This window comes from Rattus rattus, chromosome 3 (assembly GCF_011064425.1).
Source record: "Rattus rattus isolate New Zealand chromosome 3, Rrattus_CSIRO_v1, whole genome shotgun sequence".
Classification (NCBI taxonomy): domain Eukaryota; kingdom Metazoa; phylum Chordata; class Mammalia; order Rodentia; family Muridae; genus Rattus; species Rattus rattus.
Genome location: NC_046156.1, coordinates 25,944,935 through 26,089,113, shown reverse-complemented (window position 1 = coordinate 26,089,113; position 144,179 = coordinate 25,944,935). Strand labels below are relative to the sequence as shown.

At 45.2% G+C, this 144,179-nt stretch overlaps 3 protein-coding genes and 1 pseudogene across 6 annotated transcripts in view; 3 read left to right on the top strand and 1 right to left on the bottom strand.

Moving 5' to 3' along the window:
• Positions 1-7,979, top strand: part of Tbck (TBC1 domain containing kinase) — a 153,316-nt gene extending 145,337 nt beyond the window's left edge. Inside the window, exon 26 of the mRNA XM_032897303.1 lies at positions 7,428-7,979. Coding sequence (XP_032753194.1) covers positions 7,428-7,538 — 111 coding nt within the window. The 3' untranslated portion in view covers positions 7,539-7,979. The remainder of the gene's footprint in view (positions 1-7,427) is intronic.
• Positions 7,980-48,004: 40,025 nt separating this feature from the next.
• On the top strand, positions 48,005-49,421 carry LOC116895244. The gene is given in 2 exon segments (XM_032896563.1): positions 48,005-48,484; positions 48,486-49,421. Coding segments are annotated over 2 exon segments (1,416 nt in total).
• A 7,691-nt stretch (positions 49,422-57,112) lies between these two features.
• Npnt (nephronectin) lies at positions 57,113-128,545 on the bottom strand. 4 transcript variants are annotated; one of them, XM_032897302.1, is made up of 14 exons: positions 128,302-128,545; positions 126,426-126,526; positions 110,074-110,124; positions 95,121-95,213; positions 90,470-90,562; positions 86,017-86,136; positions 84,204-84,323; positions 82,847-82,981; positions 82,471-82,593; positions 80,350-80,736; positions 67,033-67,119; positions 66,398-66,496; positions 61,194-61,450; positions 57,113-59,856 (listed from the first exon to the last, which is right to left on the bottom strand). In XM_032897302.1, exons 1-14 carry the CDS (start codon positions 128,370-128,372, stop codon positions 59,773-59,775), a joined length of 1,821 nt encoding a protein of 606 aa, XP_032753193.1. In that variant the 5' UTR covers positions 128,373-128,545; the 3' UTR covers positions 57,113-59,772. The 4 variants fall into 4 exon arrangements, with proteins under 4 accessions (XP_032753193.1, XP_032753190.1, XP_032753191.1 ...); XM_032897299.1 differs by lacking the exon at positions 90,470-90,562; XM_032897300.1 differs by lacking the exons at positions 90,470-90,562; positions 110,074-110,124.
• Positions 128,371-133,026, top strand: LOC116895243 (annotated as a pseudogene).
• The last annotated feature ends 11,153 nt before the right edge of the window (positions 133,027-144,179 follow it).

Genomic DNA, 144,179 nt, shown 5'->3' with positions numbered 1-144,179 from the left:
AAAAGTTGGTCTTACCTGTGGTCCCGAGGCTCAAGTTCGCTCGCGGGGTGCTGCCCACGGGCTCTCTGCGGTGGCAGCAACCGGGAAGATCTGCGCCGCCTCTTCCGGGAGCCTCCGTGCACCAGGGTTCCAGATGGCCTCCGGTGTTTTCCTCTGGAATCAGCAATGTGTGTAGAGAGCAGTCTCTTCTGGTTTCGCAGGCGTGCCTGCCTCTCTGAAGGTTTAGCTCTCCCTCCCACGGGATTTGGGTGCAGAGAACTGTTTATCCGGTCTGTTTCCTTCAGGTTCCGGCGGTGTCTCAGGCAGGGCTCCTGCCTCACCTGGGCCCTCTCCACGGGAGCCCAGGGCCTTATACAGTTTCCTCTTGGGCCAGGGATGTGGGCAGGGGTGGGCAGTGTTGGTGGTCTCTTCTGCTCTGCAGCCTCAGGAGTGCCCACCTGACCAGGCGGTGGTATCTCTCCCACGGGTTCTGGGAGCAGAGAGCTGCTGCAGGCCGGGATCCGCGGTGTGGGACTTCCGTAGACACAGGGGCGGCCTGGTCCTAGAGGATTCTGCCTCTGTTGTCCCGATTCCACCCGGCAAGTCACTTGCAGCAGATAAGTTAGTCTTACCTGTGGTCCCGGGGCTCAAGTTCGCTCGCGGGGTTCTGCCCACGGGCTCTCCGCGGTGGCAGCGACCAGAAAGATCTGCGCCGCCTCTTCCGGGAGCCTCCGTGCACCAGGGTGTCCCTCCCTCACTTTTTCCATGCCATTCTTGTCACTGAACATTTCAGTCTGTGGATCTACATCATATGAGAAGAAAAGTTTTAAATATTGCAGCTTGAACAGTATATGATGTTGAACACTGTATAAAAGTTAACAGTGGCAACTCCTGTATAATTCTGGTTCACTGACTGGTGTGCAGTAGCTTACTGTAATAGGCCTCTGAACTGAAAACTGTCGGTAGGTTCCCCTCTCCTCAAAGCTTTATGGAGCAATCTCTGTGTCGGAGTGTAGTGAAGGAGCCCCTAACCCACTAGTGTAGACTTTGACTGTTTACTTACCGTGTTTACTAGAAGTGTGCTATTTAAGACGTGGTCAGCTCTAGAGTCAGCTCATAGCCATTTTCCATAACAAATGCCAAGTCATCCTCTGGGCACTTACGTGCATGCCCTGCTAAGAAGAGAAGTTATCTTGTCCCAGTATGTGTTATTCTACCTGCCCACCCCTCCCTCCCACCACTTAATTACTCCTAGGCACAGGAATGTGTGCGGCTGAAGGAGAACCAAGCACAGGAGCTCTCGCCTGACCTGCAGAGGTTGGAACTTGGCTGTGATCCATCACGGCCCTAAATGTTTTGAATCTGAGTTTTTATCATATACATTCTATGCATAGTTGACACCATGTGATAGCGCCAGGGCTGGCACAGTGTGGGCTTACTGTTGTCAGTTGCCTAGTATAAACAAAAGATGAAAAATGACTATTGCTGAAATTCACTTCCCAAATATACAGATCAAAGGGAAATGTACCAGAAGACTCCTTGGGCCTCTTGACACAGTGTTATTAGATGGTGGAATTTTATCAGAAACACTGTTCTGTAACGCAAGCCAATGTACATTTCCTTAGAAATAAGAACTATTTCAAATAACTTCGCTATCATATTTACTTTTTAAATTTTTGCTCTACAGAGAAGACTGGTGGGACTTAAATATTTTAATATGTAATATTTAATTTAATGTAATATTTGATATGCAAAAATATTTATACATATAAGCCACTCTGAGCAAAATACAGTTATCCCATGATTGGCAAAAGGGTATATGACCTAGTAACTATTAGACTCGTGGCTGTGGGCCTAGATCATGGGTGCATCCCAATGTTTACCAAGCACTACCTTATATCTCATCTGTCCGTTCCTTAAATCTGAACTTATGTGTTGGAAATATAAAGTCTTTCATTTAGAGAAATAAATAAGGAAAGGGAAGAGGAAGGAAACTATTTGGTTCCAGAATTCCTATAGACCAGAGTAGTGGAAGCATTCTTGTAAAAGAGGCTTGCTCACATTGTGTGGAGATCAGACTGTGAGAGGCAGAGGTAGAAGCAAAAAGAAAGTGAAGAACTAAATGGCTGTAGTCTAAGGCAGACTGGTGGGGAGGCTATCTTTATTTTTGAAGAAAACCTGTCTGCAGCCCAAACAGACAAGCTGGCCTCAGTCTCCAGCTGTACTTTCCAGGGTTGAGCCTCCAAACCGGGCCATTGATAGTTTTTAAGTGCAATACTACTGGCATTAGATACTTTTACGTCTTTTTATTTTTAAATAATTTATGTGTTAAATAGTACAGTGTCCAGAATTTGCACCAAAGAGATAAAAGGGTGACAATATTATACAGGAGCAATAATGAAATAAATCAGTGTAAGTTGTGTTCATTAAGCTGAGCTGGGGTTCATTTTACCATTCTTGTCTGTTCTCACGTGTTTAACGTGTTTCTTAATAAAAAGAAAAAGAGAAACAATGAGAAGAAATGAAGTTAATGTAGCAACAGAAAGTTGAAATACAGAAATATTTAGATTTAATTCACTGTATTATTCATGTAACTGTGACTATGTAATGTAATACAAACTATGTAATACAAACTGTTAAAAACTCTTTGAGATAGATTCCCAGTACTATCAGATTTTCTGATCCCAAAAGTAGGTTGTTCAAAACTAGAAACAATACTTCAAAGTGTGTTGGAGCTGTAATGTATGCCATATTAAGGATTTCAGATCTCATAGACACTGTTAGAAGAGCTGTCTATAAACTTATGTAATAAGTTTTCTTATAAGCTCTCATCTTTTTAAAGGAAGAATTAGAATATTTCATTAACTGTGGTTTCAACATCCTTGCCAAAACTTATGTTGAAATTCACTTGTTACTAGCATGACATGTAGACCGTTTAAGATTATATCCAGCATACTACTGTCATGAGAAAGCACACTAGTGTTGGGTTGGTTATATGACAGAAGGCTCCTGACAGAAGGGAAGTTTGTCTTTCTGCCATGTTAAGATACACAAGAAGTTCTCACCTGATGTAACTTCTCAGTATTGAGCTTCCTCTATTCCAGAACTGTTTAAAATAATCTTTCATCACAAAGTACCTCACCTGTGCTACTCTGTTATAGCAGCAGAAGTGCCACTCCTGGGGTTCCTACCACGTCCTGTGCTTCCCACAACTTCCCGTATGGTGTGATGTGACCACCGCACCACGGCCTGCCCTGCCTGGCTTTGCAACCGCTGCTTTCATCGCTGAGTGAATTTCAAAGGAAGAAAAAGTAGCCACTTCTTAGTTGTCACTGAGATCATTTCTGTGAGAACTCACATCACATTTTATAAAGTACAAGTAAACTCCAGTAGTAAAATGAAACACATGCATACAAAACTAACAGGGGCGGAACACTTACCTCAGTTACGGGAAGAGCACAGTAAGGATGTGACTGAAGGGTGGTGTCAGAGTTACACGGGCCATGTGGTGATGGGAAGCATCAGTGCCATATTTGATATATTTGATACACCGTTCCAGTGTCTTGCGCTGACCCTTATCAGATCTCATATGCTTCTCATTGTGTTCATATGATGTCCAGTTTTACTGACCAAGACCTTCAGAAACTGTTCCAGAAATGTCTTCATGATCCAGGCAAGACAACATGTGCTAGTCAGAATTGGTGTTGCTGTGATAAAGACTGAGGAAAAGGCTGAATTCCTTATCTGGGCTCTTAGATTTAGAAGTGGCCATCATGATAAGGGCACTGACTGAGCAGAGCCACTCAGCATAGAGCCCAGGGAGCAAAGAGAAGGATCCTCCTTTTCTTTTACTCCTGTATCCGCTCAGTCTGAGGATACTACTGGCCACTTTCAGGGCCAGTCCACACTTCTCAGTCATCCACGGCAGCACCGCCATGGACACACCCAGAAGTGTGCTTAACCTAGGCGCGTCTCAGTCCCATCAGACTCATAGGTGAATTCATGATCACAATACATTGCTATAAATTTATCTCTAGCCGATACCACGACTGACACAGAGGAATCATTTTCTTATCTCAGTCTTGTATGACTTAGGATCTTTCCAAATTCTTCCAAATTGGCTAAATAATTCACATGCATTACCAATGTACCATGACTTCATATCGCAATACTGAATGTGTGTCATATTTTCAGCATTCTGGAGTGCCAAGAGGACTCATAAGGCTAACACAGCTTCAGCCTCCACTCAAATAAGCACAGCTCCTCATAACTCTATTCTTTTGAGCTCCCTTGCTCAGTACCATGCCTATCCAGAAGTTGGGAAGTTAGGAAGGGACAGGTAAGTGGATAAGACAAGGCTTCTCAGGTTTTGAGTAGCTGTCCTGTCTGTCCTCACCTATATCTTTCCAGGGCTGGGCTTTTGTTTGCTTCCTCCTTTCATTCGTTGGCCGTTTAGCTTTCTGAGGATCCTATCCAGTGCTTCCCTTGCACCTTATCTGTCCCCAGCTTATCATGCCCTGGTCTGACTTAACCTCAAATACTCTGTGGCTACTCAAAAATTCCATTTCACTCATTTTCCTGCTACATAGAACTCGATTTCCTTTGGACAAACATACCTGTCTCTGAGTCCAAGCTAGGATGCAGGATAAAGAAGAACAAAGTGAAACGGCACGCACGACGCCTGCCGTGTGCACACACTGTGGTTTGAGTGCTTACCCAAGCTCTAGAAATGCACACCAGTACCCGAGAGTACCGACAAGTTAGGATAAAAACACAAGACCTTCATCCATGCAGTCCAAAAGTCTCTAAACCTCCCTGCATGTCCAGATCTGACTTTGCTTATAGACCTTGGCTGTACAGCCACAACATTCTTCCCACCTAAGACTGCACTCTGAGTATTGGAGCTTTTGGGTCCCAGACTGACCTACCTCAATGAATCTCATTGTTCAGTATTGGTTTTCAATGCTGGCTGTCATTGGCATCAGCCAGGGTAGGCTCTAAGCAAACAACTGCTGTTGGAGTTCAGCCTCAGAAACTCATCACTAGGCTGGTGTGGACCTAGATACTTACTTACTGACACCCAAATAGTTCAGCTGTCATCATCCCCACCCACTGGAGCACCCCGAATTTCCATCAGGGGTAGGTGCAGTGTGTCCAGCTGTGTTGTTCTGTGGACCACAGTCTCTGCACCTTCCCTCCAGTGCCCAGTCCCTCCAGCATTTGCTGATGCTACTGAAGGTCTGCCCCAAGAAGAGGGGAGGAGAGAGTCATTTGCCTGCATGGGCTTCTCCCTGTCCCACTGAGAGCCACACCCTATTCAAGGCCATTTCTTTTCTCTCTAACCTCAGGCTATCACCAAAATACTGTAGCAACTTTCACCATCAAATTAGAATTCTTACTCACTTCAGGAGCAGTAATGGAAGAGTAATGGAGTGGGAAGGGGGATAAAACAGCTTCCTCCAAACCCGTTAAATTCAGAGACTCTTAAGTGCCTAACCAACCGCCTTTGTAATCCCATACTGCATTCCCTTAGTTGTTTAGTTACCACTTCCTCCATTCATAAACGCCCCAACCTAGAACAGTGGAGTGCTGACTAGATGCTCAGGGAAATGTTCATAAATGAACGAGTAAATGAGCAGATGGCAAAGGAGAAGACTGGAGGGGAAGCACAGAGAGTCAGAGCAGAACTCCCAAACTTACCTAGAAATCCAGCAGTTGCTTATTTTTCCTCTACTGAAATGCAGCTTGCATCCTGTCCAGGCAGTCTGAACTGCCCTGTCTCCTGGTGCTCCCACTCTGCTTCGATTTTCAGACCACCCACATAGCAACAACCTGATTGCTGGAGATTGCCCCTCTGCCTATTTTGCCATCCCAATTTCCGAAACCCTGTGTTCCGTCCACTCTATCTACAATAGAACTCTTCATGCCAGCTTTACAACGTTAGTTAAGAGATTAGTCAAGAGTGCAATAGTCCTCCTCTACTCATTTTCTTACTTCCGGAGTGTTCTTAAGTGCTGAAAGCTGAGGGCTTACCCACCAGGCCCTTTTGGTAATGCTATGTTATCTAGGATTTCCAACCTCTGTGGTAATTGTACTGCTGTGTGTGGGAAATGCAGCTGTGTCAGTAATCATATGGTATGCACAGTGCTACCTGTGCATTCAGATGGATGAATCTGGTGCCACTCTTCTTGAGGACCAGGCTTCAAAGACTAGTGAGCAAGCAGGGCAGGGAGAAGATGAGCTCATGTGGCCTGCGTGCATGACACCTTTCAACATGCAGTAGCACAGTTTCTCCAGCATTGCTTATGACTAGAGATTCCATCTGGATTTGAACTATAAATGGCCACTTGAGTCTTGGGGGCCTACAGAGAATGGTGGAGAAAGAAGCATGGCCAGCAGTATTGTCATCCATTTATCTGTCCTCTCTTTTTCTGTGAGGAAATGTGCAATCATAGTCCGGCAGTATATACTCTGCCTACACACTGCCACCTTTATCCATTTGTCTAAGACACTCTTGTGTACAGTTGTCCCTGGACTCCCTGCCTTAGTCTCATTTAGGGGGGCTTGAGGGTTTTTATACATCTTTTACACTCATCTGTTTATTTTATGCACCATAGAAGAGGTATCTTTTAAGGTATGTATCTTTGAGCCCCAGGTCAATAGAACACAGTCTCTGGGACTGAGGCCCCTTAAACTTACCCTCAGATGGCTCTTTTATTTCCTAGGGGTAGACCACTGTGCCAAGACCTAACTGTTAAACTTCAGATACCCATAAGAAGCTTTCCTTACAGCAAAGAATTTCATAAGAAGCCATCCTTGCTTAGGAACACAGGAGAAGGCAGTCAGGAGCCCTGGAGAAGCCAAGTCTGGCAGAAATCTGTCTGTGTCTCCATGGCTTTTACAGAGTCCTGTGTGTCGGGCATCTGGAAGATCTCCTGGATGAGTCCTTAGTTATTTCCTGTTGACCTCAAAATGTTAACTTCGTTGCTTCAAAAACATGCTGTAACTAGAATGTCGACACAAAATTGTTGTGATGATTTTTATTTTACCATAAAATCAAAACCTCAGAATAGATTTGGGAGTGCTTTAGCTATCATGGAAGGTTACAGAGTAACACCAGAAAGGAGTAGCAGTAAGGCTCTGGGAGAGGGAGACTAACCAACTAGAAAGAGTGTATTCTCTCCAACCTCTCAACTCCGCTGCAATGGTTTACAGTGGATGCTTTCTAAAGCACATAAGAGAACGAAGAGACACGTTTACCCCATAGCTGTTTTGAAAGAAATAAATACCTGATTTAATTTATACTAAAAGACAAATGAATGAGCTATGCAAAGGTGATGACCGTGAACTAGTGCTATAAAAACACCTTTGTTTCTCCCAGCCTGATACACCCAGGTCGTTAAAGAAATTCTCTGCATGATTCCTGTAACACTGTCCTCTCTCTGCAGTTTGCAGCTCACCTTGTGAAGATGAAATATCCAAGAGTCTGCATTCTAGATGGCGGCATTAACAAGATCAAGCCAACGGGCCTCCTCACGGTCCCCTCTCCTCAGATATGAAGGACTGAGTGCCTGGCTGACAAGACAGAGTGCCATCACCCCTCACAGCCCATCTAACTGGGACACGAGTGGACACCCAGACCACTGCATTGTGACATTTTCTCATTTACTTTTGTAAATCGTGACTCAAATGGTCACCTATCTAGGCAAGAAATGTGATTATACATGTATTGCTGAAAGAATTTTAATAGTGAAATCTGATCATGAAGTATTTCCACACTGCCACATAAAGCCAGAGGAATTCAGCTGACAGGGCAGATTGAGCACTATCAAGAGTCCAAGATGAACTGAGAAAGCTGCCGTCCACTGCCCTGAGCAGACCGTCCTAACAAAGGTGTGCAGAGAATTTGATGTATTCACCACCTCTTGACAGCAAAAATTAGAAAGCTACTCACAGTAGATGTATTTGGTAACTCACAAACAAGGGGTGTGTGTGTGTGTGTCTGTGTCTGTGTCTGTGTGTCTGTCTGTCTGTCTGTCTGTGTGGTGCACGTGTGTTTAGTCCATTGTGAAAAGTGGTAGCAGCATTCTCAGAGAGTGGAATTTCAGAGTCCGGCCATATTTGATAGCATATTTGTCCACATCCTATAGCAGGAAATTGAAAGAATGATTCAGACAGCTTTTCTGATCTAGGACACTCAAGTCTTCATGGACAGAGACTGCTTCCTTACCCACATAATGGTACAGAGCTGATATCTCCTACTGCTTTACCACAGAGGAGTTCTCTTCTTGTGAATAAAAACAGCTCCTTAGACTGGGGCAACATACACAGGTCTAAGCCAGGTGGTCTCCCGGTGCTGAGAGGGGAAATGGACACAAGCCCTGCCCCTCACTGTGAAGCTATCTCCAGTTGATAACCACTCTCAGAGAAACAAATAGTTTCTCCAAAGGAGTCTCACTGAGGATACAAACCACACTTAGAGTCAGGCTCCATGCCCACAGTAGATGACCAGCAAATATGAACTCAATTGTAGTTTTAGATTTTTTTTTTATCTGATATTGCTTTGTTTGGGCATTTTTTCCTTTATTTTTTTATATGGTATTATTTCTGATTTTGTGTTTTTATTGGTTTTGTTTGTGTGTACATGTATATATGTGTATTTCTTTGTGCTATTTTTGTTTGTTTTGTTTTATTCTGATTTGTTTTCTAATTAATGAAAAAGAAGGCATAGAATTGGAAGGGTGGCAAATGGGAGACAATAAGGTAGAGGAAACTGTGATCAGAATGTATTGAAGAAAAATTATTTTCAATTAAAAAAACCGGCTCCTCGGCTCCCATCATTATATCTGCAGTCTAGAAGAACGAAATGAAAGAGGGAAGGAGAGACAGAGAGAAGGCAGAGAAATAGGAAGAAATAAGGAAGAAACGTCAACAGGGAAGGGAAGAGTTATTTCCCTTCCCTTCAAAGGCATGGGCTGATGCTGGCATTCTCCCTCCACAGCCAGAATGGTGGCAGGTCTGGACACACATGATGGCACCCAGGGAATGAGGAGGGAAGCTGAGGTTGCAGGCCCTGGCTGAAAGCCATCTCCCCAGCTCCGAAAGCCGTCTACAGTGTGAGGAAAAGAAGAAAACATGTTCAAGAGCCAGCCAGCAGCCTCGGCCCCGGTATTTGAAAAATTAGGTCCTGAGCTCTACAGAATCTAAAAATTCACAATTATATGAGACCACAAATATGAAATCAGAAAAACTAAGGCATTTTATCATTTTTAAGAGGAACTTTTTTTCCGATTTCTGAAATGGCAACATATATAATAACTGAAATACGTCCTTTGACTATTTGCAGTGTTGTTTCAAAAGTGGTCACTCTGTCAGTATGAGGCTGTCTACTCTGAACAATAACTTCAGGCTTCTAAGCCGTGATTTCATCCTGCTACTGTTGCTGTCTTTATTTTGTTTGCATCCGTTTTTAATTTTGTGAGTACGGTCATGTGGGTGCAGGTACCCGTGCATATAGTGTCATCTACTCATTCTCCAACTTTCTTTGGTATTTTTGTTTTGGGCTGTAGACTAGAATGTTAATTAGCTTACCAATAGGCCAGCAGGACCTGAGGTCCTGCTGTATTCAACCTCCAGCACTAGGACTACACACATCACCACCACGCCCAACTACTTATTGGGTGCTGGGCATCTGAACTCAGGTCTTCATACTTGAAAGGCAAGTGCTCTACCACTGAGCCATCTCCTCAGCTTGCATCTATGTAAAAATATACTTTGCAAACTATAAAATTCACCTTTTTATTATAAGTGAATCAGTCATTTATTAATTCATAACATTGTACTGTAGTTACCTCTAGTATTTGATTTCAGAACATTTTCATGACCCCAAACCAAAATACTGTATTTATTTGCAGCCATTTTCCAATAACCTCTACTTGGTCTTTGATTTCAGTTTCGTGCTTGGAGTAAGACAGGGACTTTTACATGAAGATATCCAGGTCAATTAAATTATACTTGGTTATTCATCAAACATCTTTTGAATTATCTACTATGTAAGATACTAATGTGACCAATAACTATCATTTTGTGATCCTTACATAATTTGTAAAGAAAAACAAGCAGACTTGGAAAAAAATGACTACCATTGTCCAACTCCACTTTGGATCAACATGAACCTTGTCAGTGCTCCTGGTTTTCCTCGGTCTTTGGTGGTTTAACTGTCTCCATAGTAAGAATGCAGCACTGAAAACCACCTCAGAAGAATTGCACCAGATCTTAACTTTCTCTTACTGATAAAGCAGAGAAGGGAGAACAGCGTGGCCAAGGTTTAACTGAGCAGTGTGACATATGGGAGAGGACGAAGACATGAGCATTGTAAGGAAAATGTTCTAAATAGAAATTTTAAGTAATATTTAATATTCTCAACTATAACATTCAGAGTGTCTATGATAGTTAATATTGTCAACTTGACAGGCTCTACTCTCACCTAGGAGACACTCCTCTAGGCATGTCTGTGAAGGAGTTTCCAGATTGGGTTAATTGAAGTGGGATGCCCCACCCTAACTATGAGTGGTCCTATTTCAGTAGCTGCAGTTCAGGATGGAATAAAGTAGAAAAAGAACACTGAGCTCTGTCATTCATCTCCCTGTGTCTAGGATGTAAAGTGACCAGGCTTCTGTTATACAACTTTCCTTCTTTGACATTCTGTATGCTAAAAGTGTGAGCAAAAATACCCCCTATTCTACGCTGTTTCTGTCATGTTTGCCCCAGAAACAAAAAGTAATACAGCATGCTAACCTGTTGCAGATCATATCAATAAAGTTGACCTTAGCAACTGTTCTTAAACCTGTGGTTTATAGGAGTCTTTAATGGTATATTATTGACCCCTACTCTGTCACTATTAAAGCCATTCCTGGCTCTTCTACTCAGAATCCCCTTACCACCATCATCAGCAACACACACACACACACACACACACACACACACACACACACACACACACACATTTATTCTTCCTGATCCAACAACAGTGGCGTCTCTTCTGTCCTCTCTGATTTATCCTTGCTTTAATAGCCTCAAGTCTGACAAGGTATTCTATTCATGTCTCTAGAGACACACATTACATCATTTTGCTATTATCTGTTCGCATTTGAATTCCATATTAAAATAGGAGCTACTTTTAGGACAGTGACCATGAGCTCCAGCACCACAGCTCACTAGAGATGCTCAGTATAGACTTGAGCTGAATCTCTAGGTTCAAAAATGTATGTGGAAGGAGAAAAAAAAATCCCATAGTTTAGTTCTAAACTTACCTAGAACCCAATGGCATGTGTATAAAGAGGCATCTCAGTTTACTAAGTAAAAGTGTGAGCTTCTACTCAACTCTTTGATAATGCTGTAAGTTGGAACAGATGATCTCCAACCTGGTAAGTTATATGAGCTCCATCCATTTTTCAAAACATGGATATCATGTGACATTTTTAACATATAAATATTTAATACTTAAGATTGACAAAGAGATGCTCCTGTCAGAAATGAAAACAAGCTCCCAAGTAGCCCTGTGCAGCCTAGGCTTGGCTTACAGGTCAGATGCAGGCCAGGTCCACCCTGCTCTGTACTACTACTCAGCTTTCCTGTGAAGATGCCCATGGAAGTGCACCATGGAGAGGAAGAGGTGGAGACCTCTGCCTTTCAGGCACAAATTGTTGAGCTCCTGTTCCTCATCATCAATACTTTCTCTTCAAACAATGACATTTTCCTTTGGGAGTTGATCTCTAATGCATCTGATGTTTTACACAGCACTTGCTTTGAGAGTTAGACAGGGTTAAAGCTGAAGACTGACATCATGCCCAAGCCTTAGGAGTGCACGCTGACTTTAGTGGGCACAGGCATTGATTGGCATGACCATGGCTAACCTCATTCATAACTTGGAAACCATTTCGAAGTCTGGCACAAGGCATTCATAGAGTCTCTCCATGCCGGTGTAGGCATCTCCATGATTGGCAGTTTGGTGTTGGATTCTATTCAGTCTATCTAGTGGCAGAGAGAGTGGCACAATGATCACAGAGCACAGAGCACAATGATGATGTGCAGCGTGCCTGGGCGTCTTCTGCTGCTGGTGGATCCTTCACAGTTTGTACAGACCATAGTCAGCATTGGCTGGGAATACCAAAGTGATCCTTCACCTCAAAGAAGACCAGATTACTTAGAAGAAAGGAGGACCAAAGAAGTAGTAAAGAAACACTCACTGTCCATAGGCTGTTCCATCACTATTTGGAGAAAGAACAAGGAAAGGGGATCAGTGATGTTGAGGCAGAGGAAGAGAAAGGTGAGGAAGAAGATAAGGATGATGTGGAGAAGCCTAAGATTGAAGATGTTAGATCTGATGAGGAGGATGGCAGTGGCAAAGATAAGAAAAGGAAAACGAAGATTAAGGAGAACACATTGATCAGACAGAGGTTAATAAGACTACATCTATTTGGTCAAGAAACACTGATGACATCACTCAAGAGAAATGTGGTGAATTCTATGAGAGCCTCATCAATGATTGAGAAGACCACTGGCCAATCAAGCAGTTCTCTGTATGTCAGTTGGAGTTCAGGGCATTGCTCCTCATTCCTTCCTGAGCTCCCTTTGACCTTTTTGAGAACAAAAAACATCAAACTATATATCCATCATATGTTCATTATGGATAGCTGTGATGAGCTGATTCCTGAGTGCCTTAACTTTATGCATATCATGATTGACTTCAAGGACCTGCCCTGAATGTCTCCCAAGATATACTCCAGCAGAGCAAGATCCTAAAAGTTACTAACAAAAACATTGTGAAGTGTTTGGTTGAAAATAAGTCAAGAACTTTTATGAGACATTACTGAAGAATTTAAAGCTTGAAGTGCATGAAGATCCTACCAATTCATCAGCCCCTCTCTGAGCTCCCCTACTATCACACCTCTTAGTCTGGAGATGATATGACTTCCCTGTCAGAATATGTATCTCACATGAAAGAGACACAGAAGCCCATCTGCTATATCACTGGTGAGTACAAAGAGCAGGTGGCCAACTCTGTCTATGTGGAGCATGTGCAGGACTGCAGCTTTGCAGTGGTATATAAAACTGGTCCTACTGACAAATACTGCATGCAGCAGATCAAAGAATTGGATGGGAATCACCTGATTTCAATGACTACATAGGGCCAAGAGCTACCAGAGAATGAGGAAAAGAAGAAAATAGAGGAGAGCAAGGCAACATTTGAGAATCTCTGCAAGCTCATGAAGGGGATCTTGGATAAGATTAAGAAGGCAATAATCTCCAATAGGCTTGTGTCTTCTTCACCCTGATGCATTGTGACAAGAATATGTGGCTGGACAGCAAACGTGAAGCAGATCATGAAGGTTCACATATTCAAGACAACTCTACAATGGGCTATATGATGGACAAAGAGATAAAACCTGACTATCCCATTGTGGGGACCCTGAGAAGGTTGAGGTGGACCAAAATGACAAAGCTGTCAAGGGACTGGTGGTACTGCTGTTTGAAACTGCTCTACTTTCCTCTTGTTTCTCACATAAGGATCCCCAAACCCACTTCAACTGCATCTGTCTCATGACCACACGAGGCCTGGGCATTGATGAATATTGGATGACAGCAGAAAAGCCAAATGCTGCTGCCCTCCCCGCCCCCAAACTTGAGGGTGATAAGGATGCCTCTTGCATAGAAAAAAGTAGACTAGAGACCCCCTTGGGAGCCCGTGCCCTCTGTGTAGTATCCTTATAACTTCCCCAGCAGCCTTGACTAGAGCCTCACTCACTTGGCTCTGCTCAGGTCTAGAGGATTTCTTCTGTCCTGTCCTTGTGTCTTAAGAAAGGAAAATACCCACCCACAAAATAGCAGGGTTGTGTATTGTATATTGTGATGATTTTTTTTACTGTGACATTGAAAATATACAAAATAAAGATGATGCCACTTTATATAAAGAAAAGAAGGAAAGAAAAGAAAGGAAGGAAGAATGGAAGGAAGGGACGGAGGAAGGGAGGAAGGAGGGAGCGAGGGAGGGAAGGAAGGAAGGAAGGAAGGAAGGAAGGAAGGAAGGAAGGAAAGAAGGAAGGAAGGAAGGACGGACTAGAGGAAGGGAAACCTAAGAGGTCCATGACATAGCAGGTGCCAGCGAAGTGTGTAGTAATTGAAGTGTGGCACACATGAACACAAAGCATAACCTTGATGCTCCTGGAAGGGAGTTCACTTAAGACTTTAAAGTGACAACTTCGTAAAATTCTGCTCCATGCACTGAGTAGAAGGAATTAACTGCCAACAAGAGAAGCTGCAGAGAAAATGACGTTGAGATTCTCAGAGTGGAAAAATCAACCCATTGGAGACTGACAGATTTAGAACAGGCAACACCGTTCCAAACCTCTGTATGATCCATCTCTTTTCCTCTTCAAATAATAATAAAGATGATACCTCCTTGAACATTTGTGCTGAGCGTCCTCCCAGAGGATCTTCTCCAGTTGTCTTCTGCACTGGAACTTACTCAGGCAAGAGGACTTCCGCATTGCCTCTGTGCTTCCGCCTGTCATGAGCAGCAATCCCACAGTTATGTATGCTGCCTCTAAACACACCTACCAATACTCATTGCCGTTTTTCTTGATAAATACTAATGTAAAGAGGAGACACAAGATGGTACTTAATACTGTTTGGGGGTTCAATATGAAGGCCAAAATCCCTTTACAAGTACTTGGGCTTTGTGTAGAAGGGTTGCAACCTTCACCTGTCTCACAGTTGACATGCACAGAATATGCCGTTGGTCACCCACCACCTCTCAATTGTGAATAATGCAGACTTACCTCATATATTAGAAGTTGCACACACTGTGTAAAAATTAGAATATTTTTATGTTCCTGGCTATTTTCCTTGCTGAAGCTTTATGATAGGTTAATTGTCACATGGAGACTAAACTTTAACCTTGGCAAATTATGGGTTCTGTCAATAGACCATGGCGTGAATAGCTCCTACTGTGACAATCAGGCCTAACATCTCCCCCTGGATTAATTGCTTAATGTCGCACCCCTTTTAGTTGTTATATTTTTAGCTGGCACTGTCTACAGCATTTCAGTAATTCTGTTCTGCTGCTCACTGTTGTCAACAAACAGCATGGATGGGCACCAGGCACTACACTGCCAACTTTCCAGGATATACACATTAATCCTCTAGGTGGTGGAGCTAAAAGTGCTGCCCTGTCTTGGCTTAAAACTGGTGTTGGACCTGCAACAAAAGGATTTAAAGCATTAGGTCAGATTCTAAGGATTGCTTCTGACAAAAGGGAGTTAGCATTTTTAAATGATTACTATATGGATATAGCTTTCTTCAAAAGGTAGTGTGTGGACTACCAGCCTTTCAAATAGCAAATTAGCACAACCACAACATGAAACCCTAAGAAAATGATGCAAAAGTGACCATTTTACCTTAAATTTGAATACTTTTTTGACTACTATTTTTCTCAATTATAGCAAAGCCAGGAGGAGCACATGTACAGCTATTGCCCCGCCTCCCTGAGTCCTTGCCTAGCTTGTGTTCATCATGCACAGATAGACAAAGAAAACGACACCAGTTCCAACATACATATCTGAGAGAAATTACAAAGGAGACTGACATTGAGAATCCCAGAGTAGAAAAACCAACCCACTGTGGACCGATAGAACACACAATACAGATTCAAACCTCTATGTGACCCATCTCTTTTCCTCCTCCAAATAATAATAAAAATGATGCCCTTTTGAAGATTTGTACTGAGTTGTACTGATTATATATGTATTGTTAACTTAGGGATGGTATCAATTTTATATACTATGGTGGCTAGAAAATTGAAGCACTGAAAGTTGATCTGGCTTCCCATTCTATGACATGGAGATGCCACTTATGTCTCTCCCTGTGTGTACATAATTAAAGTGGATTATTGTAAAACAAAATATATGTGTGAAGTGCAACTGATATCCCAGTCTAAGGGAGATTTTTGGGGTTTTTGCTTCAACTTCAAGAGAGTATTGGCCAGAAAACTGTCAGCAATTAAATCCTTTATGTACAGCACAAAAGTTGGCCCTTAGTCATTCTTTCCTATCTTGCCTATGGACCAGGTTCAAAAGATTGGAAAGTCCCCAGTCAGATATGAAAGGAGAGGGAGACTAGTTGCTGGGTGTGGTGGTTTGCATATGCTCAGCCCACAGAGTAGCACTATTAGGTGTGGCCTTGTCGGAGGAAGTGTGTCACTGTAGGGGTGGGCTTGGAGACCCTCCTCATAGCTACCTGAGGATGCCCAGTCTGTCCCTTGCTTCCTTCAGATGAAGATGCAGAACTCTCAGCTCCTCCTGCACCAGGCCTGCCTGGATGCTGCCATGCTTCTCCCTTGATGATAATGGACTGAACCTCTGAACCTGTAAGCCAGCCCCAATTAGATGTTGAAATTTATAAGACCTGCCTTGGTCAGGTTGTCTTTTCACAGCAGTAAAACCCTAACTAAGACACTGGGTCTATTAATCATAGAAGAAATAGACATAGTTTAGGTAGGTCATTTGATGACTTACAGATGTTTCTGTGCTTAGAGATGAGATTTCTTGATAATTTATTACTTGTCAGTTACTTTACTTTTATTAGTATACTGGTTACTTTTCTGATGTGACAGAACGCCATGACCAAAAGCAACTTATGATTCCAGAGGGAGAGTCCACAATGGTGAGGAAGGCATGACAGTAGATGAACAGAGCAAGAAGTTGAGAGACCCTTGCTTTAACCACAAACACAAGCAGAGAGAATGAGCTGCACCTGCACAAGGCTATAAACCCTCAAATGCATCCCCCAGTGACATTCTCCTTCAGCAATGCTCTACCAGCTACAGGATCCAAAATCTCCCTGCCACCAGGTAAGGACAAAGTATTCAAGTTTGTGAGCCTATGGGGACATTTCTCATTCAAACCACCATGAACAGGTAGTAGAGGTTTGTTTATTTTTAAGATTTTTTTTTGTAATCACGAGTTATTTGTAAGTATGACAACATGACAGGATGAAAAATGTACATTTTCACAGCCAATGAAAATCAGCCTAAATATCCCCCCTCAGAATAAAAGAGAGCAGCTGTGTGGTCCAACTATGACACTCCTGTGTATACACCCAAAGGATTCTATATCATCATACAATGAAAACTAGATATAATACCTGGATACCTGTGTTTATTGTGTAATTATTCATAATAACCACATTATAGAATGAGTCTATATTTGATACTGTACCCATCAACAGATGAGGATAAAGAAAATTTCATCAGCCACAAAAAATGTTATCATTTGCAGGAAAATGGAAATGAAAATCATTATATTATTTATCCAAAATAAGCCAACCTTGAACAAATATAATATTTTTTCCTTACATGAAAAGTTTAGTAGGAAAACCATGAAAGTAAAAAGGGGAAAAAGAGAAAAGGGAAAGGCTACTAGGAGGAGAGGGAGGGTAAATAAGGTGAGAATGGGGTGAGACCTGAGCAGGGTTAGAAGAAACGACGATATCATTATTTTGTGCAAGCACCATTTCGAGTTAGAGAAATCTTACTAAGTACTCTTCCCAGTGTGAGCATTTGATCTCCTTCTTGTGAACCTGTTCGTCTTTTCTAACATACCAGGAAGCTCTCCTCTTGGGGGTGTTCCTCACTAGCCTTCATCAGCCCTGCATGAAGGTCTAGAAGCCTTCCTATGTTTGCCTCAGATAAGGGGCCATCCTGTGCTACCCCTGTCAATACTGAATCCTTGCAGGGATTCATCCACTTGTGTCTTCACAGAAGAAATACCATAAATACTAAATCAGACTGAGGGGGAAACTCTACCAATTTACTTTACCAAATTAGACTGTAGATGCTGCTGACCAATGTTCAAAAGTTTCAGTTCCACTTGGAACTGAATCCCACATGGAGCTGCACATCGGTATAGTCCTCCTAACTGGTAGTCTGTCTGCTTAAAATAAAACCATTTTGTTTTTATACCAAGATGGCGTCATGTCCAGTAGCCATTTGGTTTATACCAATCAGTCGATCACAAATCAGTGTATGAGAAGAGAGCTTCCATAGTGGCCAGGAAAATATCCAAGGCCCCTCCCTCCATGTTTTCCATTAAGTTCATTAGCAAGAACTCCAAGCAGATGAGGCCCCATGGTAGGTATCTGTGATGATGGAGGGACAGAACTAGTTCAGATTGAAATGCCCATAAAGATGTTTGCCATTACCTTTCAAAAGAAAAAAATGGGAAGCTTTGATTGGTCCTTTACAATACCAGTGGGCATTTCTGAACATTTACCTGTAAAGCCTGTGCGTATGTAAATGAAATTAAAGGGAGGTGGTTTGGGTAAGTCAGACCATCCGTCTCATTACAAATCTAGACCTGTTGTTTTCACCTGAATCCTTTATAATAGTAGCAACTCCAGTCTTTCAGTCTTGTGGGACTTTGTAAGCAAATCTCCACACTGAAGCCATCTCATAAGACAGCACCAGATCCAGGCAGAAGCTATTTTCTGTAAATAATGAGGTACATGACTTTCTGAAATGGATTTAAATTTGTTCTTCTGACTTAAGTGAAACAGTATCAAAAATAGACATTCAATTTAATTGCCAGGCAAACTCAGCTAAATCAAAAAGAATAAATGAATAAGGATATTAATTGTTATAATTATTTAGCCCCTTTTAAAATTACATTGATTCATTGTACGGGGGTCAACAGTGAATATGCCACCATGGGCATGTGGAGGTCAGAAGGTGAGTTGGGTCCCAGGGATCCACCTGAAATTGTCAATCTTGGCAGGAGGTGTCTTTGCTCACTGATCCAGTCTTAATAGCTGAATGAAAAGGGAGGCCACTAGTCATTTACTGTGAAATATTATAAGCTTGTAACACTGGGTGTATACTTTATCAACCCCTAAAACAAAATGATTGCTTTAAAGATCTGAATAACAGGCTAAATTAAATATAATTGGTATATATCATTGGGGGAGGACATGAAACTAGAAAAATATAAAAGTGACCGACCCTCCTCCTGACTGCCTTGGCTCCAGGCCGTCACACTGTGATACTCCCCAGGATTATGTGCCAATTCAGCTTCACTGTCCTGAAGCCATGGTCCCTTGGGTGCATGTGCAGCTCTGTTCACCTATATCTGGGGGTGAGGCTGGAATTGGGATGGACCCTAATCTGGGGTTTCTGGTTGGCTGACGTTTGATTAGCTCTCGTGCCTGAGAGAAGGGCTGAACTTTCTCAAGATCTTTCTTTTCCGGGTACTAAGTACCCAGAAGCCCTCTGGAACTGTGGCCGACCATCTCTCCTTAGCTACAACCCTCCATGCAGAGCCAGGCCTCCAGGCTTCCAGTCAGCCCTGAGCTTTCAAACTCCTCAGGGTCCCAAGGTGATTAGATGAAAGTGAAAACTGCCACCCTCACAAAAACAATTCACCACCAAGACAGAGGAAGGGACAGAAAGGGGGACAGGGGAGCTTGCCTGGAGGGAAAGAAAGACCTGCACAGAGTCTAGATTCCCCTGCTGGTCTCTGCTGCTCTCCTCACTGTTCCTGGGCAGTTTTCAGGGCATCCTTATGGCGCAGAAGTGCGTGACGGCATTATCCACCATTGCCTGGTACATGCGGGAACTCTTAGAAAGCATTTCTTAATTGGAAAAATATTTTCTCACATGCTTACAAGTTATACAGATAGGACAGCTGTTCTGACAAGCTGTAAAGCCAAATTGTCTGACCAATAGTATACATTCTAAACAATAAATGTAGACACCCCAGACACCTACTCTGACAGCCCATGTACTTGGTCCTCTGCAGCGCTGACCCAAGGGAAGGCCTCCTGAGTGGGGCTGCCATTCTGCCCCACTTGCTTGCTGCAGGGTGCGTGCTAAACTGATCCTTGACCTAAGTCCTTTCAAACTAACACCACCACCCGGAACCCAAGCTTCCCAACTTAAAACGTGCCCTCTTTACAGGCTCTGAGGCCCTAGTAAAATCAGGCCTTCTTTATTTTTTTCCAAGAAACATGGACACCTCCATGTCAGAGATTAACCCTGTTTCAAATCCACACCTTCCTTCTGGCCTCTTCCCTGGAAGCTCCCTCCTGCACTTCAAAGCCGCTTTGTGGTTCCCCTTGGAGGAATCAATGGGGAGAGATGAAAAGCTGTCTTTCTCTCCACCTGCTGAAGGTCAGCTCTGTGAGCAGAGCAGGCTGGGGGACAGGGGTGGGGGAGGTGAGATAGATCGGGAGAGAGCAAGTTAGAACCTGGGGGTGGGGGGTGAGTTAGAACTGGAGGGAGGGAGTTAGAGGATCAATTACGTACAAAGAATGCATAATCCAGAAATAATGGTATCTATTCTAAAGGAGTAGAACACATCAGGATATAGACATAATAACCAGTAGTTTAATATTCTAATATTTCAGTTAAAATGCTATCAAATGTGATCATATTTAAAAAAAAAAAAAACCAGAATAGAATCTACGTCTGCACTTTTCATACGGGACAGAACTGCATGTTGATAACGCTGCCTAACCGGACCCCTGGGGAGTTTTGAATTTAGTAGGCGTTCGGTTGAACGGCCAATAAAGGAGAGTGAGACATGTGGATGGTGTTTAAATCTACACAGACAAACAGAACTGTGGACTGAGGCTGCTCCTAACGGGACCAGTCCTCAGGCGGACAAGCAAGGGCTCTGTCCAGTCAGCCTCGGTTTTCTTTCCTATTGAGTGGGATTGAGCCAGGCCTGCTTGAAGTCTAAGGGAGAAACTAGGTGGGAGGCACACTGTGGAGCCCACGAGTACTGACAAAGAGAGAGCTGTTTTTATGCTATGTATAACTAAACTCCCAGAGGAGAGCTTTGCACCTAATTATTGGCTCACGCTTAAAGGCCCAGTAAATCTCATAACTTCTCGACGCTCGGGGTCTTTTTCCACCCATTAAAGTAGAAGTTAACCAGCTGAAGCAGAAGGGCTCAGGCTCAGAGCAGGCACGTGACGAGCCAGAAAGAAGGAAGCTGGGCTTTTCCGTTCCAATGCTGGCCCTGAGTCTGGGCCGCCGGGCACAGAAACACTAGTGGGGTGGGCACTGTGTAATCCTGTCTGATCTTGCTGAACAGTTCGGAAATGGCACCTCATCGCCGGGTTATTTGCCAGATATCCTGACAGCTGCCGGACTCTGGCCAGCTGCTGCAGCTCCTCCACGCTCCGTACGAAACATTCCGCCTTACTCCTGCAAAGAGCATTAGGACGCCGCGGGCAAGAGCGAGCGCTGCAGGCTCCCACCACCTTCGCTTTGAGTCCTGCTTTGAGAGATGCCGGCTGAAATCTCTTCCAACGCCCGCCTATGATCAGCGCTCTCTCCTGCCCTGACTCAAAGGGTGTTTCGTCGTGCATCTGTTTCCTATGGCACACTCAACTCTGCCACAGGCAGTGGCGATGCCTTGGCTTCCTGGACCCTCAGCCTCAGCAAAAGTTCCACCTTAGTGCGAAGATTAGAAAATTATTTTCGTGCCACTGAGCACAAATAAGTCTTTCCCTTGCCACTCCAGTCTTGCTGCTGGTAAGGAATTAGGTATCCTATCTGAGAATTCGATGGCAGCAATCCTTCCTTTCCTGGAAGGAACCCTAACTAAGAACCAACATCAAATCCAAAACAGTATCTTAAGATAACAAGTTTTCCACTCGAGCTTTTCATTTTAAAACTACTTTAATCATATATATTATAAATGCATATACTAAATAAAACTGGAATTTAAATCTAGCAGGATAAATGTTTATCTATAATATTGCTTCAGATGTTTTTTTAATGGCATTTGCTCCAAGAGCACTTCTGGCTTATTCCTCTTTCTTCCTTCCTTCCTTCCTTTCTTTCTTTCTTTCTTTTTCTTTCTTTCTTTCCTTCTTTCCTTCTTTCCTTCTTTCCTTTTCTTTTTCCCTCCAGCCTTGGCTAGCTTGGAACTTGGTATGTAGACCAGGCTGGCCTGTAACACCAAAAGCCTGCCTCTGTGCACAGCCACGCCCAGCCTTCTGTGTTGTTAGTTCATGCATTGCAATGGTTTGGAGAGAAGACTGATTATCCATTTCACACAGACAGGTGACTCCAATGCCATGTGCAGCGGAAACGCCAATGCACCAGCCATTAGATGGGGACTTTGGCCTGTCCCTTCCTGGTTTTGTGGCCTGAGGCATGAGTAATTTATTGTCTTGATGATTTTACTTCACAGAAACTGTCACAGAGGGAAGAATTAGGTGACTCTGGTAATCCTCTGCACCCTCATGCCTGGGCTGAGCTGCTTCTGGACTCTCTTGCCATCGAAGTGACGTGTTGCAGGGACAAGTGAGTTGTGTGTTTGGCTTGGAGAGGTCACTTCCTTTATTTGGTGTCTAAATCGTACGATGGGCTAGGAAACTCAAGGAAAGTGGAGAGGGTACCAGTGAAGCCCTTGAAAAGTTAGGGAACAGATGGGAGACTTACTGAGACTTAATTAGGATTACGAGTTTCACTCTGATATGTAAAAGAGGACGCCACAAATAGAAGCAAGAACCGCAGCAGCTGCCGATGAAGCAATGCACTGAGAAGCTGCCCTGGCCATGCAGAATTCCACAACCCTTCTGCTGTGAGCGAGGGAACCTGAGCTTACAGGTGCCTGGAGTTGGGTGGCCGTGGAGAGTGGCAGATAAAGGCTCAGATTGGGCATATTCTCCTGCCCCAAGGCATGGCCAAAGGAAGACTGGGTAAAAGGCACAGACAGACGTAAGCAGGACCTAAACCGCCCTGGAGAATTCTGAGCAGCAGCGCAATTTAAACATTGGCTCCATCAGTCTAATGGCGGAATAGAGAGCTCTCGAAGGAGGGAGGAGTAGGGCTAAGAGGGCAGTAAGTGGCTGTTGTCTTGGGTTGGGCTGTCAGATATGATACGGGGCTACACATGAAAGCAGAGGAGACAAGCTCTTCAGACCGTGGACTCCACCATGCTCAGCAGTATCTTTAAAATACCATGGATGTGGGTGAGGACACCGAATGGAAGAGAGTGGAGTGGGATTGGTCCTTGTCCTAGGCTAAGACAGGAAGGAAGTTTCAGCGACTGTGCTGTGGAGTAGGAAGAGGCAGAGAGATTCTCTTACACTCCAGACTTCTACTAAGAAACCCACGAGGAAGGGCCAGGAGGAGCTTAGATAATGGCCAGAGGCTTGGAGGAACTCGCCTGGGCAGGGGCTTCAATGAGAAGGAGGGCTGACTCAGCCCCCTGAGGCTGTGGATGCTTTGAGACTGTCTGGAGAGGACTGGAGTGAGACAGAAAGCTAATGACAAAGTCACAAACAGCACCAAAGGAGGAGAACGGGAACAAGACCAATGAGTTGGGAGATGACGAACCAAGAAACCAGACAAGAACCTAGAGTTTAGGGCAAGGCGGTTGGAAGGGGCAAGTTCTGCAGACAGTTCAAGCCATGTAAGGGATTAGAGTGGTTATTCTGTCAACTTTAACACCACCCCCCACAGCCCCGCTCCATTTCCAACTGTGTATCCGTCTCCAAGTTAATTTGTTTCAAAAACCATCTCTCCAACTAGACTGTAAATTACAAGGGTGCTGGGGGCTGCCTCTACACCTTAGGCGCTTAGCCTGGTGCCTGGCACTGGCACAGCACCCGATGCCCAGGTTTGATGGGCATGAACTCACAGGAATGAAAGCCAGGCTGCAATGGATTGAGGTGTAAATTGGAAGTGAACAAAGGCAATCTAGAGAGGGAATTGTGAAGGTTGAGAGAGAGGAACTAGAAGCCGCAGAGAGAATTGATGGGTGAGGAAGGTTACAATGGTTTGTTAGCTTGTAGAAATGACAAGATTTGAATGATTTTAGCTGGAAAAATCTAAGTTCCTGGAGCAGGATTGGAGGAAGGGCAGGAACCAGGACCTGGCCAATGGCAGAAAGATGGGGGCGGGTTCTGTGGAAGGTGGCATGGGGGCGGGGCACACACTTGTAAGAAATAAATACCGTTCTCTGGTTCTCTGTAACTTGAGGAGAATTGTTGAGGCTGGCTTGAAGGAAACAATGAAGTTTTAGATTTTCTGGCTTCTGGTAGGGAAGAGGGCTGACTAGAAAGCAGGCTGTGAAAAAGAGAGACTTTCTTTCTGGAATCCTCAGCCCCATCTTAGCACCTGACATGTTGCGAATGTAGAACGGAATGGAATGTTCTGTAGTGTATAATGGTGGACCCTTGAGCAAAAATGGTAGTGGATGGAAGTCATTTAAAACAAATTAAAATAGTAATTATCACTTGTGTGTGTATGTGTGTGTGTCTGTGTGTATCTGTGTGTGTATCTATGTGTGTATGTGTCTGTGTCTGTGTGTGGTGTATCTGTGTCTGTGTGTGTCTCTGTGTGTGTATGTGTGTGTGTGTGTGTCTGTGTGTGTGTATCTATGTGTGTCTGTGTGTGTGTCTGTGTGTGTATCTATGTGTGTATGTGTGTGTCTGTGTGTGTCTCTGTGTGTGTATGTGTGTGTGTGTGTGTCTGTGTGTGTGTATCTATGTGTGTCTGTGTGTGTGTCTGTGTGTGTATCTATGTGTGTATGTGTGTGTCTGTGTGTGTATCTATGTGTGTATGTGTGTGTGTCTGTGTGTGTGTGTCTGTGTGTGTGTATCTGTGTTTGTGTGTGTCTCTGTCTGGGTGTGTGTGTGTGTGTCTGTGTCTGTGTGTCTGTGTATCTGTGTGTCTGTGTGTGTGTCTGTGTGTGTGTAGATAGTTCCTTGGCTTTTCAGAGCAGAAGATAGGACGCTAGCAGGCTCTGGAAAGTGAACCTGAGACAGCCTCCTCTGGACTTGAGAGCTCACCTGAGGCTGTTGGCTGGGACCCTGAGTTCTCCCAACAAGGTCTCTTCATGACGCACCCTCAGGATGAAAGCTGAGGTCTGGGGTGGGGGTGGGGGTGGTTTGTGTTGTTGAAGCCATGAATCTGTCTCCCTCTATTTTTCCGTTCTATGCAGACCTGAGCCTGGCTAGCACAACCAGTGAAGGGGAAGCAATCAGAACCCGTGGGTTTTAGACTAGCCAAGGAAAACAGCGAGCCCGAGGCAGCGCTTCTATTTCTACCAAATGCATCTTCTCCTCCTCTTATCAGCAGTCCGTAAAACGTATCTGATTCTATTCAGAGGAAGTCCTCAGACAGCTCCTATCAACACCGATAAGTGAATGTACATGTTATCTTAACAAGAGTAAAGGTGATAGAATTAAAAGATACCAAAGTCAAAATAAAGCTATGTTTCAGTAAGGACTTGTGTGACCAGTGGGTGACATTACAGAGGATCCCAAGGCTGTACCAGGTAGCTGACACTGGGCGGGGGACTGTAAGAAAATATAGTAACATCATAGGGTGAGAAATCCAGAATATAAGATTGGGTGGAGATTTGTGAACTGGCCGACACCTAACAGATTGTCTGGCATTTCTGTCCTTAAAGGACAATAAAACTGCCCAGTCATCACAACAAAGATTTTCCAAAGTGAAGGAGACAGCCTCTCCCGGCTGAGTCCCTCATCCTGTGAGCTCTCGGCTTCCTCAGCAACTGCTGGAAGCTGTGCCAGCTCTGGTGCAGAGGCCGAGGCACCTGGCATCAAAGGCACTGGTGTCATTTCCTGCTCAGATTTCCAGGTCAGCTGTACCAAGGGCCCTCGCAGTTAGCAATGTCAGATTGGACAGTAAAAGTGCGGTCTCCTGAGTTAAACGCGGATTTCAAGTGAACTATGACTTATGAGACTTACTGTAAAACCAAGTTACAAATAAAACACTTCACACGCTGAAACCGACCAGCCCCGAGGTCAGTTCACTTCAGTGAACTTCTATACAGATGGCCACCTGAAGCTGGATTGATTCAGCTTGAATTTTACGTTTTTTATAGAACATAGAATCTATTTTATGTCCCCTTTTACCACCAAAAATGAAAAGTAAATGACAGAATTCTAGCTAAAAAAAAAAAAAAACAATTAGCTTTAATCCTCCTTGATAGCTTGTGTTCATTGCCTACATCAAAAGATTACATGAGACCTATTTTATACTAAAAAATGATTACCTGCTTACCTGATATTTAGATTTGGCTGAATATTCCAGATGTTATATGGCAATTTTATATCTACTGTCAGCAGAAATATCAGTTCCATCACGAGAGAGAGAGAGAGAGAGAGAGAGAGAGAGAGAGAGAGAGAGAGAATGAGAATGTTCTATCCCTAAACCATAATATTTGTGGTCAGAGAGAAAGCCCACAAATGGTTCAGCATTTGAGGGACACACACACACACACACACACACACACACACACACACACACACACTCAGAATGCTCTTTTGTTAGCAATTCAAACATAGAACTTCGTTAGTCTGCAGTTCTTGAGTTAAAGTCGCCATGGTTTTCATGCCAGAAAGAAGTGTCTGCTTTGAGAGTTAAGCCCTGGGATCAGTGTGCCTTCATGGTCAAAGGTAGCAATCGAGACACCAGCCCACATGTAAGCTGGGCCCTCTGCTGAGAGCTGAATGTAGCTAGTTATGTCTGTCCCATTGGTAGGCAAAAGCACCAAGACAGTGGGACAGATACCTTGGGGCAGCATGGTGCAGGACAGGAACTCCACGTCAGAGAATGTGGTTCCCAGAACGGTATTTCTCTGAGTATAAAATCTTGAGTTCTACTCAGATTTACTAAATAAGGATGTTTGACTCCTGCGTTTGACGTGATGGTATGACATGATGGGCTGATAACCACTGGTCTAGAAATTGACCTGCTACCAGGCCTAGAATGTTATCTGTATGTCACGGAAAGGAGGGCAGCAGGGGCGGGTCATGTTCTCACAGATGGCTCATAGTATTACTGTGGCTTGGGGGTCCAGGTGACAGCGTGGAGGAGATAGTGTGGCTTCATTCCAGTGAGAGTCCAGACAGAGCAGCAGTTCCCAGGCACCCTCTCTGCTGCTGAGCGAGGCCACTGCAAATGCCAGGACTGTGGCCCATCTGGACTGTCACAATGACCACTGTGAGGTAAAGAGTACAACCGCACTCACATGACTTCTAGGCTCCTCCTTCCACAAGAATCCTTTAAAAAAAAAAATCTGTTCTTGAGGCCACAGGAGATCTCACCGAGGAGGTAGCCAACACTGGAGGAGGCTCTGATGAACTGGACTTCATGCCCCTGCTGGCAGCAGTGCACGAGCTGAGAAATGCAGGCGGCAGCCTTTTGTGCAGTCCTGTGAGTCCAAGGAAGCCTGTGTTCAGGAGGAAAGGAAATCCATCTCAGTGTGGGGTTAGCACAGGAAATGTTGATGCCTTCGCTTTCTTGATGACTCTGTGATGGCCACACCACAGAGAAATGTCTTGGCTGGCACTTAAAGGCAAGGGAGCTGCAGCCCCCTACACACACACACACACACACACACACACACACACACACACACACACACACGCGCGCGCGCGCATGCTCTCGCATTTGCGGTCTCCTTGGTGCACTGTAGTGAGCTACACTAAAGGTTTCCTGGCGGACAATGAAAGCCTCCTGCCCAAGCATCAATCAAACCATGGCCTCCCTTCACAATTATGCCATCAGCGTCAGACCCAGGAAAGTAAACAAGCCACTCAAAGGCTTCTAGACCTGGTAGTCCTAGCCAGACCCACCTCATAAACAGTGGTCTGGCAGTTTGGGGTTTCTCTGTGCTATCACAAAAGGAGATCACATTTCTGACCACCCTTCCTGTGGTTGGGCTAGTCCCCCTCTTTGAAGATGGTAATTTCTGAATGCTGGCATCTCCATTTGCTTTCTGCCTTGTTTAGCCACTGGAAACTTATGGGGTCTTAAGTCCAAGTCAGGGAGGCTAATTGCCCTCTTGAGCTTCTGAACAAAGAGTTGGGGCTGGCGCTTGCAAGAGCCTCCAGGACGTAGGTTTGGTGCTGGCTTGGCTGGGTGTGGCTGATGCCCACACTAAATATTTGCTCCTCTGTGGAGCCGTCTCCTCAGGGTGACAGGTCAGCCCTCGTGTGACTACTCTTCAAGCTGCTTGGGAATCTGGGGCATTTTCTTAAAAGGTTTTTCTCTAAAAGTAACTTTTGATGGGTTATATTAAGATTAGCATCATCATCATCCACATTTACTTCGGATAGTCTTGTATTAATTCACTACTGGCACAATTAGTAGGAAAGCACTCGTTGGCACAGGTTCCTCTGGAAAGCATCACATCCCCAGGGCATCAAGAGATCAGCCCCCTGTGAGCCAAGGATGCTACATTTCTTGTCAATGGCTCGGTGCCTACCCTTCCTCATCCAGCGTGGCTTTGTGCCACCGGGTCCTGTAAGATAAACCCTGTCTTGCTGCTATCTTTTGTAGCTGGGTTTCCCGTGCCGTAAAAGAGGAAAGTCAGTGGACAAAAATATTTTTCCAGTGTCAGGATCCGCTCGGAGCACAATCCCTCAGGTCTGCAGCCTGGAAGGTTGAGCTCAGCCCTTACACAGGAGGGAGCCTTCTGTTGTCTGCCTCTCAATCATTGACGAGGGGTTCAAGGCAAGCAGAGCGGGCAGGGAGAATAAAGGTGCTTGGTTGTGATCCAAAGCAAAGAACTGCATGTGCAGAGATGCCTCCCCTCCCCCCTCTTGCTGTCCCCCACCCCCTCAGATGCAGCACCATGCACAGCTGGCTGCCCAGCCCACTGGCAGAATGTGTGAGCATTCAGGTCCTTTCACCTTGGGGACAGACTGCTTTAGTTCTCCAGCCTTTAAACTAGGATCAGGTGTTTCCTGTTTAGGCCAAAACACAGAGCAGGTAACAAAGGCTTCTTTGGTGTTCTGGAAAGGGAAGCTGTTGGCATGGCTTGCCCATCTCTCTACTGAGTGACATTGCTCCATCTCGCTTGTCTCTCCTTCCTTCCTTCCCTCAGACTGTGTGATAAACAGACCAGGCAGTATTTTCCATTTCACCTTGAATGAGCTCTCTTATCCCCCATATCCGTGTCGCTGACATTCGATTCTGAACTAGTCCAATGGTGATTTTTTTTTTTTATGTTACATACTCAGCGGAGCCAGGAGGAAGAGGAAGAGAGAGAATTGTCCTTGGAAGAAAAGATACCAGAAATAAGCAGAAGGGTTGCTGACACATATATAGGTGCCTTCCAGAAAAATGACACAGCACATTGGTTTTCATTACCTACAGGAAAGGAGTGCAGGGCAGAGGGAGAAGGCTGAACCCGTCATCTGGGGACACTGTGTGTGTTGGCTAATATGGTTCTCCTTAATTGAAAGGTTTTCTGGCATGAACTAAAGATGCTAACTGTGAGGTAATTTGCTGGATCCCCTGTTCATGCTTTCCTCATTAATCAGAAACACATTTTGCTCATTTGTGATCTCGGGGAAGCTGGTGCTGAAATATACAGCATCCTCTGTTTGACTTTGTAAATAAAGGAGTGAGCTCCAATTCCAGAAGTTTCTATGGTTGCTATTTTTCAGCAGCTATGGTTCTGCTGTTTGACAGAAGGTACCTGGGCTCTGGAGTTCCACAGGCATGGCTTCCCCTCCTGGTACTGCAGCTCACTGACTGGGTTTGGAAAATCACTGGCCTCTTTGTTAAGTCCCTTTTCAGTTCCTAAACTACAGGCAGCAAAGGTCATCTTGTGAGGATTTCGTCACCTAATTTACATTAAATTCTGAGCACTCACCAGCCTTGCTTTGGCTTTATTCTTGTCTATCCTATGTATCTGCCCTAAACTATTCGATTCTCTACCCTATTATTTAAACTTCAACTTCTGTCAATGAACAAGGAGCAGGCAGAACACTTAGTGATTGGGAATAGTTTCCACACAACCCCTCAGGTTAAGAGAGGAGGAGAATCCTCCTAAATTTGATAGTAATTATGTTTCTTTCCAAATGTGGTGGCTGACTCCTGACTGTATTTCTAAGCCAGACATCTTTTAACACCAATTTGACGTGTCACGTGATCTTAGTGGCTTCTTACCTGAAAGCCTAGATGGCATCTCAAGGTACCAGCTCCAGGAAGAAGGTCCCGATCTTTCCATAAACTCCCCCCTCCCATAGTCTCCTCATCTAAATCATCAGCAATGGGGGTCTCTCCACTGCTCAGGTCTAACCTTAGACCTGTCTGGGTGCATCTCAAGCCTCTATGCAATCGGCCAGCAGATCCCATTGGCTCAGCCCTCCCTCATCAGCATCCACAATCCATGCCCATCTGAGGACACTGTAACACCATCTCCCACTCATCTTCCTGTTCCAGTTTCCCCTCAGAACCACACTCAAAGCAGTCTGGTGATCTAAACGATATCCCAAATAGCTTCCTAGTTTACTCACAGTATAAACCAAGCTTATAGCAAATGGTCCTCATCTGTTCTGGTCTTCAGCACAACTAACTGGGCCCCAGCTGACACTGGAGTACTGGTCCCATGTCTCAAAGTTACCAAGCACGTCCCAAACTCAGGGCTTTCCTGCTCTTTTGGGGACTCTCCTGTCCTGTCCTCTGCTGGTCCACACCCAACACACTGTGTGCTCAATCAGGCCTTCAGGCCTTCCTAATCAGGCATGGTAAGGAAACCAGTGTCCATTGTCTGTCCTACCTCACAGCTCTGCAGAGCAAGCAGTGCCATCAACGCTGCAGTATCACTACCACCCTTTCCCCACAAGTGACAAAGTGGCCATTGGCTTTGCTTAACCCAGTAGGGCAGCAGCACCTCGGCAAGATGGTTTCTGTGTGGACTTCACTTTAGCAAGTTTCTCTCAGAGTGCTGTTCTGGGAACTGTGTAGTGTCTTCTCAAGAGTCAGTGGGTGCAGAGAATCAGGCTCAGTTAGAAAGTGTGTGGAATTATCTTAGATATATGTCAAGGGGCACACTAAGCACGAAGAATGATCCATTGACAGTGACACGAGATGGCCACCCTCTGGTGGCCTTTCCACCACTGGCCAAAGAACAGAAACGGAGTGTGAAGTCGTTCTAGAAACGTGTACAGCAGAAGTCAGGGAGACTTGTGTGCACCCCAGCAACTCCCCTCCTAGGGAACCACAGTGTGAAGGAGACAAAGTTGCTGGGACCCGGAACTACAGACTGAGCTCTCTAGAAGACCACATGAGAGTTCACAAAGAGACTTCACCCTGAAGTTGAACAAACAAGTACTATATTTCAAATAGTCTAAAGTCAGGACCGCCCTGTCATTTAGCGAGCAGACAATTCACAAACAGATTTAACTGCCTCTTGACTTGGGCCTCCAGCGCTCCCCCTTCTCCATTTCTCCCTACTGACTCCCTCTGGTTCACCACTCATGATCCGAGGTTCACCCTGGAAATGGCTTCAGTGCCTGCCCTGCCCAGAGTCCCCGCTGAGGGTAATTCTGTGTGGTTCTACCAGCCCCCTGGCTCATCTGTCTTAGAACTTACAGAGTGTAGCACACATTGTTCTATGCTGTGTAGCAGATCGCAGATTGCGCGTTTGCGAGTGTAAGTCAGTTCTCCCTCAGCAAATCAATGTCAGATTAGGTGAGGCAGAAGGTGGAGAGGTACGAATAGCCAGATGATAGAGAGGATACGTAGATAAAGAATGAGTGAATGGGTGCCTCATTTGAAAGGGAAAGTACAAAATTAAGGCAGGATAGGAACCCTGACCCGGCCGTATGCACTGCCCTTTGGTAACCTATTCCTATCACCTGTGAGAGAGGCCACCATGCTTTGTGCTAGGAGTTCCTTGAGTCTGCACTAGCTCTGTAACACCCATGACCCCAGGCCCCCTTTCACTCAGCAGGTTGAGCACCCTGCCCCATGTCATACACACGAAGTGTGGACCCGGGGACTGGGATTTTGTGGCTGTCTTGCTCCCTGACCTCTTTCCCTCTGCTCTGCAGCCTAACCGTGCACGGGGCTTCCCCTGAGTCAGAAGGTCTGCCTTCACACAAGCGGGAGTGAGCCTCAGTGCGGGTGTAGCCTAGGCTGCTTCTCAACCTTCGCTGGCCTCTGAGCGCCCTGTGCAATCAGGTGGGACAACGGCATCTGACTGGGGTTGTATGGGGACTCGATGATGTCACATGCACAGAGCCGCAGTGCCTGGCACACGCGTATGCTAATTAATCCTGGGTGGATTCCCCAGGATGCTTTTGTTGCCAGCAATGGATGATCCTGATTCAATGTGCTAAGAAATTAGCAAGTCCTCTATGGGACACGGGGGGGGGGGGCGGGGGGGGAGGGCGATGCTCTGGGTGCACAGTGAATTCAGGGTAACGGAGCTGCAGCTGCACACCTTGACACCTCCCACATCCATGATCTCTACCCCCAATCCGAGTTTAGTTTCTTCCTGATAAATGCTCTGAAAGCTTCCAGCTCCCAATCCAAAATCCGATGTTACCAGAAACCCGAAAAGATGTTTTTACATGCCCCAACCGCTGCTGTTCACAGTGTAGTACTCGGATCTGCTCAGCGAGTAACAGACTGCAAGGCCCGCGGAAGGCACCATTCTGCCTATCCAGTTTCCGTCCTCCGGGCACCCAGACCCAACCCCGGGAAATGAGAAAGGTCAGATTCTCTCTGTTGGGCCTAGCCTTCTTGTGCCCGCTCCTAAAAGCCCCAGCCTCTCGGGTCTCACCTTAAACAACCTGTCCTGGCTAGCTCCTGCCTCCCTCCATCGCGCTAACCTAATTTCTGGCTCGATGCCACTCTGAGCTCCCGAGATGGGAGCCAGAGAGTCTGAGCTGCTAAGCCGCAGAGATGTGGGTTGGTGGTGTTTCCCTGGAGCTCGCAGTTTGAAATAGTTCTCGCATGAAAAATTGATAATAGTAGAAATTTGGGGACAGCTCAGCGAGAATAATTAACATTTTAGCAAAAATAAACAGCTGCCTTGGTGTTTTTCCCCCCTCGTTTGCCTGTTTTCCTTAGTTCTTCAAACACAAAATCTCAAACCAAAAAAAAAGCCCCCCCCCCAATCAAATAAAAATAGAAAGGTAAAAAAGCAGCCTCCAACTGAGGAGGGAATTTCTAGGATTCTCAACTATGGAACTGTTTACCCACCTAACCAATGTGACATGGATTTAAGGTTACAGCCCCATTTCCTGGTAGAGCCTAACAGTTCAGAAAGCCCAGGCAGGGAAGCATTTAGTCATGATAAACAGTATCTTGTTGATGGCTACACAGACCGGCTCTCAGATTTGTCCTTCAACCTCATTGGCTGAAGGGGAATGTGTGCTTTCAACCATCTGACTCTGAATAAAGACTGTTTCTTTTAGCATTTGCTTTGTTCATCTTAAAAGGGAATAGGGCATACCCCCAGATATCAATATGGCCATGTGACAAACCGTGAGGTGTCCTAAATGGAACTGGCTTGTGATGGTTGCTTCTTGGAACAGTTACCCAGAATGCAAATTGAGACCGGGATTCCTCTATGACCCTTATGCTCACGGCAGACAAAGATGGATGGAGCCCCACTTCCTCTGGGTGAGCTGGCTGCTGTGGCAAAGGCTCATCTTCACCATTTCTTCTCCTCAAGCTTTCTCGTTTCAGGTCGAAGAGTCTTTCCAGGGGACATAGGCTGCCCACAGCCCGCGCTCATGGCTGGTGTCCCTTTTCCTCAGAAGTTCCCAGGAGCAAGCTCACTGGGCACCCTTGGGTAATTTTTAACCTTACAGTACAAGCCATAAGTCTCTGCCAGGGGCCAGGTGGATTGATGTGGAATGTAAGGGTTTATTTATTTACAAGCTCCCTACCGTGCACGGTTATGCTCCCGGTGGTGATGATGTCCTGCCGCGCAGGATGAACTGTGCAAAATACACATTCTTGTAACCGAGGCTTTTTTTTTTTTTTAGTATCTTTTTTTTTAGTTTATTAACTGAGTATTTCTTATTTACATTTCGAGTGTTATTCCCTTTCCCGGTTTACGGGCCAACATCCCCCTAACCCTTCCCCCTCCCCTTCTTTATGGGTGTGGAACCGAGGCTTAAGTGGGGGCTGTGACACTGTGGTTGCATTGCGTGGTGATTTTCCACAGCAGTAAAAAGCTTTAAAGGAGCCCTACCATTCTGCCGAGGAGGAGGCAGAGTGAAGGGGTTCACCTTACTACCCTCCACACATGCTTTCCAAAAGCCATCTTTTAAAAGTCAGCTCATGTCTTACAACTTGCAAATATCCCTTGTCTGTAGGAAGCAGGTGAAGACCTCAGTATGTATGTATGTATGTATGCACATACATATGTACATATGAATGTGTATATATGTGTGCATGTATGTGTGTATGTATATGTGTATGTATGTGTATATGTATGTGTGTATGTATGTGTGCATGTATGTATGTATGTATATATGTGTATGTGTGTATAACATGAGTACAGCTATGTCAAGGACCCAATGCCTCAGATCCATGGGATTGAAAAGGCCTTCGCCAGGCTATAGATGTTGACATTGTGTGCAAAAATTATCAATCACAGCTTTCTCCTCCCTGGTGACCGTAGTCTGAGATTTTCCCCTACAAAGTCTCCCTACCAATCATCTAATCTGCTTCCTAGTTCTGTTGTATACAATAAACCCACCTGCTCAGACAGCTGTATATAATAAATCTGATCTGTGATCCGATTCCTGGCCTTCTGATAAATCTCCATCGGAGCACACTGCCCAACTGATGGCTGATTTTCCGCACATTTATCTATCTTGCATTTCTCTATTGCCATCACCCCAGTCAGGGCAATCTGAGAACTGTGAAGGTCATGGCATTTGACCCCTCTTACCTTCTCATCTCAATATCTTTGTCAAGTCATTGTAGCATAAATTTTTCCACTTCATTCTGACCTGCTTGGTTGGCTGATAGCTTGTGCACACTTAGCGTCTCTGAACAGGTGAGCTCTCTGAGGTGAGCTCTCTGAGGTGAACATTTCTGCTTCCAGAAACTTTAGCTCAAGTAAATTGCCCAAACCTTTGGAAACATTCAGAACAGGACCGGGCATCTCCTTCTCATGGTCCCTGCTGCAGACAAGTGACTCTGTGGATGGGGTTATGTTGGGTCACCACTGAAGAACACCACTGATGATACACAGCATATAGATTTGCCATTCTTGTCCCCTCCTTGGATATGTAGTGGTGTCCTTCCACAGAGTAGGTGTGAAACACGCACGAAGCAGAGTTGACGAAAGATGGGGCTGGAGAATCCTGGCCTGAGCATCTGTGATTTCACTCAGCACTTGAGGTTGTTTGTGATGGGGTACAGAAAGGAACTGGTGTCACGGTATAGACAGGCAGACATGACGACTCTTCTGGCCGGTGATGCATCTGTGCTGGGAAATCATGCCTGTAGGCACCGCCCTCACGGTTGGATCTGAGTAACTCGAAGGAAGAAAGGGCCGTTCACTGTCTTCCGGTACAGCCTGGGTCCAGCTTCCACAGCGCTCCGCACTGCTCGTCCGCCAGGCAGAAAAGAAAAGGATCTTTACGACAGCATTAACTCTGCCCTCTGCGCATGTTTCTTGACTACAAAGCCACCAGTGCTGATCCCTGGACTCAGTAAATACTGACTGACTGATGGAAACACAGAGGAAGCAGTGCCAGTCCAGAGGACCAAGGCGCTAAAGTCAGAACCATTACTGCCTTCTGTAGTCTTTGGGGGCTTCTCGGTGAAGGCCATAGATTACACCAGTACCAAAAAGTTTCAAGGTTTGACTAGTGTCACAGTCAGAATCTTCACGACATCAAGGGTTAATTAATGATGATGGCAACGATTAGGGAGTCACAGAGACCAGCTGTCCTCTTAGAGATGTTCTGGCCCAGAAACACTGCGTTCTGTTCAAGGAGACACAGATTTTTTTCAAGGCATCGAAATTTTAGCCATGTATACAAAAGGCTGCAAAGCCATCTGCATTCCTCGGCGACAGGTACCACGCACCCTGCGTTGTTCGGTGACATTAGATGTCAAGATTCATCGTAGTAATAGACTCCAAGCATTTAATTCATCTAATTATATGGAAAATCTTAAGAATTTCTCGGGGAGATTTCTTCTAATAAGACAACTCCCCAAAAGGAAAAAGAACCCACAAAGTCAATTTTAAAAGAATCAAAGCCTTCTATGAATGGTCCTTGAAGTGCTTGCTGGCGGGGCCACAACAGTTCCATTTGGGGACAACATGATGCGATTAGCAAACTTCTCCCAAAATCCCGGAGCCTCTACCTGCAGCAACCAATGTGTATCAGAAAGCTGCAGCCTCCCAGCTTCCTGCTGGCGGGCATTTCCATGTGTCCAGGCCTGCAAGCATTCTGTGCACCAAGGGAAATCATATGAGCGATATCAACACGGGCTGGTTTCACAGCTGCACTGGGTTAATTAAATGTTATTTTTTGATTTTTTCCAAAGTGTGTTTGGGTTGCTCATTCAAAACACATCAGCTGGGCTGGAGAGATGGTTCAGCGGTTAAAAGCACTGACTGCTCTTCCAGAGGTCCTGAGTTCAATTCCCAGCAACCACATGGTGGCTCACAACCATCTGTAATGGGATCTGATGCCCTCTTCTGGTGTGTCTGAAGACAGCGACAGTGTACTTATATATAATAAATGAATAAATCTTTAAAAAGGGGGGTGTTGGGGATTTGGCTAGTGGTAGAGCGCTTGCCTAGCAAGTGCAAGGCCCTGGGTTCGGTCCCCAGCTCCGGAAAAAAAAAGAAAAAAAAAACATCAGCTGAGCTTTAGTACGTGCATGGCATGGGGCTCTCAGTTATGCAAGTGGTAAAGAGGAACTCAGCATAGAAGCAGAGGCTCAGTCTTACGGGGAAGGAAAATGGGCTCAGAACTGGAACAGGACTGGATAGCATAAGGCAAAGTGAAGGGAAGTAAGGCTCTGAGAGAGGCTTGGGGCGATGGTTCAGCCACATCACCAAGTTCTGTCTCCTCAGATCCAACATCCCCCTTCAGATGGCACCACCGAGTAAGGGTCACCTTCACCCTACTGTCCAGGAAAGGCAGTCTCTGTGTTTTCTTAGCAGAGGGTGGGTGCCCTTAATTAGTAGACAGTGGCTTGAAGCAGCATGAGTCAATGGCTCCCATCTGTGCTAGGAGTGAGCGCCAGGAGAGCGCTCTGAGGGCCAAGCCAGGGAGAGACAGCTCCACCCAGGAGCACCCATGGGAAAAGGGTTTTGCCAGATCAGCCTTGGACCTCTGTCACCTAGAGTTGGGAAATGGACCAGAAGCAACTGGCAAAGACTCCTGCAGCAAGTGCAGAAAGGAGAACTTGATCACAAGCAACGTTTTCCCTGGACAGTAGGCAACAGTGCAGACACTGACTTTTGACAGAGCCTTAGCATCCAATCGAAGCAAGCACTCACTCCACAGGGAGGCCAGGCCACTGTGCTACTTGGGTGTCCACAGGGAGGCCGCTCTGCTACTTGGGTGGTATTTCTCTTTTACCCAGTGCCTTTCAACCCTCCTAATGCCATGACCCTTTAATACAGTTCCTCACATTGTACTGACTCCCAACCATAATATTATTTCATGGCTGCTTCATAAAGCTAATTTTGCTACGGTTATGAACTGTAAAATAAATACCTGATACGCAGGATATCTGATATGTGACCTCCAAAGAGGTCGCAACCCACAGGTTAGGAACCGCTGGCTCTAAACAAACTGATAAATTCCAGGAACCAAAAAGAAGGCTGGATCTGAGGAATAGAGGAAAATCAAATTTGGAGGCTATTGCCTGGCCCAGAAGCCTTCAGTTTCAGTCATGTAGCACTGATTGAGTCCAGAACCTTCTGCAGATGACAGTGGCACACCTGTAGTATCTACTCTGAGGTTTATTGAGAGGTGAGACAAGGGCTCTAAAGGAAAGGATTGTAGTAACTGTAGCAGGCCTTGAGATGGGAGTCGCCCTCACATTCTCTATAGGCAATGTTAACATCTGGGTGCTTCACGCCTTACTAACTCAGTGAGCTTAGGTGACCAGCCTTAACCTCTACAGCCTCTGTTTTTCTTCTCTATAAACTAATCATGCAATTCTTATTGCTAATATACAGGGAAGACCCAGAGGCCAGTCCACTTACCCATGGCTAACTCCTCTTACACATGACTTTGTGGTTCTGCTGTTCCCTGGAGGTTAGCTGGCCATGATCCAGGGCTGGCAATGGAAAGCTGATGGTATCTAGCTAAAGGTTTCCTGCTTCCTGAATAGCCCCTATTTCTAAAGTGTCAAAGTCAGAAGCCTTTGTGCAGAGCAAAAGCAGTTGGGAAACTTACAAAAAATGACCAGGAGAAATCTCCCTGGTTTCAGGCCTGCTTCTCTCCCAGCTATGAATGTACCTGCTACCCACACATAGCCCTTCCATGTACCAGGGCTGTGGAACCTCTGACTTGATTTTGACCTCTGTTTGTAATACAACCCCTCGCCCCCCAACTCAACTTCAGAGCAATTCTTTCCTCACAGAAGATGAAAAGTAATATTACCGTCCCACGGGCTAAGTTTAATGAAAAGCCTTTTACTCTTGGCACATCAGACTAGTGGCTGATGACCTGGGTTGTTGGACCCATCTTCATTACTCTGTTTTGAAATTTTGGTTTGGAAAATGATACCCTCTTTTAAAACACGAAATTCCTAATAAAACGAAAAGTACGTAGTGTTGATGCATTAAAAGTCAGCTAGTCCAGGGGCCATCTTGCTTTGAAGGTGGAGGATGAGCTGCCGGTCTCATGGATATCAATGCTCCCATTGCAGAATTCCAGCAGGCAAGACTCTTGGGACGGCATGAGAATCCCTATCCACAGGCCTCCCTCATGCCTACCCATGGCCACTGTGCTTTTGCTCAAAGCCATCCTGAAGTGGGTAGGGTAAAAAGCATCCAGCCTGTGCTGTGCTGGAAAGAGTAGACACAGAGCCCACCTGTCTTTACCAACCAGTGTGGTCTCCATTTCCTTGTGAAAAAAAAAAAACCCAACAACAAGGAAAATAACCTTTCTTCCTACAATGAGAAGTTTAAAAGAAACAATACCAATACGGGTCAGCAGCTTGGCTCACTATGAGTTCTCCTTGAGGAGTTATAATTAGTCGTAGTTTCTATACCAGCCTTCATTTTCATATTTTGTCCTGGCTCTCAGCAGGTGGTAAAGGACGCCTGCTATATACCATGCCATCCTTTCTAGCTTAAACACAAGAAATATCTAACTCTTAAAAAAAAAAGGCATGCCTCGCCCTACTGGTTAATTAATAATTTATCTAGTTTAGATGCCAAAGGTTTGTGCTCTTTAGGAATCTGAACCATATAAACCTAGACAGGGCTTGGATTCCCCATGCCTTTTGACTCAGAGCTATTCCAAGATCCTCTTAGTTCAAAGGTCAGCAGTCATGGTCTCGTGACCACCAGTGAATGTCCTTACCTGGTTTACCTGTCCCCTAAATTGGCTTCCTTCTCACAAATGTGCCATATAATGGTTCTTTTCCACTCACACTCTGCCCCCTTCCCTGGAGAATCTCCAAAGCCCTACTGGGCTGGTCCACAGCTTGGTGGGTGACTGTAGAATGGTCCCACTCATCTTGTTCCTCATACAACTGTGGTTTTAACCACAGTCTAGCCTTAGCGGGTAATATTCGTTGTCCAGTGATCTGGCTCTGAGAGTGACAGGTAAGCTCTCTAGCCATGGTGTAAGTGCTCTTTTCCTCCTGGCGTCGGTTTTGAAATCTATGTGCTTTGAGTGTGTAACTGTAGGTACGCACACATGTGTATTTACAAGTATGTTAACACTGGACAATCTAAATAACCTCTGATGAGCACAATATTGATAAGTGGAATGACTTTCTAGTTCTGTGCTAAGTGCTAAGAACACGTCGCTTCTCAACACAGGACTCCACTGTCTACTGATCCGCATTAAACCCTGTAGCGTTACAGTCAGTAGCGAACTAAGCAGAGAGAAGGCTAATTAGTGGCCTAGTTCTACAGCTTTGAAATCCTGGGCTGCGAAGACCGAGAAGGATGCTTGGGTTCCTGATCTACTAGGACATTCATGGTAGGACAAGAATGAAGCTCTAGAGGTTTAAAGCCCCACAACTTAACTTCCCAGTCAGGGCCCCTTCAGCATACGCACCTACAAGAGAAGGCCTGGGGCCTGCAGACAACAAAATGGAGGTTAAGATTCATTTGCAGCTCTTATGCTGTTGGTTTTGCTATGGCCATGCGTTCTACCATTGCTCAGAGTCTGCAGAGGCACCGTTCCCATTGCCTGGGAGGAGCAATGAACTCTTGCTCACCTACCCCTCTGTACGGCCCCCAAACCATAAAGGTACTGAGCCCAGCCCACCTCTGAGTGAAACAAAAGGTTGGTGGGCACTGGTACGAATGCTCGTTTCGGATGGCATGGGGTATTTCAGACTCTGCAGGGATGTCAGGCCTCCACAGGACTCCACTGTCTACACTGTTCTCCTCATCAAACAGGTCACCCCTTTCCCTTTAATGGTCTCTGAGCTCCAGTGTAGAATGCGGTCACCTCAAGGAAGTCTATTTGTCAAAGCAGCGACTCTGATTTCACTCACAGAGATTTGTTCTCTCCCTGGACTTCCTCCAAGACCCCAGAGCCCACAGCACAACCGCTGAGTCAGCTCGGATTCTCTCAGGTCATTAAAAGCTCCCACTTTCCATCAGTGAATCGCTGGACATGTCAACCTCAGTTCATTTTCTGTGCCCCGGGCACTCACAAGCCCTGGTTTTAGGCTCCTCAGGCATGGCTTCCTGCCCTTTGGCCTGGGTTTCTGCAATGTGGCTGGAAGCAGGAAGAACTAATCTTGGCTTGGTGGTCCACATCCCAAGTGCCCTCTTTTCACAGGACATCCGGCTTTTTGTCTGCCTTCCTGACCAGGTCCTGTGAAGTCACCAGGGCTGCTACAGAACTTCTATTCTACTCCATCAGACCAGGTCCTCTGTGAGAGACAGGAGACAGCAGACGAGAGAGAACAGCACTATAGGGTAAGCAGGAATCTCAGTGAACAGCACCTCCTTTCCTCTGTATGAAGAATAAACTGAAAAAGACCAAACCAGAGTCTAAGACATCAGTTCCATCAGGGATTTAATAATGATGCTTTCATCTGTGACCACAATGGCTTCCTCTTCAGAGATATTCTTGACGGGAACTGCTAGGCAACTCTAGACACCAAGACTGACCTCTTCTCTGGGCAGTCTTCCCTGGGGCCTTAAGCGTTTGGAAAACAACAGAACCATGTGGAGACTTCAGGAGTCCAGGAGAAGAGGCTTCATCAGTCTCACTAGACAGGGAATCATGGGCCACAAGTGTGGGCAGAAACATTAGCATTCACCAGTCTATCCTTATAGGGGCAGAGGGAAGGCGAGCGGGGAATTTAGCCAGCTCCCTAAAAAAGACAGAACTTGTTAAATTCACAGGCTGATGGGAGCCCAGGCAAAGGGAACTACCAGCCTGAACCCTACCCAGGAACTGTCATTTCTACACATGTAAGGACTTATACGAAAAGAAAGAATCTAGAGGCGAATGAGAATGTTGAGTGGGCTGGAGAGGTGGCTCAGTGGTTAAGGGCACTGGCTGCTCTTCCAGAGGTTTAGGCTCAACTCCCAGCACCCGTATGGCGGCTCACAACTGTCTGTAACTCCAGTTTCAAGGTTTCAGACACCCTCATACAGACATACAAGCAAAACACAAATGAACATAAAATTTATTTTTTTAAAAAAGGCTCATTTGTTATAAAAGGAAAAAAGTTTTTAAAATCTTAGAGAGAGGGAGAGAGAGAGAGAGAGAGAGAGAGAGAGAGAGAGAGAGAGAGAGAGAGAATGGTTAGGAAGAGAAGGTTTGGGGAGAATGTAAAGGTAACAGGAAGCACTATGTTTCCAACATGGTGGCATATGGTAATAATCCCAGTGCCAGGAAGAAGACAGGCAGATCACTGAGGTTCACAGGCCAGCCATCCTAGCCTACTTCGTGAGTTCCAGGCCATGAGACCATGAGAGACTCTGTTCCAAAAGGCAAGATGAATGGTGCCCGAGGAAGGACACCTGAGATTGTCCCCTGGCTTACACACACACACACACACACACACACACTCACATATACACACTCATATACACACCACACACACACACACACACACACACACACACACACACACACACACACACACACACAAAAACAGTACCACAAACATACTTCAGGAAACATTAAACAGAGTGAAGGACGATTTAGAGAACTAAGTGCCCCTGTCTCGTTGGGTTTTCTAATGAACAAACACGTGCACTGGAATCAAAACAGTCTATAGAGGGAGAAGTAAGAGAGGCTGACAGTTCTAAACAACAAGTGATTATTCAAAACCTTCTAGAAGCTCTGCTCGGATGGTAACTTTGAAAGAAATCCCTGACGCTGTTTATGAAAGCGGCAAAGAAGCTTCCTAGAATATAAACCAAGAACTGTGTCTTCGTTTTTCACGTACTTTCGAGTTTTAAATATAACTAGATTGATCCTGGTTTCAATAATAATCTCCTTTGAGAATGCCCGGAGTGCAGTAGCGTGATGGTGGGTCGAAGGGAAGTCTTATACTGGGGACAAAATAGCCACTGACCTCACATCAGGAGCTGCCAACCACTCCCTTCAATGTGAGGATTTCCTTCATGCCCAGGAAATCACAGGGTTTCCAGAGTAGGTGACCAGAAGGGTGGGGTTAGGCCATAACGCCGTGTCCTCCCAAGAGTAGGATAAGGTCGCATAAACTTGGAAGCAAAAACAGGGACTTGTTTAGAACAGCTGGCTAATCTTCCTGGACGAGCCAAGATGGAATCAACGTGACAAGATACTTGTGAAGAATAGCAGGCCACAGTGGATAGAATTCGCTATTAGTGGCAGTTTTAAAAATACCCAGAGACTTTACATTTTTTATAAAAATAACCCATTACTCCTTGCATACCAGTGTGACCCATTTAAGGAGACATTACAGGCAGCTCACTTCCTTGGTGATTTAATAAAAACAGGAATGAGAGACACTTGCCTTTGAATGTGAGGGGAAAGCTGATACACCAAAGTGGAAACAGTGCCTTGCAGGATTACCAGAGCCCTTTGAAAATTCGATGCATAGGGCATTCTTGAGGTGAATGGAGAATCCAAGATTCTTGATTTGAGCTTGTTTAGGGCAGAACTGGGAAAGGTCTTTCTGTTACAAATCAGGCCTTTAAATGAGCAGTCGAATGGTTATGTCTGAGACAATACCCCGGTAACGTTTTAATGCCCATCTTCCTGGATCTTTCCTGCTTTGGCTGACTAAGGAAGCAAAATTGGACCAGTGTAACAGACACTTGGGAGACCTTGAGGTAAAGGTAGCTTTCAGCTAGACAAAGAGAAAACAGTTAAAGCAAGGAACTGGATTCTGCCAACCCCGTGAGCTTAGAAGTGGGTCTTCGACACAACTGTGTCTTACATGGTTGGGCCCATAATGGCGGCCTTGTAAAACCTTACAAAGAAAAAAAAGGCCTTGAAATGGAGAAGCCAATCATGGCATGCCCTGAAAAATGAAAGATAATAAATATATGTTGCATGAAGCTGACATTTGTGGAAATATTGTCCACCTTTAATCCCAGCACTCGGGAAGCAGAGGCAGGTGGATCTCTAGGAGTTCCAAGTCATCCTGCTCTACGAAGTGAGTTCAAGACCCGCCAAGGTTTCATAGTGAGACTTTTTTATCTCAGAAAAGCCAAACCCAAAATGCCAATGAGTGTTTATTTTATGATGGTTGTGGTGGCATCTGCCTTTAAACCTAGTAGTCAGGAGGCAAAGGCCGGTGTATCTCCACCAGTTCAAGGCCAGATTGCCCTGCATACTGAGTTCCAGGCCAGCCAGGGATACAGAGTGACACTCTGTCTCAAAAATAAACAAACCAAAAGCTATTCATGGGGTGGGTGGGATAGAGGCATCTTCTGCCAAAGCCTGAAGACCAGAACTCAATCCCAGGAACTTCATCATAGGAAGAGAACAGATTCCCACAAGTTACTCTCTGACCTTCACATGCTGGCTATGGCACATTGACTCTCTCTCTCTCTCTCTCTCTCTCTCTCTCTCTCTCTCTCTCTCTCTCTCTCTCACACACACACACACACACACACACACAGAGAGAGAGAGAGAGAGAGAGAGAGAGAGAGAGAGAGAGGTCAAAAACAGTGAAGCATAGCACAGATGCAAAACCTAGACACTTCTCATCCTCTAAAACAAATCGTGGGCTTCTTAACAACCAACACTCAAGAATACATTATTTTTCTTCCATTGTAGCAGCTAATGTGACTAAGTAGAAAGGGTTGGTTTTCTCTCTTCTCTGGGTTCAAGCCTTCACAGAGTAAGAAGTCCTTTGGAGCAATCCAGTAGCAACATTGCAAAGCAGTCCTACTGGCCCAGGACAGCGAAAGAGGGGGCACGCAGAAGAATGAGGAAAGTGGTTGTCTGAGTGTCCAGAGACCCATTTCCCTCACACGTCTGTGAACAGGATAGCTCAGCTCCTCCCCAACACCGAAGGAGTATTTACAAAGATGGATTGAGGTCATGCGACCATTTAGAGCAGTGGTTCACAACCTGTGGGTCGAGACCCCTTTGGCTATCTCCAAAAATATTTATATTACGATTCATAACTGTAGCAGAATTACAACTGTAAGATAGCAGTGAAATAATGTTGTGGTTGGGGTCAGCACAACATGAGGGACTGTACTAAAGGGTTGCAGCATTAGGAAGGCTGAGAACCATGCCTAGAGCGTCGTTTGGAGGCTGAAGTACTGACTCCAGTTTTATGGCTATGGGTTTGTTTATCCCGCTGGTGTGCTTTCTGCAGAGTGTACCTCAGGAAGAGTAGCACCTCAGGAAGGGGCCTGCCTACCTCCCAAGCCCCTCTAGCCCCCCACCCCCGTGCAAACCTCCTCAGTCAGCCAGAAACCAACCCACTTCTAAGAATAAGGCCACGGTTGCTTTGTCTTCGCTAGTTTGTTTTCAAATATAACCCTGAAACACCTGCACATTCTCCTGACATTTTATAAAGAACTTGAATCCTCTCAGAATGTGATCCTGGATCGTGGTTTTCTATTTGTTTTGTTTTGTTTTCTGGTATCCAGCCACTGAAACACTTGTTGGAATAAAAGGCTGTTTTCAAGCAAATTCAGTGCACTCTATCATGGCTCTGAGGAGGGTGCCCCGGCATTAGAGACGCAAGTATGAATGATTTTTTTCCCAGGGCTGACATGGGTCACCAGTGCACCTGATTTCTCATCTCTGATTAGCCTCACAGGTAATCCTGCCTTCAGTCTTCCAGAACGAAGCTTTGTTACAAACAAGGGCATCTAAACATTGACTTTTACTCCTCAGTGCAGTAACGCGTTAACTAGCAACAGCTTAGAGACTAGCGCTCATAAGAGCCAGGAAACCCACTCCATAGCCGCCCTTCACTAAATCCTCTCTGAGGGTCACTGAGCAGATGGGAGGCAACGTTACATTTGGTTGTTTATCTTGTATGGTGGGGAATGGGGCAGGGGTAATCAAATGCTTTTGGGTAGAGAAAGAGATCGCCATTAGACGCCCCCCTCCCCTTTCTGTTTCTAAAGGACAATCATCTGTCTGCTCGGGTCTGGCTTCCCAGAGAATCTGACCTACTGCGCTACATCCCAGGGCCTCGAGGGAATTCCCTGGCTCACTGGAGCAAGACGGGAAAAGAAAAGAGGCCAGTAATTACAAAGGGGTTGTGAACCATGTCCCAAAGCGTCACTGGGTCTCTGGAATCTCAACAAGACTTCTCTCCAGAGTCAGGCCGAAGTCCCCGAGGAAAAATTTCATGTTTACACTGCACCCTTTCCAGAGATTTCTGCCCTGCCATTAATGTAAAGTGGTAGACACAGGGTCAACCGCAAGGAGATTGGTTCTGTAAGTGTACTTCTGTCTGGCCTTTAACCTGTGGGGTTAGATATCACGGGTACCAACCGGAGAAAACTTCTCAGATGGTTTATACCCACGTTCCAGGCAAGATTTCCAGGCGGAGGTCTGAGTCTCCCCTTCTTCCTTCCTTCTGAGTCGTGCATCATTCCGTAATGAGTATTTATGGGTTTCATGCACTTACTAAGATAGTTACTGGATTTCCGGAGTATAAACACGTGGCCATTCAGACCCCTAGGCCTCTTTCCACCTCTGCCACACATTCCCAGAGCTCTGAGGCTTTCTCTGCTGACTCTGCTATGGGGAAGAAACTGAAAAATCAGGTCTAGATATAAATCGTGGTTACTAGTACCCAGCGTCCACTCGGCCTTTGTGGGTTTAGTTAATACAATGACCCTGTTGATGCTATAAGGGCCTTAGGAATATCTACACTCAAACACTATAGTTAAGTGAGGACGTTTTATTTTTATTTTTAAGTGAGGTCAAATAATGCATTACTGAAAGGTGCTTGCAAACTAAGAAATAACCTCTTATGGCTTGCTCCCAATGTCCCTGTGATCCACAGAGGACAAGTCAGGCGCTGAAGGCAGACACGGGAGGATGGAGCCCGAGAAGTGAGCTGGGGTATGTGGGAGCAAACATTCATTCTTGACAGAAATGCTAGTGTCTGAATTGGATTTCCCTAGTTGTCTCATGAATGTTCTTCCTAGCTATTCCCCGCCATCCCCACCCCACCACCCCCCACACACTGTTTAACTGAAGCACTGGCTACGAGATCTGGGGAAAGTGGTCTGAGATGAAGGGACCGTTTATAAAATGCCCTGATCCACAGCCAAATGTGGTCACTGGCCACAGTGCTTGAGAATTACAGCTGAGTATAGCAGCAAATGAAAGCCAGATACTCTGTAATCCTCGGGACTACGCTGAGAGACCTGCGGTCTGAGGCTCGAGTCAGATAGACCCGAGGGCATGTTAACAAACATAGAAACCCATGGCTGCTCTTCTGACCATCAACAACTGGCTTTGTAAGCAACATTAGCACAAGTGAGTGTGCAGAGTGTGTGTGAGGCAGGTTGATTTTTGTTACCTTACAGGTGTAGATGTGAAAGACCCCCTTACGGAAAGGGAATTGTACAAGCCTAAGGCCCACGACTATAGAAGTAAAAAGTAAGTTTTTAGATACACAGACTCAGAACTAAAACAAGCCTGGGAAAGTCCAGATGTGTCCAAGCTTTGTGGGACAATTTGACCCATCATTTAGACAAAACAGACCATAAAAAGAAAACAAAATGCAGAGACCAGTTTAAATTATTGGTATTGCTTCATGGGCCACCTGGCAAGAGAAGATAAGCCCCTGACTTCCTGAACACCCTGACCAGCATGAACTCTTTTGCCAACTCATTGTTATGATTATAGCCAAATTAGGTAACATACACTTATGCCTCATTTAATCCACCAATCAAGTATCTGCATTTGCTTCTGTAAGCCTGCTTCTGCTCTTCAGAATCCTATAAAAACCCGTCCCTAGCTATGCTAGGCGCGCCAGTCCTCCGAATTGACTGAGACGCCCACAGATACCTGTGTATCCCGATCAATAAACCCTCTTGCAGATTGCAGCCTGTGGACTCGGACTGGTCACTGGGCTTGAGGATCTCCCTCCTGAGGGAAGATTCTCTCTGAGGGTCTTTCATTTGGGGGCTCATCCACGATCGGAGATCCTCTGCCCAGAGACCACAGACCACCCACCGGGAGGTAAGCTGGCCAGCGTTTGTCTTGTCCTGTCTTGTCTTGCTTTGTGCCTTTTTCTGTAAATGCTCAGTTAGTTGGCTTAGATCTAGGCCGTTTGTATTTGTGTGGACCAGAGAAGGAGCTGACGAGCTTGGACTTCTCACCCGCAGCCCTGGAAGACGTTCCAAGGGTAGTTGGAGCCCGTTTTTTCGGGACTCAGTCCGTATCAGAAGGATACGTGGTTTTGGTTGGGGGAGAGGGATCCGGACCCTCGGTGCACCCATCTGACTTCTTACTTTCGGTTTTGCGCCGAAGCCGCGAGGCGCATTTGTCTGTTGTTTGTTTGACTGTTGGGCTTGCTTGTCTTTTTTGTGCCTTAATTTTCTTTGAAACTAATATGGGGCAGTCTCTAAAAACACCTTTGAGTCTTATTCTCGACCATTGTAAGGATGTCCAAAACCGAGCCCATGATCAGTCGGTTAAAGTCAAGAAGGGAAAATGGCAGACCCTCTGCCCATCCGAGTGGCCCACTTTCGGAGCAGGATATGTGGTGGATGGTACTTTTAATAAGACCATTATTTTACAGGTTAAGGATCAGATCTTCCACAAGGGACCACATGGACATCCTGACGAGGTGCCCTATATTATCACCTGAGAGAGCCTTGCCTTTGACCCCCCTCCTTGGGTAGAACCCTTTGTAGACCTGAGTTGGCCCCCTACTCCCTCAGCCCCGCTCACTTCTCTTTCAGCCTCCTCCTCTCTCTATCCTGTTCTAACTGAGAAGGAGTCTCCCAAGACCTCTCCACCCAAACATAAACCTGTCCTTCCGACAGATTCTAACTCTCCCCTTATAGATCTCCTATCTGAAGAACCCCCACCCATATCCTGTACCTACAGGCTCGGCTGAGGAGGTGGAAGCAAGACCGCTTGCCACTCCAGATGCCGGGCCACAGCCTGAGACGGGTTTTTCCCCTATTGCCGGGAGACTGCGCAACAAGCTCGAGGTAGTGCCGGATTCAACCTCTCAAGCCTTTCCACTTAGACAGGGAACTGGAGGGCAGACCCAGTATTGGCCCTTTTCAGCGGCCGACATTTATAACTGGAAGCAGCACAATCCCCCTTTTTCCAAGGACCTGGTGGCCCTTACTGAACTAATAGAGTCTGTTTTACTCACACATCAGCCCACTTGGGATGATTGTCAACAGCTCTTACAGGCTCTCTTGACTTCAGAAGAAAAACAGAGAGTGTTCCTGGAGGCCAGAAATCATGTCCTGGGGGACGATGGGTGCCCTACTCAGCTGCCTGATGCAATTGATGACGAGTTTCCACTCACGAGGCCAAACTGGGATTTCACTACTGCTGACGGTAGGGGACACCTACGCCTTTTTCGCCAGTTGCTCCCAGCGGGTCTCCGAGGGGCTGCACGGCGCCCTACCAATTTGGCACAGGTGAAACAGGTTTTACAGAGGGCTGATGAGCCCCCCTCAGCTTTTTTGGAAAGACTTAAGGAGGCCTATCGCATGTATACTCCCTATGATCCAGATGACCCAGGACAGATGACAAGTGTCTCTATGTCCTTAATCTGGCAGGCCGCACCAGATATTAGGGCTAAGCTACAGAGATTGGAGAATTTGCAGGGTTATACATTGCAGGACTTGCTTAAGGAAGCAGAAAGGATTTTTAACAAGAGAGAGACACAGGAAGAGAAGGAAGATAGAGTACATACAGAGAAGGATGAGAGAGAGAAGAAAAGGAGCAGAGTTGAGTCGAATTTTGGCTGCAGTAGTCCAGAGTCAGGAAAGGAAGGGAGATAAGATGGGAGTTCGAAAGGGGCTGAAGCTGGACAAAGATCAATGCGCCTATTGCAAGGAAAAAGGACATTGGGCCAGGGATTGCCCTAAGAACCCTAAAAACCCTAAGAACCTCCGTGGGTCTCGGAAGCTGGGGACCTCCCTCTTGACCCTAGATGAAGACTAGGGAGGTCAGGGCCAGGAGCCCCCCCCCCCCGAGCCCAGGATAACTCTTGAAGTTGGGGGGCAGCCTGTTACTTTCCTAGTAGACACAGGAGCCCAGCATTCAGTCCTCACCCGGCTCATGGACAACTCAGCGACTGGACGGCCTGGGTGCAAGGAGCCACTGGCGGCAAGACATACCGATGGACTACAGACCGCCGGGTTCAGTTGGCTACCGGTAAGGTGACTCATTCCTTCTTACATGTTCCGGATTGCCCATACCCTCTGCTGGGCCGTGACTTGCTCACCAAATTAAAAGCGCAGATCCATTTTGAAGAAGGAGGGGCCCGGATAACTGGCCCCCACGGAACTCCTCTTCAGATCTTAACCCTTCAATTAGAAGATGAATATAGACTATATGAACCGGGACAGGACAAGCCACAATCTCCAGAAATAGATTCTTGGGTCATGAAATTTCCACTGGCCTGGGCAGAGACTGGTGGAATGGGGCTAGCGCTCCAACAGCCCCCTCTAATTATTCAGTTAAAGGCCACTGCAGTTCCTGTCTCCATAAAACAGTATCCCATGTCACATGAAGCTTACCAGGGCATAAGGCCACACATCAGGAGGCTTCTGGACCAAGACATTCTAGTTCCTTGCCAGTCACCTTGGAATACGCCTCTTCTACCTGTTAAGAAGCCTGGCACTGGAGATTATAGGCCAGTACAGGATTTAAGAGAGGTCAATAAAAGAGTAGAAGATATTCATCCAACTGTCCCAAATCCTTACAACCTACTCAGTACTCTGCCACCCACACATACTTGGTATACAGTCCTAGACCTAAAAGATGCTTTCTTCCGCCTCCGGCTGAGCCCGGAAAGTCAACCTTTATTCGCCTTTGAATGGAAAGATCCAGATTTGGGACTTTGGGGCCAGTTGACCTGGACTAGGCTGCCACAGGGGTTTAAGAACAGCCCCACACTTTTTGATGAGGCTCTACATCGGGACTTGGCTGATTTTCGAGTCCAGCACCCCTCTCTCATACTCTTGCAGTATGTAGATGACCTTCTTTTGGCAGCTGCCACCGAAGAGGCCTGCCGCTTGGGGACAGAATCCCTCTTGCAGACTTTGGGGCATCTAGGCTACCGGGCTTCGGCGAAGAAGGCCCAGATATGTCAAACCCAGGTCACTTATCTGGGGTACCAGCTAAAAGATGGACAGAGGTGGCTGACTGCAGCTCGCAAACAAACTGTGGCAGGCATTTTGGTCCCAAAGAGCCCCCGTCAGTTAAGGGAATTTTTAGGTACGGCAGGATTTTGTCGCCTCTGGATTCCAGGGTATGCCGAAATGGCTGCTCTCCTGTACCCGCTCACCAAGCAGGGAACGCTTTTTCAGTGGGGACTGGAACAACAGGAGGCCTTTGACAACATCAAGCGGGCCCTGTTGTCCTCCCCTGCCCTTGGTCTTCCTGACATTACCAAGCCCTTTGAGTTGTTTGTAGATGAGAAGCAAGGTTATGCAAAGGGGGTCCTGACACAAAGATTGGGGCCCTGGAAACGACCAGTGGCCTGTTTGTCAAAGAAGCTAGACCCCGTTGCCTCCGGGTGGCCACCTTGCCTAAGGATGGTAGCAGCAATTGCTCTCCTAACTAAAGATGCTAGTAAACTCTAGGACAGCCTCTGACTATCTTGGCGCCCCATGCGGTTGAGGCCCTGATAAAACAGCCTCCTGACTATTGGCTCTCTAACTCTCGCATGACACATTACCAAGCCTTACTGCTAGATACGGAAAAGGTCCAGTTTGGACCGGTGGTGGCTCTGAATCTGGCCACCCTACTCCCCCTGCCAGAGGAAGCCGAACAACATGACTGCCTCCAGATTTTAGCAGAAACGCATGGGACCAGACCGGACCTGACGGATCAGCCTCTCTCGAATGCTGACTACACTTGGTATACAGACGGCAGCAGTTATGTGATGAACGGGGAGTGGAGGGCCGGAACTGCAGTCACCACTGAAAACAAGCTAATCTGGGCAAGTGCCCTACCTGCAGGCACCTCCGCACAACGGGCCGAGCTCATCGCCCTGACACAGGCACTCAGAATGGCAGAAGGTAAGAGGCTAAACGCGTATACCGACAGCCATTATGCCTTTGCTACCTCACACATTCGTGGAGAGATTTATAGAAGGCGGGGACTGCTTACATCAGAAGGAAAAGAAATCAAAAATAAAGCTGAGATCCTAGCTCTTTTAAAGGCACTATTTTTACCAAAAAGACTGAGTATTATGCATTGCCCAGGACACCAGGACTTTATCCAAACTTACGCTTGCAACTGGCTCAAAGGATTGGGTTTCCCTCCTTCCCCTGGTTCTATATCGGGCCCGGAACACACCAGGCACCCATGGTTTGACTCCTTTTGAAATAATGTATGGGGCACCACCCCCATTTATTGACTTCTTTGATTCAAACATTGCTGATTTTGCTAATAGCCCTTCCCTAGAAGCTCATCTACAAGCTTGGCAAATCGTGCAGAGAGACATCTGGAGACCCCTAGCTGCTGCCTATCAGGACAGACTTGATCAACCGGCAGTACCTCACCCGTTCCAGATTGGGGACCTCGTGTGGGTACGCAGACACCAGACCAAGAATCTTGAGCCACGGTAGAAAGGACCCTACACCGTCCTCCTGACCACACCAACAGCCCTAAAGGTAGATGAGATCGCTGCTTGGATCCACGCATCTCACGTCAAGGCAGCCCGACCGGAGGAAAAAGCTGACCAAGGCATTGCACCCCAGACATGGAAGGTTCAACGCACCCAAAACCCTTTAAAGCTACGATTTACACGCTCCTGATGCTGATCGCTCTGGGCCTGTGCTGGGAGGGGGCTGACGGACAACCAAGTCCTCATCAGGTTGTCAACCTCTCTTGGGTCATAGGCAACCTAGAGACCGGGTGGACGCAGGTGCTGGCCAACGGCGTTCACTCTCCCGGCACTTGGTGGCCTACTCTAACTTTTGATTTATGTCAGCTGGCTAAAGATTCATGGGGGCACACCGAAAGGTCTCCCCGCAATTCCTACCCCCCCCCGCCGACATTCCAGCTGGTTTATCTGCCCTGGAGAGAAAAGGACTGCCCAGTGTGGGGGGCCAGAGACCTTTTACTGTGCTAAGTGGGGATGTGAGACCTATACTAATGGGCATTGGAAAGCCAAGCGGGGAGATCTCGTGACCTTTACCGGCCCAACTGGGGAATCTAACATCCAAATAAGATTCACTGAAGCAGGAAAGAGACATGATTGGAAATCTGGGGTGCGGTGGGGTCTTCGCCTCTATACCCCTGGGCAAACCCATCCTGGCCTGTTATTTTCTCTCCAGTTAGTTCGAGAGCGGATTGCCCCAGCAGTGGGACCCAACTTGGTCCTTAAGGACCAAAGACTCCCCTTGCTCCTAGCACCAGCCCGATTGCCTAGACTCACTCAAGCCCCTGACGATGTCTCTATGACCCCTTCCTTCACAAGTGGGGGATTCGCCGCTCCGACCCCTCAACCACCAGGCACAGGAGACCAGCTACTCAATTTGGTGACTGGTGCATATCTAACTCTCAATTATTCAGATCCATTTAGAACCCAAGAATGCTGGTTGTGCCTTGTTTCTAGCCCGCCTTATTATGAAGGAGTGGCGGGTTTGGGAAATTACACCAATCAGACTACGGCCCCAGACAGCTGTTCTGCCAGCCTTGGCCATAAATTGACTCTCCCCGAGGTTACAGGACAGGGACTCTGCATAGGAAATGTGCCTCTCACTCACCGGGCACTCTGCAATGTCACTAAGAGAGCCCCCACTGGAAAATATTACTTGGCCGCCCCGCCTGGTACTTATTGGGCCTGTAATACTGGTTTAACCTCGTGTATTTCAGCCATCGTCCTCAATCAGACTTCTGATTATTGTGTATTGACAGAGATCTGGCCCAAAGTTATCTACCACGAGCCTGAGTATGTATACTCCTATTTTGAGGGACAGACTCGATTTAGGCGGGAACCCCTAACTCTGACTCTGGCTTTACTAATTGGAGGAATCACCTTGGGAGGAATGGCTACAGGTATAGGGACGAGAACTACCGCCCTTATAGAGACAGGCCATTTCCTCCAGCTGCAGGCAGCTATGAATGCAGATTTAAAAGACATTGAAGAATCTATAAGTGCATTAGAAAAGTCCTTGACATCTCTATCGGAGGTGGTCCTCCAAAACAGAAGGGGGCTAGATATGATGTTTCTCCGTGAAGGGGGACAGTGTGCCGCCTTGAAGGAAGAGTGTTGCTTCTATGCAGATCATACAGGAACTGTCAAAGACTGGAATAGATAAGAAAAAGGAAAATAGAAAATGGGCAGGTTTTGAGACCTAATGAAATTAATAAAGGAGCATTTTGCCCAGAGAAGGAAGGAATTAGGGCAGTGGAGGCTTGTGGGTCGACCACCAATCGTGGGCTGTAACTCATACACTGGGGCTACAGTAACCCCACAGTCAGTGACTAGGTCAGCGAGGGACTGGCTCATAGATGCCATGGGAGAAGCCTCAGGGACGTGAGAAAACACAACTACCAAATTCTACCCTGGTCCTGGTCCTGCTCGGTGCGGATAGAGATTGCGAGAAGGGTACTCGGGTTTCCTAAGTACATTTAAGGAGCTGTAGTAGGAGCTGGGGCGGGGGGTGTGCTGACGTGGAGTCACCTCTGTGGGTGATGGAAGTACAGGTGTCAAGTAAACCTGATTCTCAGGCTAACCTGTGCCAGGGTGACCTACGGAACTTGCTGTGGTGGTGCTGGGCCCACCTCAAGCTCTGCCTCCTGTAGGCCTGATGTGGATGGAGGTGGAGAAGTTTCATGTCTAACACATCCCTGTGTTAATGTTGGTTAGGAAACCATATCTCTTGTGTCGATTTAAGCATTTAGGATAATCAATTTAAAAAGTAGAAACTTATCTGGGCTCAAATTTCAGTCTACGGTCCTCCGGCAGTGGTTTGCTTTAGAGCCTGTTGAGGGGTTGGAAGCCAGTGGTGGGCAAAGCTGCTCACTTCATGGCAGAGGGGATGCAGAAGGAGGGAGACAAGCAGGGCAGGGATTCCTACCGTCCTCCTTGAAGACACACCCCAAATGACGTAAGACCTTCTGCTGGCCCTGCTCCTTAAAGTGTCTCCATCACCAACGGTACCAAGTGGGACCAAGCCCCAAACACCCCAGCCTCTGGGGGACAGTGTAGATTCAAACCAGAGCACTTTGCAAATTTCTTTTTTAGATCAGGTTTTTTGTTTTTCAACTTTGGCACTACTGCTCTTTGAGGCCTGATAATTGGTTGCTGTGAGGATCTGTCCTGTGCTTTGCAGAATATTAATAGAGACCAGGTTTCGGTTCATGAGACACCAGTAGTGCCCAAAGGTGCAATAACCAAAATAAATTCTCCAGTCTCTTTAAATGCTCCATGAGGGTCAGCACCACCCACAGCTTTGGGTTAATATAACGCACAGGGTGAAACTCAGCAAGGCAATGCAGGGTGTGATCTTGAGTGAGGAATAGTGAGTCTCAGCCTACAAGGTAGGGATCTATGTGCTTTAAACTGAAGTGGCCTGTTCGTGTTAAGGCCTCATGCTTTGGCTTCTAAAGATCCCAGAAGAATCAAGTTGGAGCTATAAATTCCAAATTTCTTTGAAGTTTCTGCATCCTGGAATTCTAAAATAATAAAATAAAATAAAATAAAATGCTAAGGGCTCTCTCCTACATATTATTTCCAGATCATTCATCTCTTTAGAATGTACATTTCCTGAATATCTCTCTCTCTCTCTCTCTCTCTCTCTCTCTCTCTCTCTCTCTCTCTCTCTCTCTTGTGTGTGTGTGGGCGTGCGCGTGCATTAATTCTTTTAATTTTTTGAGACAGGGTCCTTCATTATGTAGTCTAAGCTGCCTTGAACTCATGCTCTCCCTGCCTGCACACCCCACTTGCCCCACACTGATGCCACAAATCTGTGCTGCCAACTTGGTTCATTTATATTTGTGTTTTCAATTATGAGTTCCTGCTATCTGTTCAAACAATGTTCTGTACCAGGTAGGTGTGTGTGTGTGTGTGTGTGTGTGTGTGTGTGTGTGTGTTGCTCATACTTTTTCAGAAAAAGTATTATTAATATGGCTTAGTGGTTTATTAATGTAGATTTTGCAAACACTGCCCTTCAGCCCATCCAACACTAAACACTAATGAAGTCCCCACCCAGTTCACTGCCACTAAAGCCTTGTCACCCACATTATGGCACCTGGATCAACAGGGCAGGCATCACCTAGAAACACGTTAGAAATACATTAGAAGCAGAGAATCTTGAGCCCCATCCCTGCCAGGCTGAACTGGGAGTTTAAATATACCTGCAGGGGATCCCCAGGTGCTGTGACACTCAGAAAGTTCAAGTCCTCAAGTCCCCTCAGCCTCAGAACCCTCAATGCATATTTCAGAATGCCAATTCTGCTTTTGTGTTTTTGAAAAATGTCCCTCCCCATCTCTAGACCAAAACACCTCATGGGAAATTCTTCTCAGCATTGGTCCCCAGGGCCACACATGTTGCTCAATTGTGTCTTACCACTACAGCCCGATCTCCCTTATACCTGCTTCCCCCAACCTTTGAGGGCTCAGCAGAGCTTCAACGGGATCTTGAAGGAGTTAGAAAGAATCCCTGAGGTAGGAGAGCAGACATGAATTGGAAGATTTGAGTTCCAGCAGTTAAAGAGAACTCTTGAGCATGGCAAAGAACGAAAACATTCAGCGTTGCTGGAACATGGTCCAAGAATGAGGTTGCATGAGGGGAATTCTAAGTGCTTTCGAGAAAACAAGTCTTGTGACCTCAGCCTCTTCAAAACACGGAACTGTTCTTGGAGTTTCTGTGCTCCTCCCAGGTGTAGTGGACCGGAGTGCTTACCTCAGATCACTCATGATTGTTTGCTATTGTTACTCAAGTGTATGTTTAAAGTATCCTTGTGGAAAACATGTTTTTGCCATGTGCAGATTGTCATGGTGATCATATACACCTTGGACTCAAGAGAACTTTACTCATGGATTTCTCTAGAGCAGTGATAAGTGTGTTCTCCCTAATTCTGTGTAAAGACTTCTATTCCTGTATGTCTTTATCTTGTTCCTTTACAGTTGGTTTTCTTTCCACTAGGAAGTGCCTGGGGGGATGAAGTGTTATAAATTAACAAAGTCACTAATAAAAGGTTTACGTGATTCATAATATCTACCTAAGTATTTACCTATAGCCTATCTTGGCATATAAAGCAATGTTTTCAGTAAATTACAAAATGTAACTAATTTACTGGGGTAAGCATGGGTCTCAGTGGCCCAATCTCTCTCCTGTCTGGGCATGTGATGGATGGGCTTCATATTTTTATGAAGAAACTTTGGTGATATCTGTGTTTGCACACATCCAGGTGGTAAAAAAATTTTTTTTGAGCATGGCTTTGCAACAGCAACCTCGGAAGCCCAGTCACAAAAATCAAAAGTCAAAACGCCAGGAAGAGACGAGTAGCAGTATTAACAGTGCTTTATTTACAAAGATTGCTTTTGTTCGTCCATTTTGAAAACCACAAACATTTTTCACTTTAGAAAACATTAAATAATAACAAGATGTTCTACAGTACTTTGGATAACTTCTTCCACCAGTGCAATGTCTTATTGGCACCTAAGGGTGAAATTCTCATTTACTTTCCCCTTTCTTCTTCTGCTGTGCAGTTACATGACCAAACAGGAAATGGATCATGAAAAAATGGACCTAAGAGCATTTTAGGTGTTCTTCTACATCAGAAACTCCAACCCTGCCTCTATTGAGCTAAACGGCCAAGTCCCTTGGACCTGTTCAGAAAGCATTACCGGCTTGTGGAACTTGGAAGGCTCCCAGTAAGAAAGTAAGCCACGGGAAGAGGTGAGGGGGAGGGCTAACGGTGCTGTGGTTGACATGACCTCAGTAGCCATGTTAACTTGTCAATGCAAACCAGAGGCAATGCACCAGACAAAATCTCTCAGTCATGTTTCTTGGGGTCTCTGAAGAACAAGTCTAAGCACCTACTCAACAAACCATGGGGTTGCACCTTACCCTGGAATAAAACACTAGCACCGCCATATTAGGACATCAGTGAGAGAGGACAGCATCTGTGTGACACAACCTCTCCAGGAGTAAATAATTTGGGGATTTGTTCTTTTAATACTGCTGGGTTGGCTGTTGAGTGAAGAGCATTTTAGTGAGCTCGACCTTTCCTTTTGAACCCTTCCCAGCAGGAGGTCAAGAGCCAAAAGCCTAACTTAGAGCTCAGCCCAAACCACTTAGTTTCGTTCTGAAGATTGCCCTTGTTATGGACAACTGTGAGGCCCAAAGCGTCTTCTAGATCCCACAATTGGGTAATTTACCTTGAAGTAAGTGCACCTTAAATACATAAAATTTTATGTAGTTTTGTTTCAATGGAGGGAAGGGAGAGAGAAGATAGAGAGGAAAAGAAGAAAACAGTGAGGGGGAGAGATGGAGATATGAGTGGAAGATAGGAGAGAGGAGGGGAGAGGGAGAGAGAGAGAGAGAGAGAGAGAGAGAGAGAGAGAGAGAGAGAGAGAGAGAGAGAGAGAGAACAAATATGACTCACACTTGTTTTTTGTAAAGGATTGGGCTTAGCAACTGCCCCTGCCCGGAAATGCCCCCTCACACTCTACCCTAACCCTGTTTCCTCTGGTCCTATTCTCAGTACACATGGAGAACGGCTGCTCTCCAAGCTCTCGGTGCCAACCGTCCGCAGCCTGGAAGAGCACCCATGGTCTGCCCCTCAGTCTTCTCTGCTCCAGGTGGAACATTCCCAGTTCCTTTAGCTTTTCACCATAGATCTTTTTTTCCAACCCTTTAATCATCTGTATGTCTCCTGGCAAAGACAGCAGAAAAATATTTCGATTACTTAATCAGAAATGAGAGAGCTGTAAGGAGAAAGTCGACTCGTTAAAGTTATGCGTTTTTAATACAGAGAGGTCTGACAGGGAGGAGACGCATTTGGAGCTCTGTGGATATTAAAATTCCAATCTTGTTCTTTACTGCGTGAGTGTCCTTCCAGCATTGCGTGCATCGCCTCGGTGCACAGACCGGCTTCCCATCCCAGCCTCAGGTAACATTGTGAGCTACACTCGTGGAAACCTTGCCAATTTAAAGCTCATTAGAAACTCCTGTCTCATGGACCTTCCCCTAGTGTTCCACTCCCCCCACACAGTATCTTTACAAAGCTTCTTACCAATGGAGGCGAGTAACAATGGTGAAAGCTGTTGGTTTATAGGGGTTTTATATATTAACTGCAGGTCCTCTCTTCCCTTAATGGTTTACTCTCTTCTGCATAGATCAAGCTCAAGGACATAGAAAGAAAGCCATTATTCCACTACCTCAGTTGCACACCTCTGCTAGTTTTCTTGCTGCCAGTTTAAGGTCATAGATGACAGGTCACCATTTATTTTTTAACTCAGGGGATCATAAGCTGCCTTTGACCTTGCAACTAGAGTCTGTGAATATTTAGGAACACGTAAATACTTATATTAATAGCACATTTACACAAACACAGTACTACTAATCAGAAATTCCATGCCCACCCTATATAACTGTCTTTAATAGAAAGACACAGTTTACAAGAATAAATGTATCTTAATATGTTGTGCACCTTCCGTTAAAAAGTGTATGGCAGTAAAAGTCAGAGTTGAGGTCAGGCCAGAAGTAACTTAAGTGAAAAGGGTACACTAATTTCACGAGCACGCTGCACATCGTACTGTAAGCCAAGTCAATACTACTCATGGTACAACACTGGACAGATCGCAGAATAGCATTTGCACAGAATGAAACGTCTCCCGTAATTGGCTAGCAGGCCCACTCTGTAATCACGATGAAGGATGACACGGGTCACACACACCAAAGGCCTTCCTAAAGAAGACACAGGTAGAAGGTACCACCCCAGAGGGGCCTGGAGGTGTCTCCAGATGCTCCTGAACTTCGAGAGTGTCGCCGGTCACTGGGATTGCACAAAAACAGGCCACCAAGACCTGAGTCACCAAGCAGCCTTCCTCCTGATCCACTCCTGCCCTGGGCCTGATCAGAGGGAGATGAGAAGGCAAGCATTGGGAAACAAGGGAAAGCAACAAATTCACTGCGAGCTGGGGCGCTGCCAACGGTCTTCTCAGCAGCGACCTCTTTTCAAGCTCACATCATCCAATCCAATCTCCCCCGTGTGACCACGCCTTTTTTCACCTTTGAAGATGACCTAAGGAGAGAACGCATACACTGGTCAGGCCTCCTCTGCCCCTTTCCCAGTGCTCACTCTTGGAGCGTGCTAAGGCAACCCTTCCCCCAAACCGGAAGTTCGGAGTTCTATGGCAAACAGAAGCCCTAGAGCGCAAGGGCGCCTGGTCCTAGGCCCCGTCTTTCCGTATGCCCTCTGACCGATCGTCAAACAGCTCACCGGACCCAAGTACCCGGAATCAGTTACTCTTCAAACTGGCATTCTCTCTGTAGACTAGTTTACTGCAGGAATGCTTGCAAAATGGACGATGGTCAAAGATTGCCGAGGTTTAGAAGGAAGAAGAGTGGAGTGAGGGGTAAAGCTGAGAAATTAAAGCTAAAGAGCTGCAAGGTGCAGGTCTCTCAGCCTGTCTTGGTTTTCTCTCGATAATGTCCCCTCACCGCCCACCCTGTGCGACAGAGCCATAATCGAAGTATACCAATGCTTTGATTGTGTAACTCCCAGCTCCAGGAGACCTCACGCTTTCATAGTTTATCCTCTGTAGGGTATCCCTGCTCCCTTAAAACCAGACAAACCTCCAATACCATGGCTTGGAGCCATGCGTTTTAAGAAAACAAAGGCAAAAGGCACACACAGACCTCTAACAGCACCCTCCCAAAAGCTGTAATGGGGTCTCTGGGTCTAATGTGGCCTCAAGAAACTCTAAGAATGATGTAGACACTTCAGGGCACAATTGTATAAGCATCTACGTCGAGATGACATTTTCTGAAATTCGCCCATTATATTTGCTGGGATGTGACAGATCATAGTCTCACTACCCAGAACTTGGTTACTGGAAATAGAATTTAAAAATTAATACGATGTACATCCCCACTCAATGCCTCCAGCATAGCCCACCCTGAACAACACTGTTCAACCCCGGATCTGGGCTCCTCCCTGGAGCTGTTTAACTCTTATCTCTGGGCTAAAGGGGAAAACAAACTTCAAAGAGAAGTTCTTAAACTTAGAAAGAAGGGCTACCTAGTTAAAGTTGGGAGGTTAAGGAATCGAAGGTAAAGAAGAAACAGGCACTGCTGATCACGGCACTCGAGACCCTGGATGTGTTTATCAGCTTCCTCTTTCAAGTTTTCTCTTGCTAACTTTCTCTCAGTGAGAACAGTTGGTCTTCAGGAGTGGGAGTGTGGGGGTGAGGAGATTGCGATGAAGAAGGATGGAGAACTAGAGAAGAGTCTCAGGAAGAGAGGATGAATGGAGCCCTCCAGGAAAAGCCACACAACGCTGGCCCTGGGTTGTACAGAGCCAGGCTTCCTGCCGGGCTCTCCTAAGAAAGCAGAGCGCCTGCTTCCGGGTCTACTTACGCTTTTGACGTCAGCCCCTCGCAAGGTGATCTGGGTTTGCCTCCAGCCATGGCCACCATTTCTTCCCCACAGGGCTGATCCGTGGGTACCATGTTTTCTCACAAACACCTGCAGGGCGCCCGAGTGCAGCCCAGTCACCTTGTGCCTAAAGGACAGGCACAGGTCCCCTGAATGCATGAGGTGGCCGAGAGGTAACACCAAGCGGGCAGCCTTTCCCCCCGGGGCTTTGGCTGCAGACACTGTGAGATACTGTCCACCTGGAACGGGAAAGGAAGCCTCTTTCTAGCATAAGCTGCACGGACAGGAGGTTTTTAATAAACTTCACACTGTAACGTTCATTGATAAAGAATCCCAGCTCTTTATGAAGGAAAAACAGCTCATTTCTGTGCCTGGTGCACATGCTATGGTGTTTACGAATAACGCCCGCGGACGTTACCCAGAGAGAACAAAGACAACCTATCAGGATTTCATGATTAGGACCCGAAACTGGCTGTTTCCTTAGCATAGGGTCAGACACCCCTAGGCACACACATTCACTGCCTTCTGATCCTTACCAACTCCGCTGTCAGGCATCCCACACTGGACAAGTGGAAATGACCCAAAATTTCCCAGATAAAATTTACTTGTGGGTAAGTAATCTCGGGGCAATAAAACACACAGCATTATATCTCCTTATTCTCTCCTCCCTCCACTTAAAAGCCTAGTCCTAAAGTGTGGAAGGATGACTTAAAAAACTATCCTTCTCACACGGGGGCACAGCTAACACACAGCTAACCTAGGAAGACACACAGGTAGCCTAGAGAAATTCTCTGAACCTTCCTGGGGTATCAGTTTTATTTGGAGGTTATGACCTAAAAGACACAGACACAGACACAGACACAGACACACACACACACACACACACACACACACACACACACACATTAATAACTATATATCTGCTTGTGCACACACACAAATTAATAACTGTATACCTGTGTGTCTATGTGTCTGAATGTCTGTCTTGTTACATCTAAGAGAACATAAAAACTTAATAAATAAAAGCCCTCCACTCTTGACAAGTCACCTTCGCCGACCTCAGACTCCAACATCAATAGAACTTTCATCTCTCTTTTGCTAGAGAAGTGCAATTAAAAAAAAGTGTTAAGCACCAGTAAAATGGGGGCTGCTGCTTTGCAAAAGGAGATTATGAGTGTTTCGAAAGTCAGTGCTTGTACCGATGACAATCCCTTCAGGCGTTGTTTTGTCACAGGCCATTGAGAGTTTCAACACTGATTGGCCCACAGCAAGAATGTGGCTGGAAGATGTATCTGCTGTGGGAAAAACCTTATTTCCTTCTCAATTCAGAGACAGAACTTAAGCTTTATTTCTACAAGACATGAACAGAGACTTGGGATGTCTTCTTATTCAAGTGTGTTACACTTATTCTCTATCAAGCTCCTGTTGGCACTCTCCTAGCTAACAAAGGACTTTGAGAACCAATGCACCCTTGCTCTGTGCTAAGTCTTCCCTGTAGGCTGCAAAAGCTGAGGCTGGTCAGTCCCATCCACACCTCAAACCTCCCCACCAGCATCCTAGGATGGAGTGGGTAAAATTAAAGTTATTTGTTGGATAAAGGGCTGATGTTCCAAAAAAAAAAAAATAGCAAAAAAAGTACCAGAAATTTTCTGACTCATGTACCCAAGTCAATAAAAACACAAAGGTTTGGTTCCCTCCTTCCTTATCTTGGCTCCCTTTCCTCACATATTGACACCCCCAAATACTGGGCCAAAATTTTTATGTGCATGTTAAGGGTTTATCTAAGGCTGCTTCTGTGGTCGAGACCGGGGTAAGATTATTACAGTGAACCTGCAAGGTTTAAGAAAGCAGGGATTATCTTAAGCCCTATGGAATGTATGCTAATACCATTTTCGAGACACTGCATGCAGACAGCACACCTAAGGAACCAAGGTGCCCAAGATTCCAACAACCCTTTCCTACACATATTCAAAACTCTGAACAACGTAACAGCGATGAGTAAAGCTGCTACCCTCCTTCCTCCACACAGCCGTGCTGACTTGGGTTTACATTTTCTTTAATTTTGTTGCCTGGGTGACTAATTGCCGGGGGGAGAGGGGACGTCCACATGCCATCGGTCAGAGGTGTATGGTCGGAATTCCCCAGCATACTCTGAGGACCATTTCCGAAGGGCATACTGACGTGAGCTGCTCGCCTGCTCCATCCCCCGGCTCTCCGCCACCTTTTGGTCTTTCCACCCTTTTCTCCAATCTAAAAACTTGTTTGCCAACTCCCTCAGGGTTACACGGCACATTTTCTGCAGGACCACAGACCCTCACAGCCAGATTAAGAGGTCATCTCATCTCACGTGACACTTTAGTCCTTTAACCACATCTTAGCAGAGGCCACCCCACCAGATCTCTCCAGCCTTTCTTTCTAGTAGCTCTACTGAAAGTTCTTTTTTGAGAGTTTAAATCCATCTACTTTGCTTTCTGGCACAGGTCCTATTTCTTACACCCGTTTGAATCACAAAAAAACAACTGGTCGACCTTGGGTCAAATGTTTCAAAACAGTGCGCTCGATTGCTTCCTCTCCAGGTTAAACATTCTGGCCTTCACCCACTTTTCACAAGTAAAGGAAGATGCACCTTGCCATCCAGATCATTTTTTCCTGAATGGTGTGCAACTAAGTCTCAGATGAGAAAGGCTCCCCAGAAGTGGACCAATCATTTCACCATAGCATATTTAACACTGTGGAAGAGGACCACACCTATAGGCATAGTTTTCAAACAACCGTCATGGGATCCGCCCCTGCCTTCCTTATGTCCTAAACTCTTATGACCTTCACATTTAGGGCTTTCCACAGTTGTGGTTGATTTCTAGAGCTTGAGTCATGCTTACCATCAGAGTTTATCCCTGGGTGTAGCCCATTAACCTAACTTCTTAGATGATGGTGGTTCTGTTATCACACACAATGGCTTTCTCTCCACTCTTGAGTCGGTTTTTTGTTTTATAAAAACTAGGAAAACAGCCTCTAGGAGGCAGACTTGTGCTCAGGTGTTAGCCCAGCTAAGCTGTTGCCATGGTCTTTCCATTCGCTCTGCTCTAACATAGTCCGATGACCACTTAAGATCTTCTCCCCTATTGTTCAACTTCCCGTCTGTCTCCTAGGAGAGGACAAGCTGACCCACAACCTGAAATGCCTGCGAGTATGGTAACAGCGAAAGGCGCTGAAAAGTAGTACATGGTCCTAAAAAAGTGTTCTGAGAGTCAGTTTAGTTTGCTTTATGAGGACTGTTACAAACAGCCCGTTTCTACAAAACCAATGGATTCTTTTAAACTTAGTGTGAATGCATGCACCTTCATGCTTGTACCTTACCCTTCATGATGTGCCTTACTCAAACAAGTTACTCACTATGGCAGTGAACATTACTGACGAGCTCCTCACCCAAGCCTGCAGACGATCTTTCTGTTGCGCATCACTACAAGTCGGCGGTCCGACCCAGTCCCCCTTAGAGGCCTGATGCACTGACTGCATCGGGAACTGGCTCTCGGGTGCTGCTGCTCCAGGCACTGAACTGAGTCTGCATCTAATACATTTCTTTAGCTTTGTGGCCTGAGGAGGCTTAACATTTGCCTCAGGGAATCCATGCCTCTCTTGTGAGATAGAGACAGTATGACCTGATTCACTGGATGGAGACGAGGATTAAATAAAATTAGTAAGGTGAAGAGTCTGCAGGCATAGCAGGCATAGCAGGCATTAACCTCTGTTGAGTCTTTATTTATAGACACTTGTGACAGTGACATTATGCTTGGAGTTTACCCTATGAGTAACTCGAGACATAGAGATGAGTGCAATTAAATTATATGTGGTAATATATCACTTTTTATAATGAAAACAGATCTCGTGTGTGTGTGTGTGTGTGTGTGTGTGTGTGTGTGTGTGTGTGTGTGTGTGTTTTGAAACAAATTCCTCTGTGTGGCCTTGGCTATTCTGAACCTCACTCTCTGTAGACCAGGCTGGACTTAAATTCAGAGATCCACCTGCTTCTGCCGGCCAAGTGCTGGGATTAAAGGCATGCACTCCTGCTACCAAGTTACAACAACAAATCTTAAAAACTATGTCAATTTATTGGGCACTCACATCTTAACAGTTTACCTCAAATATTTATTCTTAAATATCTTTTGATTTTAATTCAATATTTTTCAATTATATTTCATTCAATTTTAGAAGCTCTAGTGAAAGTAGTTTGAACTAATTATTTGAAGCAGAAGGACACTCTAAGCACTATTGGGATCCTTGGGGGAACCAACTGCCATCCCTCAGACCTGCGTGCCACAAAGCCCCACTCTCCCGCACCACTGTTAGATTAGATCCTAAGTGCTCACAAACTAGCTTTTCTGTGTTGTGTTCTGAAGACACTATGGCATGTGAAAACTAGGCTTTAGATGCACATAAAATGGCACTTTCCCTTCATACCGTGTGTGCCTTAGTCTCAGACGTTAGAGCCAAAGGAAAGAAGAACCTAGATTCTCACCCTTCCATTAAGTTGGCTTCACTCACAAAAACCATGTAATTACAGAGGGAAGGAAGAGTCCAGTGTGGTGCCCTCCTTCTTGAAACAAAGCAAAATACTGAATAAACGCTAAGTGCTTACATTAGTGAGCACTGAACAGTTTCCAGGTCCACTGCCTTCCCAAGAGCCCACATCTAAACTCAGCTTTGTAATAAGCTTCTCTCAGGAGCAGCATGGCAGCCTGGACTCTTCCCCCTAGGATCTGACTTAGAGCAAGTTGTTTCCAGAGGGCCACTGCGCTGTGTAATTTTCACACTTCAGTTTCAATTTCTCCATCATCCATAGCTCAAATCTTCATTAACAAACCAAGGGGCGTAACTGACCAAAATACACGGTGGGAACTGTTGGCCTGGGGGACAGGCCACTGTGTTACTGATTTTGCACAGAGGAAATGGGTGTGGCCAAATATTTTGAAAATCCTGATGCTAGGACAAGTCTAAATGCTATTTACCAGGCTTTTTTGAGGCAAACCATTTGGCTTCCTGATTAACTACCGGCGTCCCATGCTATGAGTCTACTGGACAGTTAACAGATCTCCTCTCTTAAAGAAGATGGGTAAGTAATAGGGACAATTCTTTAGTGGTCAGAAGGATCAAACAGAGCCTAGAGGTGTTACGTTATGTGGTTTTACCTGCTGGGTCCCTGGTTGGCTCCCAGTGCAAGTCGCTATCCTTTTCTCTGATCCATCCACAAAGTCCGTGGTCAAAATTACAGCTGTGTATGAGAATGCCTGCAAGGAGGTGACAGAGAGACGAAATGACAAACTCAACAAAATGACAAACCACAGCCGGCAACGGCAGACAGCAGGTATCCGTACAGCAGGAGTTTTCTCCCATCCAAACTTAACATCCCAACAGAACGCCTTGCCCGGAGCTCAAAAGGAAACGATGTGCCTCTTTTTGACAGCAAATCTTTTGCCGGCACAACTGGAATAGATGCTCAGCTGAGAAAACAGAACCAAGAGTGCTCCCAACTCATGACCCCGTGGGGCTGTCACTGTGAAAATACAACTTCCGTCTCACAACTCAAACTGCGCTTGAGTGTGATTTTAAAAGAGAACGATGACTCATAATTATTTTTGCTTGAGTGATTTAACCAACCGAGTTGTTAAATACCACAGAAGAGAAGATTCGCCCAACTTCCCTAGATGTGCCTGGTGACCGACACGGTACTTCCTCAGACTGAGGAAACCCATTATTTTGCATCCCAGCGGAAACAAACAAATCGAAAGTTCTTTTCTTGGGACTGGAATGCAGCGGCGTCTACCTGGGTCGTCCTTCGCTTCCTCATCAGCGCTGACTCCTCTTTCGATTTCAAATATTTCAAACAGGTCATTCGAAGGCTGCCTCGGAACTGCAAGGGAGAAGGCGAAGGTTGGCTGGGCTTTTGTAAATAGACCTTGCAACGACACCACATCTTTAGCAGGAGCAAGGAGAAAGCCTACACATTTCATCTCATTTTATATGAAGAGCGATACAACTTGCTGTGCACAGATTTATTCCCTAACATTTACCTGGATATAAATGAAACAAGACATAATTTGCAAAAGGTTTAAAATTCTAAGCAAGGGCCAGTCAATGGGCCAGGGCGACCGCTCGTTTGGTAGAGCACCTGTTATGTTTGAGTTCTGAGTTTGATTCCCTGGCCCCCATGTAAAAAGCCGTGACAGGGGAACACACCCATAACTTCAGTGCTGTGGGGCCGAGACAGGAGGATCCCTGAAATTATTTGACCAATCTGCCTGGCCAGTGAGAACTTCTGGTTTGGTTTTATCTCAAAGAACAAGGGGAAGGCACCTGCTCGCAAATCTTTACTACTGAAGCCGCCCGTTTGTCCTCATTGCTGGTGTGGCTGATGTTGCTGAGTTTAAACTCAAAGATGCAGCTTCGCCTTCGCTCAGCTCTACCTCCATGCCAGACGTAAAAGGCATGGCTCCATCTTCTCAACTCTCTCCTCCCAGTGGCCGTGGAAACATACAGCTTGCCTGCCTTGTTTCTCTCTCAGCCACTGATAAAATTATCCTCGACCCTCAAAAAATATAACTGAATGAATAAACAAAAAGGAAGGGGACAGTAACAAAAAGACACCCATGTTGACCTCTGTTTTCTATACACATATACTCACGTGTATGCACACACATGGACACATACATATAACACACATGGAGAGACATGGGGGAGGGGAGAACAAGTATTCATTCAGAAAAAATGATATGAAACAACTTCTACGTTTTAGCAAAAATTGTGAAGTTCATCTCTGTGAAAGAGGCATTAGTGGATAGTTTGGTGTTTTCTCAAAGCACCTACTTCCCTCAAAGGAACTCTGTACATCAGTGTACACTAGTCCACACCTATTTCCACAGCCTTCCTGATCTCAGCAGATTCCCCAACTCCTGTAAGATCACATACAGGAGCTTTCCTGGTGAGCACTAATCCTCCACCCAACAAAATATACAACCCTTCCAAGCATGCCGTTCATTTCCGCACCCCTGACACTGGTTCTCTTTTTCCTGCTAATTAACCTGAAGGAGCATCCCCTTTCCTTCCAGGCCCAGCATAAATCTCAGAGAAAGCTGCAAACTTCCTACCCTTGGCAGAATTAAATTCTTCTCCACCGATCACCAGATCACCAATAGTCCCGTTTGCATATTTCCATTCTGTGCATTGTAAGGAGCTGCAGACACACACACACACACACACACACACACACACACACACACACACACACACACATCTCTCTGCTAGTCCCTGAGTGAGGTCCTCAATGGCATCAATCACATCCAATTCACATTGGCATTTCCAGGACTCGACCTGGTGATCACTGAGGAACTGCAAAGAACCTGTCAGAAACCCATGTTCTCTGTCAGCTCCCTTCACTAACTGTCACCCGTGCGTTACGGCTTAAGAATGCACTTCAAAAGGACTGACACATTTAAACCCTTGCTTATGCATTGATTCAATGTATATTTGATTCTAACCCAACGCCAAGCCCCACGATGGGCACCGACCAGACAGCGAGGAGAGTGAATGAGACCCACAAGGACCCGGGTCCTATGGAGCTGGAATTCTAATGGCAGACACTGGAGATGAATGAGCATCAAAAGCTTTGAAAGGGAGCAGGAAAGAAAAGCATGCCAGAAGATGCCATGAAGAACAGCTGGGTCAGAAAACAGAGAACGCCTTGGGAAAGCTGTGATCAGGAGGAGAATTCTTGCCCAGAGGCCAGGGAGTCCTTACTCCCCTCTCTTTGCTAGAAATTTAATTAATACTTTATTTTTATAAGACAAGGAATAAAAGACACAGACTACCATAAAACGGATGACATTCAAGTAGGTTTTTTTCCCCTGCAGTTACGTCATTATTGTTAGCCAGCACTTTTAAAACTGACGGTTTGTACTATTTGCAACTGTTTTTAGCTCACTACATCTGGACTGTCCCCCCCCCCCACTTTTGTTTCAAAAGTCAAAATGGGAGTGACTTCCTATTTCACACCACACACACACACACACACACACACACACACAGCTTTCCTTTCTTCGGGAACACCTTCCTTACTAGCCACAGCATTTTAGGTAAATGTGCTTCACTTCTCATGACGGCGGAAGTTATAAAAAAACATTAGGACACAATTGTCTGTTCTCCTTTCCAGTTACATAAATGGAAAAGCTCAGCCCCTGCGGTGTAGAGTCTGAGGGCATATTATGACAGCGCCCCCACGCCACCCCTGAAGGCCTGTCCAATGGCATTTGTTTGTCTCGTGCTGTGTCCCGGTGCTCTGACCCGTGAGGCTGTTTTATCAAGGACAATCAGGTTTTCTCCTGACAGAACTGTGCAAACTGAAAGGGAAACAAAAACAACAAAGCCAGGGTGATGAAGATGATGCTTTGGGCACAGAGTGGTGGAGAGAGGCCACAGGACGTGGATAACAAGAGAGGGACAAGATGAAGCGTTTGCAAAAGGGCACTAGCAAAGCCTCAGGTGGCTCTGTAAGACTTCAGACCCTTCCAACAATTATTTAATTAACGGTGATGATCACGGATACCCATTCCAGAGGATTTGCCTGCCCAATGTGCTCAGCGCCCGTCTATGCTTACAGCGAGCGTTGTGCGCCGTATTTTCCTCACCACATCAGTGTGACTCACTAGGAACGTCACGTTGAAGTGTCAACAGAGGGTACAGCACCCTGCCTAGCATGGCATATGAAAGCATCATCTGAAATTAGCATAGAAACTTGAGTAGTGTCTCAACACCGTATTAAAAACGTTTTTGTTAAAGACTAGAAAATAGGGTCATCAGGAATACGTTAATAATGTGGTAGTCTGAACGTTGAAAGTTAAGTGATTCTTTATATTTGCTGGTTCATTTAGTCTTTTATAACTTTCTATTTTGAGGTCGTTAAAAAGAAAAGGTTTCAATATGAACGAACCCTAAAAGATCCGAAAAAGGAGGCGTTCGTAAGGACATTGACGCACATCAACAACGTATTTGATGTTTGTATCTTGATCAAAGGACGCTGAGGAGTGTTGCTGTCCGATGTAAGCTAGGTTATAACACTGAAGTGTCTGTGAAATCCAAATGCTTTCTTTGATTCAAGGGAGCAACTTTAATGGGTATAGAAAATACCAATGAAACATCTGAGAACAGGCGAGCAATGATAGATACAGTTTCTCATGACTCTTCCTGGCTTGGCATTTTGGCTAGTACTCGCCTTAGATATACAACCAGCAGAATCAAATCTGATACTGTCTTAGACCCAGAAGGGTATGATATAAAGATGAAAAAGAATAAAAGGTGTTAACAATGTTCCCGTGTATCCATTTTCTTCCCCTCAAAGTCCCCCACTCACTGGGTGATCCATCAAAATGCAGTGTCCATGAGGTGCAGGGCACTGGGCTAAGCATCTTAAAGCAACGGACGTATTCTACTCCTACCTTCATCCGACCTGCATTCCTGAGGTGAGGATGACATAATGGGGGGTTTAATGGAAGAGGGAAGGATGGTGCCTAGGTGCGGGTATGACAGGTAAAGTCTGGCAAAGCTCACCCGGGAAGGGGAGATGCTGAAACTCTCTGAGAAGTGATGTTTGTGCTAAGATCTGAAGGAAGAGTTTGATGATTGAAGGCCCTGGAGTATAAAGGGCGGGACCCCCGGTCAGCTGAAGAGCTGGGAGGAGGGGCGGAGCACAGGAAGAAAATCTCAAATGAACGGCAGCCGCACAAGGACTGTTTAAAGCCTTGCTGAAACGTTGGATTTCATCTTGGTTTTACAGCGGTGGCTGGGGAAGGGCTGCCTGGTAAAATTATCATTCTGCTGCAGCCTGGAGACAGTGCGAGCGGAAAGCGTCTATGACTTACTATAAAGAATGTCCAGGTGCATAAAGCACTCTCCAGAAGTTTTTCTGACATTATTCAATACTGCACCAATAAAAACATTCTTGTGGTGGGGTGGTAGATGGCTTTAATCCCAACACTTGGAAGGTGGAGGTGAGCAGATCTGTATAAGTTCAAGGCCAGTGTGGCCTATATAGGGAGTTACAGGATACCCAGTTACATAGTGAGGCCCGGTCTCAAAATGGATGGATGGGTGGATGGGTGAATGGATGGAAGGAAGGAAAGAAAGAAAGATGGATGGATGATAGATAAATAGAGCAGCCTTGCTTATTGTTGATAGATAGGTAGACAGACAGATAGACAGACAGATGGATGGATCTGGTTTGTTGTTTCTGTATAACTAAAAGAAAGAAGGTACTGTCCCCATGTATGGAGACTGTGGGATACAGACAGTACTAATCCCAAATGATAACAACTATGGGATATAGAGGGGACTAAGCCCAAAGCTGAAGACTGAGGGATGTCAGTATGATCGCAGCGGGCTAAGGACACAGGACTGTCTCACAATGGCTGCAGAGTCCCAGTGCCCCTGGGGAAAGCAGCTATGAAAAGAAGCCATCCTCACAAAAACTGCTGTCCTGGTAAATTCTACTATGCATGGTCTCTCCAGGGCCGTCGTGATCATACCCACATACAGTCTACATTGATAAAGAAGGTTTCGCAAGCAGTCAGCTGCAGTTTTTACCCGGTAAAACCTTAAGAGTCAACGCGGAGAAGAAAATGTAAACATAACAGCTCGTACCTCCCAGGGCCAAGCTGCTCACAAACCTGTAAGCATTATTCCTCAAGGGCAGGTTTTCATTCTCAGGTTCTGTTGAAGGTGGTCTGTATGACACTGCCCAGGCCAATTCTGGCATTTGTTGTTGGACTAAAGATAACAGATAACCCTGCCTTGAATTCTTTCTGAGCGTAGAGGTTTGCTGCACAAAAGAGAGGTTTGGATGTTATTCAATCCTATTCTAACATCTTTTAGGTCGGGGAGGAGCCCACCTAGATATTTTCAAAGCCAACAGGGTAGAGGATGGAAATAAATGGTGAAGGCTTTATGGGGTAGTATTCCTTCCTCTCTCTCCTGCTCCTGCTCCCAGTGTAGAACATACTCAGCAGAGAGAAGAACATAAAAAGATCAGAAATGAGTTTTCGATCTCCTTATTCTCATCTAAGAAATGTCTTAGGCAAATAATGGTTGCCGAGCCCCTACAGAAATAATCGTGCTTGCCGGCACTTTATCTCACAGGGAGGACCTGCAGGTCAGAAGACAGGCTGAGAGCAATGAACAGAACTGGCAAAACTTACCTCCCTGGTGAAAGGTTGGGTGTGCCTTTTAGATATTTCAGAGTAACTCAAAGGCACTACCCAGGGAACTCCTAAGAAGACTGAGACTCTAAATCTTGGTTCTCCACTAAGGATGGCTATAAGAATTAAGAGACTATCCCACAGGCTGGATCCTCCTGCCCTCTTCAAAGCCAAAGCAAACCATAAAGGCTCGGCTCCCCGAGGTCAGCATGCACACCACACAGGTGTTGAGAAAAGGCCCAATAGGGCTCCTGGAACTGAGCATAGCACATGTAAGCATGGAGCCCGCCTACTGTACAATACGGGTGTGGCTTAAGGAGAGGGGAGCTTCTGCGTCTCCTGCCTCATCAAAACTTTCACTTAAGCCAGCTGGATAGATTCATCTCTTGGGGGACAACTGTCACTATATCCACAGTGAAGAAGCCGGGGGTGTGGTCTCTATTTTAACAGCTGTTTAACCTTGCATGTGCTATGAATACCCAATCTATACACTAAGTTCTGGTTACTTGGTATAGACCAAGTACGTGCAAAGTAGCTAGCTTCTAATTTCATTTTCTCAGCTCACACTTGTAAATCAAGTCAATTCGTTTGGAAAAGATAGCTTTAGTTAGTCCAAAATAGCATTAAAACTGTAGTGAACCAAAAAAAAAAAAAAAGCATCAAAAAATTAGTCCTCACTAAAATGCATGGCTTCTCTTATGAATTATTAGAGAAGGCTGTTATTACTATACAAATGAATCCAGTATCAGCGGGCATAGAAACAGCTAATGTTCTTATGTGACAATCACTGGGACATGTGTTTTGCATGGACCTTGGAATCTAACTCACAAAGCTGCCCGGAGAAGTGCATACTACAGCTACTTCAATACTCAGATGCAGAAACAGAAGAATTCAGCAACTTGCCCCCAAACACAGTCCTTTTAATTATAACTCTAGAAGCAAATGTGCACAGAGCTTTAAAAACTTCTGATCTCATCGTTCACTAAGAACTCAATTTGTACTTTCTGAAAAAAGCCATTTTTTTTAACCAGTCACCACAGGATCCTATTAAAATACAAATCAAAAAATCTTGAAAACTCTCAGAATCCACAGCACCAGACCCTGACCTGTGAGCAATGGCAACTCGCTTCTCTAAAGAACTGGCAGATTTCATCTTGGAGAGACATTAGCGTCGTTCTGGGGTCTCTGCAGGTCTGGCAATCTGAGGACCTTCTCACCCCTCTGCCGAAACAATCATTTACACAATGAACAGACAGATGAGAAGAGAGACTAAAATAGGTCCATGGCTAAAAATGCTAGGATCTACAGACTATAATATCTGTAGAAGAAAAAAATAATAGAAAAAAAAACAAGACAAAATGAAAACCCCAAAGACAGCATGGCACAGCACAGCAGTCAGAAGGAAGCGATTTTCTACTTTCCATTTGCTACTTGGGTGTTCAACCCGTTTGTCTGTTCTACAACAGCACCAGCAACAACAATGGTTCACGGACATGGCCACTTATGAGAGAATTCGGCAGAGGTTAATTACATTATATTCTATAATTTTGAGTCTATAACAACTTTCCCTGTGTTTTATAATGGATGGTATATGCCTACTTTGCAATTATTGTATTTTGAACATCCTACAGCTGGCTAATTCTGTTTAGGCAAGACGAGGTGGGAAGGGGTTGCCACTGGGGCTTAGAGAGCCCTGCCACACAGTCTGGCCTGCAAATGTACCAACAGCATACCTGTAAGTGTGGGAGAAATGCAGTCTGAGGTCCTATCGTAGCCCCATTGAATTAGCGTCTTCATTTCACTAAGACTCGCATATAATCTGTACATACACTGAAGACCCGAGACAGTGTGCATGAGTGTATAGTCTCCAGAGAAGCCTTAAGTAAGTATCTTAGTTTATTCCAGTTCAACTTGAATGCTGAAAACACTTTTTTGGGGGAAAAATATGTCCGCTGGCCCAAGTGATACTATATTCCTTTTAGTAATCTGAGTCTTTTGGCTGAAATTGGCCAGTTATGTCGCATTCTATTCTAAAGACATCTTTGAGGAGTTTGAGGTTAATAAAACCCATAATAGATTTTGGAAAACTAGAGATGTTTCAAATGAAACTGGCACGATTAGGAACCAGAATCCCCTGGGGTACTTTCTTAAAAACTACAACCCCATTCCTCATGCTTCCTTGGGGAGAGTGGGAGTATATTACCACTACCCTCTCCTAAAGAGTCATTGTTACCGTAAATCACGGTTGTCCTTAATGATGACAATGGAGAGCTTAAAAATCACTGCATGGGGGTAACAAGAAGGCAATGAAAATCACTCAAAGCACCAGAAATATCATATATCCATGGTTATTACGTTGGAATGTCTTTCTTCCAGACCATCATATACATATGGAGCCATGCATTTTATATCCAATTCGGGTAAAATGGTATATATTTACTTTTTTTAGTTAGCATATCTAAAACATGGATCCTTTTCCAAGTAACTTTTAAAATGCATGTGTCTTTCTTTCATTTGCTTTGCTATTGCATCAGGATGCATTCTCCTGCAACTTCTTCTGCTAAGACCTTTATCATCTTTGTTCTTGCACAGCTCTACCTCTGTGGACAGAAGGGTCTTGCTTTTGTGTTTAGTCCCAGTTTCCTAGTGATCCCCTGAGTTCAGAGAGGCACACTACCATTCAAATCTGTTTTTCTGCTCTTGTCTGCTCGGTACATGACTCTCTCCACCCTCGTTAGTCTCGGCGTGGCCTTCAACGCAAGCTGCTTAGTCAGGACTCTTGGTTACTGTGGTGAGTGCTCTAAAGCCTGCCTAGTTCAGCCAAGACAGGAGCAGACAACTGGTTGCAGAGAATTCTAATCCAAGGAGTTGAATAATCCCATAGTTAAATCTATCTGAAGATGTTAACGCCCTATAAGGAGGCTTCTCCTAGAGACTTACAGTGATATTAGCTCATTACAGTTTTGAGGAACCTGACAGCTAACACACTTAGTTAGTGTAGCTAAACGTGGTGTTTCTTAATGCATTTGACCTCGGAACTTGCACAGCATTTCAGGTAGCTAATGGCCCATGAAATACACTTAGAGAAACACTGCTTGTCCCAGTGATGGAAGAACAACGTCATGCTTTGTCAGGGACATTAGTGCAGTTCAAACCAGCCTATTAGCTAGTTTGCGATTAGGTCTGGAAACACATCTGCTTAGCTTTCTAGTTCTATTAACAAGAAATCTTTAGGATCCCTTAGGTTTTCGACCCTCAGCCTGTGGGTCGCAACCCCTTTACCAACCACATCAGCCAAAAATATTAGCATTAGGATTCTTAACAGTGGCAAAACTAGGGTTGGGGTCATCACAACCTAAGGAACTGTATCAAAGGGTCATAGCATTAGGAAGGTTGAGAACCACTGCCCTAGCCTATTCTTATTCTGAAACAGGTGCTTAATATTTCATATCCTACATGAAAGTTGACTTTTTAATACAGTTCTTCTCCCCACCATGGTTAAAGTAAATTAGTACAGTAAGAGGTCATTGTTCATACACTTCTTACTTGAATTCCGTCTGACCTTAAACCCACTCGGTGGCAAAAGAAGGCCTGGCTTTCACCTGTGGAGGCAGTACACAGAGCATTTGAGCAACGCTGCAAACCTGTAAAATACCAGAGAGATGAAGCAAAACCAGGCTTCCTGCTTCAGTGTATTGTAAAAAGAGTCCTGGAGGGAATCCACTCCAAGGGCCTCAGCCTGCCTTCGTATTCTTTTTCTGCAATTTATACTGAGTCTCAGCATCAGGCTGAAGATTTAAAAGCACACTGGATGTAGAATTTTCTAGAGCATGTTTATTGCCAGTGGCTATGCTGCCCTAGTTGAGGTAAAAGTAAATCTGTGATCTGAAATAACAGGTCATTTGGAAGGCAGAACCAAGAAGTAGAATACAGCTGCAATAAGATAGATGCACAGAACACATGAAACTCAAGACGGATGACCAAAATGTGAATGCTTCACTCCTTCTTTAAAAGGAGAACAAGAATACCCTTAGCAGGGAATAAGGAGGCAAAGTTTAGAACAAAGGCAGAAGGAACGCCCATTCAGAGCCTGCCCCACATGTGGCCCACACATATACAGCCACCAAACTAGATAAGATGGATGAAGCAAAGAAGTGCAAGCTGACAGGCACCGGATGTATCTCTCCTGAGAGACACAGCCAGAATACAGCAAATACATGGCGAATGCCAGCAGCAAACCACTGAACTGAAAGCGGGACCCCCGTTGAAGGAATCAGAGAAAGAACTGGAAGAGCTTGAAGGGCTCGAGACCCCATATGAACAACAATGCCAACCAACCAGAGCTTCCAGGGACTAAGCCACTACCCAAAGACTATACATGGACTGACCCTGGGCTCCAACCTCATAGGTAGCAGAGAATAGCCTAGTAAGAGCACCAGTGGAAGGGGGAGCCCTTGGCCCTGCCAAGACTGGACCCCCAGTGAACATGATTGTTGGGGGAGGGTGGTAATGGGGGGAGGATGGGGAGGGGAACACCCATATAGAAGGGGAGGGGGAGGGGTTAGGGGGATGTTGGCCCGGAAACCAGGAAAGGGAATAACAATGGAAATGTAAATAAGAAATACTCAAGTTAATAAAGATAAAAAAAAAAAAGAAACAAAGTTCAAACTACTTAGAAAGAGGTGATTCGTTTTCTGAAGTATGTCTTGAAGGACTTGGGAAGTAAATCTTAAAAGCCTAGTGCCATTACCTCTGAGTCTACAAAAATATTATTATTTCATAAATTTAGGTTAGATATAAGGATGTCTCAGCTATGAGCTGGGCTATGAGAAGGAACACTGGAGATAACGGGGGTGACTGGAGCATCCCCATAAAGCTGAGATATAAGAATAAGACTCTTGGATACCTAAGTAACGTTACTTTAGTACTGTTTCTAGGCCCCTAACTAAAATTCCCAGAGACTCCAGCGATTATCACAAGAACCACTTATTTGAAGTTTAAAACAAATGTTTGTAATCCTGTATCCTTTTCCCCTGTAGCGATAGCAAAGGAACAAATGTTGGTGTTGACGGACTCTTTGCACACCCATGTTGTTTCATAAGCCTTTTTTCCATTCAAAATAATTATGACTTTTTAAGCAGACAAACTTTATATGATAAAATTATAAAGTAAATTTCCTTTTAACAAACTTGGAGAGCTAGGAAACAGACACATGCTTTGAGATAACTGTTCGAAATGGATAACATCTAAATGATGTTAACACAAAAACTTTCCTGTTAACATCAATACATTTTACCATGGACAGAACCCTTCATTGTGTAACATACAACACCAGCACCTGATTATGTTTCTAAAACTCTGGAAAGTACTTCATTTCATAAATTATCTAGATTATGGATATATGATAGATTTTGGATCTATAAACCGGGAGAAAGAAGACTTGGTCTAGAGGGCACAAGTTTGTGGCCAAGAAACAGTGATGTCTTACAGTGATAGTCTTCTTTTTAAATTAAAAAAAAATTAGTTGAGCTAAAAATGTGCTAACATTTCTTTTTTATTTTCACAGTGAATAGATAATTTGTTTCTTTTTTCTGAATAAAAAGCTTGGTTGCTTTTTCACATTTTAAGAATATATGTAATAACCACAAGAAACCAAGTTAAGGCGTCTCCAGAATCCTCTCCCGTGCATGAACCAAACTGAAGAGATTGCTGGAGATGAAGGGGGAGTGAACTTGTTCCTGCAAGGCCCTGTGTGGTATGTGACAGCCTTGGCACAGGACCAAGGTGCTCTCCCAGGGCATGTCCTTAGGATCCACCATCGCAGCCAGTGCTCTGGACACTCACTGGAGCTAAGCCCCTCCCCCACACCCCTGAGTCTTACACCATTGGGTCCTACGGGTGAACTTCAGAACTATTTTTAATTCCTGTATGTGTATCTCTATGTGGAGACTAAGAGCATTCAGAAGAACTCTTTAAAAAGAAAAACTACTAAAAAGAATAACCAGAAAGACACCCTCTCTATTAGTGTGCGTATTTATGTTGCCAACTTTTCATGGCCAATAAAGTGAGCAAAATAAAGCACATATCATACTTGACTGAGACATGAGTAAAACCACATTATGAGTAAAACAATGATCGCTAAGAAATAGGGAAGTTCAAAGGGAGGAGAGAGAGAACACAGAGAGAAAAATCATAAAATCAATTTTAAAAAGAGATATGCACTTATGAAATGTGTATTTTGAGAGCTACCATCTAGTTCTCCTAAAACTTACGAAGATTTCTTAAAACATGTATGACCACAATAGAACGAATTTCAATCTCCCTTTAAGTGGACAACAGCCAAAATCAACAACAACAAAAAACCCAGATAATCTTAAGTAGGCAAAAACAGCTTACGTCCTGTCTTGTGAAGAATAACAACTGTCACAGGGAACTGGGGAGATGGTTCAGTCAGTACAGTGCTCAAGTTGAACCTGGAAATCAGGTTAAAAGTACAGGGGTAGGCCTGGTGATGTACACGTGTAACCACCACACTGGAGAGTCAGACAAGATAGACTCATGTACGCTGATAGCCAGCCAGCCTAGCCTACTGGTCAATTCCAGACCAATGAGAGACACTGTCTCAAAAGACAAAAGTGGTTGACTGAACTTAAGAAATAACACTCAAAGTTGTCCCATGGTTTCCATGTGCACACACACTCAAGTGGATGTATACCTGCACACACATGTATACACACACACACACACACACACACACACACACACACACACACACGAAACAATTATAAGCATTCTATTTATGTCAAAAAATATATACAGGGTCGTTTAATTTAATAAAATTTCCCCATCACGGGGAAAAAGCAAAGAGCAAATTGGTAATGAGGAAAGAAAGGTAAAGGGGGAGGTACACCTTACGACATGGTAAGCTAATCATAAGTGAATGGAAACATGGCAAGGGACACAAACAGACACAGAGTAGATGGTAGGAATATGCCGATCTTAGTCTGGGATGAGAGAGCAATCTTTTCTTTCACACTTGCTGGCCCCCATTGAGGGTTCTACCCTCTGCTCAGTACCTGTGAAGGGCAAGGAGTCTTAAATGTGACCCATCTCCATGCTACACCAGCTAACAGCCAGTATGAGGGGAGACGCTCGGCCCCATCCCCTTGATGTAACCCTCCAGTTGGCAGTCTATACTGCTTCCTGCTCCAGTGCCCTCTTTGTTCTGCCTCCTTTAGCCTCTCCTCCCTCGTTCCCTGTCCAGTTTCACTCAGGAAACCATAAAAGTCTCATATCACAAACCTGACCCCTGCATGCCACTCCTTTAACAGTCTACAGAAATCCCGTTCACTGACATAGTACCCCAACCTTTGCAAGCCCAATATCTAACACAGCCTATCACCCCCCAAAAGATGCTCAAACAATTTTCCCCGAATGGACGGACAGTTAGGTTAAAAGTTAAACACCATTAGACGTAGTAAGTTTCCCACAGTTGAACATTGAGAATCCCCCACGTTGGAGCGATCTGTGCTCGATACCTGATGTTTGTAAGAGTCCTTCCTGTCTACACACAGTCCTTCCGACTTGCCCGGTCATACTAACTCTTCACATGGCTTTCTACCACCACACGCCAGTCACCATGAATGAGCCTCAAACACCTAACTCTTTTTAATAGTTGGTTTTACTAAAAAAGATTGCCTAGGGTTGAAGGTCATCCTAAAGGGTCTACGAAAAAGACACCACCAACTGCAGTTCCAGTTCCGGGAAATCCAAAGCCCTCTGACCTATTCGAGCTCCTAACATGGGCAGGGTGCACATTACACATGTGTAGGCAAACACTCATTCACATAAAACACACTGAATAGAGCTTTCAAAAGGAAATGATGTATGCGGCTTACTGAACACATCTCCTCTGGGTTTCTGGGGATCCGTCTGTATCCTGTTGTCGACGGTGACTACTTGTGTAGCAGGTGCCACAGTGGTGGGGCTGGTGGCTGGCCTTTCTGGGATTGGTGGTAGTGGGGTTGTTCTGAGCTCTGTTGGGAGGGGTGGCGGGGGTGGTGGAGTAGGCTGTGGTGTTGGGTTTGGTGTAGGTCTTGTTGTTGGCTTGGAGGTGGGCCTGTTGGTAATGACAGGAGGAGGAATATACGGTGTCTTCAGGGGCCACCTAGTACTTCCAGCATCGGGAATCCTATTAGCATATCCTCCATCACCCTTTAAGATTGAACCATTTCTCTCTGGCATATGAATCGGACCTGAAGGTTCAATCATGACTTTCGGGATATCTGAAAAAAAAAATCCAAAAATGTAAATTAGTATGTAAACACGTCTCTAAGAGCTGCGACGGGAAAGTGTGATGAAAACACAGGCACAGAGATACCTCATGGTAATTGAGTCCTATTTTCCATAGTCTTGTCTATGAGAAGTCACACTACTTTCTGAATAACAAATGTGTGTGTGTGTGTGTGTGTGTGTGTGTGTGTGTGTGTGTGTGTGTGTGGGTGGGTGGGTGTGGTGTGTGTGTGTGTGGGTGTGGTGTGGTGTGTGTGTGTGTGGGTGTGTGTGTGTGGTGTGTGTGTGTGTGTGTGTGGTGTGTGTGTGGTGTATGTGTGTGTGTGTGTGTGTGTGTGTGTGTGGTGTGTGTGTGTGTGTGTGTGTGTGTGTGTGTGGTGTGTGTGTGTGTGTGTGTGTGTGTGTGTGTGTGTGTGTGTGTGTGTGTGGTGTGTGTGTGTGTGTGTGTGTGTGTGTGTGTGTGTGTGTGTGTGTGTGTGTGTGTGTGTGTGTGTGTGTGTGTGTGTGGTGTGTGTGTGTGTGTGTGGTGTGTGTGTGTGGTGTGTGTGTGTGTGTGTGTATGGTGTGTGTGTGTGTGTGGTGTGTGTGGTGTGTGTGTGGTGTGTGTGTGTGTGTGTGTGTGGGATACATGCAAAAAATTGGTGTTTCTACAATGAATATGTATTATTTGACACACAAAAATGTTTCAATATTTATAAAGCAGTAGCAACAGAAATCAGTAGTTTTCCAAGTTATGGAAAGAGATCACACTTTTGAGAGAAGTGAGTCTGTGCTGTGTCCTCTCCTGCCTGTGTGTTAGGTAACAGTGCTCAGAGATCTGTGAGCGAGGGAGAGGCTTTCCTCACCTACACTTTAGATGTATTAACTTACGCAAAAAAAAAAAAATCAGTCTTATAGTTGGCTTTTCATCACTGATTTAAATTTGCTTTCTAAAATGACACTTTTCCGAAGTTAAAAAAAAATTATCTGCGGAATATGTCCCATTGATAATCTTTACCAAAGAGAATCAATATTTAATCTGCCTGGAATGACAGCCTCCAGAGTAGGAATGACTTCACCACACTCCAAACCCTTCAATCCACAGGATTTCATGCCCCGTGATTTTTCAGTAAATATTTTACTCAGGAAATTTTTAAAAATTATCTAGTGTTACATGAAACGTGTGGCAAATTATGGCGTTCGGTTTGTCGAACTTTCATCTTCAAGGGCATGCGCTCTTCATGTTTGTCTGGTAACCCACTACTCCAAAGATAACTTAGGAAAATTTAAAAGCAAAGCAGTTTTAAATGTAGAGAAAATAAACATTGGGATTACTTTCAGTAGTAGAGTTAAGAGGCACCAAAGCAAAAGAGAAACACATAGAATATGTCCAGTTATCACAATACAACGCTAACAACGGTTATTTACTTCAGATTCAACACACTTTAATTCCCAGGGAGGGCTCCATATCCCCCCACCACCACTACCACCAAAGGAAGCAACTCCTAGACTTTACTCGGGAAATTCTAAAGATTTTATAACCAGACTGCATTAGAGTCTTTTTAAAGAAGTTTTTCAAAGTTACCCAATAACTGATTTTACTGTTTATAGAAGACCAGGCTAATACTAGTTAGGTATGAAACACTGTGCCTTCAATAACCAATTGTGTCCCTCATCTTCCTTGGTGATGGCCTTTATGCTACCCCGTATTTCCTGAGGAAATGCTAGTGGGAGGGGGCATTACTCACACACACAGTTCAGTCCGTCCCCCTCATATCCATCTTTACATTGGCACTTGTAGGAGCCATGTATGTTGTAGCATCGAGCATAGTTGCTGCACTGGTGTTGTCCAAGGGAGCACTCGTCAATGTCTGCGACAGGGGCGGAAGAACAAGCAGAGGGTCACAACGGTGGCACGAAACACACAGCATTACAGAGGTCCCCAGAAAACGGCGGTGAACGGACAAGTACCGGTGGCTCCAGAATGACTGGTGGGTTAAGGTGACATTGTTCCTTCAATGCCTCTCCCGTCCCCTGTCCCTGACAGTCCAGCTATGACCACAGCTGACGACGTCTCAATGCTACGGGAAGAAAGAGTACACAGGGCTGGGACAGTTTCATTACCGTGACATTGATATTTGCCTCCAATGTACATGAGGTCGAAACCAGTGTGACACTTGCAGATGTAGCTCCCAAACGTGTTGACGCACTGCCTAAACCGGGGGCAGGAGACTCTTCCAGTCGCACACTCGTCGATATCTAAAACACAAGTCAATCGCATCTTAGGAAGAGCAAAGATGGGCGCTCATCAAAACTGGGATCCCCGCTACTCCTGCAACACATTCCACATCCGAACGTCCCCCAAACAAAAAATTCCACACCTCCAGCTTTCACCTCATCCTCCTCAGCTGAACTCGTCTGTTCTCACAGCCAACAGCAGTAGATGTAACGCCGTCTACTCAGTTGCTTGAACTGGAAGCATGCGTGCTAAGCCTCTTGCCAACAACTCCTAAACCTGTTATTTCTACCTCTGAAAGATTGCTGGAATCCATCTAGCATTGTCCACCGTCCCATTCCTACTCAGTATCCCCCAACTCAGACTCAAACAAGTCTTCGAACTGGGCTGCCCATCTTATCTCCTCCAGTCACTTCACCTCTCCACAGGCTCTTTAAATTTATTTTAAATTTCCTTTGTATGACTGCTTTGACTGCATGTAGACGTGTGCACCATGTGCATGCCTTGTGCTTAAGGAGGCCAGAGACAGTTGGATCCCCCTAGAACTGGAGTTGCAGATGGCTATGAGCTGCTTTGTCAGTGCTGGGAATCCTGGAAGCCCATGCTCTTAGCCAGCTACCTCTCCCGTCCCTTGGCACGTTCTTTCTATAGCTAATAGCCCCAGTCTAACTTTAGGAATTCCCTAAGGATGATTTTCTTAGACAGGCCTTTTAGTTTTCTTTCTCTTCCTACCTTCTGCTAGCACTTAGCTAGGCCAGCCATTTTATTGAGTATTATTTATTTTCCGTCTTCCCCACTAGGAGGTCAACTTCTTACGGACCAAAACCTCATGTGCTTTGCCCACTGCTATGCAGCCAGCCCTTAGCAGAGTCTTGAATAAAGCAACGACTTAACAAATGGGTCTTAATGTGAACAGCTCCATGCAGGAGACTCCGGCGAGCTCTTCTGAACTCGGAACACATGATCTCATTCACCACTGTAATGGTTTTGTGTGCTATTATTTACATTGCAAGGAAAGGGGGACCCAAGCTCCAAGAGGAGTAGTGCTTTTCCTAAGTTTACAGAGCTAGTCTGCAGCTCAGCCAGGCGTAGAAAGTCCAAACTCTGCCACGATCTAAGCTGCCTTCTTAATGCTCTAGGGGAACACTAAGTATGCCCTGTGGTACAACACATGTAATGGCATAGCCTTGGTGATCTGCTCAGCCCCACAGCGTCTCCTGACAGATGCTTCCTGAGTGCACTCACCCACACAGGTCCTCCCATCAAGAGCTAGCTGCAGGCCAGGGGAAGGACACTGGCATCGGATTTGGCCTTTGATCACATCACAGCCATACTGACAGTTTGCCATGGAACACGAGAGGGCACCTAGGAAGAGAGCGAATGAGCCGCTGCCTCCAAGAGGTAGAAGGCATCTGTGAGTCCTGCACTTTGCTCACGTGTCCAGCTATAGGTGACGAGGGGGTCAGTTAACCAGTCTTCTAAGAAGGGCAAAGCAGGAGAGAAAGACGCTCTTGGACCGAGGGATGATTGAAAAGTAAGCCCGCCCCATCATCACCCGGAGCAACCCTTTGATGCTTTAGAAGGACTGGCAGGTAGAGATAAAGCTCTCTCTGACACATATTGTTCAGGTCAAGCTGAGGTCTTTCTCCAGATTACTTGAGTCGAGGGCTCTTCCTAACCAGAATATGGAATTAACTGTCTCGGCTCCATATTCAAATCCTCTATAGGACAAAAGAAGATTCCCTATCGAGCCCCACAGTGTTAGGGGACTCTGGAACCACGGTCAAATGCCACTAAAATATAGTTTCATGAACCAAAAGTCCCAGTGATATGTCTGTATAGCACTGAATAAGATTAGGGACTGTTGTTTTCTATATCAAATTGAACTAAATCAGGCCACTACTTGCTGATTAGCATAGAAATGTAAATTTTCAGCCTACAGAGAAGTTCGGGGTAGGGACCATCTTAGAAATACACATTCCAATGCTAACAGAGACCGTCACACAATCCTCCCTGATAAAGACACATATGAAATGGATGCCTTCAGGCCCGGGGATGTAGCTCAGTTGGTAGATGCTCGCCCAGCCCGCATGACGTCTCCAACTCCAGCAACTCATCAAACCAACTGTGGCAGTGCATGCCAATGATCTGCACTCAGGAGGCAGCGGGCTGAACACACACGGACACACAAATACACACACATGCACACATACACACATGCACACACACATATACACACACACACACACATGCACACATACACACACACACGCACACACATACACATGCACACACACATGCACACACACATACACACACATACACACATACACACACATATACACACACGCACACACAAATACACACACATACACACACACACGCACACACACACATACACACACATACACACATACACACACACACACACACACATACACGCACACACACACATACACACACATACACACAGGCACACACACACACACACACAACATATACACACACACACGCACACACAAACACACATACACATGCACACACACAAATGCACACACACACACACACACACACACTATGTTCAAGGCTGGGATATGTGAGACCATACTTATAAAAAAATCATTTTTTCCTAATGTTATATTCATTTCCACTTAAAACAGTTTTTTTTGGATAGTTCTCAAATCATCCTATAAAAATGAACTGAGAAATATTTATGAACAGACTGGATGAATTCTCTGTAAGCAATGCCCCCAGCGATAGTTAAAATTCTTTGACCTGGAGTGGGGAAGCCCGATGAGAAAAACATTAGAAGATGTGATTCCTGCTCTAGATACGATTTATAACCCCACTTAATGTTGGCCTGCACAATAAGAGGAATGTCATGTATATCAATGTGCACCTCTGGCTTTGATCCTTAGTTCCTCAGGCATGCACACAAACACATTCACGCATCCTGTTGGGTGGAGATGAAGAAGCAGCTTCCCTAAAGGCAGACTACGGAAGCACGTCAGAAATCAAGCCTAGAGCGCTTGGAAAGGAGTTAAGATTCTTGACATACTTGAGCAGGACCCATCCGGCATCAGCATGTATCCGTTGAGACAGTAGCACTTGTAGCTGCCGAAGGTGTTCATGCACCTGTACTTGCAGGGCCGCGGCTTCAGGCCACACTCGTTTAAATCTGCGAACAGCGAGGGGTTAAAAGCACACACATCACGACCTCGGCACTGATGGAAAACGTTCCAAACGCTCCTCAATGGGGAAGATGAAGGCGAAGAGTGGGTCAAGACAGTGAAATTATCACTTCTGTGACAGATAAAGTCCATTGTGTCACCTGAACTCGAATATTACGTTGGGAGCAACCAGATGTAGCTTGGGACCAATGGGTCTCTGAACCTTAGGGACAGTTGGGAGCATTCTCCTCGCAGACCTGCAATTCTAATTATAGACCTGTCTGTAATTCCTACAGAAAACAGCACACTCAGCCCCTGGCTAGAGCTGCTCTGTTGTCTGGGCAACTGCTACTAAGCTCACAGTATCTATGCTCTGCCATTAGAACCACTCCTGCTAATGGGACTCCTGCTAACGCTACTAAAAAGGAAACTACATGACACGTTCCACTTCACAGAGAATGTGCAAAATGTTAAAACATCAGAATGATCTGACCTGTTCAAAGGGCAGCTATGTTTCCAAAAAACCTGCATGGATCAGACTGACTGCTAGTGTGGTTTTGTTTCTTTTCTTGTTCAACTTGAGAGGTGCTACACAGACTTTGGATGGGAGAAAATTCAGCTCCGTGTTTGCTAATCCATTCAAGTCGCAAAACAAGCTTTTCAAAGCTTTTCAACGTGTTTTTGTTCGTGTGGCAGTTAAGCGGAGCATGTGGGGACACTAAGGGACAAAACGTCATTATGTATTTTATGTTTGCTGGCTTCAGTATCAATGGGAAATTAATGAGTCCCACAATATAGAAGTTTTCCAGCCCAATTTGTACACTGCCTCAAGTTAACATAAAATTCAGTGACATAAAACCATGAAATAGTAATGCCCACCATGTAGACCTCATTAAGGAGAAATGCGACCACATGTGTGATCACTGTGTCTGGGAACAGCAGCCTATGTGTATGATTAGCATAAATTAATTATCAATGTATCCATATCACCGGAAAGAAATACAGATAATATACCTAGTTACAAAGCTGTTTCCTAATCGAATGGAAGTTAAGTCTGATCTACTCCTTTACCTGAGGTCTGAGATATTTCACTGAAACCTGCAGTTAGACTGTGTGCTAAAGTCACCGAATAAATAGTTCACCTCAAAATATTTTTCACACTTACTGACTCTCCAACTTGGTCTTTTTTCTGCCCTTTCTCCAGTGTAAGCACATTGGCAGCGGGGCAAATTCTAGAAAGGTTAGATAAACACGGCAAAGACCTTAGCCATTTCCTGTGCTTTCTGCAGTTTTTTATCTCATTGTCTCTTGCCTGGTCCAAGGCTTTCAAAGCAGAACCACATTTTAAGTGTTTTTAAAAAAAATAAGAATCCCCCTTCACAGAGGGTACTGTGAAGATTTCTATATCAAAAACATTGACTTCTGGGTCTGCTGAAGGCTGCAGGGATGAGCGTGGCAGCCCGAGGTGAAATTCTCCTGCCTGTTCATCCTCTTCTGCCTTGTCTTAGAAAGGATATTAATCATTTGCATCAGGCAAATCTTTCTTAGTTCCTAAAAGTTTTCTTAGCATCCTTAACATCAATCCTGTTGAGTAATACAGGCCTTTATGGCTCCCTGGAGACAACTTAAAAAGCTGAGTATGAGAGAGAATCTCTTTCTTTCTGTGCTCAAAAGCCACAAAATAGAGTAAGATATGACTCTGTATTTCAAGGGAAGGCTATTGATGGCTTTTTAGAGTGTCAATTAAGAGTCCCTAGTTTATTTTTAGAGAGCAACAGAAACTTCTGGGGGTTCCTTACTGGAACCAACAGCTGTTTATAACCAGGGCAAGCAAACAAGCCAGGAGGATTGGAAGCCTGTGGGAGTCTCTCTGACACCCACCCCAGCTAAAAGCTGAAGCCAACTGGAGGCAGCACAACCTGGTCTAGTGCTGGTCAGTGAGGCCCTTCCCATGCCTTTGGGATTCTATCCTGTTTGCCAGAGGTCTAAAAGGTCTTTAATCCATATTTATCTCTTCCTTCCCATGGGAAAAGTGCTGTGTGGTTAGGAATCATGAAACTGGAAGGATATGAAAACTAATTGTGTGATGGATGCCGACAGGTAGCTCTCCAGAATTGAGGGCTCTGGTGTGGTAGGAGTGAGGAAGGACTCAGTTTTCTTTAAGGGTCTGGTCACTGAGAGTTTGACAATGGACTTGGTTTTTCTTCCTCCTCTTCCTCCTCTTTCCCTTCCTTTCCCCCTCTCTCTTTGAGGGTGGGTCACAAAGGTTGGAGGACTGGGAAGTGAGTGTGATCAGGGTTCATGAAGCAAAATTCCCAAATAATCAATAAAAAATATTATGTAAAAAAAAAGAACAAACTTTCTTTTGTCATAGTTTTAAAAATTCTGAAAATTTGCTCTATGAAAAAATATGGAAAAAGGAGGAAAACAGAAAGTATCCAATGGGTAAACATGAGGAGATATTGGTTCTATTAGCTGATATTAAAAGCTATGTAATAACTCAGGCATGTGGCAACAACTTGAGAAATTGCTCCAGCAGCTGTTAAAGGACTGCATGGCATTCCCTTGACAGGTGGGTGGTGTAATGTCCCTGATGACTGCCCAGCCCCATCTCTAACATGCAGTCCCCCTCAGCAGAACCACTACAGACATAGCAAAACAGGGGTCCAGCCTGTGAGGAGGGAACATCAAAGCTCCTGGCATCTTGCTGAAGAACCTCTTTGCCCTCCATGTTCTTCAGGGTTTCTAGTCTACAATTATCCCACCTTATTTCTGTGTTGACCCAAAGCCGTACAAAATTGAGTCGATGTGTGATAAATGTGGTACTCACAACTGTATTTTTATCAAATCAACTCTGAAAATTTAAATGACACTTTCAAATTACGGTGGTAAATGTCCTTAGAGCAAGCACGGAAGACTCGCCTTGGTCCTCACTGCCTTATAGAAGATTAAAAGCTGGTAAATGAATCTAGAAAATAAACCTTAGTGTTTCTATTTTAAAGGTTTCTTTAATCTTACCCTGAAAACATAGTATAGATCTATAATAAAATTATAACGAACTCTATCATTCACATGTCTTATACGAAAGGATACAATGTTATCCCTTATATCCAAACACTTTAAATACTACACATGAAATTGGTGAACAACGTTATCATCACAGCTACATTTAAGCAGGCTGGTGGATTCAGGAGCGAGGAGCGGGGAAGGTTGGGGGTGAGAAGGAAACTGGTCTAGAACAGAAATGCAAGCTGCATAGCATCATTATTTGACTTCAGGACAAAAAGAGTCAGAAACTATATTAGCACGCAGACAATGAAAGGTAGCTTGAAAAACCTGGGAGAGAGTCCTCAAACAAGATAGCCTCTCGATTTTTACAGAAAGCCACCTTCCATCTGCTTTAACACATCTGGACTTTTCCCCTTTGATGCTTAAATTGCATGATGTTTCAGAAATCTAACCTTTGAAACTTTATCCCGCTAAAGTAAGGTCACAGGTGAATCGATGTCTAATTATCGACGACCTTAACTCCCTTAATTATGAGCAACTCTGAAGCGAACACCATTGTTCTGGCCTCTTGTACAGAGCAAGTACAAATTTAGCAAGTTGTAGAGACCACATTTTTTTTTTTTTTACCAACTATTTCAGTTATTCGAAGTTAAGCATATGTGTGGGTAAAGATAAAATCTAGAATGAGAAAGTGATCCTACCACCTTACTCCCCTTCAGAATTTTTCATCACAGTGGAGACTCATTCTGGGTGAACGAGTTCATAGCAGCCCCCCAGACAAGCAGGTCAAGACCTTCCTTCCTGTTCCCCTACAACAAACTGGCGATAAGACTGAGATGCTCCCAATAGATTGCCAATGAACAACTAATTAGGATCAGAACTCCACCCTTTGGCCATTACAGTGTGTACACCAAAAGAAAGAGGCCACGGTGTGGTCTGATTTCTCAACAAACCTAAAACCCCATATCCCAGACTGTAAGAGAAGAATTCCTTTTAAAATCTACCTGGGAAAAGTCACCCAGACCTTTGTAGAAGAACTGTTGATTTCTCCTGCCTATGAAAGAAAAAGCTGTCTTGAAATCTGATTTTTGGGGAAAGGTTTCCAAACTCAGAGAGGAGGAGGAAAGTAGCCATTCGTGATACAGGAAGAGGAGAGAAAGCTCCCTGGAAAGCAGGGAGAATCAGCAACAGGTGACCACTCCCAACAGCCTGCTTCACATGCTCAGGCTGAAGGCTGGGTGGCCCTGCACCAGTCTTCATTGCAAGACATCACAAAACCGCAGGAAGCCTTGCAGGTGGGAGCAGTGACCACCTGAGACAACGTACGCTCACCCCTTGAAGGTACGCTTGTAGCTTGATGATCCGGGGGTTGGAAAAGAGGCTGTTCACTGCCTTGGTCAAGAGGAGTTGGGTGGATGGGCTCGTCTTCACGGCAGGGAGAAGGTAATAAGAGTCAGCTTTGAACTGATGTCAGTTTTAGCCCTAAAAATCTTCACAAGTATATATCACACAATTACAAAAGGTTGGTGGAGCTTAACGGGGCTCTGGCTACTTCATGACTCATTTCCAATTGTTCTCTCTCATTATTTTCCTCTCTAAAAGTTTATGATAGTTTCCTTGCCAAAGAAAAATTATAAATTAATAATCCACCATTTTCATACCATTAAAAAACAAACAACAAAAAAGATGGCGTATGACCCTTATCAACAGGAGTTAGACAACAAAACCACATTATACAAATACTGACATAACCAACTAACCCTGCTTAAATATTAAAGTTTAAATGACCGGTTTTAAGACTAATCTTATCTTGTTACATCGCTAATAGTAGTTTAAAATATTCCCAAGCAATGCACGAATGCTCATTTGCATATGGGTTTTACCTAAATCATAACACAACAGACATCATGCTTTTATTCAAGAATAAAAACGAATGCCAGGTTTGGTTCACGTTGAACTAGAGTGCTTTCTGCGTCACAACCCGCTCTGTCTATGGGCCACTTAACCTCCTAAATCAAAGGCACATTTGTTCCTGGGGTTGGAACTTTTAGAAAGCAAGGTTGTTGTTGATAGCACCATAGTTAGGGTGAAAGCGCTTCCAAGTGTGCTCGGCAAGGCAATTGGCCTTCTGCTGTGAGCAGTACACCCGGACTTAATGTCCGCTTCTACATCAGGGTTCTATGCTGTTCTTTCCTTGGGATGAGGAAATAGACACATGGAACAGAAACCAGCCCAAAACTACTTAGTAATCAATGCTTATGAAGTATTTCTTTTGAAATTAATATGAAAGTCCATTTAGAAAAATGTCTTTATATATATATGTATATATATATATGATGACATGATATGTTTACATGCTAAGAATGTCCAGGTGATATAATAATTTACATGCCAAAAGGAATTCTCCAGTGGGCCAACTGTAAAAGGATTATTTATAATAGTATTCTCTCTTGGATGGGGCAGATTTGTTGGGTAGAGATGCTTGAGGAGGAAATGGGCATGAAGAGCATTACTGGAGAATAACAAGGGGAGAGCAAATGAGTAAATAGAATCTTGACAGAATTTGAGTTGGAATTCCACCCACTGTAACAGGCAGTGTATGTCTTATAGAGTATAACGATTTCAAAACCCTAAGTTCATATCTGATGTTAGAGCAACAAGTCCAAAGAAGAGAGAGCTCCCAGATCAGCCTGTGTGTGCAGACTGTGAAACCCAGAGCTCCCAGATCAGCCTGTGTGTGCAGACTATGACACCCAGAGCTCCCAGATCAGCCTGTGTGTGCAGACTGTGAAACCCAGAGCTCCCAGATCAGCCTGTGTGTGCAGACTATCCCAGATCAGCCCAGAGCTCCCAGATCAGCCTGTGTGTGCAGACTATGAAACCCAGAGCTACCAGATCAGCCTGTGTGTGCAGACTGTGAAACCCAGAGCTCCCAGATCAGCCTGTGTGTGCAGACTATGAAGTCCAGAGCTCCCAGATCAGCCTGTGTGTGCAGACTATGAAACCCAGAGCTCCCAGATCAGCCTGTGTGTGCAGACTGTGAAACCCAGAGCTCCCAGATCAGCCTGTGTGTGCAGACTATGAAGTCCAGAGCTCCCAGATCAGCCTGTGTGTGCAGACTATGAAACCCAGAGCTCCCAGATCAGCCTGTGTGTGCAGACTATGAAGTCCAGAGCTCCCAGATCAGCCTGTGTGTGCAGACTGTGAAACCCAGAGCTCCCAGATCAGCCTGTGTGTGCAGACTATGAAACCCAGAGCTCCCAGATCAGCCTGTGTGTGCAGACTATGAAGTCCAGAGCTCCCAGATCAGCCTGGGTGTGCAGAGCTCCCAGATCAGCCTGAGTGTGCAGACTGTGAAACCCAGAGCTCCCAGATCAGCCTGTGTGTGCAGACTATGAAGCCCAGAGCTCCCAGATCAGCCTGTGTGTGCAGACTATGAAACCCAGAGCTCCCAGATCAGCCTGTGTGTGCAGACTATGAAGTCCAGAGCTCCCAGATCAGCCTGTGTGTGCAGACTATGAAACCCAGAGCTCCCAGATCAGCCTGTGTGTGCAGACTGTGAAACCCAGAGCTCCCAGATCAGCCTGTGTGTGCAGACTATGAAGTCCAGAGCTCCCAGATCAGCCTGTGTGTGCAGACTGTGAAACCCAGAGCTCCCAGATCAGCCTGTGTGTGCAGACTATGAAGTCCAGAGCTCCCAGATCAGCCTGTGTGTGCAGACTATGAAACCCAGAGCTCCCAGATCAGCCTGTGTGTGCAGACTGTGAAACCCAGAGCTCCCAGATCAGCCTGTGTGTGCAGACTATGAAACCCAGAGCTCCCAGATCAGCCTGTGTGTGCAGACTATGACACCCAGAGCTCCCAGATCAGCCTGGGTGTGCAGACTGTGAAACCCAGAGCTCCCAGATCAGCCTGTGTGTGCAGACTGTGAAACCCAGAGCTCCCAGATCAGCCTGTGTGTGCAGACTATGAAGTCCAGAGCTCCCAGATCAGCCTGGGTGTGCAGACTATGACACCCAGAGCTCCCAGATCAGCCTGGCTGTGCAGACTATGAAGTCCAGAGCTCCCAGATCAGCCTGTGTGTGCAGACTATGCAGACTATGGCTGGGTGTGCAGACTGTGAAACCCAGAGCTCCCAGATCAGCCTGTGTGTGCAGACTATGACACCTAGAGCTCCCAGATCAGCCTCTGTGTGCAGACTATGACACCCAGAGCTCCCAGATCAGGCTGGGTGTGCAGACTATGACACCCAGAGCTACCAGATCAGGCTGGGTGTGCAGACTATGACACCCAGGCAGTTGAAAGCATAGCTTGCCCTGTCATTCTGGTCACATACAAGCATCTCTTAAGTCCGAGTGTCTGTCATTCAAGAGCTTTTTTTTTTTTTTTTTTAATTCCACCAAGCAGGTTTCCAAGGCTGCTTCTGAAGCGGATGTGACCTGTAGTGAGATTACCTTACCCCAGTGCATAACTAATCACATGCTAATTTCCAGTTATGTGAGATTATTTCAAACTTACTGCTTACTGACACTTCTTTCCTTGAGGAAAAAAACAATCTTTTGATTTCCTGTATCTCTGAGGCATACTTTATGAATATGTGTAGGCCCAGATAAAAGCGTTAATTTATTGCATGGTAAGTCTGCACAATTTGCTCTAGTAAGGTTTATGGGGACTCCAGGCTGAGCTCACACTTACCCAGGTCAGTACTCCCAGCTTGTAAGGGACAGGCTCAGTCTATGGACTCAGACTACATAAGATGTGATACCAGAAATCTCCAAGGGACTCTCTTACATCCCTGTGACTCTTAAGACCAAGAGTCCTGTGTGACTCTGCCATTCAGTTAGTGAGTAGGTAATATGCACTTAGCAAATAAGAGTCCATGCTGACAGTCCTCAGGAACCCAGAAATCAGAGAGGCTGCAAAGTCCTTGCTACCCGAGAATGAACCATGCATGTTGGGATGCACCCTGACTGCTGGTTTTGCAGGGTTGCCAAAGTCACACGCGTTTGAAAAACGTGAGCTTTTTTTTTGTTGTTGTTTGTTTGTTTTTTGTTTTCAAGTAAGCATAACTCTTATCTCTCCAAGTGAAAGTGAACATTAACTTTTCTTTCTTTTTAGCTTTTTAACTCTAACAGTTGGAGTTTGCAGGTACAGTTAATTAAGAAGAGGAGCCTTGTGTGGAAGGCTGTGGAGGAAGAGTGGTGTAATCAAGTGTACAGTGGTAATTTTTCACTGAAAATTAGCCCAGCAAAACGAATACAGACTGTGTAAGTCAGAGCTCAAAGCCAACCCGGCTTTTCTCAGCCGGTTCTGTTTACTCAGGCAGGACACCTAATATCTCTGACCTTTGGTCCCTTCAAGTGAAAAATGCGATCAGTTTTGTTATTACCTATATAATTAAGTATAACAAATGGTATTTCACTTCCTCAAAGGTGTACCAGTTCATCAGAGGAGAAAGAAGAAATTCTAGAATGTAAGACTTTTAAAATTGTATGTATGTATGTATATATACATATATGTATGTATATATAAATATATATGTATATGTATATACATATATTTATGTTTTATTTGTGTGCATGTGTTATGAGTTGGTGGGGGTCCATGTGCCATGGCACATGCATAGATGCCAGGGGACAACTCTGTAAATTAATTCTCTCCTTCCACCTTTATGTGGGTTCTAAGGCTCAAACTCAAGTCACCAGGTTCGCCCAGGAAGAGCTTTTATCTGCCGATCTCTCTCGCAGCCCCAGAATAGAAGAGTTAAGTTACAGATATCACCATTTGCTTCTTCACAAACAAATTCTAATGAGTATCCAAGAATACAAGTAAGGGGACATCCTTTGGGAAAATGTATTTACCTTTTATGCTTAACTCTTTCACGGTTGGGAGTAACAGCTAGGAAAATGGCTGGGGTGGGGGAGAATTTGGAATTCTTTGTGTCAGGGAGAGAGGTGCCAGGGCTTCCACAGGGTCGGCCTACCTTGGTTGCAGGTTTTCCCAGCAAATCCAGGGTGACATCTGCACTTGTTTGGCCCGACGCACTCTCCGTGTTTACACTGTGGTTGGCACACAGCTGTGGAAAGAGGACAGTGTGTGTCAATCCTGGGTCAGCAGTGCAGCCCCCATAAAACACTAAGGACAAGCCCAGTGTGATGATGCGAAACTAACACCCTACAGTGAAGTAGCAAAAGTTATGAAACCACTGTTTCTTTCTGATGCCTACACTACAAACATGGATATAAGAACTTATCGTATATGTATCACTTGGGGATGAAAAATTTTGTCGCCTGAGTATACTGCTTAAATAATAAAGGTAAACACATACCTTTACGAAAATATTCACACACAGTTTCAAAACTTACTCTCCCAAGTACGTGTCAACAAAACATTTAGTCTGAACTTATTAGGTTTCTATGAAATCAATGGAGTCTTCCAGGATGTGACTTGGTAGCAAAGTGCTTTCCTAGTATGTAGGAGACCCTTGGTTGATCAACAATATGGTCAAAACCCAAAAAGACACAAATTTCTTATTAAATAACAATGTATTATTTTATAGGCAATGATAGCCTATGAATAAAGTGGTTAAAAATGAAACAAACAAAAATGAAGTTCTTCATTACTTCTATTCACAGATATTCTCATCATCTTGATCCTTCTTAACCTTGGCGTGGATTACAGTGTATTTGTTTTTTTTTTCCAATTTATATTGGCTCATTATATAATCACTTTTTATATAGTGGCTTCTCGTCAAAATTGAAGGTTCCCTGTTTAACCTTATTCTTCTCTTAACAACCACATTCACTCTCTCAAGAACGCAAGTCTTCTCCCAGCTGACAAGTTTACTCTGTTTGTCTTGTATCAATGGTATTTCATGGGGGATCCTTTGCATACTGGGGGCATCTGACAATGTCTAAAGACATTTTGCAGTTTGCTGGCAGATAGGGCATAGACAACGTCCTATGTTCAGATGTTCTACCCACAAATAAGTTATCTAAATGATACCAGAACATCATGGAGCCACTGATGGGAAAGACTGCTCTAGTATACCCAATATGCTCATGATGTTATTATAATAGATTCTCTAATATGAAAAGTAACAGCGTGATTTCTGACTTCAAGGAGCTAACAATCTATTTAAAGACAAAACTATTCCATGTTCCTTTTAATATTTAAAGTGTGTGTGTGTGTGTGTGTGTGTGTGTGTGTGTGTGTGTGTGTGTGTGTGTGTGTGTGTGTGTGGACTGAAGAATTCAGAAGAGAACATCAGATCCCTTAGAGCTGGAGTTATAGGCTATTGTGAGCTACCTAACATGGGTGTTGTGAACCAAATTTGGGTCCTCTACAATAGTAATCCACACCCTTAAAACACCGAGCCATCACTCCAGTCTCATGGCATGTTCTCAACTCAAGACAATAGTTATTCATGGGCGTAATGGTGAGCAAATACCCAATGTGTAAAGACATCACCACACATGGGCTCGGACAGAAAGCCTCATAAAAACAACTGAGCTAGACAGGGAAGCATGGGAACAGCAAAGAAAGAAGATCAGCCACAGAGAGGAGAAATGCGCAGCTAAAGTCAACCCAAGGTGAGAGAGGTCAGTCGAGAAGTCTGGGTAGCTAACAAGATGAGTGAATGCCCACAGAAGAATTAGAACATGTGGTCCACCTACACAATGGAGTACTACTCAGCTATAGAAAACAATGACATCATAAAATTCATAGGCAAATGGATAGAACTAGAAAATATCATCCTGAGTGAGGTAACCTAATCACAAAAAAAAAAATACACATGGTATGCACTCACTGATAAGTGAATATAAGCCCAAAAGCTCGAATTAACCAAGATATAATCCACAGACCACATGAAGCTCAAGAAGAAGGATGACCGAAGAGTGGATGCTTCAGTCCTCCTTAAAAGAGGGAACAAAAATATTCATCGGAGGGGATATGGAGACAAAATTTGGAGCAGAGACTGAAGGAATGGCCATTCAGAGCCTGCCCCACCTGGGGATCCAGCCCATATATATACAGCCACCAAAACTAGACAATATTGATGAAGTTAAGAAGTGCATGCCTAATAAAGTTGTCTCCTGAGAGGCTCAGTCAAAGCATGACAAATACAGAGGCGAATGCTAGCAGCAAACCATTGAACTGAGAACGGGTCCCTGTTGGAGGAATTAGAGAAAGGATTGAAGGAGCTGAAGGGGCTTGCAACCCCATAAGAACAATACCAACAACCAGAGCTCCCAGGGACTAAACCACTCCCAAAGACTACACATGGACAGACCCATGTCTCCAGCTGCATATGTAGCAGAAGATGGCCTTGTTGGGCACCAATGGGAGGAGAGGCTCTTGGTTCTGCCAAGGCTGGACCCCAGTGTAAGGGACTGTCAGGGCAGGGAGGCGGAAAGAGGGGTGTTTGGGGAGGGGGAACACCCTGATAGAAGAAGGGGAGGGAGATGGGATAGGGGGCTTATGGCCGGGAAACCGGGAAAGGGAATAATATTTGAAATGTAAATAAAAATACCCAATAGAAAATTTTATAAAGGAAGAAATATCAAGAAGAAGGAGGAGGAGGAGGAAGAGGAGGAAGAAGAGGAGGAAGAGGAGGAGGAGGAGCAACCCATCATGCTTGGAATGAGATGACAGCATTCCTAAGCTACCAGCCCAAAGAGTGATGCTTTATCTGCAGGAAATGGAACGTTTCTGACTATCAGGATGGGGAGAATTACTGTATAAATATTAATGCTGTGAGGGGTGGTGAAGCATTCAGAGGTAAAGGGAGCAATCAGGTCCGAGAAGTTCAAGTTCGAGCAGGACTTAGGCAACCATAATTTGTGTTCGTGACAGGAAGAGATGAACTTTGGTAACCAGCGAGAGCAAAGCAGATTGGCCCTGAGCTAGGGCAACACCATCAGCCATGCCTCTGCCTTCTGAAGCTTGGGCACCACTTCCTTCCCTGCAGCCCATGCTGTGCTCCACTCTGTGATGTGCTTCTGGTTTCCTCAGACAATTCTCAAACACTCCCTTTGACACTCCTGCAACCGACCTACACCATAGATTTGTTTTGGACATTCCCTGGCTGAGCTCTCCCTGGTATTTTGCAGGGCATACTCGCCCTGCCTCTGTCAGCCTATTCGTTATGGTAACTAGGCCTGTACTGCGGCTTCAAAGCCCACAGAAGTGGATGGACAGAATGAAGAGAAAAGAACGTGGAGGTTTCTTAATCTCGGACTTCAGACACGGCATTCATTCAAAGGGGAAGGCCAGTGTTCATTTCTCTGAGAAGCCAATGAACTTTCTAGAAAGCTTTCTAGTACCACTTCCAGTGAATGGTAGATTTACTGAATGAAGATTTATTTTGAAGGAAGTCCTCCAAACATGGTTCTCTGTAATATTTTGGCCTCATCATTAAGAAATGCAACTTTGAAAGACTTGATTTAGAGAGAAAATATCCTAGGACTGTTAAGGTGGATCAACAGGTAAGGGTGCGTGCCACCAAGTCCAACGACCTGAGCTTGGTCTCAAGGACCTATATTTTAGAAGAGAACCACCAACTCCCACAAGCCATCCTCTGACTTCCACAGGCATCACGGCACGTGCACGTGCACATGCATACCTGAATAAACAAATACTTTCTAAAAAAGTAGTACTTTTTAGAAAGTAATACTTTCCATTGATTATGACATTTTTATATCTGAATATCAACTAAATAATCAAGTCTGTTGAGGCACCCAGAACATTCTATTTTCCTTAAAAAGTAACATTGTATATCTGTTATATGTGAGTCAAAGTGATAGCTCCCTAGGGTAACTAGGATGTGAAAATATCTGAAGATAAGGAAAGGTAGCTTTAAAACAACCTTTAAACATGGAGGACGCTTGAGGGCACAGACTTGTGGCCTCCAGTTCGGTATTGACCTGGGACCAGCTGATGGCCATCCATTCATGGTTTTGGGTGCCTTTTACTCACAAAGGGTCTTTTGTCCTCTCTCCTGTTTTATTTGCTCTCGGCAGGATGCCCTAATCTTCGAAGCATCAAATGTACACATTCCAAGAGGTCAGGCTGTTAATGGTTCTGCTAGGCTTGGGGACTCAGCATTTTAAAGAAAATGGCTGATTACCTTTCTACCTGAAGTAACCAGTGGTTACAGATTACCCAGAAGCTATTAAACTGGTAGAAAACACAGAGAGCTGACATAATTACTTCACAGAAAATTAAAACTGTTTACAAAACTTTTCATAAAAGGACTTCCCCTCCCCCCACCCGCGCCCCACCCCCAACCCCATCTCCAGATCTTGGTTTTAGGTCTGGGATAGAAGTTGGCAAGTAGGCATCAAACATTTATTACACTCAATACACACATATGGATAGGTGGGGGGGGGGGTGACTGTTTTTGTTTAGGCCATGCCAGAAGCCAGGATTAGAGAATTTCAAAGAGGGAGAGGAAGGTGGACAATGACTGTAAGCACAGATCCTCAAGTCTGAACTAGGACCACAGAGAACAACCGTCCAGAGGAAGTTGTAGTGGAGACTACAGGCAAGTACTTCACTGTGTGAACAGGTGGGAGAGGGGAAGGCAGGGAGGGGATTCTCACCAAGTGGGACTTGTCTTTTAGGCTATCCCCTGAAGTGCTTAGCTCGAAGATGAGAGGAGAGCAAGCCCCAGAAAGAATGGGCCAGCAGGAGGCTTTGGATCCCCGCCTTTCCGTTTTCTTTTTGCCTTACTACAGAATGTCCTTTTATTTCATAGCGTACGGTAAGTTTACAATGGAAAATTACATTTTCCATTCTCCTTGGCAGATAGGAGTAACCATAGGATTCAATTCAGCCTAATTTATAATATAAACAGAAGTCGCTGAGTGGAGTCATTAGGATGCTACTTAGGGGAACTTGTCTGTGTTCCTGCTGGGAATGGAGCTACAGCTCTTTTCAGTGATCTTGGAAATGAAAAGAAAGATAGAGAAGGATTCATAACATCTGCCCATTCCTTCTGTCACTGTCACACCCAGCCAAATACAATCCTGACTGGTCTTGAACACCAGGCTCTGGAATATGAACTTAACAACCTACTCTTACCAAGGAAGGGTATTTTGTTCTGCTTTTGTGATAACACAATCAGAAGTCCTGTTAGTAATTTCTAGTATAGAAACAAAACACACCATGATTTTTATATCTACAATGCCACATACTCACGCAAGCTTGCAAAGAGCTTCATTAATATGTATAAGTAACCAGACAGCGCATGCCCACTTCAAAAACTACACGGAAGTGGCTCCCCACCTGTGTAAACTGGCCTGCCTTGTGATAACTAATTCCATTGTCATGTGGCTTTAGGCACGGAAGAAAACTGCACGCATAAACTCTACTACTCAGTGAATGGAGGTATCCACCTGCCTGAAGAGGAAGGTGACCCAAACTGTTGACAGAAGACAATGCACAGAGCCTGGAAGAAATAAACTACAGATAATCAGAGAGGCCTGGCTGGGCTCTCTGCTCTCTGTGAGGCTTGGGAACAAGAGAGAGGGTCCACACTTGATTCAGGGACAGTAAGTAAAGGTCTCATAAAGATCACTGATCTGATAGATTTTTCTCCCTTCAAGATCAGTACACAGAGGTACGTCACACTCAAAACATGCCCCAATATTCCTGCCACATCTCTGGGGTCGCTGAGTAACTGCTAAGTCATCGTTCTGACTAGAAGGAGAAACAAGTCTCCACAGTCAAAGCAAACACAGTTCTTCCACATCCCCAAGTCCAAGCTTCTCACCTTTGAGCCTACTCTAAAATTTTACTCAGAGTCATCCTGACTGTTGCAGCCAGGATTCCAAAAGCTCAACAGTGCATGCGTTCTTGTTCTGACAAAAAATTTTTATCTATCTTTCCAAAGCTCGGTTGACAATCTCTCTTACTAATCATAAATGTTTCATACCCATGTGACTTACACTGGCCATCAAAGGGCCACGATCTGGATTAATAAGGACAAGCTGAGATGCTAAGAGGCCAGCTGTTCTGGAAGGCGGTGAGGACAAAGCCAATCCAAGCTCTATCCTTGACAAGGATTTTCTTAATATAAGAAGGCCTTTGAGTCCTTGAGTGCCATCTGTCATCTTGACATGGTGTCAATGCCTTCTCCTCCAGGTCATTTTCCTTAGAAACAAGGTGACAAAAGGCATTCAAGAGCAGAGGAGAAAGAACAACTGTAGAGAGCTCCCATAATTCCCTGTTACTCCATGGACTGGGTTGGGGTAGATCTTGGGGGGAGGGGTCCAAGTATGAGGAAAATCTCATTTTCAAAGCACAATTGACCTTGGAAGAGAAAACGCTGCTAAAAGTGATGTGAAATCCCTCACTGCTTATTAATAGAACCTAGAAGGAACGGAGGCAGAGTCTATAAAGATCTACTGGAAAGGGCCCCGAGCCATCACATATCACATGCAGAACGAAACCCACCCGGCAAGATCTCCAGAGGGAAACAACTCTCAGTTTGTCCCAAATACCGTATTGACACTGGTTCATTATTCAACAAGTTCGAAATGTTAAATTCCTCCTGTAATTAAGAACAGTGTAAAGTACCCCTGATTCTTATCGAAAAGGCTATCTAGTAAATGTTCTCTTGAACACTACACTAAAAACCGTTTCACGTGGCTGATTTTCTCCATGTAATGCCCGTATAAGGCAGGAAAGATGTGGCCATTGCCACTGACTCGGCTCAGACCAAATGAATTGAACCATGGTCTTGGTTCGGGCCAATGTTTAATCTACTCCTCTGGTGGATTCATAAAGAGGAAGGCCAGCGTGTGAGGTAATTTGGAAATAGGAAAGAGAGGTTATGATAAAGCACTAACAGAAAGGAATGAGAGCTAAGTATGGTGTTCAAATGCAGAAAAGTGCCTTAAAAAAGCAGTCTACCATTTCTAAAGACTCTAAAGGAACCTGCTAGAGGATTCTAAAACACAATAATCTCTTTATTCTATCGCTTGTTGTGTATTCTGAAGCTTTAATGAAGTATTGCTATATCTAAGTTTTGGTTTTGGTTTTTTTGGTTTTTTGCAAAAATTGATAATTACCATAATTAAAATTTTAACTAATAATGAGCTATAGTCAAAAAAGCCAGGATCGATAAATCGATACCCACTTGGAGAACAAAGTTAAATAAATAATAATGCTTTTCAAGAATTGCCTGGCAAGAACTTGCTTCATTTTATGTCTCTGGGAACATCCAATTCCAAGGAATTTCTCAAGTCCTCCTTCCATCCCTCACTAACTGCCTTCATTTCTAGAGAAGCCCAGAGGCGTGGAAGTGGCTGCATATGCCTCTCTGCCTCTCCATCCAGCCTTTGTTCATCATAATTAAGTACTCTACCTTTGCACCTAAAAATCTTCCTAGGCTGGAGAGATGGCTCAGTGGTTAAGAGCACTGACTGCTCTTCCAGAGGTCCTGAGTTCAATTCCCAGCACCCACATGGTGGCTCACAACCATCTGCCATGGGATCTGATGTCCTCTTCTGGTGTGTCTGAAGACAGCAACAGTGTACTCACATATATACATAAGCAATTTTTAAAAAGGCATTTAAAAAATCTTCCTCTAGGTACTGGTGTCATTTTTTTGTCAATTTTCTTGAAATTTTGCTCCTGTGTTCACCAAGACGGAGTGGAATTTGGGGTGAAGCCAAATTGGACTTTGAGAACATGTGAGAAGCTGTTACTATTCATTTGCAAAGACAGATGGTTCTGTCTTCTTGTTGAGTGGCTATGTGGAGCAGGATGTGCAATGGAGCTTGGGTTTCTCTTTCTTCAAAGAGGGAGGCCATGGCCACCGAAGGAAAGCCTTGGCATTTCTCGGCAGCAGAAAACAGAACAGTACTTACATAATGTTGGAGAGTTCCCGCCGCCCAGGTTTGGGATGGTGGGAATGTTAAGAGTAACGACGCCAATGTATATATAATATGCAACATATATATAATAACTGAACAACTGCAGAACCCTTGGGCTTGAAGACATTCTGAAAGCAGAAGAGACTTGCTGCCTCCTGGTCGACCATGCCAGGTAATATGTAAGACACATGACGGAACCAGAAAAGCATGACGCCACAGGCGCCATTGAAATCATGTGCAAAGAGTGCAAGCTACCAGAATGTGCAGGCTCATCTTGCACCACTGTGGATCATCTACCAACTCATATAAAATGTTAGTGAGGTAAGGATGTGTATAAAATGACAGAAGTTACACATGGAGTTCGCAGATATACACTGGTTTAGCATTCTTTCTTCTTTTCAATTTAAACTTGAGAGAGGGGGGGGAGAAGAAGGAGGAGGAGGAGGAGGAGGAGGAGGAAGAGGAGAAAGAGAGAAGGAAGAGGAGGAGGAGGAAGAGGAGAAAGAGAGAAGGAAGAGGAGGAGGAGGAAGAGGAGGAGGAGGAAGAGGAGGAGGAAAAGGAAGAAGAAAGAGGGGAAGAAGAGGAGGAGGAGGAAGAGGAGGAAGAGAGAAGGAAGAGGGAGGAGGAGGAAGAGGAGGAGAAAGAGAAGGAAGAGGGAAGAGGAGGGAGGAAGGGAGTAGAGAGAAGGAAGAGGAGGAGGAAGAGGGGGGGGAGGCAGAGAAGGAGAGAGAAGGAAGGGGAAGAGGAGGAGGAAGAGGAGGAGGAGGAAGGGGGGAGGAAGAGGTGGCTGTGGAGGAGAGGAGGAAAGGGAGGAGGAGAGGAGAAAAAGAGGAGGAGGAAGAGGAGGAAGAAGGAGGAAGAAGAGAAGAGAGGAGAGTTTGATAACATGGATGCCTAGAGTGACTTTCTTTGAGAGCTGTTGCTTGCTTCCCCGTGCACATTGTCCTTTTTCATTTTACTTCATAGAAGCCTCCCTTGACTCAGATCACAGGTTTACTGGAAGAATTGAAAGAAACTCGAAAGTGAAGTACACAGAGTGACAGCCATCTCAACATAGTTTTCGTTAAAATAGCATCCTAAAGCTGGCAAAGAGGAAAAGCCCTCCCTCAGACAAAGTACAAGAACTGTGGATATAAAGAATGGCTGAGACTAATCTCTGGTCCTGGGGCAGGTAGGCCCAGGAAGGAGAGACGGGAGCAGATGTCTTGAGAACAAAGGACCCAGGAGGGGCAGGGACTGGTCATGTGGGTTTAGGAAAGCGACAAACTGTTGTAGAAAGCAGTGCTGACTGATTCAAAGAAGATGTTTACAAGACATCAGATAGCACAATGCAACAACTCATCGGGAATACTGAAACACGTTATAGATCTCAGTTAGCTTCAGTTTACTCATCTATTTTAGTGGAAGGTTTGATCCTCTCTAAGGGGACGCCAGGCTTACTGAGGTGTCTTCACAAAGGACAGAACAACTTTAATGTAGCCATCTTTCCCTTCCTTCTTCAGTAACAAAAATCCCTATGTTCAAAAGGTTCACTAACATGTGAGTCAAGCTGCAGATGCACTGTTTCGAAAATTAAATCAGCATTAGGACTGTGCCTAGACTAATACGATGTGAGATATTTGTAATTTTGACTATTTAGGTTTCTCTTTTAAGAAAATTAGTAGTTGTTCCCAACTTGACGGATAGAAAACCTTAGGCAAATGTTGATGCCCTAAATGTCCATTAGTATGAAATTGGTTAAATAAGACAGGGCACAATGGTCCTTTTCCCTCTAGCATGTGGACTTCAATCCAGGCCTAAGCCACCATTAGAGGCCCTCCCTAGACTCTGATTTTGGGATGGTGTTCTCCGTATATTCACTACTTGACTCCCTTCATTTGGCTTGCCTAATCACCCCTGCCTGAGCACTTGGGATAGCATTCAAGCCACATCGTATGTCTGAATTCTTCCCCGACCACGAGCTTCATCCAATCACATGCGGTTGACTGAGGTTCCCAAGAAGCATCGCTCTGAAGACTCTGTGCTGTCACCTGAGTGCCACTATCCCCTTGTCTGCTAGGCTCACACCCAACACTCAATTCTACCCTCTCTGTCTGCAAAACTTGCTTTCGCCTCTTGTCCTAAGTCCAGCCCTCCTCGGGGTCCTTTTGAAGCCTCTATGTATATGTCTGTTATAAACCACAATACAGACGTTTACATATACATATTTCACAGTATATTTTAAGAATTTCAGAAATCTGGCTCCCAGACCTTGAGTTCTTTAAATATACAAAAGTTCCTTTAAAACACAATGCAGTCTTCTGACAAAGACAACCGTGACAGGTACACAAAGGTGTTGAAAGAAGACAGCAGAATTTCTATGCACGGAGGTGGAAGACAGAAAGAAGCCAGGGGCTGTCTTCAGGATTGAGCACTGAATCCGAACGGAGTAGGAATTTATCATGTGGGCAGGGGAGGGGACTCAGAGTGAGTAGCATAAGAGTGGTCAGAAAGGCATAGGCAGCAACAGAGATTCTGCACCCAAAGGAGCAGTGCAACCGGGGTGGGGGGGAGAGAGAGAGAGAGAGAGAGAGAGAGACAGACAGACAGACAGACAGACAGACTATTTATGCTCAGTAGAGTGAAAACATGTAAATCAACTTTCTTTTTAAACCTTAAGAGAGAGTTAACGCAATATTAAGTTGCAAGAGAGGCAGAGTAAAGATGTTTATTTTCACAGTAAATTGTCCTTCCTAAAAATCTGCTCATGAAAATTATATCTTCTTCACGTTTTTGTTGTCTTTGGAGACAGGGTCTCTACGAAACTCTGCCTGGCCCGGAACTCGACACACAGACCCACCCCTGCCTCCCAAGTGCTGAAATTAAATGTGCACCAGGCCTGGCATACTGCACTGACTGGACGGCACGCTGCAGAAGCTACTCCACTGGGTGTACTGGTATCTAAAACACTGGCTCGCTCACCTTCAGGGGCTGACACTACAGCAGAAGAAATAATGTTGGTCCATAAACCAGCAGAATAGACAAGGGTGCATGACCCAGGCTCCATGCAAATGTAATAACAGTGTAGAGAAGGGACCGAGCTCAGCTGTGACCATAAGGACAGCATACAAAAGAAAGTGGGGTGTGAGTTGAGGCTTGACTGAGTCAGGAAGACACACAAACTCCAAAAGCAACCCCACTTGTCCTTCCCAGCAACCGTTCACTTTCCTCCAAATATCCGTCTATAATTAGAAATGCTAGTGACATAAAATAGAAAAGGCCAACCAGGGGAAAGACAATCTGCTTATAGAGGATGACTTTTCCCCCCCGCCCTTGGAATAAAGAGATGCTGAATCATTACTTCCATTCAAATGCAGGCCAAGGGGTGAACTGGACGGCACTTTCACACCAACCCAGCAAAAGCTTTTAGGAAGCGCTTCAGCAAATATGATCCTGCCTGCAGCACATTCTTCTACTTCAAGATGATCCTCTGCTAGGTATCTGTGACAATTAACAAGTTGGCTGGAAAGGTCCAAGAGCACAAAGGAAGATATAAGTAGTCAGCGGTGGGGGACCCAGAATCACCCTGTGCCCACCATACTCTGGAATACATTAAACTTTTCCATTTCAAAGTCTCACAAGTGTTCCACACACACTGAACACGACCCAAAGTGGTGTCAACATCTGCACCTTCTCCAGTGTCCTCTAGTTCACCAAAGAACATAGGGGAAACTTTTGAGTCCTTGATTCCGTTCTTCACGGTCTTCCACAACAGCCCCTTTGTTGGAATGAGTAGGCACCAGTCCCTGAGCTAAATGCTCTGTAAATATCTTCTCATTTAATCCTCGCTTAAAATTCCAGCGTGGGAGGAGTCTGATCTGCCTTTTGCTGAAATGAAGCTGTACTCAGAAAAGATCCTCAGGAAACGCCGCCCCACCGCTGCCTTCACGCTGTGAGTCCCCATCCATTCCTTTCGGTCTCAGGATTTTTCAGTGCCTTACTATCTTTTCTATTCCACTCCTTACAACCAGGTCTAACTTTTCGCCTCGCTCTGTAAAACCGCCAGCTCTGAACCTCAAATAGTTAGCCCTTAAACTGCCAAAGAGGAAGTTCCAAAATTAGCCCCAAACCTCAAATGTCTGCACGAGCCAGGCATTTGCCCTGAAGGAAGTGAGCCTAGGTAAAATGGAGAGCGCACGCTCCTTCCATCTGGGCTGCTGCTTAACGCTCTAGCCTACGGGTTCCCTGAAGCGATGCCAAGTTACCGATTTTCAACACTGTCGGTGAAATCCGCATTTCCTGTGGAACACTGACAATTTCAAAAACAAGCTAAAACACCCTGACCAGAAAGAAATTCACCTATAGCTTAGGTTTGGCTCATCAGCACCAACTCATACGCTCTAAAGTAGTTACAATTTCCTTGACTGAAGTCTTGACTGTGGTCCTGTATGACCCTGTGGTCAACGCTAATCTTCTTAGTATGACGTCAAAGGCTCCTGAGACATTCCTACTTGCTTCTCTTACCAGACATCCTTCAAGCATTCACCCTAGTGAACTGGGATGTTTACACTCCCTGGAATATGCTCATTTTGGCTTCAGAGACCTTTGTGCAGTTTTCTGTTTTCCACGAGTGCCCTTCACTTGCCTTATCCAAGACAACTTAGCTGGGCCGTCACAGCCTGTCACTCCTGGTCTATAGTGCTGTCCACTGAGAGGCACATTCGCAGTGTCCAATGTCATTTACATAGCACTACAATACATCTCTCTCACCCAGTGCTACCATGGACCTTAACCACTGGTGCTGAGAGCTTAAAATCAAGCACGTAATTCTCTACGTATTGAACAGGTGAGTTGACTGAACACCGTGGAACCTAAGGACTACTAATCGCTCCTATTCAGAAGGGATAGACTCTTCCCTTGAACTTCCTCAACGCTTTTTCAATTGTCATTTGTTGTTACTGGGGGAGGGGAGCCACACATGTGAGGGCATGAGTGCCTCGGTGTGCACGTGCAGTCAATTCTTTCCTGCCTACCTTTATAAAGGTTCTGGGAGTTGAACTTGGGTCACCTGCCAGGTGGTATGTGTCCACGGAGCCATCCCATCTGCCCACCCTCAACACTTCATCCCTAACTTCTTTCCTATGTTAGAATTATAAAAGGAATAAAGACTGAACCCTTATCAGACTGAATTCCTTAAGAGCAAAGATTCATGCTCTGTTCATCTCTGTGCAGAGATGGCTCCTAACTTTAGCTCCTAGTGAATCACGGTAGCTGTAAGTGCTAAGGTTCCAGAGGGCAACTCTACTTCCTTCTATATATTTCAAGGGTAAGCACTGTAAGCTAACCAAAACCATCCCACTGAGGGCTCCATGCAAAGACACTATTCACAACAGGGGAAAGAAGTGGTACCAACCAAAGGCAGCACTCCAGCAACGGACTTTATTCTAGCAATGAACAACTAGAAAAATGTCCTACTTCCTATTAACTCTTGCTAAAGATGAGCATGGGAAATAAAAGGCGATTTAAATGTGCTGCTCTTCACCCTACAATGCAGGGAGGGAAAGACAGCTCGGAGCTCTGTTTGTGATCTTTGTTTGGACGAACACATTCATCCAGAACTGTTTAAACATTAGTTGACATATCAGTGTGGATGGGGGAAAGTCACAGCACTCACCCCTAGATCAAAAGCTGCAGACAGAGACTACGGGGAGAGAGAGAGAGAATTAGTCCTCCCCAGGGAGGAGCTCCCTCAATAGTTATCCAATATCAAGTGGTCAGTCTTAAAACCATGCACATAAAGGCAACCCTAAATGGACCCCGCAGTTTGTTTTTATATGTTTATTTGCACATACATATGTAACGATAATTAAAGGTCCATCAATATGGGGGGAGGGGTGAGAGAAGTTCAAAGGAGAGAATAATGTAGTTATATTGTACTTAAAGAATTTTAAAAGGAAATTGTTCTTAAATGTTGAATCTGGCAGTCCACACCTGTAATCCCAGTCCTTGGGGACAGGGTGGGGCTGTCAGGGCAGGAGTCAGAATTTGACGACAGCCTGGGCTATTTAGAGAGTTTATTTAAAACTGACCAGGGGTACATAGAGACACCTGACTACTAGATAGGGAGGGGTGAAGGAGGAAGGTGGGGGAGGAAGGAGGGAGGGAGGAAGAGGAGAAAAGAGAAGAAAAAAAGAGAAGAAAAGGAGAAAATTTGTTCTATAGCCAGCAGTCTACTGATGGCCTGAAACCCGCCCAAATAAAGAACTATTAATTTTTTCACCAGATGTTCTTATTGAAATCCTACCTTTCAACCGTCTCCAGGGACGTGGGACACCGCCAGCATCCATGTTGTGGTGCCTCCTTAGAACTGACCACACACTGAAATCTGGTATTACCTTGCTCGAATTGTTCACTGTCATTGTGAAGGTCTTGCTAAGTGACCTTACTCGGGGCACAAACGTTTTAACCAAGGAACACTCTTGCGCCAAAGCAGCAGGAGGAAGATATGGTCAATATACAACTTGTTTGATACAAGAAAAATATTTCTTACCTGAATTGTTCCACAGAGAATTAATAAACAGGAGAAACATAATTCCCACAGGTTAGTGGTGGGCTGGCGTTAGTAATTTCACTTGGTAGACTTTATATACATACATACATACATACATACATACATACATACATACATACTGCATACATACTACACATATACATACTACAGACATACATACTGCATACATACATACTGCATACATACTGCATACATACTGCATACATACTACACACATACATATTACATACATACTACATACATACATACATACATACATACATACACATGGACTTCTTAAAGTATTAAAAGTTTAAACTGTCTTTTAAGTTAGAGTGGAGGTCAGTTTATTAAGGAAAACACAAAGCAAAACAGAACACCCCACTTCTCTGGGAATAGAGTCTCTCCCAAGAAAGACACTCAAAACCAAGTAATGTTAAGCCTTTATAAAGAATCACTTAGATGTTATGGCCTTCAAGACATGTATTAGCCAAAATTATGTCAAGAAATATGTTCCTCTAACCTTTGAGCTGGCACCTTATCCTTGCTAGTCTCTGCCTTAAGACGTAGAAAGCTGCAAAACAAATGGCCAAAAAAAGAAATTCCAGATCTTTTCTCTGTAAGGAGGCGGGGCTCGGGTATGACCAACTTGTTACATTCCGGGAGACTTACACACATTCAACTTTCAGTGCTTTTCTGAAACAACAAAAAAAAATCTAGGACATGTTTAAAATAGTAATATTTTAGTCATCATTGTTATTAGAAAACATTCTGTAACAAAAATATTAAGGCATAATTGAAGCTGTGCTATTCTCCTATGGTCCGAGTTCTTCGACCTTTTTTCAGTGTGTGTGTTGGGGGAGGGGCGTGTGCAGGTGCACCACAGTGCACATGTGGAGATTAGAAGTCAACTTGTTGGAGCTGGTTCTCTCCTTCAGCCCCGTGGGCTCCAAGGATCAAAGTCAGGTCCCCAGGGCCAGCAGCAAGTAATCTTTACCCAATGAGCAACAGGGACAGCCACGTATATTCCAAACTCTAAGGAACGATTTCAGAGCTTTTACAACATTGTATCTTCCAATAGTTTATTTTTTAAAACACTGATCGAGAGTTTCTAGACTCAGTGTCCTTTTATTTAAATGAATTTTGGATAAAGGAACTGAAAAAAAAAAAAGACCAACTTCGACTCAATGGGTACCCAGGTTGGTAGCTTGTACGTCGCCATTGTTCACTTACCTTTTCCTCATTTACCGCACGCTCCCTTTTCTCTCCAGCTTTGGGAAAAACACAGTAAAGTTTGTCTTCTCCCCTTTCACAGCACTGTCTCCTTGCATGGCTGTTTTGGTTGTCAATAGCAACAAGAACTAACTGTAAAACCCCAGCCATTTCCCTGGGAGATGCACAAACATCCAGTTCAACGAAAATTAAGGGAAGAAATCTAAAACGCTACAAACAACGGTCAGTGTCGGCCCAGCCTAGAGTCCTGGAGTGAGAGAAGAGATGGCTTCTATTACATCTCGTTTTGGATGAATGCTTTAAAACATAAAACATCCGCTTTAACACATGATCGTTTTGTGTGTTTGTCTAATTTGAGGGAGTCTTTTGGGGGGATAACAGAAGCAAAATTTACAGGTCTGATTCGATTCAATCAATGTAATAATTTAGTCATCCATCCGGTATGATTGCCAAGTATCATTAAAGGAAAACGCTGCATTTGTTTGCTGGTTTTTCGGTTTGTTGTTTATATGTGGTTTCTGCGCATGCATGCATGTATGTAGGCATATGTGTTGTATGCAGGAGTATGGGGGTGTGCATGCCAGCGTAAGCACATGTAAAGGCCAGAAGAGGACACTGGGTGTCTTCCTCTACTGCTCTTTCTCTGCCTTACTGCCTTGAGATAGTCTCTCACTGAACCGAAGCTGGTCTTCCTGGCGAGGCTGGCCGGCCATCACACTCCCTCCTCGGATCTGCCTGTTTCTGTCTCCTAGTGATGCGGAGTTATAGGAACTCACCACCAAGCGCGGCTTCTTGCTTTAATGGGTGCAGAGGATTCACGCTCAGGCTCTTCTGTTTGTACTTACCCACCGCTCTATCTCCCGGCCCTGGGTTGCTAGATCTCTTTCATGCTGGTTGTGTTTATAACTTGCATTTTGTTTTTATTGCCTTTAATTTTAAAAGAGCTCACCATATGTTGACAGAGACCTATTTGTTTAAGTAGAATAATTCGATGCATCAAGTATCATCTAAAGAAATACTGAAAATAAATCAAAGCATAGAGAACATTCTGGATGGCATATTTAGAGGCTGGGTTTATGGTCATGATTATGCATGGGAAAGAAAATGAAAGAGAATACTATTTCTTCAATACATTCAATAACCAACTTTGAATAATTTATCTGCAAAAATATTTTAAACCATTTTAAACAAAAGAAAAAAAAAGAGTCACAAAAGGCTAGAAAACATCATTATTTTCAAGGGAGCGTATCAGCACCACACAGCTCAGTGGTTCCGTATAGTCTATTTTCCTATAGTAGCTGGGTCACATTGTTCTTAATTAACACAAGGTAACCTGGAAGTACTTGATTTGGTAAATTGATTGGTATTGGTATGCGGACCTCTTAAGGCTCCCATCTTATATCTCAGCCAATGCCCCATATTCTAGAATTCACATTTTAAAAACCACACGGAACTTCTTTTTAAGTTAAAGAAATATTAGACATGAGGTAGACGGCTTACAGAAAGTTTCTGGGTTCTAATCTCCCCTGATAGACAAGGACATTTTTCGTAGGCAACCTACAGCACAAGTTTTGAAAAGTTGCCAAAAATGCATCCCCTGCCTGGGCTCTGTGTCTTAGTGCAGTGTGAGAAGCCCTCGAACGGAGTTCAAGTGGAGCATGCCGTAACACAGGAGAACATGTCCCACTTTTCTCCTGATAATTTGTTCCTCCACAGCTATTGTAAAATGGCCGTGGGTGAAACCAGATGTAGATCTCTCCTGAGAGACACACCCAAAATACAGAAAATACGTAGTCGAATGCCAGCAGCAAACCACTGAACTGAGAAGGGACCCCTTGAAGGAATCAGAGAAAGAACTGGAAGAGCTTGAAGGGGGCTCGAGACCCCATATGAACAACAATGCCAAGCAACCAGAGCTTCCAGGGACTAAGCCACTACCCAAAGACTATACATGGACTGACCCTGGACTCTGACCTCATAGGTAGCAATGAATAGCCTAGTAAGAGCACCAGTGGAAGGGGGAAGCCCTGGGTCCTGCTAAGACTGAACCCCAGTGAACATGATTTGTTGGGGGGGAGGGCGGTAACGGGGGAGGGTGGGGAGGGGAAGCCCATATAGAAGGGGAAGGGGAGGGGTTGGCCCAGAAACTGGGAAGGGGAATAACAGTTGAAATGTAAATAAGAAATACCCAAGATGATAATAATAATAATAATAATAATAATAATAATAATAATAATAATAATAATAATAATCAGTCAACATGGCCTGCAATGCCTGGTTTGTATTTCAGGACTCATTGTCTTTCCTGCCTCCATTCATCTGAGACTTCTGATAATTCACACTTTGCTACAAACCCTTAAAATCACTATGCACATGGATGGGTTTATGAAACTGTTACGCACTAAATAAACTATTCCGTGATTGGCTCTTCTTGCCTGCTGAGCACAGCTTTGTGGATTTGGAGACCGTCCTGAGGTTCAGGCAATGCTAAAGAGGAAGGGGAGACGAACTCCGGTGGTAAAGTGTGTACCTAGCATGCGTGTGGGCCCTGGGCTTGACTTCCAGCAATGTCAGACAATCTTCGAAGCCATGCATGCTCCGAAGCATTCGGGGGGAAGACATAGAAGGATCACAAGTCTGAGGGCAGCTTCGGCTCCATGGTGGGAGTAGTGAGGACAGAAAACAGGGAGACGTGAGAAGAAGCCAGACAAGGGAGAGGACACAAAACCTGAAGACAGTAACCCTACACTCACAGTGCATATCTGCTTGTTTGCAGTTTGCTTTATAGTAAAGAATCGTGAGCCGTCCAACTGCTAGGCCACTTAAAACCTTGGGAAGAACAATTAAGTACTATACATGAGGTAGACTGAGGCACAGAGCCCCTTAAACATGTGGCCCAATGGGCCAGGTGCCAACTGGGACAAGCATGAGAGGGAAAGGAAGACAGGTCATGTCACCCTTGAGCTACCTGCCAAATCCTAACCACCAGCCACAAAGTCTACGCTCTCAAAAGCTGTCTCTGCCCAGCCTTAAGTTGTAGCGTTCTCATTGTCAAAGACTTGGCAGGAATCTGGGGAAATCTCTTCACAGTCTAACAGTGATCTTGGCACAGTTTACACACAAACACGCAGAATGACAGACAGCAGAACACAGGAATCTAAGAACCCAGGAGAGTGCAGCTTTCAGGATGCTCTGTCGTGACTATTGAAGATAAAGAATTCATTAGCTCAGAGAAAGAGCATTTAGCAACCCTACACATCATTTCTTTGCAATTTTATACTTTTCTTTCCTAAAAAAAAAAAAAAAAAAACAACTGATTTAAAACCCAATTTAAAAAAATGAAACAGCATATATTTTAATACCTAGCCATATGTAGATAGATATTAAGGGGAGAATTTAATGCATTGATGAGCTTTAATTCCAACCTGAAAAAAAAAAAAACTCTCAAAATACAAAAATACCATACAATGTAGAAAACTCAAGTATCCAGTAAAAAAAAAAATTAAGTAACATAAGTTTATCCTAGTAGAGAAGATACTAAAGAGTTTTGGGTTATAGGAAACTTATGTTTAGAAAGTCTGGGACTGGAAGGATAGCTCGGTGGTTAACAGCACATGCTGCCCTTGCAGAGAACCCGGTGGGCCCCCAACATCCACGCTGAGTTACTCACAACCACCTGCAACTGTAGTTCCAGGGCACCCAGCGCATGCACCTCGATGTGCACTCATGTGCACGTACCCACCCCCTGCCTCTCCCCACCCCCATAAATACTTTTAAAAGTTAAAGACTGGGGCTGGAAAGATGGCTCAGCGATTAAGGGCACTGGCTGCTCTTCTAGAGGACCCAGGTTTGGTTCCCAGCCCCTCACGACAGCTCACAACCTTCTGCTACTCCAGTTCCAGGGGATCTGATGGCCTCTTCTGGCCTGCATGGACACCAGAATCTGCATGTCCTCCAGAACCAAGGACAAGGTTGCTTATTCATACATGCATGCAAAACACTGGTGTATGTATATAATAAAAATAAAAGTTAATTTTTTATAAAAAAGAAAATTTATAAAACAATGTAAAGTTGGTTGGGTAGATAGGACAGATCTGAGAGTAACTGGGGGAAGAAAAAACATGATCAAAATATACTGTAGAAAAAAGTTTTTCAATTAAATAAAAGAAAAAAAAACTATATGTAGAACAGTTCCTGTCAATTTAGCAGCCTCTACCTTTTAACATTTAGGGAATTCATTAAAACTGGGTTTGATAATAGCACTTATGAAAATAAGACTAAAGGTTGTTGGTGTTTGTGTTTTTGTTGTTGTTTTGACAACAACTTGCTGTGTAGGTCTGGCTGTCCTGATCTCACTCTATACACCAGCATGTCCTGGAATGCATGGAAATCTGCCTGGTTCTGCCTCTCAATTACTGCGACCAATGATGTGCACCCCCATGACTAGGAAAAATAACACTGACTTCACAAAGTATACGCTAATCTAAGAATTGCTGGGCATTTTTTTCTTCCTTTTGTGTACACTAGCACACATTTAAACTGGGATGAAATAGCTCATAAGGTTTCAGAGTCCATGAATAATATCTATGACGGAAGGCAAGCAGCCCTGACCAACCACAGGATCTGACCTCTCATCGTGTTTTAGCAGGGAAGCAGCCAGAGAAACTGGACAAAGTTCTGGAGAACTTATGCCGTTACTCCACAGAACGGGGAGAGAGAAACTGACTTTAAATTTCACTGACAAAAGTCATCTATATCAACCCCTTAGTCAAACTTCATTTCCCAGAGTAGGCACCTACCAATGCTAGCCCTTGGGGGGCTGGAGAGATGGCTCAGCGGTTAAGAACACTGACTGCTCTTCCAGAGGCCCTGAGTTCAATTCCCAGCAACCACATGGTGGCTCACAATCATCTGTCCTGGGATTCCATGCCCTCTTCTGTTGTGTCTGAAGACAGCAACAGTGTACTCACATACATAGAATAAATAAAGTCTTTTTAAAAAAAAAAAAGCTCCCTTAGAGCTATTGGAACTATTTGTTCTCCAGAAGCAGTCACCACATTCTAGACTAAGCTCTAGTCTCCAGGAGACAGTCCTTGTTCCTTATCAATCTCTCTAGAAGTGTCTAAATAGTTTTAAGATTTTTCACTTTTTGCACAACAGCAGCATAAATTAAAACTCTTCTGTACAAATAATTGTGATATTTGTGTCTACCAAATCCAGAACGATATTGCTTTAGCAATTTTATTGAAACTTAAATCCATTATAAAAACTATGAAACGATATGGAATAAATGAACAGAAGAAGTCTGTAAGCATTTACCACACACCATAATAACTCTTCTGGGCGGTAATATATTCCCTTTGCTGGCTTTAATGGGAACTTTATTATGACCATAATTGTCTCTTTAATTACATATTAATAAGTGAGGACATAAAAGAAACTAAAACAATGTTATAGTACATTAAAGTAGAAAATTATATTTGGTATTACTTAACCAAATTGGTATCACTTAACCAAATGCTAACAACATGTACTTTTTCAGTAAAGTAAAATTGCTTTGTTTCTTGTCCTGACACGTTCCTAGGAAGGACTAACAACCACTTTAGACCAACACAACTGATTTTTTTGTCTCCCAATCCAAACTGTCTTGGCTGTCTACTGTTTTCGGAGGACAAACCTTTCATTGGCTATCATTAAGTTCTCCAGGGCTGTTGGAGATGAGATACTGTTGCAAGCAGCTCGGACTGCTGCTTCGTGTCTGGGGAGCAGAAGTCTCTGCTTCCTTCCTGGATTAGTGCCCTCTCAGAACACGCACCATCTTTTTGTTATTATCTGGGCTTTTAGGATGTTGGGTCGTTTTCAGAGAGACATAGAGAAAGACTGAAGGAGGGAGAGAAGGAGGAACGGGGGAGAGGAAGAGAAATTCTTAAAGGGTGTCCGTGCACCGGGATTTCAGGTCTCATTGTCAAAGGAGCTTGGTGAGGAGTCCGTAGGAATCGGCCTTTCCTCGGGCTGCAGTGAAAGGGGAAGACTTAAGTTTGGGCTCCGGATTATTGTACGCTCAGCACGTTCCTCACGCTGTGCTTCTACTCTAGTCAAGCCTAAGTGGTTTAGACAGAGCAGCCCTCTGTCAGGTCCAGCAGACAGATTAAAAGATGGAGTAGGCTTCGTGAGAACTCCTGTATGAGGCTTCGGAGAAATGAGCACAGGCAAGAAACCAGCACTCCACTGCTTCACTGCCATTAGCCACGCAGTGGAATAAGGCGGGCAAACAGTGCCTGGATGTAACGTCCATGTTTGTCTCTTTATCCCAAACCATCATTTGTGTGGGCCTGATGGGTGCACTCGAGATGGGGATGAGTTTATATGCTGACATCTAGTGAGCACAAATTAATGTGAGAACTTCCCAATGATTTCTTTCCAGAATCTGCAGTGCCCCTGGTCACCTCCCTACCCTCACCCACAGAGCTGGCCTCCTCCTCTCTGTCTCCCACCTTTTACTTAAACATTTCCTACTCTTAAAAAAAAAGATGAAAAGGATTTGAAAAGCATCATTTTCCAAACAAGAGAGGACATAAACAAATTGGAATAAGGAGATCAGTCTACTTCTGTTTCAAGACATCATCGTCCAAAGGACCAAAAGTAGAAAGTGACTGAGTAGAAAAAAAATCTCCTTATAAAATCGGCCATGATTTATTCTCCTTTTAATTATATTTTTATAAAGAAAATGCAGAGTAAAATTAAGGCTCTCTTAATGTCGAAACAGGCTATCGCTGTAGAATTTCCCCATATTTAGTTGTAGAGGACGGCGGTGATGGCAGACGTCCAGATGGACATTGTCGCGTATCTTGTAAAAACACGATACTGAAAATGACCTTCGTGCATATAAGCAGGAGCTTATTACTGTATGTCCGTCCGATGGCAAACTGTGAAGCCATTTAGAAGACTGAGTCAGGTTTACCTCAGACCTGTAAGGACTGGTCCTTAACCACTTTTGTAAAGGCACAGAGAGTTTCCATTTATGCTACAGCTAGGCAAAAAGAGAAAAATCGTAAAACCATTTAGACGTTTCTGCAGAGATTAGTAAGACAACAATGGTTGTCCACGAGAGACAAGAGCTTAGTGTCAAGAGAACATAAAGGTAAGAAATACGTACAGTTAGTGCAGCTCCAGTGGGCTCTCCCTCCCTCCCTCCTGCCCTTCACGTCTCCTTCTCAACTTTTTACTTAAATATCCATTTCTTAGCTTTTCTTTTTAAACAGAAGCTGCAGTATATACAGAACTTAACCGGAAAAGGCGATAGAAAACGCAAAGCCTGTACTCTGTAGCTTTAGAAGCGTCTTGATCGGTGCTTTTGGTCTTTTTGTCACACAGTGTCCCCAGACAGATTCCACTCCCGGATCTACATCACGGATCCAGTAACACAGTACTCACACAGGCACACTGGATTACGGCCGAAGTTGAAAGATAGTAGGCTCGATTCTTGAAAGAGAATGTGAATCCTTCTTACGGGTAGAGAAAGGCTCTATGCTCATAAAACTAAACTATATAAATGGCTGCAAACCAGGAGGAGATTTTGGCCAATGGACAAATTTCAGTCCATTCTGCTGCCAACGGTCAAAGGTCACTGGCCTAAGGAGAAACATTAAACTGGGATTAAACTAGGATCGGACTAATGCCAGGCTTCCTTGGAAGAAAGTAGAGAAGAAAAGTCCTAAGAGCAAGCGACAAGCAACAGGTCAGCCTCTGGATCCAGCGTAAACCACTGAGAAGCCACTCTCCAGCTGACCGAAGCTAAGAATACATACGTGTCTTTCGGACACACACGGAAATCTGCCTACGTACTAGGAGACTGAAACTCAGCGTTTCTCAGCGTTACAACCAAGTTATGTTTAGAAGCAGCACACGGATCTAGCAGGAGGGGACTGCTCAATTAATTACAGGACAGCCACACAAAAGAATCCTTCGGATCCACAAGAAGGAGGCTTTTCCCATACGGATGATAAGGAAATGGCTTTAAGACGTTCTTCAAAGAGGGCACAGGGCAGTTTATCTACTAGGCTGAATTTGTACAAAGCACGCAGGTGGTAGGGGAGACAGGGAAGTTACCCAGAATATGAAAACTATGTCTGAAGGCTACATAGGGCCACCTGATAACACTTACATCTCGGAGGAATGGTTATCTGAGGAAGCGAGTACATTTTCCTTTCTAAATAAATTAAGATTCTTTAAAAAAAAAAAAGTGTTGGGAAAGAAGTAAAAGCCTACGTACAACGGAAAGAAAAAGGCACGCTCTGTTTTGTAGCTCTTACACTAAAATTGGAACAACACGGGGAAGACGCGCGTGGCCCCGTGCAAGCACGGCACACACATTTGTTAAGCGTTTTATCGTTTTTGCATCGACTTCTGTATTCGTGTGAATTTACAAACTTGCAGTAAGTTTTGAATGAAGAAAAGGCAAAAGCCACCTCTGTGTTGTAGAGTTAGACCGTAAGAAAGGCTGGGTCAACAGACTCTTCTTGCTTTCCCCGCCCCCACTGCAGGGATGCTCCTCTCTCCGTGTCGACTACTATCCCTTATTCACTGTGGAGTGACCACTCAACAGCACTGATCACCTCAAAGCTTGACTTGAACTGCCCAGAGCACCAGGCTGTCAGATAGAGAGCACCAAGTAGAAATGGTGGGTGGGCAGGACACCCTCAAGGAGGGCATTTGGGGAGAAAAGCACAGCTGCTGTGAACAGAAGAGCCAGTTCCTAAGTAGCAGGCACCACACTGCTCCTTGGTCCCTGTGTGAGAGCTTGTGTTCACCCATCAGCGTGGCCCCAGTGTGTGAGGACAGGCTTGGCAGATGACGCTCAAGAGTCTTACGCTGTTTCCTTTCACTGGGCTGGCCCCTCGGCCTGAGAAGTACTAAAACTTCTCATCTGTAAAGGCCAGAGCCGCCCGAATCCCCTGTAGGAAGGAGCTTGGGAAATCGGTGGCTTTTAATGGTATTACTTCAAAGATCAGTTCTAGTCGGGGAAAGAAGGGAAAGAGGAAAGGCGTTTCTTTAAAACTGAACACTGAAGACTGCACACACTCAAAAACTACCTGTTTGAAAAGGTCAAGATTCTTCAACAACCGCTTTGTGCTTGGAATCTGCATTCCGAGACCACTCGAAGCCACTCAAGAACAAGGCATTCCTAAACAGCCCTTCCAGGAAGTGGTGGGTGAAAAACCTTTGTTACGACAGCGACAAACCCAGATTCACTTCCTAAGGATTTGGGGGCTCAGGTTTGTGAACATAATTCTAAAATTGCCCCCAGCCTTGCTTTTTATTCCTCCCTTAAAAGCAAACAAAAGAGATTCTGTGACCTAACCTCGTAATTGGGAGAGGAGGGTAATGAGCTCAGACGGTGGGATATGCTCAGCTCCGTGAAGCTGACAGAGATGCATGCAGTCTCTCATACAGCCCAGACAGCACCCCCACCCCAGACCCCCAGTTATTCCTGGAGTCCTCGTGATTGAACAGTTGTAAACTGTTATATTTGTAAGATATAATCCACGCTTGGCAAAGTTTTTTCATTTGTTAGCTACCAGTGGAAAGGTATTTGCTAGGAGCAATGCGGGCATTGGGTTCTGTGTGGGCATCATGTGTTTGTGCACTGTGTAAAGTTTACCCTTGTGTTATTCAAACGGTGATTTCTCTGCCCTCATATCTTGTTTTAATCCGGACATGGCATTGGGATGTGTATACCAAGAATCTCCTGTCTCAGGTTTATGCAAACAGTTTTCTTACCATTTATTCTCTGCCTTGTCAATAAATGCTGACCGTCCAATGGCTGGGCAGAAGAGAGAATAGGGCAGGATGTCCGCTAGTGAGAGGGAGGAGGGCAGATAGGCTGGGAAGAAAGAGGATTTGGAGTCATGAAAGGAGGGTCCGAAGATCCAGATTAATAATAACATGCAAGTATCATGGGATGGGGCTGGGAGGGAGGCAGATTGGCACAGAAGGTAAGGATGGATCATTTAGCTGCTCGCTATGGAGGTGCAGTTCTAAATAAATTTTGGTTTCTCTGCAGTTATTGGTGACTAACATAGGGTAAATAAATACAGCCACCGATTAATTCACTGTTTACATTTATATTAAGAATGATCCTTTAACAGCTCTGGGTGGCATGGGCAGGAAATATGCAGATAGCTCCCGTGTCCACAAGGCTGTGAGGGGAATAATATGTGCAACTTTCCGAACATGGCTTTTCATTTAAGGACCATGAAGCGCTGCTTGGTGGCAGCGTACTTGCCCAGCCGGTGCAAGGCCCAGGGTTTTATCCTCAGGGCTGAAAAGAAGAATTTTCTAATTTCTAAGTTTCTAATTTACTCCTAACTATCTTAAAGAGGGTGTCCGAAAACTAAATTACCAAAGACACAGTTTATGGAATTGTAGGAATGAGGACAGCAAGTCAATGACCTGTGGAAGGATCAAAAAGAAACTAATAAACCATATTCTTCTGCCAAGACTGGGTTTCTGAGCAAAGACCTAAGGAAGTAGCAATCATAAAATTTAAGCATCTCCGTTACTGTCTCACAATCCTGTGTCTTCATCAAACGGCCTCTTAGCTGGAATGAGGAAACAGTCCAGTACCGTGCTGCTCAATCTTCCCTGTACGCACAACCACTGACCAGCAACACATCCCCTAACTCCGATCATTAGAAAACCTCTAACGGCTTCAGCTTTGCTATTCCATGGTGGGTGCCTTCTTTATTAACCTTAAGAAGTCTTCGCGTGAGCTCCCTGTGACTCCCCATGCCAGGGGGATGGAGTCCAGAACTAATGGCAGTCTGTCTGTCTGTGGGTGCAGGTATTTCGTCTCTCCCAACTCGCCAGTGGAAACACAGTAAGGAATCCGCAGTTGCTCTTCTCTTAAGGATAAAGGATACAAAACCACTTTAATCCACGGCATTGCCTTTAGTTCCCTGACAGCTGAGGACTCTGAACCTGGAATGAGCTGCACTTTGAACCTTCCTTTGCATCTTTAGAAAGCATACCCGAGAAAAAAAATACTACGCTCATAAAATGAAGAAATTGAAGCGCTTAGTACCAGACACTGTGTTCTTTCTCATCATAGAAATTCTCTGGTGGAGTTTACAGGAAGTCTTCCTTGGAGATCTGCTAATGGCTAAGCAGGTACAAAAGTGGGGGTTTGAGCTCAAGGCCCCAACGTATCTAGTGCTTTTACTTGTGTGTACTGCATGGTGAGCCTTTAAAGTGAGATATAAAAACCCAAGAAACCTCAACTACAGAAGTCTCTACTTGGCAGAAGGAGAGAAAAAGTTGACATAATTAATATGAAATGTGCTTTTGAAAGGATGGTGAAGCTAAAGTACAGGAAATCACAAGCGAGAGTCAAATACGTTGTGACAGTAACTGAGAGACCAAGGTCTGTGCCCTGTAAACATATAGCCACCAATACATAGGTGACTGCAAGAGAATTTCATTGGATAAGAATGAGCCCCGTAAATATTCAATGCATTTGAAGCCCAAGACCAGTAGAAAATCAAATGTGGAATTTTCAATGTGGAAGAGATCTATTTATGAGCCAAGAACACACACAAAAAAAAAGAGTCAAAGAAGAGAAAGACGCCAAAGATCTAACCCAAAAATGAACTATGAAAACACAACCTGCCTATTTCTGGAAACTGCTGTGCCTTTTCAGCATGGCAGGAATGCTAGGATTGGACTCCGGGTGGCACAGGCAGGGGAGATGAGGACAGACCCCATGCCCACTGGGCTGTTCCTCTACTCTGTCCTTCAATAGTCCTGGAGAGGAAGATAGCCAGTCCCTGTGTCAACTGTGGTTTTGTGGCTAACGGTAGGAAGCCAGACAGGAGGTCAGACAATTCCATGCCCCTGCAACGTGAATCTCTTCAAACAAGTTCAGGAAAGGAGAACAAGCAGGACATGCGGAGTGTTTTGTGTAGAGCATGGGACTCAGGTGACGGTTGGGTCAAAACATGTCACAAACGTTCAACCCAGGGGAGTAGACACTCACTGAAGGGCCTCTGCACAAAGGCCATAAAATCCAGGAGACAACATAATGTGGGTACCACTTTCCCCCACTAACACGTCCACCTAGAGATAAGCTGAAAGGCTCTGTGTAACAACACAGGTAGTTACGGTTAGAGGAAGCCTTTTGAAAGAAAATTCCAAAGTGAGCTAATCAGAGGAGAGCCAAGGCACCTTCGATAAGGAAGTGACGTGGAAAAAGAACACTTAGATTAGTTAGAGGGTCAGAGAGTCCAAAACATTTTTCACCCCAGAGTGTTTTAGAACGAGGTCAGAAATCACAGAGGTTAACTGACAACCAGACTTATTTCAACTGAATTTTTAATGTAAAGTTTCTCTGTTGTAAAAGCGTGTGAGACAGTCAGAGCTGTTCAGACACTGCATTCGTCCCACAATCCTCTTCCTGGTGCTGCTCTGCCCCATCCAGCTGACCTCTTGCCCTCACATTCCTCTCCCTCAGATCAAAACAAAGGAAGGCAGACTCAGCAGCTGACAGGAGACATTTGGACCATCTAAGATTTGGCAAAAGAAAAACAAACAGAAGAACACTTCTACCCCTGGGTTCATCTTCAGAGTCTCACCGTCTTTACTGCTATTGGCTGAGGCCACTTTTCAATGTAAAGGGCCTTCATTTCACCGAACCAGGGAAACTTGGTTAAACGTCTTTTCATCTGGCCAGTACAAGTGTGGATTTTTCCTGATTGAAGAACACAGAATCTGATTGCGTGTGTGTGTGTGTGTGTGTATGTGTGTGTGTGTGTGTGTGTGTGTGTGTGTGTATGTATGTATATACATATACATATATACCTTTCCCTTGCCCTCCGGTGCTGTAGTCACCATTGACCATGACCAAGTGGAACCGTAGCATTTGCTCAGGCCAGGAACAATTCCCGGTGCTTTACAAACGATAACTCATTTTAGCGTTCTGTGTCGTGAAGGTGCGTGAGACTTCAGAATGATTTCAGAGATAAAGAAAATGAGGCGGAAGCACGGGAACGAGTGAACTGCTCAGCCTGGGTGACACAGTCAAGAAGGCCAAACTGGAATTTAAAACCAGGCTGTCTAGAACCGGAGTCTATGCTCGCCTAGATATGCTGGCTCCCCAAATTCACCACACCTCAGATGAACCATGACACGTGCAAGACAGTCTAACACACACTCAACGTGGCCACTTCTGTCTTCCGTTTCTATGTTACACTTTCCTCACGTTCTCGGGAACAACAAAGAGGGGAAGGGGCAGACTGAATGCCGCCACTTTGCATTCTTGTAGGAACGAAATGACGGTTTGAAGCTGACAGTGTCCCCAGTCTGTTAGGAAAGGCGTGGGAGACAGAAGAGTCTAGGAGATCTCTCAGATGATCACACTTCAGAATATGCTGCGACTTTAAAGGGCCTCTGTGCTTGTTCAGATGCAGATTTGCCAAGCCAGTGCATACTTGAGAAATTTTAATTACTTCATACAGAAAAATAGAGCAGCTCCTAGTGTGGCTTGGGGAATTCCACAGCAGGACGTCTCGAGAGCCCATGGGGTTTTTACCCTAGAATTATTTCGACACACCTGGCATCGAACCTACATTCTCCTAATCTCTGCCTCCAGGGCAGGGGCGAAGGCGTCACCCACTGCTGCTGGGGCATTCTGCCGGGGCACGCCTCCGTGACCTGGGTAGGGCTGGGCGACAGCATGGACCTCGAGGCCCTTCTGAGTTAGAGTATCCCGTCTCCCGAAAGCTACAGCAGAAACGGAGGCCGATGAGCCTCTTCCTGCAAGGAGGTTGACCATGTTTTCATCTAGGATGCATTGTTTCCCTGTTGGGCCAAGAGAGATGCTCCTTCCTCTCCACCTTCTGGCAATTCAGCCTGGTGACTCAGCAGCCTTTATACCTGCGAGCCTCTGACTGCCAGTCCTTCTAACACTGCCGTGTGTTTGGCAGAAAGCTACTTCCTACCCGGGTGCCAGTCCTGTCTTGGACCATCTTCCCTCGGAAACAATGTTGAACTGACTAACCAGTGAGAGACAGCGACACTGCCTGGTCCTTCCCTGTGCTAGAAACTCCATCTCTCTTAAGCGGGAGGCAAATGTCTGAATGAGCCCGGGGCCAGTGCTCACAAGTAATAAGAAGCCAATCACTAGTTCTCTTCTCTTCCTGTTCTCAACCAAAGACAACAGCCTGAATGTCCACTAGCCAACCTGTGGCAATCACCCTCCTTCCTCAGCCAGGTCGAACAGCAGTGGATTATGGATAGCAGCTGAGGGGACTCTTTACCTTTTTGATTCCCCTCAGTCAGCCAGTCCATCCGTAGGCCAGGCTCCTCCATTGCCCTCTGGCTTTTACAGTCATCCTTCTCTGTGACACTTCATGACTGACAAGGTGGAAGTCCCACTGGGGACCCCACCTCAGTCCCCTATCATCTCAACAGATGCTATGCTCAACAGATGTCTTAGAAAGCCACTTGATGGTTTAGGTGGGATGTGTCTCTTTTGGAGGGTGAAGGGAAAACAGGAAGGCTGGGATAAATTTTTGAGATCCAGATCTAAGTAAAATCTGAGAAATGTGCTAAATCCCTCAAATTTTTGTTGTTGACTAGGAATTTTATCATTAAAGTATCTATTCTGATCGCGAATAAAGTAGAAATCAGTGCTCTGATTTGGCGCCTACTATATGTATGATTTTGATCAATTATGGAATTTATAAATGTTTTTCAGATGTTTCCTAACCTCTCTTCATAAGACTTGAAGGGGCTGGAGAGATGGCTCAGCGGTTAAGAGTGCTGACTGCACTTCCAGAGGTCATCAGTTCAATTCCCAGCAACCACAAGGTGTCTCACAACCCTCTGTAATGGGATCTGTTGCCCTCTTCTGGCACAAAGGTGTAAATGTAGATGGAGTGCTCATACTACAAATTTTGAGAAAAAGAGAGAGAGAGAGAGAGAGAGAGAGAGAGAGAGAGAGAGAGAGAGAGCTCTTGAAAATGGCAGATGGCCACCTTACACAAGAGCGCTGGTGGAAGGTTTTCAAGGACTCTTAAGTTCCCGGTTTATTTAGTGTAAATATTGTCTAGACTCACTATCTCATCGTCATCTCAGAGCTCGGAGCAAAGGAAGGGAACTGAAAACAAAAGTTTAAGTGGGCAGACCGAGGCTGGAGAGATGACTCGGTGGTTAAGAGCACTGACTGCTCTTCCAGAGGTCCTGGGTTCAATTCCTGGCACCCACACGCTGGCTCAATGCCATCCGTAACTCCAGTTTCAGGGGATCTTCCAGCACCAGGTACTCAAGTGGTGCACATGCATGCAGTCAAAACAACCGTACACATAAAACAATAAAATACGTCGGACAACACAGTAAGAGGCTTTCTGGAAAGGCAAAGCCAGCGCTACACACAGGCGCCTCTACTTGGAAAGGAATAAAGGTGTGGGTCAGATCCGCACAGCTAAGACTTGTTCAGTAATGGCAAGCTCTCCAAAGTAAAGAGTAGAACCATGGCAAAAAGACACACCCCCATACCCCCCTATACCCCTCCCCCGACCCCGGCCCCGCCCCCACCTCCGCTCCCGCCCCCACCATGGAACAGGAGCCTCCAGCCCTGATACTCACGTTGACACTGTCCCCAGGACTGGCGAGCCCAGCCCCAGCAGCAGTCAATCCTGCCACCATAGCGACATAGGCCAATGGAAGATACTATTTGCCTGGGCCACCTACCAAACAAACAAAATATTTAAAATAAATAAAGACACTTGAGATTTAAAATAATTTCTTCTTTGTTTTATTTAGGAAAAAAAAAACAATTCTTAAGCCTCACCCAGCAATTTTCTACAAACTCCTTACTGCCTGCAGGAATTTGAGGAAAAGACACCTTCTCGGTAATAGTTCTACAGTGATCTAACTTCTAATTGCAAAATTAAATGTACACACACCCAGCCCACAGGAGGAGGCTGCAACCAAGACACCTCAGGCCACTGACGGTTTCTGAAAACTTGGAATAAAACAGAGTAGCCAGCCTCACAGCTGCTGGGGGTGGGGCGGGGTGGGGGGCAGCTTTGACTAATGCACCCGAATGTGGAAGCACGCTGAATAACAACAGATCTGTCAAAGCCGAAAGAATTCTTGCTTCGTATAAAGGGCAGATAAGGAAATGGGCAAGAAAAGGAGGTTTATTGAAAAATCAAATGCAACCAAGCTCTTTCTATACAACTCCCCTCTCCCACCCACTGCAGCCGCACGGAAGCCTGAAACCAAACCGTGGAGAGTGTATCAAGTGTCCTCGTGTTTTACAAGCCGTCTGCATCAGCAATTCACACTATTTCCCTCTCCAGTGTGAAATATACCCAAAGAGACTGCAAGTTTAAGATGCACATTTATGCGCTGGTTCACACTTAACACCTGTGACTTTTTCACACTCACCGGACTTTCTGGACCCAAAACCGAACTGTTTTGGACGCCTTTAAAAGCTATTACAAGTGCGTGTGTGCTTCTTTGCAAATGCGTGTGCCCCACAGTAATGCACTGCAAATCCAAATGTGGGCCAAGAATTGCTTTTGGAAAATAAAAGGCTTAGCCTCTGGCTGCTTTCCACTTTTCTTTAAACTCTTTATCTTTTCTATTCATCTTCGCTTTACCCTCAGGCTCGAAGTACAAAACAACCCCAACTTCTATTTCCTCCGACCAGGTGGTGAACCCGAAGCGGTGCCTTTTTCTTCTGCGCGCTCTGTGGCTTTTCCTCTGGTCCCCTCCAGGGACAGGAAAGTCAATCAATCCTGGAATTGATTCGTTCCAAGATTGCAGGTAAAACAGGTGTGGCATCTTCAAGGCAGCACAGGGACAAGCTCTGAGGGATGGGGACAGGGCTGCGTGGTGGTGTAAGCCAGAGGGGCACCTGTCCAACTGAGGCTTTCAGTGGGGACTGAGGGGAGCGACCCTCGTGCAGAGCTCATGATCTCTAGGGAGATAGCGCGGCGGGCTGCCTTGGGGGGGAGGGGGGACAAGCTGAGTGACAGTAGAGGTTGTTGGGACCTGTCAGAGCATGCAGCAGTCAGGCCCCGCCAGGTCTGAGAGTGGTGCTGCGTGGTACACATACACACACACACACACACACACACACACACACACACACACACACACACACACACACACTCAAAGAGAGAGACACACAGAGAGAGACAGAGACAGAGAGAGACGGACGGACACACGGAGTGCCTCCTTTCAGTACTCATGTTGAGCTTCTGTACCCACACGCCCCCAGAAACCAAACGGGCCGCCACCCTTTGTCGAACAGCCAGGTCACCTGCAAGTTTCCCCTCCGGACACAGTCCACCCTGATCACTGGCTTCGGGCTATAGGGACGCTCTACGCATCACCTATGCCCCGGTGCTGCTCGCGCTCACGACACACGGGACACAAGCCTCTCTCTCCCCAGTCCCCAGCCGGGCTGAGGTCCCTGCGGGAAGAGGAGGGCGCCCGGGACCCGCCTTACCTCCCGTCGAAGTCGGCAGCCACCTGCAGGTAGAGCGAGGACGTTAGCACCGCCACTAGAAGCACAGCCATGCCGGCCGACCAGGACGCCAGGGCGCTGGGGGATTGCGGGAAGCTGCGCGTCCCGGGATCTCTCGGCCGCCTTCGGCGCGGCACCCGCGGCTGCTGGGACGCACTGGGCGCGGCGCGCAGCCGGGCAGGTCTGCGGCGGGCTGGCAGAGCCCCTCCGGCTCCCTCCTGGCAAGGGAGGCGCTGCGGCAGGAGCCACCGCCCGCGGGGAGGGGCGAGGCGGAGGGACGCGCCGCGCAGCCCGCCGCCCTCCCTGCCCCGCCGCCCTGGTGCCCTGGGCGCGCGCCGGGGCTCGCCCCTCCCCGGGCCCCCAGGGCAGGGGCGGCTCAGGGGCGGGGATGCGGCGCGCAGGCAGCCTCTGCCACGGGTGGCGCTTGCCCCAACTGAAGAAAAGTTGCGAGCAGAGCAAGGGAGAGGGAGTGCCGGGTGACCTGCCTGAAAGGGTGAGCCCAACCACCACAGGCGCCTTCTGCGGGGTAGACAGGTGCCCCCCCCACACACACACACACAGAGGCAGGCTACAGTGGAGAACCCAACTTTTCCTGCACCTACAAGGGAGAGGTTCCTGAGCAGATTAATGGAGGCAGACCCAGATTGCTTCTCCTACGGAGCTGAAATAGCCCGTGAGCCTTTTAACTGAAAAAAAAAATGGGGTTCAGCTCTCAGATTGGATTCTGAAGAAGAAATGTGGAAAGCTGTGCAGCTCCACTCCGTGCACCCTGTGGGTAGGACAGGTGCCCCACCCCGGGGGAAGGGGAGTCAGTTACCACTTAGAACGCCTGTGTAGCTGGTCTTGGGGGGACCTCTTTGGAATCATTTGAAGTAGGTGCTGTGGTTGCGGAGTAAAAAGCATTATACCAAAGGAGTGAAAATACGCGATTTTCATAAAATATACATTCAAACTTAAATCCTTCCTGTCCTTAAACCATACCCTCAATGGCTGGCTATCTTGTCCTCTCTTCTCAGTCAATGGTCTCCTGGTCTAGCACCCTCTAGGCATGGCCACGCATTAAAGACATTGTCTGTGTAACTAAATCTCACTTCCTGGCTCAAAAATCCCCCGAAAAGCCAAATATGAATACTATTTAAAACTCTTATCTTCCCTTTGCCCTCCCCCCACTGTACGGGGCTTCTCTCTTATAGCACAATTTGTTTATCTATGTCTTCTTTCTGCTGACTATAAACTCTCCAAGAACAGCTATCTTTGTTCAGCGCCTACCACATTTGCCTGGCACACAGTAGGTGCTTAGAAATGTTTGTCGATAGTATTTGCTATCATACATTCAAATGTCACCCCAACCTCGTCTTTTTGAGGTTTCTGCTACTTCAAATTGTTAATGAGAAGTTCTGGGCCAGTTTGGTTACACTATCCTGATTTATCAGTATGTGTAAAAACAGGAGTTTTCTGCAAGAAAAGGAAAAATAATGGTTCTTTGATTTCCAAGTTGTTTCCGTTAGCAAAACAAGTTTCTATTTTAATCTCAGAAAATTATCCCGGCCAGTTCAGGCTTGGGACATTGTTTTAGGCAAACAGCTTGGTGTTATCTATTTCAGACGCTTCTAACAAAGTCCAGAAAAATATTAAGAGTCGAAATATTTTTTTTCTGCAGAAAAGTCAAATGTTTGTCAATGTAATGTAGGCTTGCTTCCGGACCCCACTGGCTACTCCTTGGTGGCCTGCATTGCTAGTTGGCTCCTGTCAGGTTACTGAAGGAGCTCCATCTGCACAGTGGATATTTGAGTTAACCTACAGGCTAAAGAATAAATACACAAGAGGGAAAAAGAGTGACAGGAGGAAATAAGATAGCTAGCGTCTGCACGCTTCTCTGATATGGGTAGTTTTTTTGGTCAAGATAACCCTCCATCGTCCTTCACTTAAATAATCTCCACTTATACTTTTTGGACTCATGCTTACGTATTTTTTGCTTGTCTTCTATTATATGGACTTCTGTAATATTACACGTCTCCAAGAGCAGCTCTTGGTGAATTACTTTGTAATTGCCTCTCTGCCAACAGGAAGTGCTTCCTGGGTGCTCAGCACACTGATTGGCACAAGGCTTAACTAGGTCCGTGGGGTTGGACTGGCAGGCATACTGCCTGGTGCACATTAGCTCCTGCCTTGAGGAAGTGGTTATTGCATCAGGGTCTTGTATCACGGTTTGAGGACACCATAGAGGATTTCCATCGTGTATCAGGTCATGTGTTAAAATTAACGAGCACCGGTGATTGCGTTGTGCCAGGAAATACTTGAGAACTCCAAAAATGCTATCAAGGAACCAATTCTGATGCAATCACATTAGGGTATCTTTAGTCAGGCTCCACCCTGGACCACACCACTATCTCTGATGCAGGAGAATGGGAGTCTCCGAGCCCAGTTTCAGGCAAGCATTTGTAGAGGCAAGAAGGGGGTATCTAGCCTGGCACGCATCTGACTGGGAGACCATTATAGCCTTTAACATAATTGACTGGTGCTGGGAGCCAAACCATAAACTTCTGTTTTCCTCCTGGTTGGTGGTTGTTAGGAAGTGAAGTGTCAGGGGCAGACTTGTAACCTGGAGGTGCAGATTTGTTGGGGTGTAACCTGGAAGCTGGTGCTGGTCGCAGGTTTTGTGGGGGTGGGGGTAGCCTGGAATCCGGCGTTAGGCACAGGTCTTGTTGAGGGGTAGCCTGGAAACGGGTGCTAGGAAGCAGCCAGTCAGTTAACTTGAGTTCAACCTGAGGTCAGGTTTTCTAAGATAGAGCCCAAAAGGTCTGGTCTCTCCATTGAAAGGGGGAAAAAAAAACAATGGGATTCCCGTGTCACTTCACCGTCTCGGTCATTCTTGTTTGTTGAGTATTGGAGATTAAATCCAAGGTTTCATGCATATTTCAGCCTTCAAACACACTAGCAAGAATGACATCAAATGTCCTGCTTTGAACACTTAACCTGCAGGGCAAACCTTTGGTTAGGTTTCCTGACGCTCCTTACAGGGAGCAATCCCAGCTTCCTCACGTACACATAGATATCTGCCGTTGGTGGCCCAGTGATAGAAAAGACTGATAAGAATCAAATATCTAACTTTCAACCTCCTGAAATCCATTATTTAGTCCTTTTATCCCAACAAATATTCATCACAGTCTACGAACAGTCATTTCTGGGTACAAAGATTTCAGCTGGAGACAAGATCAAGTTTGCTCTGAGAGAGTTTATAGCCCAGTGAAGGAGCAGGGAAGGGGTTCAGTGAAGAGAGCAGGAGTGTGGAGGGTCTATGGAGGGGAAGGGGATAACATTTGAAATGTAAATACATAAAATATCCAATAAAAATAAAATAAAATGCTTACTTACCCCTCTTACTCTTTGTTCTTCTCTGTTCTTGTCCCCTTCCCACTTCCCACCATGTGCCTTTCCTCTCCTACTCTTCTCTCATTAAACCTCTCCGTGTGGAAGAAAATTAAATTAAAAGAAAAAAAAGAGCCATGTCAAGGAGGCTCTATGCCCAGCGATGGCCACCAGACCATACCACAGCATGTGGGGACTGAAGTTGACCAACAGGGCACCTGGGAGTTGCAGGAGCGTTTCCAGGGAGCAGTTCATAACATTCCTGTCCCACCTGTTGAAAGGGAGCTGTGAAGAGAAGGGCCTTAAATGAAAATGATCTCAGCTTCAGAGGCTCCTACAAAGACCAGAGATGTCCAGGAGTTCACAGAGGACCTTGTGACCTCTGTGGTACACGTGCTGACCCACCAGCATGAGCTTCAAGACTGAACCTGGAGGAAATCCATGGTGCCTCCTGATAGTATGCAGGTGATGGTTGCCTAGCTGCTCTCAGAGATGAAGTTTCAAGATGGCTACAAGTTTCTGGGCCCTCAGCGCCCAGACCAGGTCTGCGATCAAACCACGATCAAGAAATGGGTGTTCCAAGTCTCTTGCGTGGGCGTGTTTCTGAGTATTGTCATTCACAGGGGCCTATGCCTCCTGGGCTCATCCTTTGACTTTTCCTCGCTGGTCCCCGAGTGCCACATGGACCAAGAGGCGGGGTGTGTTGGAGAGCATTCTGTCTGTGCTGTCCCTCATCTACTTCAGCTCCCACCTGGCCGTAGAGCATCAGCACCGCTGGCGACTGCTGTTCGCTCAGCTCCACTGGCGAGCTTCTCCCAGCTGTGCTAGGGTCCCAGCCTGATTGTCCTTGAGAACAGAGATGGCTATGTCTTTGGTGGTTTTGTCTCCTGCTCTTAGGAAGTTAAGCCTCAGTTCCAAGGGGACAACAAATGTTTCCTGCTCTCCAACCCCTGCCCCAGAATGGCCATGTACATGCACACGAGCTACAATAACCACTTCATGTACTTGAATTACAGATGGCAGACCATGTCCAACGGACTGGGCGTGGGTGGGCAGCACCATTACTTTGGGCTTTGGGTGGCTGCCAACTTTGGGAAAGGACACAGCAAGGCTAAGCCCACATGTACCGCCTACAACAGGTCACGGCTCTCTGCCCAGGAGGACTTCCAGTTTGATAAGATGAAGGTGTGGAGACTTGGCAACCTCTTAAAGACACATCAGGGCAAGAACAAGAAGAGCATCCTGGACTCAAATCCTGACACCCATAGCCTGTTGGGGATCAGTGGACAGGCTTGGCACATTGAGAAACTACAGGAAGTCCCCAAGGATGAGGACTGAAGCTCTTGGACAGAGCTTCTGGGACTCTCCAGGGATGCAGTGCAGACTCATCCCTGATGGGTGAGAAGAGAGAGCTCTTCTTACCCTTGGTCCTCACTCCTGCTTAGCCTTAACACAGCCATATGGTTGCACCCAGGCCATCGGGGACATACTTAATCAGAACACAGCGATGCCAAGAAAGACCCCTCTGAAGCCGTGGTTGATGGGTGTTGCCCTTAGGGCCCCTGGAGCGCAGGTTAGAACCTTGGTCTTAACTTTGCTTTTTGGGCTGGAGAGATGGCTCAGTGGTTAAGAGCACTGACTGCTCTTCCAGAGGTCCTGAGTTCAATTCCCAGCAGCTACATGGTGGCTCACAACCATCTGTAATGAGATCTGATGCCCTCTTCTGGTATGTTTGAAGAGAGTAACAATGTATTCACATTAAATAAATAAATAAATAAATAAATAAATAAATAAATAAATAAATAAGCTGAGCAAGCGTTGGAAAGCAAGCCAGTAAACAGCATTTCTCTATGTCCTTTAAAAAAAATTTTTGCTTTTTGTCCTGTCTTTTGTCCATGGTATTCAAAGACAAAGAGGCTTGAAACCTGCTGGGACTGGTGGTTGATTGTTTGGGGCGCACATCGTTGCCTTGTGAGGAGGCACCATGCTTTTGCTCTGGGGTCCCTGTAAGTGTCCCCGATGGCCATCATGAGTGGAAAGACAGGGGTGCTTAGATGAACATTTTGGTACTCTATGAGAACATCCACACTCCCTCAGCATGGAATTTGTGGGTTTGTAGCTGAAGATCTGAAGGAAATGTCTCTGGGGCTTGCCATGGGGGTCCCATCTAGCTTTCTCAAAATGTTTAAAGTGAATCTGATGAACAAGTGGGAAAACCCACTATTTACCCAGAAACCAAGCCTTTACTGTGCTGCTAACCCAAATATGGGACCTGGGACCTTTGGGGAGACTTGAAACCTGTGTGCTTGCCTAATGTATGCAGAAGGGGCTGATGTCAGTGGTGGGTGATGTCCAGCCCTGGCTTCTCAGGAGGAGGACGGGCCATGGGACAGCATAGGCTCACTTTGGACAGACAGAAGATGACTCAGGTGGCCAGGCTGCCCATCTCACTGTGAGTGATGGCTGCCCAGCTCCATCTACCCAGAGGAGCTGTGGGCCTCTGAGACCTCTATGTCTTGTTTCTCTTCTGTTGTAAACTTCAACCTTTATGGAGCTGGCACAAGTTTGACTTTTGCATGTACAGTTTGCCTCAATCAAAAGCCAAAAGCCACAGTAAAGTCGGCTATGCACATTTTTCCTGTTTTGCATTTTAGCCCAGGATGCTCCTGAAATACTCCACATAGCAACCTTGAGCACGACGGGAGGTCTGAGGCCAGACCTACCAACAGAAGTGCCACTTTTATGCGCAGAGGGCTTGGCATATGGTGCTGACAAGGGCTGGGCCAGGTTCGTTTTCATGGTAAGAAGCCAGTTGTCAGTGGGATGTGGGATAGAGATAGAAAACACTAGAATCCCCAGACAACCCCAGTGTAACGTCACAGAACTGGGTCCCTGTGCCATGGAGTCTTTTGTTTTGCTCTGTTTTGGGTTGTTGTTATTTTGTTATTTTGCCCCCCACCCCCACCCCCTGAGACAGGATTTGTCTGTATAGCCCTGGCTCTCCTCCAGCAAGCCAACAAGTCAGCCTTCAACTCAGAGATGCGCCTGCCTCTGCCCGCCAACGGCAGGGATTAAAGCTGTGTGCCACCACCCCGTGGCAAGTGACAAGTGATCTCTGTTTGTTTTAAATAAAAATGTAGTCATGTCAAAAAAGAGGGAAAAGAGGAAACTCTCTCACTCACCGCCCTCTTTCAACTGGCACCTCACTGAAGGCTTGAGCTTTTGTGGCTTTAAGGAATTCAAAGTGAACAGACAACGGTTCCAGGCCAGATTCATGGATTCCATGGCAACTAGGCTTCCTTAAAACCCCCATAAGCCTGGGGTCTAGTTGCTCCCAAGCCATTTCTTGTACAGATAACCACAGCTAACAGCGAATCTAGGCCTAGTCTCTCAGCCTCCGTCCATTTCTTCCTTCTACCCACACCTTCCTCTCTCTCATCTGTATAAAGGCCACCTTGAGGCCGGCAGACACACAAGCTCTTTGGGAGGACAGCACCCTGACTTGCACCGTCCCTTTATTTCCATTAACTTTTGAGGCATAAAAGTAACTCTTCAATCTCACAGACCCCAAATGTCTAGCATTCACACTTCCTTTGTTTTTTGCCTGTAAAAGTGCTCGGTTCCTAGCTGAACTTTCTTCCGATGCCTTACCAAAAGCAATAATGAACAACAACAACAACAACAAAAATCACACTAACCACCTCATTTTTTTTTTACATCTGTACCTTGATCTGGTAGGAGACAGAATCAGCTCCTCAGAGCTGACATTGGGCCTCCACACATGAACACAAACAATAATAACGGAATTGTTTAAAAACATTGATATCCGAACATGGTAGAAAAACTTTCTCCCACGTACATCTGATCTCAGATATAAGCCTCAAGGCTAAAACACTGAACCCAGGGTGGGCAAATATAGTCTAGTCACGTATTGGAAGAAGCCATTTCTTAATTATTTGTTTATTTTATGTATATGAATACACTGCAGCTGTCCTTAGATACATCAGATCCCATTATAGATGGTTGCGGACCACCACGTGGTTGGTAGGAATTGAACTCAGGACCTCTGGAAGAGCAGGCCTAACCACTGAGCCATCTCTCCAGCCCCCAGAAGAAGCTATTTTAAGAAAGTTAATTTCTGTGTCCCACGTGGGCCTTGGTTCACAAACTACCTTCCCTTCTGCATGAGAATTTGACCAATGCTCGCATCCTAGCTCCTTTCCTCTTTCAACCTAAAAAGGTAACACCCATACTGCCCATAAAAATGGCTTCAGGGAAAAGTGCATCCAATGAATAGTACGCCATCACATTGGGCACGGCTTACATGGGCTTTTCTGTGCTGGTTCCGTGGAGGGACCCTGGACATCATGCCTATAATGTTGTCTCAGAGATGCTCCGGACAGGATAAGGTGCTTACGCCCAGGCAGTTACACCTATGTAACGATGCTTTTCTTTACATTTTGCACTCGAGATCGACTGCTGTGTGAGCTATATGCTGAAGAGGGGCGCTGGGTGCTCCTGTGCAGGCACAGGGTGGTCCCCACCCTTTATCCTTCAGAGAAGGCAGGTGATAGGTGTGGTCATGATAGTCTCGCGGGCTCATCTGTTTACTTACCTAAGAACTCCTGAGAACATGATGCAACCCAGGGAGCCATATAACCTCATTAAAGATGGTTATGTTAATTATCTGTAGAACAGATATGTATTTGAACAGGATGGAGTCATATCTCAAACTAAAACAGAAAGACTGTATACTGAAGTACTGGAAAAGGTTTTATTGATGTTAAAAAAATGAGGGAATGGGCTTTGATCTTTCTTTTAATTCTGGGATTTGATACAATTAGGGAAAATACATTTTGAAGGCATAAAGCCATTTTCTCTTATTTGACAAATAAGTGACATGTGATAATTATTTAATCTGACACAGGTTTCCACGGGTTCCCACCCCCACCTTCAATCATTCAGTTCCCAGATAAAAGACGCACAACTCATATTTATAATAAGCCTTTAATGCCCTAGAGCCGGCAGATATCTACCCTCTAAGCTATTAGAATCTACTTGCCCATCAATAACCCCTGTTATAACTTGCCATGTTCCATCTGAGCAGCTCTTGACTCCAATTGGCCATCCCTCAAGGCCATGTTTTCATGACTCACCTAACCCATGGCGTCTTCTCCTCCCCCTTCCTTCTCTCTCTCCTCCTCATGGTCTCTCATCTGACCACAAGCCTGGGAACCCAAACTTTACCTACCTCTCTTCTTCCCCACTATAGGCTGTAGGCATCTTTATTCACCAATCAGGGATAACCTGGGGAGGGTGGGTGTTACATAGCATCACTTGAGTCTACCTGCAGATTCTCCATCCCTGGGGCATCCAGGCCTTGGGGGTCAGTACTTAGCACTACCATACATAGCAAAAGCCCAAACCTGGGTGGTGGCACAGTTATGGAACCAGACAAAAGGAGTAGGGACTTGAGAGGGTGGAGAAAGGCTTCAACAAGCAAGATGTCTTGATGCTCTTCCAGGCAACTGAATTCTATTCCCAGCACACGTATTTGATGGCTCACAACCACCGCCTCCAACTCCACTGCCAGGGCTCCAGTGACCTCTTATGACCTCTGCAAGAACCTGTGAACACCCAGCATACACACACACTCACACACTCACACAGACACACACACACATACACAGAGACACACACATACACACACAGACACACACACATACACACACACACACACAGACACACACATACACAGACACAGAAACACACACACACACACACAGACACACACACACACACACACACACACACACACACAGACACACACACACACATACACACACACACAGACACACACATACACACACACACACACACACACACACACACACACACAGACACACACACACACACACACACACACACACACACACACACACACACACACACACACAGACACACACACAGATACACACACATAGACACACTCACACACACTCACACACACACAGAGACACACACACATTCACACACACACACACACATACACATACACACACACTCATACACATACTCACACACACACTCACACACACACACATTAAAAAGACACTTTAAAATAAAACGAATCTATTATAGTTTGATGACATGGTACATAGGTGTAATTCTCATGTCTGAGGAAACTGAGGTCAGAGAACTGCTTGAATTCAATAGAACTCGGGCAACATAATGAGACCCTGTCTCAAGACAAAAACAAAATTGTGGGAAAATAATATTCTATTAACTACTTAGTTATAAAAATTAGTAATATGAATAAACACATATATAAGCATTAAAATATAATGAAATCATCAAATTTAATAATCCGAAGTTTTATGTTCGTTTTCTCCTTATAAACCAAAGTATTACTCTGTTAGCTAATACAACACATGAGGCATGGTTATTTCAAATTCCAAGTAGTTCTCATCCATTTTCAAAAAATTGTGAGAGGTAATGGAAGGAAGGCTTTATTCACTGTCCTTTGGATTCTACTTGAATTTAGTTGGAATCATCAAAGTAGCTGGGAACACGGAACAACACATTGTAAAGGAGCTCCCGGAGCTCTAAGATAGTGTTCTATTCCGTTTCATACTCCTCGGCCCCTTTTTGTGTCACAGGTGTTTTTACTCACAAAAAGCAAACAAACATGATTTATCTTGTTTACTTATAAAGAAGGGAAGATTGTTCCATGTTTATAAGATGCGTTTCATATCCCAGAATTAGGCATGGTGATGGCCCTTACCTTCTGCAACACACTATCCTTGGACCTTACCTTCTGCAACGCACTATCCTTGGACCCACAGTAAAAAATTCTTTTCACTAAAGCAAAGTTCAGAGCAGACTGGGCAGGTCTCCTGAACAACCTTCTGCAATCTACTGTGAGGGAACATGAGCTTCCTGCAAGTCTCTTGCCTTTGAAACAAACTCTTATGAGAGTTGTCTACATAGTAGCATTTAGAATTACCTGGGAGACAGGCTTCTGGGCGTGCCCCCAGGGGATTGTCTTGATTACGCTAATTAAGGTGGGAAGATCCCCACACCACACCATGGGTGGGTGGTGCCATTTCCAGGCCAGGAGCAAGGGAGCAAGGGAGCTGAGCAGAGGCATGAATTCATGACCTTTGCTTCCTGATTGTGGATGTCATAAGAACAGTTGCTTCGAGCTCCTACCAACTTGGCTTCGCCGACCTGATGGACTGTGCTTTTGAACTTTGAGCCAGAATGAACCCTTTCTCCCCGTGTCATTCTTGTCAGGGTGTTTTATCCCGGCGGAAGGAAAAGAAAGTATGCCACCCTGCTCACTTCATCTTATTTTATCTTGCCCTGTAGATGGAATGATAGACGGATCAGGGATGCATCAGAAATAGCTTTATGTTGGGCCCCAAACTAGCTGAGACTTGACAGAGATGCTAAAGCTGTCAGACCTTGCCAAGCAGAGTTTGTCAAAAGACCAGCATGAAAAAAAAAATAAAAAGACAGTAAATGCTAATAGATGCCAAAGGGAAGGCAGCGCCACGCAGCGTCTGTCACTCTTCTCTACCAAGGGAAACGGAGCGTTGGAGAACGGGGAACATGTAAAGTGAGTCATAAATTTTGCAACTCGGTTTTCAACGAAGGAATTGAATTGGAGAGTATGATGGCCCGACTTTCTCTGAGGCGGCATATATCTAAGTTGATAGTGTAATTAACATCGAGCTTAAATGTCGGCAGGCTCAGCAGCATGAGCACACATCTTGGGATGAAGTGTTTCAAGGACGACGTCATCCGCAAATGCTCCCTTGCTATGGCTGCCCTTATACACGTAGGACTTTTAACATCCAACAGCTTCCTTCTTAGGTGTATCTAATCGAAGCAAGCTTATGATGGTTACTTAAAGGAAACTTACTTATTCTGCTGCTCCCTTTGGACTGCCAGAGGAGAAGGGCAGTCGGGATCGTGAGGAATTAGAGTTGGAAATGGAAGAGTCTTCGGGAACTGGCGTTTCTTTCTCTGGGGCTACACATCCTTGTGCCTGTGTTTTTCTATTGTCTCTACTTCATCCCCATGCAGTCTGCAAACTGGCTGTCCTCATGGCCCTTCTAGGCTCTGCCCCCAGTCACTCTCCTTCTTCTGGGCCTTGGGCTCATGTCTAGTCACATTACAATCCAAAAGGGGACTCCAGCTCTCAAGAGAGAAATACTCAGCCCTGCCTAGTTCTCAGGTGGGTGCCTATCTTTTGCCTGATCAGAGAAGATGGACTTTATTTGGTATTACCATGAGAAGAACTCAAGCCTGAATGTATTTTTAGGTGAGGAAGGTCTAGAAAAGCAGAGGAGAAACCTAACGTGTACCTAGAGTGCTGTGAGCTGGACACCATGTTTGAGAATATCAGAAAAACATAACGAAGACATTCATATTCTACGGCACCGGAGAAAACGGACACATTAAGGGGGGTATTTGCTGTATTTGTGAACGATTCACCATTAAGTTATTACAGTATTTATTTTATGCAAATGTGTGCCTGAGTGTTGATAAGTCTGTGCCCCACATGAGTTTCTGGTGTCCATAGAGGCAAGAAAGGGACATCAGATTCCCTGGAGTTACAAGCAGTTGTGAGCTGCTGTGTGGAAACTGAGACCTGAGCACAGGTCCTCTGTAAGAGTAGCAAGTGCTCTTAACTGCTAAGCCATCTCCAGCCCCACTGAGTTTTATGTCCATAAATTTCTTTCCATTAATTATGTGAAATGGTAGAAATAAAATGTTAGTGCCTTTGGATGTTAAGCAAAGGTTTTCAGGTCAAATGCTGATAAAGTTTTGTATTTAAAAAAACCCACATGGTGTGACCAATTTTTGTAGATAATGCTGTTAGTACTTATGCTGGGAACAAATGTCAAACCATGGTTTTATTTACTTATTTTCATTTTAATTAATTTACTTATTTAATTAAGTGGCACTGCTCAAAGGCCCTGTGTCTGTGGAGGTCAGACGGCAATTTGCAGGAATCTTCCTTCTTTCTACCTTTCGGGTCCCAGGGATCAAACGCCTGTCACCAGGTTTTGGGGCAGGCACCTTTACTCACTTAGCCATGTTGTCAGCCCTCAACCCATGATGCCTCTTTACTGTGATGTACCCTAATGGAGGCAATGTGAAAAACCTAAGAACTCTGAGTGGAGAGACCATTTTACATGTTTCCTCTGATACCTTTACGTCTGCGTTTGGCGTAAACTAGAATGGTCCTATCTCAGGAAGTTTCTAGAAGCCGGACCGAGGCATAGGGGTTCAGTTTCAGTTACCTAGGAGGTTGAGGTGGAAGTACTACTTGAGATAGAAAGTTCTAGACCACGCTGGGCAATGTGGTAAAACAAAAAAGCAAAACCAAACCAATCCACCACACGAATGAGAACAACCCAGTCAGGCGCGGCAGTCCACAACTGCGGGCCTGCATTTCCAGCTCTTGGGAGGTGCAGGTCAGTTCAAGGCCAGCTGGGCTTTATACCAAAAAGTTCCTAGAGAAGCAGCTCCTGCTGCCACCATTGTCCTGACGCAGAGCAAACGCTGCTCAGTGTGTAGGCCTGTCCAGCCCCGGTTTGGAGGCCTCAGTTGAGTCCAGGAATGTAGGCGGCTGGATTGACTCTCCCATCCCAAGATCACCTCTTCAGGATCAGAATCCATCTCTGGAACAAACAGTTTCACTGAGATGACATTCTCTAACTTGAATAAATAAAACTTGAATAAGAAAACCTGGATTTTTTTTTAAAAAAAACAAAAGTCGAATCTTTTTTTTTAACCTTTTTCGATAAACTATAGAATGTGAAATCTTTTAAATATTAAAGTGATTGCATCCATTTTTAAAAAATAAATGGTCGCCTATCACACGGTAGTGGAGAAATAATTTACGTGAGTGTACAGTTGGAAATGTTTTCTGAAAGTTTTAAAACTGGGGTTTTAAAGAACATATCTCCGATAAGGTTTGAAATTAATCCTATCCATTATTCTGCCTTTGTAGTCTGGTTTGGAGGCGTGCGTGATGGATCTGTCTGCCGTCCAGTCAATGCCCCCGTATCACCTTGGAAGCGATTCATGTTTGCATCCTGCACATCTAATGTCCACGGAGTACTTAGTGGCTGTCATCTTCAGCTAAAGAAAATTGTGTCCTATGTTGCTCTCACAGTTGAAGACGTCTCATTCTATATTCAACCGCAATTTCTTATGAAAGATGATTTTCCGGAGGGAGGAACAAAGGATCTGGCTGAACAGTAACGCTAGGCATACACTCCCCTGACCTTTACTTGGAGAGAAGGGAAGGGAATTGGGAACTCGAGCAGAACTTGCAGTTCATTTTCAGGAAAAACCACACTGCTGGTGGTTTGGCATCCCCTGGTTTTCAGGGGAGGGATCTTGGACCCAGCGAGCGAGGTTCAGTAAGTCATTCAGGTCGCTAGCCAAGAAGAAGGAGAGACTGGGCTGTAACTCGGGCTTGACTCATTTCAAAGCCCTGTGCAGGGTGCCTTGTTCACTGCACCCTGTGCTGTAGTGATTTTACAGACTGTAGATTCATAGAGCAAATGTGTGTCTGTAACACGACTATGGAAATACTTCATCCTGAAGTGTGTATATACTAGCGTGGTGGGGTGATAGAAATGTCCTTATTCTATCAGTGCAAAACCGCATTCTCTGTAATACTGGGACAGTCCGCTTTCTACTGTAAAAGAGGAGATAATACACTCCACTAAGGTCTGAGTTAGTGATGCTAACATGGACCTACGGGCACTGGAATGTGATCACGTAAAACTATCACGGAGACTTCTGCGTATCCTCCAACTGACAGGGCTGTAAGGTCTGCTAAAAGGAACATTGTTTTACACTTCGGGGTTCTGCAGGCATTCTTACTGGAGAAAGGAGACTCGAGAGTCACAGTTAACCACTGGGTGAAACCTAAGAGCTGGGGGACGTGGAGATCAGTGCTTAAAGGTGCTTATGGCATAGGAGGATTCCCACCGGAGCAAACTAGTTAGCTAGGGTCACCCTATTTATGAGCCTAAGTTCACCTGGGAGAACCTGTCTCAGTTAATAAGATAGAGAGTAATGAAGAAAGGCTTCCGACGCTAACTGGCCCCCACGCTTAGCATGTAACTCTACATGTGTATATACAATACATATGAACACACATATACACAAGTAAACACACACCATACATAGTGGTTTAAATACGTTTGACCCAGGAAGCAGCACTATTAAGAGGCATGACCTTGTTGGAGGAAGTGTGTCACTGTGGGGATAGGCTTTGAGGCCCTCCTCCTAGCTGCCTAGAAGCCAGTCTTCTCCTGCGTCCCTTCAGAACAAGATGTAGAGCTCTCAGCTCCTCCTGCACCATGCCTGCCTGGACGCTGCCATGCTCCCGCCTTGATGATAATGGACTGAACCTCTGAGCCTGTAAGACAGCCCCAATTAAATGTTGTCCTTTATAAGAGTTGCCTTTATCATGTGATTCTTCACAAGAATGGAAACCCTAACGAAGACACCACACATTCATACATGTAAGAACAAACAGAGAGTGCTAAGAATAGACCCAGGAGTGTCTTTGCCTCAGATCAGCTCTCGACTACTGAAAACCAAGACAGGTTTTGATTAAGTTTATGAAGACAGAGTGGGCAAGAAAGTGGTTTGCTCAGCGCAGTAGAAGGCCTCCGAGTCAGAGGTTAGCATTATCCTCCTGGTCTCTCTCTGAGCCAGGCTCTTGGACCTTCCAGGTACCTTATTTATAAGGGAATTTCCTTAGAGACAAGTGCTATCCACCTTTCATTACAAGGCCAAAACTGGCCCCGAAGATGAGAGAGATACTGACATAGAAGATGTTTTAGAAGTGTTTGCGCAAATATTTTTCTTAAATACTAACAAAAGGAAATATTTCTAAGGCTAATAAATCCATGATTTTTATATTTGTGTTTTAAAATGGAGAGGCTAGTCAATTACCTAAGTATTTTCGGTGATCTTATTGTGGTTACTTAATGTATATCCCTGATTGTATACATGCATAAACGGGATGGAAAAAATAGGAGAAGGGTTGCATTGGAAAAGCATTGGAAAATTTCTTTATTTGTCTTCAGACAAGGATTTTTTAGTTAGTTAGTTAGGGTTTCACACGGCCCAGGTTGATGTCAGGCTTCCTTGTGTGCTACCTTGAGTTAATTGTGACCTTGAACTTTCGATTCTCCTACCTCTACCTCCAGAGCGCTGGAAGCAAAAGCAAGAGTCACCATGTCAGGGGTACGCAGTACTGGAAACTGAACTTAGGGACTCATAGATGCTAGGCAAGTACTCTAACTGGGCTGATGTCCTAGACCGGATATCAATTAAAGATATTTTTAGAGCTATTGAGTACATGTATGCCCAGGGTGTACATGTACCAGTACACAGACCATGGCACATGTGTAAAGGTAAGAGGAGAATGTTGTGTGGTTGGTTCTCGC

What these genes read in the sequence shown, in the direction of transcription:
- Npnt (XM_032897302.1), bottom strand. Translation starts at nt 128,372, where the DNA reads ATGGCTGTGCTTCTAGTGGCGGTGCTAACGTCCTCGCTCTACCTGCAG. An exon ending in GTCCTGGGGACAGTGTCAAC is followed by an intron (nt 110,125 to 126,425) that starts GTGAGTATCAGG and finishes TTTGTTTTGCAG; the next exon opens with CTTTCTACGTCTTAAGGCAG. An exon ending in ACCCAGAGGAGATGTGTTCA is followed by an intron (nt 67,120 to 80,349) that starts GTAAGCCGCATA and finishes TCTCCCTTGCAG; the next exon opens with TTCCGAGGCAGCCTTCGAAT.